The sequence below is a fragment of the Mustela lutreola genome, chromosome 1, assembly GCF_030435805.1.
Source record: "Mustela lutreola isolate mMusLut2 chromosome 1, mMusLut2.pri, whole genome shotgun sequence".
Lineage (NCBI taxonomy): Eukaryota > Metazoa > Chordata > Mammalia > Carnivora > Mustelidae > Mustela > Mustela lutreola.
In genome coordinates, this window is record NC_081290.1 from 116,143,624 (window position 1) to 116,287,802 (window position 144,179).

A 144,179-nucleotide genomic window follows, 5' to 3' on the forward strand; every position below is an offset into this window, starting at 1 on the left:
GTCCTGGGCAATACACATCCAGATTTATAACTCTAGATGACCTGTCTCCTATTTTAGCTTTAGACATGAATTGCTTTTTGCCTTTAGATTCTTATGTATGCTAATACTTTATGTACCTCAAACTAAATATACCAAAATGATTTTTAATCATAGCCTCTCAAATATATTCCAGTGTTTTATCCATCTCAGGACAAAGTTGACCCACTTATTAAATACAGAAACCGTGACACTATTAAACTTTTTTCTCCATAATCCAAAACCATATGTTTTTTATAGTATTTCCACAATATTCCCATCATTTTTTCCTTTCTATTTCCTTTTTCTATATCATTTCTCAAGATACTTTCATTCATCTCTGACTTGTCAGTGGCTTCCACTGGTCTCTTTTCCTTCAAAACAATATTTTGCATTAGTACAGGATTGTTTTGCCCAAATACAGATCTCATCATATTAATCATGCTCAACCACCATTAATTACAAAAGGAAGTTTGTTTGTTTTTTTAAGCTTACCATGTAAGACACTTCAGATTCTGACACCAATCTGTGTTATCAACTTGATCCAGACCACATTCTTCTTGGCACATGTGCACTCTACAACTTTCAGTAGTTGATTCATTCTTACTTAAATGCTATGCACTCCCAAGATGTAGAAGACTTTATTTGAACAAGTCCATCTTCCTAAAATGCCATTTCTCTATGCATGTGTCAACATTCTACCCATTCTATGAAGATGAGCTCACAGAATACTACTACTCCTTTTAAGTTTAATCCATGTATTTCTTCTGCTATGTTCTTAGTATATTTAATTCTGTTTATATACATTACCTCTTTCAAAAAGATTAGGGCTGGGGCTAACTAGTCTCAGTGCTGGCCTAATGATTTTGTGTCAAGGGCTGGTTTTCCTACATTGGAAAGAAAATAGGATGTCTCCTATGCAAGAGAGTATATAATCAATCTCAAGAGAAGGGAAATCAGTATCAAAGTCCATAGACTGAGGCTACATATATCAAACAAGAAAGCACTAGGGTAAAGGGTTAGAATTATATTAAGAGTTAGAGCTATTTTGCAATGAAAATAATTTATATATTCATTCTCTCAAGAAATTCTTCATGCTTCTTGATCAGCAGGATAAGACCTCTGGAAACCCCGCGACTGTTTCTATGTGATGGGAACAGAGGTCTGTCTTATCTTTGAAAGGAAGAAAACATTACCATACATTTTATTTAAGACCCTGCCTTACCTTTTGTTTTTTTCGTACCTTCTAGTTAGTGATAGAACTCAAGTGGGATACTTATTTCCTGTGATTTGATCACTTTTGCTAATTGTTGTAGAAAACTACCTGTTTCTTCTTGGGATCTGTTCATTCACAGGTTCTAAGAGCAGCTCTACAGGATTCCTTTCTCTTGTTTTCTCTTGATATTTTTGATAACAAGGCAAAACCACTTGGCTATTACCAGAAAATTACCACCAGTTAACATCAAAATATCAGATTCTTACTGAAAACTGGGAAGAAAAATCTTCAAGAACTTGACAAGTGTTCATTAAATGCTTGGGGTTATCTATAACATCTGGTAACGGTATCCCATTTAAGCATTGTATTCCTATCCTTTGGAACTAAGTGAATCTGTTTTCTTTTTTTTTCTGGAGAACTGAAATTTCCTCATTTATTTTAGTACGTATGATTAATTTAAAACATTTCTAACCCCAAAATAATAACTGAAAATACTCCTCCAAAAAAATGTTATAACCACTGCCATTAGCAATGTTACAAAATAAATATCTCAAAAATACTAAAAATTTGTAAATTGATGTCTTTCAGTGAGTGGAAACATCTGACTATTTAAGAGTCATCTGACCTTGAGTGAAATGCAAGTTAATATATTACCAATTGGATGACAGGGAAAATTATATAACTTTCAATATATTTAATACTATCTGCCACTAATACACATATCCTGTATCCTCTCAGAAATATTCAAAGATAAAATGATGTAAAGCTATTGCTATATTTTCTTTTATTCAATATGGTCACTGACTTTAAATAGATGACTTTTGTCATTCTAACCTGAGGAACATTTCACATTTAAAACTGACCTGGAGCAGTATTTTCCAACTGATATTTTACAGTTGTCAGAACTTTATAAAATAGTTATGCACAGTTGTCATAGATAAAAGGGCAATGAAAAAAGTACTAATTAAGATACCAGAGATTAAAGAAAAGAAAAAAAAAGAACTTGAGTGGATATTATGCTAGAAGACCTGCTCTGGAATAAGCACTAAAGTAGTCCTTCATAATGAAATGACTAGATACTAAACAGTAACTTGAATTAACATAAAGAAATAAAAAGAACCAATAAAGATAACTACATAGATAAAGGCAAAATGTAGTGTTTTTTTTTTTGTTTTGAATCTTTTCTTTTCACATTAAAATATACTTGCAAATAAACAATTATTATAAAGCCACATTGATAGATTATAATATATAAAGATGTAATCTATATGACAATAGAGTACTCATGATGGATGAGATAAAGATCTTTTGAAACAAAGGTCTCTATACTATTGAAATTAAGTTGGTATTAATGAACAAGATAATTTTAAGTGAAGGCATTAATTATAATCACTAGGACAACCACTAAGAATATATAAAAAATATATTGTAAAATAAACAAGGAAAATAAAATTGCACACTAGAAAATATCACAAGCCAGTATATATAACAAAAATAAAAACTCCTAAAATATATAGAAAAACATAATAAAATGTAAATATCAATTCTACCTTATCATTAAATACATTAAATATAAACTGGCTGATTATGAGAAATACTATGAACAATTATATGACAAAATGTGTCTGGTATTTTTGCCTAAGAGCCTTTGTCACAAGCATTTTTGCCATATAACTAATTGGTTGTAAGGCAATTTTGCCATAAAAGATAAAAAAATAACGGGTTGACAATTTGGTTTGATAGTTTGGATTTCATTTCTATTTGATGCAGTACTCTCATTATTATATACATCTTATCCTCATACATATGCACCCTATATATGTACCCTATACAGTGATGCATAGTTGTTGTTGTTGCTATTGTTTTCAGTGATGCATAGTTTTGAACCCATCTTTCCCACAGAACTTTGGAACATTTATCAACAGATATATGACAATATGGCAAGAACAAAAAACATTGTAGAAGGCTTTCACAACACAATACAAAGCCCAGTTACAAATATGCATCCAAGCCTTTGAAAACTGACACCTCTCTTAATGAAGGAAAAACTTTTAGCAGAAAAAGAAAAAACACAATGCCAAATGAGACAACAAATCAAAATTTTTTAAGTATAACATGAATGAAAGACATTGAAGACAAGTTCTTAGGTATAATTCACAAAATAAAATCAGTTATTTGCACAGTATTGCCATGAATCAATGCTATATTTTATTAATCACATTTCAGTTGTATTATGTCTTTTTTTTTTTTTTTTTTAAATAAACATATATTTTTATCCCCAGGTCTGTGAATCACCAGGTGAATGTTCCTCTTTTACCTTTTGTGATTTTTATCTTTATGGCAAAATTGCCTTATGACCAATTAGTTATGCAGTGAAAAATGTGGTGAAAATGCTTACATCAAATCTATCTAGAACCTCTCTAGAGAACAGTATGGAGGTTCCTCAAAATTTAAAAATAGTACTAACCTATGACCCAGCAATTGCCCTATTAGGTGTTTACCGAAAGGATACAAAAATGCTGATTTGAAGGGACACATGCACCCCAATGTTTACAGAAGCACTACCAAGAATAGCCAAATTACGGAAAGAGCCCAAATGTCTATCAATTGATGAATGGATAAAGAATATATGGTATATATCTATTTCTATATATATAGACAATTATATATTATTATATATTATATATTGTATTATATACATTATATATGATATATTATATATTATATATGATGGACTATTATATATAATATATTATTTATAAAATTTATTATATTTATTATAAAATTTATTATATATAAATATAAATAATATATTATACATTATATGTATTGTGTTATTGTATTTTATTATTATATATTATATATATGATTATATATATGATCGGTTATTATTTGGCCATCAAAAAGAATGAAATCTTGCCTTTTGCAACAATGTAGGTGGAACTAGAGTATATTATGCTAAGCAAAGTAAGTCAGTCAGAGAAAGACAAATACAATATGACTTCACTCATATGTGGAATTTTTTAAATAATTTTTTAAAAAAATTTAAATTAGCCAATATATAGTACATCATTAGTTTTTGGTGAAGTGTTCAATGATTTATTAGTGGAATTTAAGAAAAAAAAAGATGAATATAAGGGAAGGGAAGGAAAAATTAAATAAGATAAAAACTGAGAAGGAGCCAAACCATAAGAGACTCTTAACTATGAGAACAAAGTGATAATTGCTGGAGGGGAGATGTGTAGGGGGATGGCCTAAATAGGTATGGGTGATAGGCATTAAAGAAGATACTTGTTGGGATGAGCACTGAGTGTTACATATAAGTGATGAATCACTAAATTTTACTCTTAAAACCAATACAGTATTGTTTATACCATATATATGGTTTATATATATATATATATATGTGGTGTGTATGTGTGTGTGTGTGGTTTTCTTGGTAAATTTAATGATGTATTCTATGAATATAAATCTTCCACAAATTCATCCATAAAAGAATAGAGGATTTAATATTTCTGCAATGATGATATAAGGCCAATATTATACCAAAACAAGACAAGAAAACTACAGCCCAATAGCCTTTATGAAACCAGGTACAGAAATGCATTAAAGTGATAACAAATCAAAATCCATCAACATGTAAAAACATTTATGCATCATAACCAAGTGTTATTTACTCTGCAATGCAAAAGTGCTCTGACACATAAAATTCTATTAATGTAATATACCACATTAATAGACTAAAGGAAAGAAATCCACATTATCATCTCAATAGATCCAGTAAATTGATAAATTTCAATACCTCTTCATAATAGAAGTACTCAAGGTAGTAAGAACAGAAAGGAACTCCCTCAATTTCCATAAAAAGGGCAACTATGAAAAACCCACAGGTAAATAAAATGCATAAAGGTGAAAGACTGAATGTTTCCATCTAAGATCAGGAAGGAAACAAGGATATTTGCTCTTTCTACTTCCATTCAACACTGTACTGGCATTTCTAATAGGGAAATTGTCGAGAAAAATATATCCAAATTGTAGAGGAAAAAGTAAAACTATCTTTAAATATGAATGACATAAATTATATAAAATCCATAGGAATTCACTGAACTACTAAACAAGCAAACAAATTGAGATATGTTGCAGGATTCAAGAGCAATATACAAAGTAAATTGTGTTTCTGTACACTAGCAACAATGTAAAAATAAAGTTAAGAAGACAATTGATCTACAGATTTAATATAATCTCTATAAATATTAAGGTTCCTTTTTGTTTACAGAAATTGACCAGTTGATATTAAAAATGCCTTTGAAAGACAAGTCTAAGAAATGCCAAAATAACCTTGAAAGAGTAAAAAATGGGGAGTGACCACCAAGAGGATTAGAAATGGGTATTAGTAATATTCTGACTTTACATGATGAAGGATGCTCAATGGATTTTACTCAAAACCATTAAATTGTATATTTTAAAAAAGCAAAGTTTATTTTATGTGAATTAGATTTCAATAAAAGATTTAAAAGATGTTATGAAAAAGGAAAACTGATTCTATTTTATTTCCATTAAAAACAAGTAAGTATAATAATCATTTACTTTTTTTATTTAAAAATAAAATAATTGGAAGGCTTAGGAAAAACATCAATAATAAAAATAAATGAAAATCAGATGGTCATGGCAATAATTTATCTATTTAGATCACTACTGTGATTGCCTCACTCTTTGTCAGCATGATAATCTTGACTATTAAACACTTTAAGAATGTATTCTTATTTAGTCATGTTTTTTTCTTCATATACATAGGTAATGGCCCATTGGTTATAATGATTACAAGAGGTGATAGGACACTTTAAGAAACATTGATTTTTAAATAAAATCTGTGATGAAAATAAATGATCGGGCTTTGCAATTTTTCCTTAGAGATGATTTCAATGAAGAGAATAAGATAAAATTACTGTTCAGTATTATTTAATAAAGCCATCTGGAGTTAAGTGACAGTATAATGAAACATCTATAAAATTGTTTGTATACAAATGCTTATTTTGTTATGAATCAAATGACTGCATTACAATTAAGACACACTCAAAGAATATTAGTGGGTAACATAAGACTGTTCTTGTCTGGAATAAGAACTATAGCTCTTAATATGCTTTTTTTTGGTTATTTTAGGAAATTTGAGATTTTGGGGGGAAAGAGTCAATAGGTAAAAAGAGATGAGTAGAAAATCAATTAATAACTGGTGTTTCCATATTTTAAAGCATAGTTAATGAAGATTTAGTTAGATACAATTTTCCTAACTCTAAAAAGTATAGCCCTTTTTCTCTAAAAATAAATTATGCATTATCCTAGACTCATTGTTTAATAGTAATCTTCCCTACAAAGTGGCGTCTGCCATACTTTAATACTAGAACATGGGTAAAGTCTGTGACATGCAGCCTTTCAGCTAGCTGTAATCCTGTGCATTTATAACCCCAAACATCAGTGATTTAAATTAATTTAGTTCAATAAGTATATAAAAAGGACCTTTATATGCAGAGTGGACAGTAATGTAAGAATTGTCTGAAATAAATCCAACATACTCTTTCAATTTAATGGTACATCTCATTAAACTCTCATTATATCCTGTTACTGACAAGAATTCAGGAAACTTTTGAAAATCATCAATATAATCATATATTTAGTTGTAAGGTACTACAGAAAAACTAATGAAGAGATTTTCCTTCTAAAAATCTTTAATGTGACTGTTGAGTCATTTGGATGACAGTCTTTCTCAAGTTCTAGTCTAAGTTTTATATTTCCCAAAAGTTCTTTTCACATATTTTAAGGTATATAGTCCTTAATTATATCTTAAAAGAAAACATAACAAAATAAAATGATGTGCATATTTCTAAAAATATATTCTATTATTTTAATCTACTTTTGACAATAATGTTTGTCTTTTAAACAGGGCACATTATAGGCTCCTGTTGCAGTATCTATTGTTCTTCATTTTTAATCTTATAAATATTGAATGTAATACTCTTCCTAAAATGATTTTTCTAATCCTTTTCCTGTATGTTTTTATTATGTTAATCCTGATGAAACCTCCAAAGTAACTCCTAAGGGCATTTTTTATTGTCACAATTCATTGAAACATGAAAGAGCTTATACAGCATTCACTGCATTCTGTCATTTCAGCCATTTCAAAATACATTTAGGTAATGCTAGATTTAAGATTAAATATCAAGAATAATATCCATTTTCTTTTCTACTATTTGCCTAAATTAAGTCTAACCAATTACTGTGTAGTCATTTCAAAGGCTAGGCTAAATATCTCTTTAGTCATGGAAAAAATATCACTAAGATTTTGTCAAGTCCAAACTTTCTCCTAATTGCAGACTTAAAATTTATCTCAGAAACAACATCACTTAATTTTACTTCTGTCAAAGTCTAGATCTTCACCAGGTATTTTTAAAATTAAAATAAAAAATTAAAACCCTCAGAGGCCACAACACTTGATGATGGATTTCATGTTTGTTCTGGGCACAAAATAATTCTTAGGGATACATTTTTTTTTTTTTTTTTTTTTTACTTTCACTTATTTATCTGACAAAGAGAAAATGAGAGAGAGAATGATCAGGGCAACTGGAAAGGGAGCAGCAGACTTCTTGCCAAGCATGGAGCCCTGTACAGGGCTTAATCCCAGGACCCTAAGATAGTGACCTAAGGTGAAAGCAGAGGCCTAATGAACCCCTATGCCTACGGGCAACCCCAGGTGCCCCTAGGGATACATTATTTTAAGTAAAGTTTTCATTATAGGTTTTCAGGGGGGTTGTTTGTTTCAGCATCTCTTATGGGCCATTTTTACCTGTATATTTTATGTAATTTTAGCCAGCACCTTAAATATTAGTCATATACTCTAATTTTCCATGTAATACTTATTCTAAAATGTTATTCATTAATTACTGCTACAACTTTAAAACAAATTCCTATGTAAAAAATTGTACTGTTTCACCTCATGTTTGTCTCATATCATCTACTATGGCTGCATACACAGGATGGATGGTGGTGGTAGGGACAACTCAATTAAGAGTAGGCTCTCTTAAACTCTCTAAGACCAATATCCTTGCTTAACTAACTGCTGTGTGGTTACTGAGTAAATTAACTTCTTTGGTTTTGATTTCATTATCACTAAAAGGAGGATATTAATGAGAGATATTCCTGAGGATTCTCATGAGATTAAATGAGTTAATAACTTGGCATATAGAAAATAATCAGTGTTTATTATTGTTGCTATTAATATTAGATGCTCAGAAAATATTTAATGTAATTTTACTAATTTTTTCAGTAGGATTATTACAAACCCCTCAAACCCAGTAATTCTACTTTGCTTTTAGAGTAGTCACTATTTTTTTTTAAAGATTCTATTTATTTGACAGACAGAGATCACAAGTAGGCAGAGACACAGGCAGAGAGAGGGGGGGGAAGCAGACTCCCCGCTGAGCAGAGAGCTGGATGTAGGACACAATTCCTGGACCCTGAGATCACGACCTGAGCTAAAGGCAGAGGCTTAACCCACTGAGCCACCCAGGTGCCCCAGTAGTCACTATTTTTAACAGCTTTATTGAGGTATAAATTAAAAGTCACAAAATTTACCCTTTGAAAGTGTGCAATTCAATTAGTTTAATAAATTAAGGTATTTTTACACCATCACAATGACTAGTTTTAGAATTTCCATCCCTCCAAAAAGTTCCCTTACACCTGTTTCCAGTCAACCTCCAGAACTACCCCTAATCCCGGGCAACAACTGATTTGCTTTCTGTCTTTAGAAATTTGTCTTTTAAGGACATTTTATATAATTACAGCTGTACAATAAATAGTCTTTTCTGTTTCCTCTCACTTAACATAAAATATTTGAGGTATATTGCTGTGGTACCATGTTTGTTCCTTTTTGTTATTAAATACTATTCCATTATATAGATACACCAGATTATATTTATCTATTCACCAATTAAATGACATGTGGATTGTTTGTTTTTTGCTATTATGATTAATGTTGCCATGTACATTGTGCATATAGTTTTTATTTCTATAGAATAGATTAATGGGAATGAAACTGATGAGATGTATAATAGGGTATATTTAACAGTTTTGACAACAGTTTTTTGACAGTTAAGAAACTGTCAAAATGCTTTTCAAAATGGTGGAACTATGCTACCTTTCCACCAACAATGTATTCCAGTTTATCTATATCCTCAGCAACACTTGACACTGTCTATTGTTTGATTACAATCTTTCCTTTGATAGTGCTTTGTGGTTTTAATTTGCACTTCCCTAATGACTAATGATGTTTAGCATCTTATATGTGTTCATTAGGCATCCATATATCTACTTCTGAGAAATGTTTATTTATTTGAGCTTTGTCCATCTGTAGCGATTATAAAGTTGCTTTTACAAATTGAATTAATCTATATATAACCTTTCTTGATCTAAGACTCAAATTATTCAAAGCAAACATTCTTATTGCTTTTTGTCATTAGTACATTCTAATGTTTTAATAAAATATTTTTTACTCTGAATATTTTGTATTCTAACCTCCTGAAAGTTTAGAAATTTCTGTTTTTAACCCTTATTAACTCAGCATAAGTCATTTCTCAAAAGATAAAAAAGAAACAAATATTGAGAGGTCAGTGAGTTACCATGCTTCAGAAACATTTAAAATATTTTCCTCATTAATACTTTTCATGTTATATTTTTTATAATGATTAATTTATTTTATTTCTAATATTTTCTCCAGTTTCCTATCAACAGATTATACAGCATTGAGAATATCCAAGTCTTATACAGACTTCTTGTGAACAATGGTTTCAAGGCAAAAGTTGTTTGGAATTCAATGACACACTGATTCAAAAATACTGCAGGTTATTCATGGATATCTAATTGAAAAATCCATACCATAATTATGGCTCATTATTATTTTAAAATCATGGTCAGCCATTTGTAATTCAAATATAAGTTAAGACCACATTTAGCCAATTCATTGACTTCTCAAATATTTATTTAACTATTATTACAAGTGAGGCACTACTTATAAACTTGATATTCACTGAAGAACAAGATCAGATAGTTTTCTATATTCATTTTACTATATTACACTGGCAGAGGCCAGCAAAACAAAGAGAAAAAGAAAAAAATGAAACAGAAAAATTATTTAACAATAATGAAATAGATTCACATTAGATTTATGAAGGAAATTTCTTCATAAACCTAGGGTCTCTTAACGAGCTATTAATAGTAGCTACTTCATAGGATTTTCATGAAATCAAGAGAGTTAAAAGAACTGGCTTGCAGAAAACACTCAATAAACATTATTACTATTAATGTTGATATTGATATTATTATCATTACATAACTAGAGAATGTTCGACTCAATGTAATTTTTTAAAATTTTATTAATCTATTTATTTGACAGAAAGAGAGAGAGTGAGCACATGAGCCAGGGGTAAGTGGCAGAGGAAGAGGGAAAAGGAGAAGCAGACTCTCAGCTGAGCAGGGAACTCCATAAATGGCTGGATTCCAGGACCCTAGGATCATGACCTGAACTGAAGGCAGACGCTTAGCCTACTGAGCCACCAGGTACCTGTAATTTATTATTTTTTTTAACTACATTTACTTTAATATGAAACAAGCATGCTCTATAGTAATTATTATAAAGACAAACAAAATTATTTTTTAAATAAAAGTCTTAATTCTCCCAGGAGAAATGAAGATGGCATAAAAAAGATCATAATAGAAAAATAAAAGTTAAGAAACATGGAAATAAATGTTGAAATGTCAATATTTGTATAAATAGAGCCTGGGGGAATTTTTTTTAAATAAATAAGCAAATGAGAAGAAAATGCAAGGAAAAATTGGTAGATATTTTTCCAAAAATTAGGAAGAAAGATTCAATTTTAGAAGCCAATAAAATATGAACAGGGGAGTTAAGGAGACACATACAAGCACACAATTGTAATATGCTATAATAGAAAATAAAAGGTCACTATAAAACCTCTTAGAAAGGAAGAGTAGATTACCTATAAGATAATGTTATAAATAGATAATGACATCTTTTAATATCAATACTGGCTGAGAGAAATAATAATGATATATTTCAAGTCTGAGAAAAGACATTTTAAACCTAGAATTTTACACCTAGAAAAACTGTCACTTATAAGATGAAGTTTAAAATAGAGATATACTGGAGCACCGGTTGAGTGTCTGACTCTTGGTTTTGGCTTGGGTCATGACCCTGGGGTCTTGAGATGTAGTCCCACATCTGGCTCTAGGCTTGGTATATACTCTGGGATTTTCTCTTGCTCTCCTTTTTGGCCTCCCATTCCTGCTCTTGCTCAAACAAATAAATCTTTAAAAAAGTAAATAAAAATAAAGATATATATGTATATTTATATTAATATATAATTGATTTAGTAAACATATTATCTAAAATAGAAACGATTTTAAAAATATAAAATTCTTGAAAAAATTGACACAAGAGCTGAAGCAGACATATGGGTACAAAAACAGAAAAAAGGGAAAGAAGAGTACCTAAAAATACAATTTTTATTTAAGGAAAGTTACATATACTAATAAGCATAAAAAATAAGATAAAAATAAATAACAGTTTTAATAGAAGTAATCTTAAAAACAACATAAATGGATTGAGCAATTCTGCAAGTTAGCTGAAGTAAGTGTGAAAACTCCAAAGGAAGACAAGAAATGAAAATAAATAGAAAATAAAATGGAAGAAAGAAATCTTAATTATCAGTGAGTCTAATAAATGTAGAGTTAACCCAAATATAATCAAAGATCCTCAAACAAAAAATAAGGACAAGCAAATGAATAAAAGAAAGTTAAGTCAGAAGGAGGCTAAAATCTAACAATAAAGAAATAAGACAATAAAATAAAATAAATCTAAGAAGTCATTTTTAATATCAAGCTTTGTGATTTAATATCAAATATATCAAATATCAAATAATATAAAAATTTGTCATTTAATGAAAAACAAAACAAGCAAAAAACTAACAAAGTGTCACAATATCACTTTACACATATGATATACTGGTTAAAAATAATATATGATATACTAGTTAAAAAATTATCAATATAGGGGCACCTGGGTGGCTCAGTGGGTTAAGGCCTCTGCCTTTGGCTCTGGTCATGATCCCAGGGTCCTGGGATCGAGCCCCACATCAGGCTCTGTACTTGGTGGGGAGCCTGCTTCCTCCTCTCTCTCTCTGCCTGCCCTCTCAGCCTACTTGTGATCTCTGTCTTTCAAATAAATAAAATCTTTGAAAAAGTTATCAACATAATATTTTCAGCATGATACATACCTGATAATAAAGATTCAGACTATATTCATATAAAAATAGCAACTACACTATGAAAAGTTTGAAAGCACTTAATGTATTCTTATCAGAAAGATATTTCAAGGAAAAAATATAAAGATACAGAAATGCAATGAAATTCACAATTATTCTATACTAATAAGTAATAATCATGAGTGTATTTAACGCATTACCAGGTATTGTATAAGTACTTATATAAATTCATTCATTTAACCCTCATTCCAAATAATGCAGTTTGTTTTAGTATTATCTAGATTTTTCATCTAGAAAAAAATAAAACTTTTCTCAAAAAGAATTGGTGAAACAGGATTTCAAAATCAGTTATTCTGAATTTTAGAGCCTATGCTATTAAACAGCACATTCTGTTGAACTTTAAATGCCCGAATCAAAGCAATAAACATTTTGCAGAACATATGAAACATTCACAACATTTGGCCATAGACAAGGCTAAAAATAAAGCAGTAATTTTAGAAGAATCATATCACTTACTATGGTCTTTGGCCCTAATGAAGGAATTGTCCACATCAAGAGAATAAGACAAGCCAGGGACTGGGAGAAAATATTTGCAAAAGACACATCTGAATGAACTATTATTCAGAATATACAAAAAAGTCTTTAAACTTAACAATAAGAAAATGAACAGCCCAATTAAAAAATGAGCAAAAGACTCAAACTGACATCTCACCAAAGAAGATATACAGATGGGTGACGGGCATTAAGAAGGGCATGTGATGTGCTTGCTTTGGCAGCACATATACTAAAAAAAAAAAAAAAAGAAGGGTATGTGATGTAGATGAGCACTGGGTGTTATACACAACTATGAATTATTGAACACTACATCTGGAACTAATGATGTACTATATGTTGGTTAATAGAATTTTAAAAAATAAACTATATATTATCTACACATAAAAAAGATATAAAGATGGCAAATAAGCATACAAAAATATGTTCAATATATGTTATTAGTGAAATGTTAGTTAAAATATAAGGCCACTATAAAGCTAGTAGAATGGTCAAAATTGGAAATGCTAACAGCACTAAATGCTGGCAAGGACGTGGAGCAACAGGAACTCCCATTCATTTCTGATGAGAACGGAAAGCTGTACAGCCACTTTGGAACAGATTTTGGAAGATTCTTACTTACATAGTACTACCATATGATCCAGCAAATACACCTCTTTATTTACACCAATGAATTGAAAACTAACATCCTCACAAAAACCTGCACATGGAGGTTTACTGAAGATGTATTCATAATTGCCAAAAGTCAAATGAAACCAAGATGTCTTTCAGCAGGGGAATTGATAGAATATGTTATATCCAGATGATGGAATATTATTCACCACTAAAAAGAAATGAACCATCAAGACATGAAAAGATATAGTGGAAACTTAAATGCATATTACTAAATGAAGTAGCAGATTTGAAATGGATACATACTTTATGACTCCAACTACGTAACACTTGGTAAAAGCAAAACTCTGGAGACAATAAAAGGTCAGTTGTTGCTATGGAAAAAGGAAGGAGGGAGGGAAGAATAGGCATAACTCAGTAAATTTTTAAGTCAGTGAAACTATTCTCTCTGTTACTAAAATGATGGATATATACATTTTCAAAGCTTATAAAATTTACACTAAGGGTAAGGCTTACTATAAACTATGGACTTGGGGTGATAATGACATTATCATTATAGGTTCACAGATTATAATAATGTACCATTCTAATATGAAATATTGATAATGGGGTAGCCTGAGTATGTATGTGGGAACAGGTGGTATATAGCAAGTCTCTGTACTTTCCTCTCAGTTTTCTGTGAACCAAAACTACTCTAAAAACGTTAATTAACTAAAAAAAAAATCCATATAGCTGGATCCTTAAAAAGTATATATAGTAAATATACAGTGATGAAAAGCAAACAACAGCAAAAAATTGTAATTTCAAAATTTGGGGAGGGGCACCTGGGTGACTCAATTGGTTAAGCATCCAACTCTTGATTTCAGCTCCAGTCATGATCTCAGGATCCTGAGAAAAAAGCCTTACATCTGTCTCCTCTCTCAGCACGGAATTTGCTTGTCCCTCTCCTAGGTTCCTCTCCCTGCTCTCTCTCTCTCTCCCTACCTCCCTCTCAAATAAATAAATAAAATCTTTTTAAAAATTGTGGATAAAAATATCTACTCCTTTGATGTAAATTTAGAGCATCATATAAACTAAATTAGATTGAAATAAATTAGAGTTTAAGCATTTCCATTGACCCAGCCATTGAAGTCATGATTTTAAGCCTTAAAGAAATTCCTGCACAGGTACTGAAAGGTACATAAAATAGAATGCTTTATCTTAGCATCATTTGCAGGAATAACAAAATGGAAGTAATCTAAGTTAGACAGAGGCATTATTAATGTAATAAATAAATTGGGGTAGATATGCATAATGGAATTCTAGGCAGTATTTAGAAGCATTGAATTAATATCCATAGATACATTAAATATAGGATTGAGTGAAAAAAGAAACTGAATTATAGCTCTACAAATCAAGCATACCTGATGCCATATTTTTAATTTGAAACACAGTCATTAAAGTGCATATATCACAGTCATTAGAAAAGTGCATAAAAGGTGAAGTATGGAGTAGGAAAAAATACTTAAGGAAAGGGTAGGTTATGAAGACAATGTGCCATAAACTGAGATATAGCATTAGATGGTCCCTCTATAACTGAGATGCCCACAAAAGAGAAATAAAAGCACCTGGGTAGCACATTTGGTTAATTGTCTGCCTTTGGCTCAGGTCATGATCATGGGGTCCTGGTATTGAGCCCCATGTTGGGATCCCTACACAGTGGGAAGTCTGTTTCTCTTGGTCACCCTGCCCCTCCCCCACACTGCTTGTGTGCTCTCTCTCTTGGTTTCTCTCTCAAATAAATAAAATCTTTAAAAAAGAGAAACAAACCTGGTGATTCACAGACCTGGGGATAAAAATATATGTATATAAAAAATATATGTTTATAAAAAATAAAAAAAAAAAAAAAAAAAAAGAGAAACAGAAAAATGACCATGAAATTAATTTACCTAAATAAATCCAATCAATTCATAATCTTTTAATCCATACAGAAAAATGAAGCATATAATTACAGTTATCAATTATCATTATACTTACATAAAATAAAGAAAGAGAAGTATAGAAAAACACATTTTCTCAAGGTCACCAAACCCGTAATAAAAGCATAAATAGAACAAAGTTTATGGGTAACTTCTAGAGTAATGTCCTATCACTTACATACCACTTTATCTCATTAGAGTAAATATAAGGGGGAAAATGTTAGGAAATGAAAGTGTAGTTATCCTGGAGCGATAATATACAGTGTAAATAATTCTCCCTTTTCTCTGTAGTGGCAAAAATCAATGAATTACTTTCTAGCTAAAGCAGCAAGGAGGAAGTGAAATATCTTTTTTTTTTTTTTTTTACTGATTTTCTTTAACTTTTATTTTAACTTTACCATGCAGTAGAAATGGATTTCTCATTTTGAGACCAACAAAGAATGTCATTTTGCTTTTCTCACTCTGACCTTGGGTCGATTTTCCATTTGCATATTCCATTTCAGCTGCTATATTTCTCAGTATCAAGGACTGTATGCAAGGCAGAGCTGTGCTTTTTAATGTATCATCTGTTCACAATTGTTTTGCATAATAGCTATATGTTGCTTGGAGATGCACAGTTAATAGCAGTAATCCATGCTATAAATTGTAATGCTGGATACTTAAATTACCTTGTTCACATATTGTTGGGCTGATTGTGGGGAAAAGGTACTTCTAGAGGTTAAAGGAAAATTCATATTTTTCCATAACCAGTACATTATCAAATATTAAATGTCAGTTCATTTAGTCTGACTGGTCCTTGTATTAAGAACTTTTTAAACATTGGTGTAAGACATGAAAAAGTACTCCACATCACTTGGCATCAGGTAAATACAAATCAAAACCACAATGAGATACCATCTCAGACTAGTCAGAATGGCTAAAATTAACAAGTCAGGAAATGACAGATGCTGGCGAGGAGGCAGAGAAAGGGTAAACCTCCTACACTGTTGGTGGGAATGCAAGCTAGTGCAGCCACTCTGGAAAACAGGATGAGGTTCCTCAGAAAGTTGAAAATAGAGCTACCCTATGACCCAGCAATTGCACTACTGGATATTTACCCTAAAAATACAAATGTAGTTATCTGAAGGGGCATGTGCACCCAAATATTTATAGCAGCAATGTCCACAGTAGCCAAAATATGGAAGGAAGCTAAATGTTCATCAACAGATGAATGGATAAAGAAGATGTAGTATATGTATACAATGGAATACTATGCAGCCATCAAAAGAAATGAAATCTTGTCTTTTGCAACAACATGGATGGAACTAGAGGGTATTGTGCTGAGTGAAATAAGTCAATCAGAGAAAGACAATTATCGTAGGATCTCTCTGATATGAGGAATTTGAGAGGCAATATGGGGGGCTTGGGGAGAAGGAAAAAATGAAATAAGATGGGATCGGGAAGGAGACAAACCATAAGAGATCTAAATCTCATTTAACAAACTGAGGGTTGCTGAGGGGAAGAGGGAGAGAGAGGGTGATTGGGTTATGGACATTGGGGAGGGTATGTGTATGGTGAGTGCTATGAAGTGTGTAAGCCTGATGATTCACAGACCTGTACCCCTGGAGCTAACAATACACTATATGTTAATAAAAATAAATAAATAAAGATTGGTGTAATAATGAATTATGTACCTTTTTTAACAAAGGAAAACTGAGGAAAATCCTATCCTCATTTCAATTTTAATGTACATATTCTTTATTTCTAGCTTTAAAATCAGTATCAATTACTGAACATGGAACTTCCCTTTAAAAGAAATAATTCATTACAGCCTTTCAAAACCTGTCTTTCAGCTATAGTTGGTTATTATTTCATCATCAGAAGAATCAAGTTTAGTTATTTCATATGAAGTGCTAAACATAATGGAAATGATCTATGTCTACAACACAGAAATTTTTACTTTATTAAACTTCAGTTTTCTATATTCAATTGTCATCAGACCTAGATATTTATTTCTCCTCTATATAAATAAATCTGGACACTATAAATAAATTTGGACACTTTAAGCTCTAACAGGATTTTTGAAATTCTAAAGCCAATGTTAGGAGTGCACAAAGGCTTACAATTGTTAGCACTTAGATTTAGCATCTTACTGATGTCTTGTTCTAAAAACGTTATTGTGTTTAATTCTTAAAAGCACTCTTTGTGGTAAATATTCTTACTTAAATCATAACTCAGGAGGAACTCAAAGAGGTTAAGCCCTCAAAGAGGTTAAGATATTTGACCAAGTACAAATAATAATTGAGAATATAGGATCTGAACTCAACAGTTTAACTTCAGAGTTTGTGTTTTTAGTTAGTATATTATGCTGTCACTAAGACCATCTGTGAAGAGATAAAGTTTTATTATAAGTATGGAAAGAAGAATACTAGTAAGGACAATAGGAATGGAAAGGGACACACCTAAATATTTGCAACTTGATATTCACCACCTTCATAGTCAAAAGTTAATACCTCAAGTTAACTTTTTTATCTAATTTAGTCTGAAATCTGTATTTGAATTGAATATATACTAAGAAATATTTATGTAAAATATAACCCCATTTTCATATGTTGGTTGTAAGGAGGTTTTTTACAAGGCCAACATACACAAGTAAATAGTGTATCAAGAAAAAAATTATTTCAAGGAAAAATTAATTAAACTATAATTTTAAGGTACAACATTAAAGAAAGCATACTGGATATTTTGGTAATAGAATATAACATTTTGTGCCATAAGGTTCTTGATGTACAAGATGTATTTGTTTAACTTTATGCATTCTAATCTGCCAAACTGTGATACAAGCACAATCAATCAACCCCTTGCCCTCAATGACCAAGCAGAACAGATCACAGAGTAATTCTATGTTCACTTTATTTCATTTTATGTCTCCCTGAATCCCACATCTGAACCATGAAGACAAAGTCTCAAGCAATTCATTCAGGGTTGTATTCAAAGGAAACAAAATTATCATCAGCTGCCAATTACATTAGAGTTTCTCAGGAACTCTGCTATTTTTTTATCTAATGGTGGAGATGAGAATCATTTGGGAATGACTCTCACATGACCTAAGTAGCACAAGGTACAACTTAACACACTGCTTTAAAAGAAAAGTTTATAGGGGCGCCTGGGTGGCTCAGTGGGTTAAGCCGCTGCCTTCGGCTCAGGTCATGATCTCAGGGCCTTGGGATCAAGTCCCGTATCGGGCTCTCTGCTCAGCAGGGAGCCTGCTTCTCTCTTTCTCTCTCTCTCTGCCTGCCTCTCCATCTGCTTGTGATATCTCTCGGTCAAATAAATTAATAAAATCTTTAAAAAAAATTAAAAAAAGAAAAAAAAGTTCATACAAATTTACTTAATTACTTTTAACTCTGCTAAGCTGTTCTAGGATTAAATTTTCACACTTTTATTCAAAACTTCATCATACATAGCCTTTAGTATTTTGAATTTTTACTAGTACTTATTGGAATGATATACGAAAAATGGTGAAATTACTTTAATTTATGGTAATTTTTATTTTTTTGCTACTTTGTAAAAAATAAAAAGAAGAGGAAATTAGAATAGACCAATGTTTGTAAACTTTGTATTTTACTTTAAAAAAATGTTTTGGGTTAAGGCCTCTGACTTCAGCTTAGGTCATGATCTCAGGGTCTTGGGATCAAGCCCCACATCGGGCTCTCTCCTCAGTGGGGAGCCTGCTTCCCCCTTTCTCTCTGCCTGCCTCTCTGCCTACTTGTGATCTCTCTATGGCAAATAAATAAATAAAATATTAAAAATATATATATATATATATATACATACAAAGATGTGTATGTGTATATATATATATTATTCATTTATTTGTTTTAGAGAGAGAGAGGGAGAGACCACAAGCAGGGACAGTGTCAGGCAGAGGGAGAAGCAGACTCCCTACTGAGCAAGGAGCCTGATTCGGGACTTGATCCCAGGACCTGGGATCATGATCTGAGCTGAAGTTTGATGCTTTACTACTCAGCCACCCAAGTGTCCCTGTATTTTACTTTTTAAAAAATATATCTTATTTGTTTATTTATTTGAGAGAGAATGAGAATGAGCTGGGGGTAGAGAGGGAGAGAGACAAGCAGACTCTGCACTGAGCATGGAGCCCAATGCAGGGCTTGATTCCATAACCCTGAGATCACAGCCTGAGCAGAAATCAAGAGTCAGTAGCTTAACCAACTGAGCCACCCAGGCAACCCTAAACTTTGTATTTTACTTTAGCATTTGAATTTCACTCACTGAATATAATCCTGACAGACAATATGTTTAGAGAGAAAATATTTCTAAGTATTTTTGCTCAGAACACCTAATAAGTTTGATAACTGAATAGTAACTAAATGGAAGATTCAACAATTTTTTTAATGGACTAGAAAAGACATATTGAGACAATTTTTTTTAGATATTTTACTGACTCATCATATTGTTTTATATATCCTAAAAAAGTTATAATATGACTGAATCTGTTACATTAACTAAGATACAACGGATTAGGTGGACTTTACAACCTTTACCAAAATAAATCTTTATCACTTACTTCATTGTGACAATAATCTCTACTACAACTTATAAAAACTAAAATGGAAGATTATAAAAGTCACTCACAAACTGCTAGTAAATGCAAATCCCTCTTATCTCCCTTAAGTTCTTATCTTTTTTAATGAATGAAATACTATATTTTTCATCTTCCTCTGACTTTCCTTACCTGGCCCCAGTTAGTCATCCTTGAAATTGTCCAAAAATAGCTCTTCTAACTATAATTCCTCTCATAGCACTGTCCATCTTTCTTTTTTTAACAGTTATCCATCAACCAAAGGATGAAGTACAACTCAGTAGTACTACAAATAAGATCTTTCATAATCCTACTCTTGTCACTCTATAGACATTTCCATTATATTATACTCATACTTCCATGAATATATCATATACTTGTTTCAAAATGTTACTGTGGTCCTGATAAAATGAGGTCAAAGCTCAAGAAAGGATAATAAAGGCATAGGACACAAAACAAGGTTATTAGAACCAGAAACATCAAAGAAGAAATATCTGGACAAAAACAGAGCTAATTCCTTAGAATAATAGTTCTCATCAGTTCCTACAATTAAGTATGTAAATGTATCAATAATATATAGAAAAAGGATATGGTTTGCACTTCACACCTGTGTTTGTTTTCTTTTTTAACTAATGATTTTCCTTTCCTCATTCTATACCAAGCTCATTCAAGTATTGTTACATGTAAATATCAGGCATTGGCAAACCATATCTGATTACTTTTCTAATCATAATCATAAAAATTTAAAATAGGCAAATCAGGTAAAAAGTCTTGTTTTCTTTATTGAGTAATTATTATATAGTAGGCAGCAACTATACATTCACTTAACTGCCCACATTTTACAGGAAATATGAGAAAACTAAAGCAAAATGAGTTAAATCAGTCAAAAATTCAAACTAGAACGTGGCATAGGCATTTGGATACCTGAGTACCTGAGCCTTAAACACTGAAAAAGAAAGACATCCATGTACAATGCTGCCTAGGAGTGTAGTATTAAGCCAGATGTTGTTCTTAAAGAAAGTTAAGAAGACATTTTTAAATGATGGCCTCTTCCTCTGAAAAGGATTCATTTGTGAAAAAATAAAAATCATGTCATTTGTTCTAATCTTTCTCCATAAAGATTAGATTGAGAGATGCTCTCTTAAAATTCAAAATGTTTAAGTCTGAAAAACATTGAGAAACTATTGATCATTGCTATGGAAAAAAATCAATCTTCATATTAGTTATGTGAAAGTTTAGTTTTGATAATTTAAGTGTGAAGATGTATTTCTTGATTTTTCATAAGCTATAAGTGATGTTCTACTGAATATTTATCCCATGAGACTGTGTGAATATTTCTAAGGGTTATATTTCTAGTTACTCTTTATAATCATAAATACTGGCAATTGCTAGTATTATATGCAAAATATAAGACAGAGAACATTTTAATTCTGGGCAAAAATTCCCAAATATCTAAATTAAAGATTTATGGAAACTTTAATTGCATGTTACATGATATGCATTAAAATCATATTCAAAATTAGTAACAAAAATTGTTGCAAATTGAAAAATATTGTTTTGCTATTTTGGGGAGTTGCTTACTGCTAATATTTCATCTTTACATGTGAAACACTGAAAAGAACTCCAGTGTAGAAGGATAGTAACAAAGAGATGCCTAGTGAGTTATCTTGCCTTGCTAACTTTCAACATTTCTGAAAATTACTTATTTAGCTCAATGTCTTTTAAAAAATATACAGATAATTGTGATATTGAGAAAAGAAATTAAAAATATAATTTCATGGGTGAGGAAGCAAATTCTGTGAATAAAATTGAATTATAAAATTTTAAGATATATCTACAGTCTCCTTATCAAGACGTTCCATCCTTCTTAGAACAGTTTCTTAGAGCTTGACTCAATTTGCTAACTTGAGGACCTTGATTTACAGATGATTAGAAATAATAACTAGGATTAGAGATGAGTCAGAAAAGAACATGCCAAAAATGGAAGTAACGCTAACAGACTAAATGCAAATTCAGAAAAACTACATAATCTTGCCATGATAATGATGTGCTCTCAATATGGTGATTCTTAACCACCAAAAAGGATGAAGTGATAAGTATCCTGTAATTATTGACTTTTAAATTGTAATTGGAAAATAGCTGTGATAATGTTGTAACAAGTGTTTCATTTAAAAGGATACTTGAAATTTATTTTTATAATAAACACATCCTGGCACTTGAACATTGAAGTTTTCAAGTACTTTGAAAGATAATTTACATTGCCACTAGCCATGCTTCAATTATATAAGTAAGTATTTATTTAATTTCATTTTTTCATTTCATTATCTTTACATTCTTTCCTAGGTGATAAAGTTGATCAATTACATTCTCTAAAGGTCATACAGGAAAGCAATATATTTGTCATAGAATATATGTCACTTGAGTGATATATAAATGTGGTTCTCTTTCAGTCTGAATAAAGTTACTCATATTAAGGCACATATCCATCAGATTTTCTGTGTTTGTGTTTATTTCTATAGGAAACTTACCTTGCTCTCAAATCTGTAGGCTTCTTATGGGCAATATTTATGAATATTTCACACTGCTCTCAGAGATTTTCTACCATTATGAGTTTGTTCCTCAAAAGTTTTCTAATATAACATGCAAAATAATGTCTATGCTATAAAAAATGAGAACTCATGTATCTAGCAATCACTCTTAAAATTGTTTTCTACACATTCAATTCTATCATACAAAACCACCTGTTCCCTGTACTTACCATGCATTTTTTCAAATCTATAAATTTCCTTCCTCTGGAATGATCCTATAAAATAATCCATCATAAAATGGCTGGGTTCACAGATCACTACCTCTCTGAAGATTGTCCTCTATATCCTCAATCAGAAAATTGTCCAAGAAAAGCCCAAGAGCCTATAGAAATTGCTCCTGAGCATCCTCATAGTGTAAATCAATAAACATCTTTAACAACATCTTTACTGGCTTAATAATGGGCTACTTCTTATATAGGGTTCTTTAGGACAGGACATGCCATCATCTTAAAGCATAGATCTACATGAAGCCAATAATTTACAGTAAAAATGCACCATTTTCTGACAGTTGGGCTTCTCTGAGGATATACTGCAGAGTATATAATGCAGAGATGCTCTTCAGACATCTGAGGTTGTCCTAGACAAGCCCTGGGAATCCTGAGGATTGCCAATTTACCTAGGGCTCCCAGAAAAATTAAACATTTTTTATTTGAAAATTTAGTTCTTCATAAGATTTCGTTTGAAGGAAGGATTAAGCAGCTAACAGTTTAAAAACCACTCATCCAAAAATATGGGTGGACTGGCTTTCTACAGAGCTTTACACAGATCAGAAGCAGCAGCAAATTTGAGATTATACTTCTAACTAATAACATTGTTGCCAGTAACATTGGATTTATGTCCCTATAGACAGTGGGATTGGTGTGATGTTGCCTCCACTACACTGTGACCAATCCTCAGCCTCTCTCACCCTAGAAAGCTCAGTGATTTGATCATTAGAAAACGAAGTAAAAATTGGTCCTTTCTTGATCCATGCAGGAATATACAAGATAAAGGGAATCTAAAGCAGTTCAATATTTTGAACTTTGTTTTCCTTTATATCACCTCAAATTAAGTTTTCAAGTAATGGAAGAATCTTTGGAAAGTTTTAAGAAAAATCCCTGTCAAAAATGGTTAAACAAAGAAAAAAGGACTTCAAATCGGCTCAAACCACATTTTAAGAAGAAACTCAGATAAACTATATAATATAAATTCAAAGTAGCTATTTAGCTAGTTCAGTTAGTCTGGAGAACAGATACCATTGACAGGCACTCCATCCCCAAGACCTCAGAAGTAGGCCATAACTCTGGCTGGGTCAGGTAGGCCTCAGGTGATGGTGTCCAGGGTGGGGACAGTGACGAAGGGCAATAATATGCTTAAAATCATGGCTCCACTGATATCTGGCTACATTCACGTAAGCCAATTATTTAACTTCTCTAAGCCACCATTTCCTCACTTGTAGAGTGGATATAATAGTTTTGCTTCACAAGGTTAATGGAAAAAACATTTTAATTAAATTAGTTAATGGATGCAACAGTATAAATGATAAACCATGTTACTGCTGTTGTTATCATAAATAAAGTTTTTTTTTAAAAGATTTTATTTATTTGACAGACAGAGATCACAAGTAGACAGAGAGGCAGGCAGAGAGAGAGGAGGAAGCAGGCTCCCTGCTGAGCAGAGAGCCCAATGTGGGGCTTGATCCCACGACCCAGGGATCATGACCTGAGCAGAAGGCAGAGGCTTTAACCTACTGAGCCACCCAAGCACCCCTCATAAATAAAGTTTTGATCAGGAACATCTTCCAAAAAGTCCTTTTGACGTTTTACTTGGTTGTGAAGGGGAAAGTGGAGACTGGGAGGACATTGGAGTCAAGATCTAACTGTTCCAGAGGCTATGTAAATACTGCACAAAGTAGTGAGGGACTAATGAGAGTGGGTGGCTCGAGAGAAGAAATATTATGAGAAACAGAAACAACTCTAAGTACTTTCCATATTATCCAGAATAAAATTGAAAACCTTTAAGAGTGCCTGCAAGGCTTGGAATGAGCTGCCTCTGCAACCATCTACTTCTTGGAGTTTACCATCCACCGCTCCATCCCTTCTACCAGTTCTGCTTTGGCCACTTAAATCTAGGCACAGTCCCTCATTCATTTTCTTTCAAAAGGATTTTCATGTTTCTGCCTCAGGATATTTGTACTTGCTGTTTCTTCTGCCATAAACGTCATTGCCCCATGTGTCCATACAGCTGGCTCAATTGCCTTTTCCAGGACTCTGTGTAAATGTTACCATATGAAATAAATCTTCCCTGATTACAAAAGAGCACCTTCTTCTACTTCATTTTCCTACTTTCATTTACATGTCAATTATTGGCTCAGGGAAAAAATCAAAGTATGCCCTTTTTCCATGTATATACCCTAAAATTTAGAAGTAATATGTAAGAAATAAGTTTCCATACAACTGGTAATGTGAAATATCAAATATAAAAAATTATAAAACATATTTTCCTCATATCAAAAAAGTTTTCAACATATACCATTATTATTTTAATAAAAATTTTTTAGATCAAATGGAAAATGCAATTTTTAATAATTGCAGTTAAGTGAACTGGGATATACACAAAGTGATCTAAAAAATGAGTTCATAAGTTGAAAAAAAAAAAACTTTTGAATTCTGTTTTGTCATAAATCCTATTTCCTTACCATATTGGGAATCTTCATTTCATTATTTTAAAAGTATGTGTTAATGTGTATTCTAAATAAAATCCTTATTAGTCATCATTTTTATATTTATATACAATGGTCCTCAATTTTTTTCCAAAATTATTTTTCATCATAGCAATTCTGATTTTTAACTTCATCATATTCATTAGAAGACAAAGATTCAGGCAAAATATGAAGAGTTGAAAATAATCAGATGTATTTAAGAGCCAAGTATTTCTATCTAAACTAGAGAGATGTGGGCACCTGGGTGGCTCAGTTGATTAGTGTCTACCTTCGGCTCAGGTCATGATCTCAGGGTCCTGAGAAGGAGTCATGCATCAGGCTTCCCTACTCTGCGGGGAGTCTTTTTCTCCCTCTCCCTCTGCCCCTCCTCTACTCATTTTTTCACTCCCAAATAAATAAATAAAATATTTAAAAAATATAAATTAACCAGAAAGATGTGCTTCTGTGTATTATTTTCTTCTATTTTTTTTTTAAGATTTTATTTATTTGACAGAGATCACAAGTAGGCAGAGAGGGGGTCGGGGGCAGGGCAGGGAAGCAGGCTCCCTGCTGAGCAGAGAACCCAATGTGGGGCTCTATCCCAGGACCCTGAGACCATGACCTGAGCTGAAGGCAGAGGCTTAACCCACTGAGCCACCCAGGTGTCCCACTGACTGTCCTCTTTAAGCATAGTATGTTACTAAGAAGAAATATTTGACAACATAGGCAGCTTGCAAACATTGGGTAATAACTTCATTTCTGTTTATAAGGCAAAATTGCCGTTGTTTATAGGGCAAGAATACAAGTGGTGGAGATAAATGCCAGAAGCATACTCAATCTTTGGCTCCCACTTCTTCTATTTCCTTTTTCATAACAGACCCATATTTTTGTCATAGTATAAAAACAATAAAGTCTATCTCTTATAATTCTATTATCTTCATGCCACAAAAGAATGGTGACATATAGTACCTGAATTTCAAACATTTATTCATAGCATAAATCTGTAACGATTCTGGAACAAGTATTTTCCCCAACATTTAAGAATCTTTTTGGAGGGGTGCCTGGGTGGCTCAGTGGGTTAAGCCGCTGCCTTCGGCTCAGGTCATGATCTCAGGGTCCTGGGATCGAGTCCCGCGTCGGGCTCTCTGCTCAGCAGGGAGCCTGCTTCCTTCTCTCTCTCTCTCTGCCTGCCTCTCAGTGTACTTGTAATTTCTCTCTGTCAAATAAATAAATAAAATCTTTAAAAAAAAAAAAGAGTCTTTTTGGAGCTTGCCAAATTCTCCCTTTGTCCTCTACCAGAGCTCTATAATAATGTATTTGTGAAAATGATATTTAAGAAATGACAGCAAGGTTGATAAATAGTACTGGGTTATTGTCATTTCTTATTCATTTTATCCTGTCCCATAAGAAAGAAATGTAAGGGAAATAGATTTTCATCCATGTATCAGGAAATGAACCTAAGTCTACACTGACTTTTAGCAAAGATATTAGATATAGGGATCTTGGATCATTTTGAGATGCCGAGCCTATGAGCAGAATTAAAAGTCAGAGGGTTGTAAGATTGATTTTGTACAATTATATCAGTAGGTCCTAAAATTATTGAAGAAGTCCAATTATATCCAAATGATAATGCTACTATTTTAATTCAAATAGCCAGGAGTAGGGGCACCTGGGTGGCTCTGTCAGTTAAGCATCTGCCTTCAGCTCAGGTCATGATTCCAGACTCCCAGAATAGAGCCTCGTGCTTCTCCCTCTCTCTCTGTCCCTCCCCCTGCTCACTCTTTCTCTCTCTCACTATCTCTCTTTTGGATAAATAAATAAAATCTTTAAAGAAAACAACAAATAGCCATAAGTATATATTTAGACTTGATTAAGTAAACCAGTGGTTCACAAAAGAGTTACCTAATCTTCTGTTAAAATATAAATAGCTGGACCCCACCTCCAGAATTTCTTCTGTTCTTCTAGGATGGGATCCAAATTTGCATTTCTAATAATTTTCTAGCAATCCTAATGCTTTTGTTTTGGGGACCACACATGGGAGATTCACTGAACTGAATCACTGACAGGTGAATCCATTGGAAGCTAAGAATTACTTGTTTTCAAATAAAAGACTCTATAAACATAAATTTTGTGTATTATAGGAAAATATTTAGTCAGATATTGTCTATAATTTTCAGCCAATGTTTACTTAAGACATGAAAATGTAAGAATAAGTATGAAATTTAAAATCTGTTATGTTGCTTTCATTCTTCAAATATTCCACAGAATTCAAGACTGATTCATTGACTCATTGATTTTGTTTAGGAAAGACATATTCACTGACCCTAAGTATTGCCAGACATTTTTCTATGCAGCAGTGACTGAGGCTGTAAATGAGCAATGACTGAGGCTGTAAATGAGCAATGATTTTAGCAAAGTTAATCAAGGAAGTTCTTCAAGGGGTTAACCTGGAATATGCAAAGAATTAAGTTATGAAAAGATCTAAGAATAGAGTGAGCAGCAGTTCAAGTTCTAAAGTGGGAACAAGTTTGACTAAGCTGAATACAGTTTCTCAGTTTGTCAAGAAGTGGTATATAAAGTGCTATTTGACTAAAGATTAAAACTGGACTAGAGGTTTCAAAGAAAAATAAATTAAGAGTAGCTAGGAGAATTTCTGAATTTACTGGTGTAAACATTTTCACAGACTAGGAAGACTAAGACTGAACAGTAATCAAACACGTATGCTGAAGTTAAAATCATAAGCACTGTGGTGAAGATTCCCAGGAGAGCAACTAAATTAGCTGCTTAGGCAGGACTGTTTGGAGCTCACATTATGATGCCAAACAATCCAGAAAGTCGAAGTCGGTCTATTCACTTATAACTGGGGACATTTTTCTTTTTCTGGAAATGGAACCTAGAATGAATTTTATATATATATATATATATATATATATATATATATATATATATATATATATATAAAATTATATATATATGTATATATATATATAATATATGCTCTCCATGAAATTCTCATTGTTAAAGCATATGAGAAGCTGAATTTTGGAATAAATTACAGTTGACAAAAATGATATCTAAGTAAATGATATCTAAGTAAAATTTTAAAAATAACATTTCAATCTAACAACTTTAAAGAATCCTAACAAATCCAGGCAAAGCCACAAGAGAGAACTTATCTTTCTATTTCTAATAAGGAGAGAGTTTGAGGGTCTCTCCACTTTACTTCAAGACAAGACACTGCTGGATATGTTAATGTCGAGTTTTTATTCTTTTGGCTGGTTTTTCCTTGCTTCTGTAAAAATCATCTGCACACTCTGCCAGTATGTTCCTTTTTATCAAATGGGGTATCACCCAATTTACTATGCTGCAGATTTACATTTGCTAAGATAGTGACACTTCCCTTAGGACTCTACCTGTGTCTATCACGATATACTTTGAGGAATCCTCAAATTCTTTAGCTTCTCCTATATTTAGGTTTTGGAATGTGGTTGCTTACAGAAACAGCTAAACTTATACATTTTTGTTTTACCTTTAGAATGTCACTTACATTTCTTTGGGGAAATAGCTTACAATCTCTAGGTTATGGGTAGAATTATGTCCCCCAAATTTCATGTTGCATTTTAATTTGGTCACCTCTTAAAGGCCCTATCTCCAATACTGTCACATTTTGAGATTTGGGGGTGACTAAGTTAAAATGAAATTATTAGGGTGGACTCTAGTCAAATCTGGCTAGTGTCCTTATTAGAAGAGGAAATTTTAACACAAAAAATGATACCAGGGATATGTACACCAAAAAGAAAGTCCATGTGAGTACACAGAGAAAGGATGGCAATCTACAAGCCAGGTAGAGTGGCTTTGAAAGAAACTGAACTTGCTTAACCTTAATCTTGGATGTCTAACCTCCAGAACTGTAGGAAAACAAATTTTTATTGTAAGCCAACCATTCTGTGGCATTTTGTTATGGCAACCCTAGCAAACTAAAGTACCTCGTGATTTCTGATTATGAAAGCATTCAAATACTACATGTCACAATGGTTGGTATTATAATAGGAACATTACATTAGATAAGGGAGTGGAGAAGAGATGCTTCAGTGGAGAAGAGGCAAGGAGGGGAGAGGAGGGAAAACCAACAAAATGATTTCCTTTTTATAGTAAAACAAATTAAATGAGATATGATGACAGTCTCTCTCTCTCTCTTTTTCTCTGTCACACACACACGCACATGCACACACACACCCTAAAAGTGTCACCTAACGCAAATGTACTCCCAGTAGAATAAATGATCTATGGATTGAGTGCCTGCTTCTTAGTTCAATGATTGAAAAGACACTTGTAACATATTGATACTTTCCTTGGAAGTAAGAAGTATCAGATTCTATAATTCAGTATTAGGAATGGAATTTTAAAACAGTGATAATCTAGAGTGCAGTTTCCAACATGTCAAAAACATCCCCTGAATTTATGTGATATTTAAAAAGATAAAGAAATATGACTGTATTCTGCCATTCATTAATCCCTTGGAATTAATGGCAGTGGTTTTGTGAGGTGCTATAACATAAACATAAACATGAAACATTCTGCCACAGTACATAGAACAGAAGAAAGACAAAAACAAAAAATGGTGTCAATCTCAATGACATTGAGGTTTGTTATAATGGAGAAAGTAGCATTAGAAATCACTCAATGAAATATTTTTATTTTGCTGATGTAACTATTAACATTTAACAATATATCCTTACATTGCAGAATTGTTTTCAATTTCTTTTAATTTTTGTGCATGATAATAATTTGTCCCTCTAATAACTCGTGAAACTTTCTACTTGTGATTGTGTTACTATATTAAAATTACCTGAATTTTCTTAATCATCAAAAAAGGAGTCACAAACATGTATTTCCAAAGTGTGTGTCGGCTAATACCAATAAAACAGAAAAAAAAATAGATTATGTATTTTATAAAGAATAAGTGAAAACCCCACAAAACTAAATATATAGGATTTAGTTATGTCTTTTCATATTTTTCCTAATTTATTACTTAAAAACAATTTCTAGAATTTGACTTAAAAAGATATCTTTTGGTATAGGGAAGTATAGAACTATAAGCATGTCATAAATATAGTGAAGTCAAACATATGTCTTCAAAAATTACCCAAAGGTTTATCATTTCAAACTTAGATTAAAACAACAGCAACAACAACAACTACTACAGCACCTATACTTTCTTGCATATATCATATCACATACATAATTCATTGTTTCTGTTATCTGTTTTTTACATTATTATAATAGAGCTAGAATTTAAGACCTTTGCATATGAATCCAAAGAATTTTTTTAGAGTTTCTTTCAACTCTTTTAGTGACTGATCTTTACTGAGATTGTCCAAATTATTCAACTTTGTTCTTTTATAAAAGTAATTGTCTATTGCCAGCATTACCTTACACCAGACAAGATAAAGACATAAAAAAACAAACAAAGGACAGGCCAATATCTCTAATGAACACAGATGCAAAATGCTCAACAAAATACTAGCAGGCCAAGTTCAACAACACATTTAAAAAAATCATCCACAGTTTCAAACTGAGGGTTGCTGGGGGGAGGGAGGTTGGGAGAAGGGGGTGGGATTATGGACATTGGGGAGGGTATGTGCTTTGGTGAGTGCTGTGAAGTGTGTAAACCTGGTGATTCACAGACCTGTACCCCTGGGGATAAAAATATATGTTTATAAAAAATAAAAAATTAAAAAAAAAAAAACAGAAAAAAAAAAAAAAGAAACACAAGTTAGACTGCTTTAGGAAGGGCAGGGATAATGCATGTGATTTTTTTTTTTTAATCAGCAATAAAATCGGATTATTTTTCATCCTAAAAAAAAAAAAAAAAAATCATCCACAACAATCAAATGGAATTTATTCTTGTGTCGTAAAGATAGCTCAGTATTCAAAATTCAATTAATGTGATACATCACATCAATTAGAGAAAGGATATGAATCATATGATCATTTCAATAGACACAGGAAAAGCATTTGACATCATTCATTTATGATAAAAACCCTCTAATAAAGTAGACTTAGAAGGAACACAAAAGTCATCTATGAAAAATCCACAGCTAATATCATCCTTAATGACAGCTTCCCCTATGGTAAGGAAAAAGATAAGGATGTCCACTCTCCCCACTTTCATGCAACATAGTACTGGAAGTTCTAGCCACAGCAATCAGACATCCAAATCAGTACGAAGATGTAGCTCACTATTTGCAGATGACATGGTACTATATATAGAAAACCAGAAAGATGCCACAAAAGAACTGCTAGAACTGATAAATGAACTCACTAAAGTCTCAGGATACAAAATCAACATACAGATATCAGTTGTGTTTCTATACACCAATAATAAAGCAGCAGAAAGAGAAACTAAGAAAATAATCCCATTTACAATTATGCCAAAAATAATAAAATACCTAGACATAAACCTAACCAAAGTGAGGGAACTATACTCTGAAAACTATAAAACACTGATGAACAAAACTGAAAGATTACATAAGAAATGAAAAGATATTCCATGCTTATGGTTTGGAAGAACAAATATTGTTAATAGAATACTACCCAAAGCAATCTATACAATGAAAGCAATTCCTCACAAAATTCCAACAGCTTTTTTCATAGAACTAGAACAAATAATCCTAAAATTTGTAGGGAAACACGAAGACCCCCAAATAGTCAAAGCAACCTTGAAAAACAAAAATAAAGCTGGAGGCATCACAATTTTAGACTTCAAGTAATATTACAAAATTGTAGTATTCAAAACAGTATGGTAATTGCACAAAAACAGACTCATAGAACAATGGAACAGAATAGAAAACCAAGAAATAAATCCACAATTATTCAGTTAATCTTCAACAAAGTAAGAAAGAATATCCAATAGAAAAATACAATTTCTTCAACAAATGGTATTGGGAAAACTAGACAGCTAGATGCAAAAGACTGAAACTGGGGGCGCCTGGGTGGCTCAGTGGATTAAAGCCTCTGCCTTCAGCTCAGGTCATGATCCCAGGGTCCTGGGATCAAGCCCCACATTGGGCTCTCTGCTAAGCGGGGAGCCTGCTTCCCCCCCTCTCTCTGCTTGCCTTTCTGCTTACTTGTGATCTCTGTCAAATAAATAAATAGAAATCTTAAAAAAAAAAAGGCTGAAATTTTTTCACTTCCTTAAAACATACACAAAAATAAATTAAAAGTTGGTTGAAGAGCTAAATGTGAAGCCTGGAACCATTAAAATCCTATAAGAGAGCACACATAGTAATTTCTCTGAAATCAGCCATAGAAACTTTTTTCTAGATAGGTCCCGTGAGGTAAGGGAAACAAAAGTAAAAACAAAACTTTTGGGACATCATCAAATTAAAAAGCTTTGCACAGTAAAGAAAAAAATAAAAATAAAAATAAAAAGGCAACATATGGAATAGAAGACAGTATTTGTAAGTGATATATCTGATAAAGGGTTAGTATCCAAAATATATAAAGAACTTATAAAACTAAACACCCAAAAAACAAATCATCTGATCAAAAAAATGGGCAGAAGATATGAACAGGCATTTCTCTAAAGAAAACATCCAGGTAGCCAAAAAACACATGATAAGACACGCATCATCACTTAACATCAGGGAAAGGCAAATGAAAACTACAATGAGATATCATGTCACACCTGTCAGAATGGCTAAAATCAACATGAGTAACAGTAGGTGTTGGCAAGGATGTGGAGAAAAAGGAACTCTCATGCACCATTGGCGGTAATGAAAACTGTGCAAACTGGTGAAGCCACTGTGGGAAAACAGTACGGAGGTTCCTCTAAAAGTTAAAATGGCACTACCCTATGATGCAGCAACTCCATTATTGGGCATTTACCCAAGAATACAAAACACTAATTTAAAGGGATACATGCACTCCAATGTCTATAGCAGCATTATTGATAATAGCCAAATTATGGAAAGCACCCAAGTTTCCATCAACAGATGAATGGATAAAGAATATGTGTATATATACACACCCTACATCTTCTTTATATGTGTATTTATACTATGGAATATTATGTAGCCTTAAACAATGAAATCTTGTCATTTGTAATGATATGGATGCAGCTACACAGCATAATGCTATGCAAGATTTAAGTCAGTGAGAGAAAGACAAATCCCATATGATTTGACTCATATATGGAATTTAAGAAACAAAACAAATGAGCAAAGAGGAGGAAAAAAGAGAGAGGCAAACCAAGAAGCAAATTCTTAATTAAAAAACAAGCTGATGGTGACCAGAGGAGAGGTGGGTGGGGGGATGAGTGAAATGGGATGAGAATAGATGATGAGGATAAAGGAGTACACTTCTTATCTCATGATGAGCACAGGTGATTTATGGAATTATTGGATCACTATATCCTATACCTGAAACTAATATAATATGAAACAGATAGGGAGGCAAACTATAAGAGACTTTTAACTATAGGAAACAAATGGAGGTTTGCTGGGCAGGAGGTCAGAGGTAGGATGGAGTAATGGGGTGATGGGCATTAAGGGGGACATGTGACATAATGAGCACTGGGCATTAAACACAACGGATGAATCACTAAATTCTACCCCTGAAGTTAATAATACAGTATATGTTAATTGAATTGAATTTAAATAAAACACTTAAAAAATAATATACAGAGTGTATGGGCTGCTCAGTCAGTTAAGTGTCTGCCTTCAGCTCAGGTTCTGATGCCAGGGTCCTGGGATGGAGACCCACATCGGGCTCCCTGCTCAATGGATAGCCTGCTTCTCCCTCTTCCTCTGCTGCTCCTGCTTGTACTTGCTTTCTCTCCATTAACTGAGTAAATAAAATCTTAAAAAAAAAAAACCTAATATAATACTGTATGTTAACTGGAATTAAAATAAAAATTTAAATTAAAAAAAAATGGTCTATTTATACTTTGAAAATAATTTAATATAATGTCTAATTAAGTGGCATTAATTTAATTAATTAATTTTTCTTTATCAAATACAATTGGATTACTTATATATTTAGGATTAATAAAAACTAACTTCTTTCCCTAATCTTGAGATAATCGACATATAATATATAAATTTGAGTGCACTTGTTGATTTGATACATTTATATATTGCAAAATGATTACCACCACAGCATTAGCTAACATCTCCATTATGGCACATAATTATCATTGCTTTTTTGTAGCATTTAAGATTTAAGATCATTTAAGATCTACTACCTAACAGCTTTCAAGTGTATAATATAGTATCATTAACCGTAATCATTAACTGTAATGTAATTAAAATTAGATCCTCATAATTTATTCATCTTACAACTGAAAATCTATACTCTTTGACTAACAACTTCCCATTTCTTTCACACCCTGTGCCTTGGTAACCACTATCCTAGTGTTTGGTTTTGAGTTTGGCAGTTTTTTTTTTTTTTTTTTTAAGCTTTATTTATTTATTTATTTGAGAGAGTGGGCAGAGGAAGTAGGAGAGAATTTCAATCAGACTCCCTGCCAAGAGCAGAGTCTGACACAGGGCTCAATCTCACAATCCATGAGATCATGATCTGAGCCAAAACCAAGAGCCAGTCAGTCCCTCAACTGATTGAACCACCTAGGCACCCTTGAATTTGGCTTTTTTAGATTCCACATATAGATAATATTATCCAGTATTTGTCTACTCTCTGAGTTATTTCACTTAGCATAATGCCTTTATGCCTTTATGCCTTCAAGGTCCATCCATGCTGTCACACGGCTGGATCTCCTTCCTTCTTATATTTGATTGATATTCCACTTTCCATATATGCCACATCTTCCTTATCCATTCATCTGTTGACAGACATGCAGATTGTTTCCATATTTTGGCTATTGTGAATTATGCTCCAAAGAATATAAGAGTACAGACATCTCTTTAAGATTCTGATTTCTTTCTTTGCATATATACCCAAAAGGAAATTGCTGGATTATATGGTGGCTCTATCTTTTAATTTTTAAAGCAATTCCATACTTTTTTCTATAGTTGCTCCATCAATTTATATTTCTACAACAGTACACAAGAGTTTCCTTTTCTGCACATACTTGTCAACACTTATTATCTCTTGTCTTTATTACAATAACCATTCTAACAGGAGTGAGGTGATAGCTATGGTTTTAGCATTTTCTTAATGATTAGTGATGTTGAGCACTTTTTTGGGGCCATTTGTATGTCTTCTTTGGAAAAATATCTATTCAGTTCCTCTGCCAATTTTTTAACTGGGTTATTTGGGGATTTTTTGCAACTGATTTGTGTGAATTCTTTATATATTTTGGATATCAACCCCTTATCAGATATATGACTTGCAAATATTTTTTCCCACTCTGTAATTTGCCTTTTCATTTTGTTGATGATTCCCTTTGCAGTGCTCCCTTTGCTGTGTAGAAGCTGTTTAGTTCAATGTAGTCCCACTGTTTATTTTTGCTTTAAGTGTCAAATAAAAAGAATTGCAAAGACTGATGTCAAGGAGCAAAACTGATTTTTGACATACAAATGATTTCACTGGCAGAAACAGTGGAATTACCCAACAGCTAAATAGAGTTGAATAGCTCTGCGTTTACAATCTGCAAGGATAATCTGTCAGTATATTTTACTTTATATAAGAAATTAGAATTGGTTATTTGAACAAGTTGGTTAAATGGAAACTGAATAAAGTATTAGTTCTAGAAGAAACTTGAGTTATGTCAAGTTTTGTGAAACAGTTTTTGGAAAGCATTTCTAGATTCCTTTTCATGATCATATTTACAAACCATTAAATATTATCTGGGTGTTTCCCACCTAATTAATTAAAAATTATTTTCTAATGATCAAAAAACTGGAATGTCATTATAATTTTTCACCCATCTGAACTATTTTTTTCAATTTGTAAGAAGGATATGAACACATTAATCTTCTAGCATAATAATATCTATATATATATTATCAACCTGAAAAATGGACACATAAATACTATCTAAGTCACTATTGACTTGGGGTAAGTGCTTTTATTAATGACTATAATTAAGGATTGATAACATGATAACATGAAAATTTTATCATTCTGTCTTTGTATATAATCAGCTATCTCAGGATGAAGATATGGAATAAAACTAGGTAAACTAGATAATAGATCCTTACTATTCATAGACCTTATTTATTTATTTTTTCTATTCATAGACTTTATACTGAGTCTCATGCTAATACCAAAAATAATAGCCATGATTTTCTGAGTTCTGGCTATGTGCCAAGCATTGGGCTAGGCTCTTCAAATACTTTTATTTTAACTTTACAATGACCTTAAGAGGTATGTATCATGATCTTTATTTTATAAATATGGAAACCTAAAATTAAAAGTTCAAATGAACTGTCCAAGATCAAAGAGCTACTAATTTGTAGGATGGGGATTTTAATCTAGCTCAGTTTGACTCCCCAAAACTCTGTTGTTTTCACTTTAACCTGTTCCTTCTAAAACAACAGCATGACTAAAACATCCTAGCGCAACTAAGAGCAAACTTAAAATTTCCAGCTAATGAGACCAGCACTTGGTTTCTGCTCTTCTGTGATTTCTACTGAAGAGGACTTAAAGAAGAATACTGTATGAGAATATAGTGTTGACTGTGCAAGGTGCTAAGCTTTATAAGAAGTTTAAAACACCAGATTTTTTTTTCTCTTTGTATGCCCTACTCAGAAGCTTCCATAATAAAATTACTTTCCTAAAGCATATGGCCTTTTTATCTTTTACACTAGTTAAAAATGTTTATGATGAAGTCTAACTTTACTCACATTCCATATGTTTGCTCATCTCAAGGAGAAGCTCTACAGATTTTGTCTGAAGCAAAGAATTATGTTTCCCCTAATACCATATAATATAGGCATTGGCAGAATATGGGATTATAAAATATGAAACAGAGGAATTTGGAGTTGATAGTAAGCATAACTTAACTGGGGATAGCAAAGATCACTGAAGGAAAAGATCATTGAAGGAAATAAAATTTCAGAAAAGACATTCATCAGTCATTTACCCATTACCTATTTTATCTATAGCTCTATTTAACTATTAGTTGGTATAGATTGTTTTGATTATGGATAAAGAGGACAGAATAGTTTCCGAGGAAAATAACGTACAGGTAAAGACCCATCTATGATTTTTTTCAGTTTCCTCCTCTAGTTAAGGTACATGATGTGGGTATGACCTGCCTCTATGATACTGCTAAGGAAACAAGTGTTCAATAAAATCTCTTAATTTTATCAGCTAGACCCATCTCTAGGTTATGCAAGTGACTTGAAAAAGCTACAGCAGGGACAGTCAGATAGATTGTGCCCATGAGAGTGTCTTGGTACTGGTAACAAACATAATGATACCAAGATGTCAGTAGTCATGATAACAAAGATCTTCATTCAAACACAAAATATGTCATTTTTTTAATTATGAAAAACCATTTTTAATTAAAATACTATAGATTGGATTATATTATTGGAAGTTTCACTTGCCAAAAAAGGCTTGTATCCTTCTATTCAGCCCAAAAAAACACAAAAATCAGGGGGTTACTACTGATGGATCTGGGTAGAAAAATCTTTACACAAAGAGCACCACAGGCTCAAGTGAGAACATTTAGATTCTTGAGTTCCCTTTGTTCATGTTATATCAATCCCAGCCAAGACTTTTTAGTGACAGTTATAATTATTTTACAACTGCCTTGGAAGCTTGTCATATTGCAGCACTTACAGAGATGTTATCATAATAGCCTGTCTCAAGAAAGCTTCAGCGAAGCTTTAAAATTAAAGCTCACCAGTTGGCAAAGTCACAAATTGATAAAGTACAAGTGAATTGGAAATTCACCAGGTAAACAAAAGCTCCAATTCATTTAAAAAACAATGAAAATAGGTCACTGATTTCATATGTGCCAATCACAACAGAATTCTAAAATAAATCCAAGTAACTTCTTACTAAGGACTTAAATAAAATCTTTAAATAATTTTGAGGCAACATGACAAAAATACATAGTTGTGCCAGACACACACAAACAAATGATAATATGAATATGCACACAGTCTTCTTAATGCCTTCAAAAGCCTCCCAAATCAGCTGAAAGGGAAAAGAATCTCACCATCAAGTACTGCCAGATCTAGTGAGAGAATTGTTTACTGTATGCTGCAAAACAAGCAGACCGTGGCCCAGGGGAGCGAGTCATCATAGCTCTTTAAACAGCCTATCTATATTACTTCATGACAACTATGAGCCCAGCACCTCCAGATCTGTGTGATGTGGCTGGGTCACCGTGAATCTGCATGATCTCATCTCCTAGGTTTAGGTCTGACTGTTTCTGCTGGCCAGGCACAGAGTTTTGCAACTTATTTGGGTACATGATACTGGTGGTAATGATGTCAGGTAAGTTTTTCCACAATGTAGGCATTTCTCCTAATGGCGTTATGATCTTCCAAATTCAGTGATGAGGCTACAGAGTTTCCTTGTGATGCTTTGCATCTTACATTTATCGCTAATATCTTATCGACTCATCACGTTGCCGTGTGATTTTAGGATGGTGTACTGAGCAGTGTTTCCAATTTATGGTAGGAGAATAAGAGTTTTGCCTTTCTTCATTTGAAAAGTTTTGGCCCAATTAGCAGCATGATTTGGATCTTAAGCAAATAATGTTGAACTGAACAAACTAGCAAAATAGTATTTTTACCCATGGCACTGGAGAAGTCATTTAAGCAATATTTATAAAAGTAGATTATTTGTATCCACAGATTGAACAGTTGCACTTTCAGCCTGAAAGTCTATGAGTTAATTTATAATTTTTCTGAAACTCAAATTTGAATCATATACATTAAAATGTGCAAGAGTGAGTTTCTTAGCTCACGAATAAGCAAAACAAATATTCATCTCTCAGTATTACTTATTCTTTATCTATGTATACATATTTTTATAGGGGTAGGGAAAATCACATGTTCCAATTTGAAAATGGAAATTCATAGAGGTCCTATGAACATCTCTTGCAAGAATCAAAGATCTACTGACAGATGGCAAATATCAAGAACCCACAGCAAATATATTTTAATAATCATTCTCTCTTCTGGGATTATATTCAACCTAAGCTTCTTTCTTACACAGCCCTTCTGGTAACCATTACCAATCTGTCAGAACAGGCATGAGAAATAAGAATCTATTTGCTATCCCTTGTATACTATATATAAAGAGGCACTGGCAAGGTCTCCTTTATTTTGATATTTCTCTTTCCATTTTAGTCCTTTGCAATCTAATGTTATTAATAAAATGAAAAACGTTAATTGCATTAGAAGAGAGATGGAATATTTAGAAAAAGGAGCAACAGAATTATTCCCAACTGTAAATGATTTAATACCTTCAATATTTACAACTGCCTTGGAAGCTTATCAGCCTTTAAAGCCATCTTAAAAACCTTTAATGTGAAAAAAGGTGCTGAATGGCTATAATCTACACAATACCTTATGGACATAAGTATCCATTATTTCACTTCAAATTTAACATTCAATTTAACACATTCTTATTTCCTAAACTTCTTCCAGAATTGCACACTCACAAAAGGACCTGGCAGTCACTATTGACTCTCTTACAAAGCATACAAAATTAACTGTAGTACCCTTTTTAATGTGATTTGTGGAGTTTTATATTTGATATCATAGATTTAATGTAGGTTGGTTATGGTTAAATTTAATCTATTTAAGTGAAATCATAGTGATTTAAGTATTTATACACAGAGTGTGTTGGGTATTTGATTTAGGTCAACTTAGGGAAGTTCCCTTGGCCTTCACCTACAGTGCCATGGGTCTTCTTGACTTTAACTTTTAAGCTTCAACTTTTGAGTTGATGTAAAAAACAAGAAAAAAAAAAAAAACCCTGCCAATTTCAAGAAAAGAAATAGAATGCACACATACCCATTTACAATTAAGTCTCTAAAAGATGACTTAAGCTAAACCAGAAGTCTTTCTTAAAGAAAAATACTATGTGTAGTCTATTTTTCTGAGTCATAACATTTTTTAAAGGATTTTATTTATTTGACAGGCAGAGATCACAAATAGGCAGAGAGGCAGGCAGAAAGAGAGAAGGAGAAGCAGGCTCCCTGCTGAGCAGAGAGCCCAATATGGGGCTCGATCACCAGGACCCTGAGATCATGACCTGAGCTGAAGGCAAAGGCTTTAAACCACTGAGCCACCCAGGCACCCCCTGAGTCATAACGTTTTCAAGGCCATTCTCTATTGAAGAGATTTTTTAAAGTACTTCTTATCATTATTTTATTTTATAGAGAGCCAGTTGGATTTCTCAGTTGAAATGTCAAATTTATAATTAGGATTCTTATGATACAAAGTTTATCTTGCCTAAAGACATAAGTACCTTTTCAAAGATTTGAAATCTGTAATACACCAATTAGATAAACCTCCACTGAATGTTCCATGTATAAATTAATTTTATACAAATTTTTCCTTTTGATGTTCTAATAAAATAATAAAGTATTTTGAACAGTGAACTTTCAGATTTGTAAGGCAAAATTTATGAGATTGTATAATTTATTTAGATAAAAGATTGAATTTTGCCTGATTCCCTTTAATATAAAGGGAAATATTTATTATAGTATTATAATCATTATCACTAAAACAAGAATCACTTATTTACATTTTAAGATATGATCCTTCAATACAACTTTTTTATGCGTTGTTTCTAAAACTTTTTTGTATCTCTGAAGTAAAATGATTTTTCCCTTTTGAGTTATAGAATTAAGTCCATCATTTAAAATAATGAGTTTTAGTAATTTTTAAAGTTAGCTCTAGTGATTAACATTAACTCTAAGCAGAAATTTTAAATGTCATGAGACTATATCTATACAACAAAAATTAAAAAGAAATCATCCTTATTTCTTCAATTAGTAATAAAATTTACTAATGTGATTGTTTCCTTTTCATCAAATAAGCTACTCCTATGGTCATAACCATTGTTTTACTATCTTCATATTTTCCTTTGTTTTATAAATATGTTTGGCAAAAATAAAAATGTAAAGTTTCAGAAAATGATTTCAATATTTCATATACACAGAATATAATGACTTGTGTTTCAATAAAATGCTATGAATAAAAAGGGATTTAAATTAATAAAGAAGAAACTGGGTCAGTTAAAATAATTCTCTTTCAATTACAGGGTTAAGAAATCTCATTTATTCAGGATTTTTATTACTTTAGAATTCATGACAATTAGGGCAATGACTAGATTGAAGTTGAAGTTATATTATCTTTGAAGGAAAATTTCACTCTTTAACACAGTCAACTTTCCCCTATATCTTTTTTTTTTTTTAACTTCTAACTTTCTACTGGCCTCCTGCTCCCCAAAGAGTACCCGGCTTCTGCTCCCTCAAAGCCTCAAAACTTGTATTATTGGTCTTAGACATTTTATCTACCACAGTTCTGCAGATGGTGGTCTTTTGGATGGTTTGAGTGCAGTTTCATTTGTCCAGCATGTTACCCAGATTGAAGTCCTCTCTGTTTACCAGCAGGCAGTGGTAGGTGGTGATCTCAGCCTCCAGCTTGACCCTAATATTCATCAGGGCCTCCTATCCCTGGGATTAGTACTGCCCTTCTGTGCAAATCTGGGACAGCTCCAACTCCAGGTGCATCAGGATCTCCTTGAGCTACTCCATTTGCAAAGCATAGCAGGACTCCACCTCCCTCAGGTTGTTCTCCAAGCTAGCATTTAGATTTCTCATCAAGTCCTGGTGGGTCTCCAAGGACTGGGACATACATTTCCACTCCCTGAGCATCATTTCAGCTGCTCCTATTTCAGTGTCCTACATAGGGACCACTGTGGTATTCTCCTCATTCTTTTGAGATCAGTACTTGTCCAGCTCTCTGGATTCTCCCAAGCCAGGTCTGCCTGTCTGCCATGTTCTTTCTGAGATACTAATATTTGGGGCATCCAACTCCATAGTCAACCAGAGCTGACCATCTGTTTTTAAAGACCTTTAATTTCTCCTTATGGTTCTTTATGAAAAACAGCTCTTCCTTGAAACTTTCAATCTCCATGTCCAGCTGTAGTCAAGTGACCATTGGTGTCATCAACAACTTTTTGAAGTCCATGGATGTCACTCTTCACAGACTGGTGCATGACCAGCTCTGTCTTACATTTGACTCTGAAGTCATCAGCAGGAAGAAGGGCAATCTGCAGAATTATGTAGGCATTGTCCACAGAATTTGTAAAGATCTGAGTCCTCAACCCCTTGATAGTCTTGAAGTAATGTCCTCAGTCCCTCACTTGGGTTCGTTTCTTACCTAGGTATTCCCAGATTTTGATCTGCAGTCTCTGGTTATCAGCCTTCCAGCTCCTCACCTTCTCTATATATATGATGGCAGACAGTTATTTAGTTCTTACACAGTCCCCTTCTCACCTGGATGCACCCTATGCCCACCAGGCCCCTTATCATCCCCATGGACATGAACCAAGACTTCCAGCTGGCCTAAAGCTGGTGGAAAAAGACACCAAGATCTATAAGCCCTTCTCCAAGTATCTGCACAGATTCTGGGCATGCTGCTGAGAAGCTGGACCCAGTATCTGGGTAACTGCATGGAGCTTGGGGACTGAAGGTGAAGTGAGTGGTGAAGTTCATACTGTTCCATGAAGAAGAGAAGATGCCAGAATTCAGGTTTGGGACACCTCTCCTATATATTTTTATCCCTTGTTATGAGTATGCTTTTGTTTTAGTAAGCATCAGTAGAAACTGAAATTATAATTTGTGATTAAACAAACTACATGGATGATGAAAGGCTTTTAATTTGTCCATTATTAATGCATTCTCACACTTAACTGCTTCTCCTTTGGTTTGCCCCATTGACTATGGTCCTCAGGAGGAAAGAAAGGGATAGACTATTACTATTTGTGAGAGATCAGCTACATGTATACTCAGGATCTGTTCTTAATCATTTATTTAATCATTCTTTCATGTTCAATGAAAAGAGCTATTCTTGGGGCGCCTGAGTAGCTCAGTAGGTTAAGCCTCTGCTTTCGGCTCGGGTCATGATCCCAGGGTCCTGGGATCGAGCCCCACATGGGGCTCTCTGCTCAGCAGGGAGCCTGTTTCCCTTCCTTTCTCTCTCTGCCTGCCTCTTTGCCTACTTGTGATCTCTGTCTGTCAAGTGAATGAATGAAATCTTTTTTTTTTTTTAAGATTTTATTTATTTATTTGACAGAGAGAGATCACAAGTATGCAGAGAGGCAGGCATAGAGAGGAGAAAGCAGGCTCCCCGCTGAGCAGAGAGCCCGATGCGGGACTCGATCCCAGGACCCTGAGATCATGACCTGAGCTGAAGGCAGCAAGGCAGCGGCTTAACCCACTGAGCCACCCAGGCACCCCAAATGAATGAAATCTTAAAAAAAAAAAAAAAAAAAAAAAAAAAAAAGCTATTATTTTTGAAAGAAACTGTGCTAGGCTTAAAGGGGCCCAATAAACAAGGTAAAATCTTTGTTGTGTCTTTGTTTTCTCATCTGTAAAACTGGATTCAAGTGGTAGTCATCTCCTTGGGTTGTAGTAATTAATAATTCTAAGTAACATGTTGAATAATTTTATCACATGGAAAGTGCTCAATAATATTAGCTTATTCACATTATTCTCATCATAGGCTGTGAAGAAAATATTTTAATATTCCTGCAGTGTGCTGACTCTCTATACATTGTGTTGAACTTTGAGGTTCTGGGCTATGAGCAACACCTGGGAAATCAATTTACAATGTATAAATAGTGAGGGAACTCAAGAGATATTTACATAACTTAGGAAGTATGTGCTTACATTACAAGAGACTGAGACTCAGGATCTTAGAGACATCTCTAGGTCATGTTAGCTGGAGATGATGAGGTTTGCTTGCCTACTGAAGAGATTTATATTTATATTTATATTTATATTTCAAAAGGTTGGAGAACCCATTACCCTTTTCTTCCTATCTGGAAGGAACAGAAGTTTTTCTTTCTTCCCTCATTTTTTTGATATGTACAGAAGGTAGCTTTCCTATAGTATAGAGGCATCTAAAATCCATTTTCTTTCAACCCCTCACCTGTCATGGACTGTGAAGTCACTCTCATGGAGATTTTACTGGTTGTCTTTCATTGTGTGCTACAGGAATAAACATCAGAGTGAAGGGTCACAACAACAGCTACTAATGACTGGTATGTTTCTAATCCAGAACATCATAGGTGCACATTCAGGATAAAATTAGTAACATCGATTATTCCAAACCAAAAACCATCATTATCATTATCATCATGTCAGAGACTAGCTACAGTCTGGCTGCTAGATATGCAAAAATTGGTATCTTTTCTTCTTGGGCTTTGTTGCGTATCAGTACAGTCAGATAACTAAGATATGGCCAACAGAATGCGGGCAGAAGTAAATGCCACTTCTAGGCCCATAAAACCTACTCTGAAATTCCCTGCATAGTTTCCCTTCTTTCATCTGCTGGATGGAAACAGAAAATCCAGAGAGATAGTCAAATCTTAGATGTTAATCATGCCATTAGATGGAAAGAGCCTGGATTCAGCAAAACTATGTAAAGGAGCCTTCCACTAAACCTACCCTACCAATTGTCATTATTCTTAGATACATGTGAAATAAATCACTTCGTTGTGAGAAGCCTCTAAGATCTGCATATGGAATGGAGGATGTTATAGATTTCAGCCTGTGTTAATAGAGAAATTGAGTCTTATTAATTATTTTAAAAGATTCATAGCTGTAGGTGTGTGGGGCGGGGGAAGGACCAGTGGAGCTCTTTGTACCCTTTCCTTTCCAAAGGAATCCAGATAATTAGCTATGACTCTAGACCAAGAGCAAAGGATAGACAAAAAGTAAAAGTTTCTGTAGATAATGTGTGAAGAGAGAGAAGGAGATAGGAAGAGAGGAAGAAAATTGTGCAGTTCACAAAATTCAATTGTGCACTATCACTCCTAGCTCCTGTCTTTCTTGTCTCCTACGTGACTGTTCACTGTAATCTTTAAATTTTCCAATCTTTTTTTTTTTTTTAGTGTTCAATCCAATTAAATAGTAGTTCAAAACCAATGCTGAATTTTTCAGACTATTGAATTTTCCAGTTCACTTTTCTTCAAGAGAGAGATAAGAGGGCAGTGATAAAGTGTACTTTATGAATCAGGCACTTGATATGTGTGGTTATCTTATTTCATCCTCACAACAATACTTTAAGGTAAATATGTTCTAAAAGCATCAATTTTCTATCATTTTTTATAATGAAGATACTATTTAAAACCCTAAAAGGGCAAGAAAATGAAACTGTTGTCCATTGTTAAAATGACAAAATAATCTGAGAAAGAAATACCTCATTTTCTCATGAAATTATCAATTCCTCCCATGAGTTAGAGATCCAGGAAGATACAGGCTTAGGGGCAGGGAAAGAGTTAAATACCATCTAACAGACAAAATACATATAAATAGTAAGATCCTTGACTTCATAAGTGAAGTGTATATTCAATCTAAGAATAAGATGGTCTACTTCTTAAATATTCTGACTTCTCCTTTAAACTCACAATGTTCATATTTTATTTCTTTAGACTAATTTAAAATAACAATAGAATGTATTATGTATATGTGTGTGCATATGTATATATACACATATATATTCTCTCATTTTCAAATCTAAAAGAGAGACTTATTGATTATGTTCTCCCTATAGAAGGTGCTGACCATGTGTTCTACTGCTTAGTCAAATGTTCCTGAGATATGGTTTTGTATCCCTTGATGCTTACCCCATCCCTTGAGATTATGCAAGAAGGGCTACACATCTTCCCTTTAAATGCTCTGCATGCCACTGACTGGGACGAGTCGCCTTGTCATTTCTGTCCTTCTGGTCAATAGCAATGTTAAAGTAACAGCAATGTGATGAACTCTATTAGCAGCATAAGATGATTATCATGTTTCAGTGTAAAATAACCAGTAAGCAAGTAAACAACAGAATGGTAAAAACTGGAATAACTGCAACAACAACAGCAACAAGTTAAGAATATTAACGTTAGAGGCAAAGGCAGGACTTGAATATGACGTTAAGGCCATAGATATTTGAACAAGATTGACCCTCTAGTATGCAGATATTAGAAACTGCACACAGTTTGGTGAGTGCTGTGAAGTGTGTAAACCTGGTGATTCACAGACCTGTACCCCTGGGGATAAAAATATATGTTTATAAAAAGTAAAAAATTATTAAAAAAAAAAAAGAAATTGCACACAGGTCTTAAAGACAAGAGTCATCTTTAAGGTAGTAGAAAGAAGAGAGTATTCTCCCAATAATTTTTTATTTTAGATTGTTTCTGGGAATCAGCAACCAAGCAACTATGTTACCACAATCCCTAAATAGTCATTCATCAGCCCATTGACCCCCTTCACACAACACTCACCATCTATATAACTAAATAATAATCATAACCTCAACTCTAACAGTTGGTTCTCCCCAATGATTTTCTTTCACTGAAGTTTTCTATTAGAATAATAATAATAATGCTTGTATATGACTAGGACTTTGTAAGTAAATTGACATGTCTTATTTGTTTTCATTTTTCAATTAATAAAATCTATTAAAAAAATTGTATTTTTTGTCCCACAAGGTGCTCTTGGCAAAAAATATGTTTTATTATTCAATTTTTTTTTATTCAACAAGTATTTATAACTTAATAAGATTAACTGAAGTTAGGGAGAAAGTGTACCTTATATCAAGAATGCCACTGTTACTTCATAAAGATTCTCAAGTAAACTACATATTTAGTTGAAAATGTATGGTAAAAAATTATCAAATATTACTTTAAAATTGACATATTATTTAAAAATCTCAAATCAAACAATTAATATTTTAAAGTAAATGTTTCCTGGGCTGAAAAAAAAAGAAAAGAAAAACAGAATTTGAAGATATTCTTGAACTGGGATAATAAAGTAGAAATTGTACAATGATATATATTTTCAGCCAAAATAAACTACAGAACTGATTAAGTATATTTGTAGTATTTATTCATGTGATTTACTTACAATAGACTAAAGAAATAATAGGAATACTTAGGTGTTTCAGGATAGAGACGGAATCCATACTATTAGTCTTTGGGAAGATGTAGCTTTGGGAAAGTTAAAAATTGCGTGAAAGTCCTCAACAGAAAAGAGAGACAAACCAAGAAATGGGCTCTTAACTATAGAGAACAAATGACAGTTATCCGAGGGAAGATTGGTGTGGGTATGCATGAAATAAGTGATGGGGATTAAAGAATACACCCATCATGATGAGCATTGAGTGATGTATAGAATTGTTGAATCACTATATTGTATCCCTGAACTAACATAACACTGTATGTTAACTACACTGGAATTAAAATTAAAAAAAAAAAATTAAATTGAATGAAAGCTTTAAAACACATGGATTATGTATGTGCTCCTTTCAGTGCTATGAGTGGAATAGGTATACAACAAATATTTCTTGAATTAAATATTTAAATGACTCATCTCTATTTTATTTTTTGTACAGGGATTATAATATAGATTTATGACAAGAAAGAATGACTTGGACCAACAAAACATTAAATTAACAAAATGACATTTTCACAAAGAAAGGTTAGTAGTAATGGAAATTTTTTTTTTATTTATTCATATAGGCAAATGAGATAACATTTAATGGGCACACTAGAAGTGTTTGTATTAGTATTTGAGTGAATATGATTCCTGACCAAATTAAATATTCCCAAAGCAACATTGGGAAATAATATTAGAGCTCTAATTTATAAATTAGAAAGTATTGCTGAATGGTGACTTGTACCTAGTATCTTGTAATCATTAGACTTGGAATAAATAAAATATGGAAATACTGCATGAAGTCATAAAATATGCTTTTTAAGATTCAGTTCTCAGAATAATAACTTCAAAACCTGGAAAAATCTTCAAAAACAAAGAGGACAAAATTATGAATATTGCTTTCAAGCTGAATAATAAAGAGTTTTTTAAAAAATGCATAACAAGCTTGCATGCAAATACATTAAAATATCCAGTTGGCAAGATCATCCTAACCATTTTCCTTTGAAATTTTCCTTCTTTCTTCTACCCGCCTGTGTTTTTATCTCTTCCTCTACATTCACCAATTTAACCATGAATTAGACTCTCATTATCTTAGGTCAGAATAAAAGACTCAATGAACTGCCCTTTACTGTTCAATCTTAATGTAGTTTGCAGATCAAATTTTCCATCTTGGTTTTAAAGGATCTCAATAATGTGACCCACTTCTATTCTTATGTCCTTCCATTCCAATTTTTACACATACATGCATTTTTGCCTTGATCAAATTCATATTTCACATCCTACTATACAGTCCAATCCAATTTGCTTCAAATATTTCCTCTGCAATTTATATTCCAGAAGTAAAATGGAATTCGAAGCTGCAAGGAAAAGCCACAACCTGGCCTTCAGTCTGGCTGGAAATAAAGTAAGTCATCCCAGCACAATAAGTACTAAGGGAATAAAAATGGATACTGTTCAGTTGTAGGAAGTCAGATCCCATAGTAGGTGACACATGAACTTTCTCTGACTTCTACTCATGGTGTTATTTTCAATTAAGATGTTTTCCCACATTCCTTCCACTAATTTTTATTGTGCTCAAATTTTTCTTGTGTGATCTAAATATTTTAGCTGTTTTTTTTTTAATATGAAGTACACAATCTAGCACTTATATTTTACATTTAAAAAGAAAATAGTTGGGGAAAATAGCAATCTTTGGCAAATATTCTCCTTAAAGTTAAGACTTAAACAGATAAAGATAAGTCCAATTGAAACTGTCCCTGAAAGCAAACAGGATGGTCGGTAATTCAAAATTCAAATGCTGAAAGGAGAGGGCATTTTCTGTGTTTATCCTGGCTTAGATTTCATCAGTTTCCAGAGAGTAGACTGAAAGGAACACAACATACAACAGCTCGGATTAATGTTGATAGTTGAACATACATAAATATGTTTAGATGAACTCTTTAATAAACTACACGGTCTTCATTTCACAGAGCTAATATAATCACTCACAATAAGTACCCTTTATTTAAAAAATAAATTAAAGGAGCTACTTCTGACTTTGAGATAGGCTGAAAGTGACCCCAACAATACCCATGTCCTAATCCCTGGAACCTGTGAGTGTTCACTTTTTTAGCAAAAGAGACTCTAAAGATGTTAAATTGAGGATTTTAGGATGATCCTGGATTATCTGGTTGGGTCCTAAAAGTAATTAAGTGTGTTATAAGAGGGAGTCAGAGGAAAACTTGGCTACAAAAACAGAAAACAATGTGACTACTGAAGCAAGATGAGATTTTGCTGGTTCTAAAGATGAAAGAAAGGCCCACTAGCCAAGAACTACAAGGCATACTGTTCCAGAAGCTGACAAAACAAAAGAAGAGGTTGTCTCCTTAGAGCCTTGGAGAGAGCACGGCCTGCCAACACCTTGATTTTGGCCCAATGTAACTAATTTTGGACTCCTCACCTTTAGAACTGTAAAAGAATAAATGTCTGTTTTATTAAGCCACCACATTTATAGTAGTTTGTTAAAACTGCAATAGGAAATTACTGCAAACACTATTAAAAATAGTTTATTATTCATAAACATTGAAGTTCTGGAGACTATATATTTGTTAGATTAAAAAATATTAAAGGAGAACATTGTTTTCATATTTCTTCCTCTTTACATTTGTAAGAAACTGTAAATATACCTAGTTATAATCCCAGACACAAAGTAGGTATTCATTAATTGTTAGATTTTTTCCTTCAAATCATCCATTGTATATCCAGGAGTTATTAGCTTCATAAATTACCTACCATAAAACTAAAATATAAGGTATAGTGATAAAGCTACATATACTTTCTTCCATATGATTTCTTTCATTTTTTTCCAACCCTTGTAAAGACTCATCTCACAATGCTGGAAAGCAGTATAGATTCAGCCAAGATATATATCACCTGCCAGACATGCTTGGGTTCTTTGAAAGATAGTACTGAGCAGCTAGGTAAAGGTGAAGTAGTAGATGTAATTCGTCTAAAATAGATGGAAAACTTCACACACATCATTGAATTTGTACACTCCAAATCCTTAGGTTTTAAAGTCAGTAAGCCTGGCAAGGGAAAGGTAACAAGACATTTAAATAGATGTAAATTTTTCTTTAGAAGAAAAGATATGCTCTGGAAAAAATAAACACTTGTAACAGAAAAATAAATAGGAGCCTCTCAACATCATAAGAAGTAGTCTTGAGCGATTTTCTGTAGCCTGACATAGAAATGACACAGAGGAAAGCAGAATTCAAGTTAAAACTGAGCAAAAGAAATCACCTATAAATGAACATGATCATTTTCTCAAGTAGATGGTGTTATCAGGTTGATAAGGGACTTGTTTCTGGCTCTACTAGTTTACAGACAGTATTTTACCAGCAAATGGCATAAAACACCAAATGCAAGGAATACTTATTGTTTAAATTTGCAGAATTGCCATGAAATGTTATCAAGCACAATTCTAAATGTCCAAATGACCGTGTAGAAATAATAATCCATATTGGGCTCAAATCCCTTACCCTTAAATTTTCTTCAGTTGCTTCAATTGTGAATTATTAAACTCAGTAATGAAATGAAGTAACTTTATATATGAGAGAGTATTCCAAAGGTTGTTCAAATTCAAAGTGTAAAGGATATCTGATACATAAAGAAGGCTGGAGGATTTTCTGAACAATAACATCCTTGCTACATTCAGCAACAGTGATCAGCAAGAGGTTAGTGATCTTATTTTCCATAACCAAGGACAAAGTAAGGAAGAGCCTTCATTTGCAAGAAAATGAGTTAGAAAGGTAAAAAAAAAAAAAAAAAAAAAAAAAAAAAAAAAAAACCACCTTAGTAGGTATGTTCTTCAGCTTGAACTGCAAGCAAAGAGCTCAACAATGCTGCTCAAGAAGAAAGTGAGGTCTCCAGTCTTTATGAGCTTTCGAGGTCAAACACTGAACCTGCTGTGACTAAAAATGAAGGAGTTTATGTAGTTGTTTTAAGAAGTTTGAATTTTATTTTCTAGGTTTAGCTTTTTTAATACCTCAGCACATTTTGGAAGACAGTGTGCGATTATGTATCTTTTTTTGTTATCATTTGGTTCATATCATTTCTGGAAATATTTTCAAAGGAGAAACCAAGATATATATTTAGATATGCTTGACATAGTGCTTTGCTTGTGCACTGCTATACAATTTTGTTTCTTAGTATTTCTGGTACTGTACAGGTAATGTGTAGTGTGCCCAATACAAATCAGTCTTATTAAGACAAATTTACATACAAGGAAGGAAATGGCTGCCTGTCTTTGCCTTTGCCTCTTGTAGTCATGTGGAGTTCCGGCTGTTCAGGAAACCTTGTAAAACACCCTCACAAAAGGTCACGATTAAACTTATTTTAGAGGCTGGATGTTATGGAATCCATGGCAAGGTGAGAACACATGCACTATCTGAAGGCATTCAAATTAAACTTAAATTGTACTACCAAAAGTGAGGACATATATGTGTCAGTTTGTCCTCTGTCTATGGATCACCATTTGGGGACTCTCACCATAGAAGTTACTTTCCAGGATTTGTTGAGAACATCTATGAGATCTAGATACTAATCACGTATATGTCATAGTGTATAGAGAATGTTCTGATGCAAATTCTTATTAACGTGGTCATTACAAAGTCTTAAGAAATTCAAAATAAATAAAAAAAAAAAGTCTTAAGAAATTCAACTAAGAAATTGCTATTGCTCCAGTCCAGACTGCACTCCTGTCTCTTTTGGACTACATTGGGCCACCCCACTCAAGTTCATCAGAAATGCCTATTTGTTATTAATATTAATACTTACTGATACTTAGTACTATTTTGCACTTCATGTAAAGTCCTTTGTAGTGAAATTTTATCTTCGAGTTCTATAATCCTTTCTTCTGTGGTGCTTAATTTACTATTAAGTCTATCCAGTGTATTTTTCATCTCTAAAAGTTCAAAATGGGTCTATTTTATATGTTTCATATTTCTAAGCATACTGATATTTTCCTTCTACCTTCTTGATTACTTGGTGAATATAATGGCTCTTTTAATGTTCCTTTCTACTATTCCATTATTTGTCTCATTTCTGGATATGTTTATATTGATTGACTATTCTCCTTCTTACATATGGGTCCTAGTTTCCTGTTTCCTTCTCTGCCTGGCAATTTTTTACTGAAATGTGAAGTGTCAGATTTTTTTAAGGGATAAATCCTTTAAATACTTTGAACTTTATTGAGGTTTGCAATTAAGTTACTTGGAAATAATGTGACAATCCTTTTGATTTGCTTTTAAATTTGTTAGCCAGGACCCTACCAGCCTTTAATCTAGGTCTGACTTAACTCTCCTACATAGGCCATATCAGAGTGCTGCCTGTTACCCCAGGCATAAGAAGCTGGCTTTGGGAAATGTATTCACAGCCCTGTTGTGTGAGCTCTGATAATCATTCCTCCTATTCCTTTCCCTCATTTTGAGTAGTTTCCTCATAGCAATGCTCTGTTTAATAATGGGCTGAAGACTGGAAGGGAAACTTCTCTAGACTGCTGAGCCCTCTCCTACAGTTCTCACCTCTCAAGTGTGATGCCTTCTCAACCCCAGGCACTGTAGCCTCCCCAGATTTTCAATCTCCTTAATTCAGGACCCCCACTGAGCTCCGTTTGGGTTCCTTCTCTCTGCACTTTAGCCTGAAACTGCAGACAGAAAGCTGGGGTAATTGTAAGGCCCCCCTCAGTTATTCCTCCTCAGAGACCACTATGCTGTATAGCTTGTTGCCTAATGCTTGAAAGCTACTGTTTTACATATTTTATCCAAAATTTTAGTTGGTTAAGGTAACAATAAATTTGATCCCTTTTATTCCATCACGACAGATAAACAGAAGTCTTTCCTGAGATTATGTCAACAGATGCTTTATTATCATCATCACCATCATCATCATCATCATTATTTTGCCATGAATGAGTGATGCTTCAATTCTATGTTTTTCAACAAAGCTTTCTGAGAAATCCATGTTCTTCTATGAATCAGGAGAAAATAAAAGGCTTCTTTGGTAGGGGTAGTTTCTCTCAAGTAGGACTGGAAAGTAAGATAATTCTCCCCTTGGACAGTATTGTGACCCATCCTGTATAACAATATTAAACATCCCCCAGCCATTGAGATGCTATGTTTTACCATAAGACTTTCCCTTTATAGTAAGTACACAGATCCAAAACAGTTACATGGAAACTAAATAAATCATATCCTCAGATTAAAATTTGGATATTCAGTGCAAAAATAAAATAAAAATAGTTATCCCATGTTAACCCATGTTTTCTAAATGTAGCCCTGCATTGTTAGGACTCTATTACAACTCTTTGAAATCCTAAGAAGATCTAAGAACATTAGCTATGTTTTGTTTTTTTTTTTTTTTCAGTTTAACAATGACATATTCTCTTTCCAAAAAAGTAGCCTAATCTTTGCAATAGTTCATAAAGTACCAACCATGTTAAAATACTATTTGCATTTCAGTTTCAAATATGCTTACAAATAGATAAATATTTAATTTTCATTTTATTGGTGATAGAGAAAGATAATCGCTAAAAGAGTGACACACTTTAGATTAAATGCCTGATTATGCCTAAGCACTTGGATTCATCTGGATTTCATATTTGAAATTCTGAATTTCAAAATTAGGTGTCAGTCTGGGATTCTAAATTGCTACTACTTTTGCCATTTTTCCTAAATATAAACTTCATCATTGATTAACACTCATTAGTGGACCAATGCCTTGAAAAATATTACTGTGCTGCTTCAGAGGCAGAGAGGAGGGATTGACTCATTCTATGCTGAAGTCAGCTGCACAGGAGGGTAACATTTAAAACATAAAGATACTGAACATGTAGATTCAATAATAGAACATGTAGAAACATATAATGTACTTCAGCCTTGGAATTAGTAAGACCCTGAAACAGAATCCGTGATGAGTGTATTACCCTATCTCTCAACATCAGGAATAAGGTTTATAAATTAAAGATTGCTGTCTTTTCAAGGGTTTTGTATTTTTTCTTATTTTCTTGGAACACCTTATACCCAGATATCTACATGGCCCACTCCCTCCTATCCTACAAGTCTCTACATATATGTCACATTATTAATGAGGCCTTTCCTAATATAAAATAATAGACCATCTCTATTCCACTCATTCATCAATATCCTATTTCCCTTATGCTCTTCTATATTTTCATAGTTCTCATTACTGTCTGCAGTTATATATTTTCAGTTTTAATTTCTTTGTTGTCTGCCTTTCCTCACTGGAATGCAAGTTTCATAAGGCCAGTAACTTCATCTACTTTTTCCAACTACTGTAATCTCAGTTTCTTGGCACATACTAGATACATATAAACACTTGTTTAATGAACGAATGCACGAATGAATGAATAAAGCACTAAATACTGTTCCTGGTACATAATAAATGTTCATTTAAGTTACTGATGACTTTTTATCATGATCATCATCATCATTATAAATTTATTATTACTCTAAAATTCTTCCAAGCTCCTCAATTGTCTGCATGAGCATATATGAAAATCACATAAAAACAGGGAAAAGTATTTTGACACTCAAAATAAGGAACTCTAAGATCACAAACTGAGTAAGTTAGAGTTAATTTAGAAAAACACCTATAGGTAAAATACATCATCCCAAACATAAGATTTGTTGTTCTTGATAAATAAATTTTAAGCTATTATTTTTTAAATACCAGTTAATTTGATGGTTTGTTGAGCTCAACAAAGTGATATTTTATTTAATGAAATTCCCTAGAGTTATAGAGTCAAACTTGATATATTTAGAAATAAAAAGTCTAGAGAGAGTATAATATTTGAAAATCATAAAAGGCATAAAAACTGCTCCTAATAGTAAAAATAAAATTATAGCATTAATAAGAAACAATATATTAATTTGGACCAAAAGGTGGAAAATACTACAATTTCAATTTGTGCTTTTATCTTCATGTAAATAATTGACTTATAAAGTAGCATCTTGTCTCTATAAGTTTGCTACATTATGTTAGTCATCTCTTACACAAAAAGTAATTTAATAAATTCATGTGTACATATAAAATAAAGCATAAAATATAATAACTAGAAACTTAACTTTTTATAGAGCTATCTTTATTAGGTAATAGAAATAAAAATATAGGTATACACATTTAAACAAATAAGCATAATTCATTATGATGTTAAAATCTTGACAAAGATTTTACTGTAATAGATGTTTTACTGCAATTTCTAGACTTAAAATTTTATGAATCAGTACAATTTTAATTAAAAAGACAAAATTTAAGGGGCGCCTGGGTGGCTCAGGGGGTTAAAGCCTCTGACTTTGGCTCCGGTCATGGTCTCAGGGTCCTGGGATCAAGTCCTGCATCGGGCTCTCTGCTCAGCAAGGAGCCTGCTTCCCCTCTCTCTGCCTGCCTTTCTGCCTACTTGTGATCTCTGTTTGTCAAATAAATAAAATCTTTAAAAAAAAAAAAAAAAAGACAAAATTTAATAAAAAGCAATATTGTCAATTTCTCTTCTAACATCATCACTGTATAAAGTAAATGGTATGCTAACATCAATAATATTAGGAAACCATAATCTTTAAGTAAATTATTTTACCCTTTAATAGATTGAGCTTCATAAGAAACTTGCTTCTTTGTGTTTATTTTTCAATAAAGTTAAACTGCAGTATAGACCTACACATTTTTGTTTTCCACCACATTGCAGTAACAGAAATACTACAGGGTTAGGGAAGAGGAAGTGATTTACTGTGCTGGGAGCAGCTTCACAAGAGGGAGACATCTGAACCACCAATCAAGATAAAGAATAGAGGAGAAATAGCAGGTTTGGGGTAAGATAATAAGCAACAGAGCCAATGTTATGAAGGATGGCAGGGCAAGGAGCAAAAGAAAGGAGCACTCGTCACTGACAGAAGGAAAGTGGAGTTAGTCATGAAGAGTAAAAGCAGAAAACACTATGTTCTATAGATGATATGAAGCAAACAACCTCTGGCACTGCAATATTATATGTAGCCTGTAAAATTATTGGACTTCTTACCACTCTATAATTCTCTGTTTGTAACCTCAGGAGATCTTCCTAGCAGGTTTAATATAACTGAATTCAAGAAAAAGAAGGGTAGATAGAGATGAGAAAGCCCCTGACACCACATATCAAACATTAGCCAAAAGCACATGTCCCATGCTAAAGACACACCAACCAGTTCAGTCCAGCCCTCCTTGACTTGAGGGGAAGGAGCCATTTATTCCATGTAACAGGCCATCTCCATGCACAGTTTTAATTGAATTGAATCAAGAAATAAGTGAAGCTGAATTCAAGAAGAAATTCTATATATTTCCTGAAGTATTTCAGAATAAATACCTGCTTCAGCTGTATTAACTTCAAATTTTAAATAACCCTAAATATTTAATAACAAAAAATATTTTATTTAACTATAGGCCATAAATTTAAAATTATGTTGTCAAATACTTTTTAAAATACAGGAAATATTTAGGGGTACCTGGGTGGCTCAGTGGGTTAAAGCCTCTGCCTTTGCCTCCGTCATGATCTCAGGGTTCTGGGATCAAGACCCGCATTGGGCTCTCTGCTCAGGGGGAGCCTGCTTCCTCTTCTCTCTCTCTCTGTTTCTACCTGCCTCTCTGCCTACTTGTGATCTCTGTCTGTCAAATACATATCAAATACATACAAATACAAAATCTTTTAAAAAATGCAGTAAATATTTAAAATATAATATCAAGTGGTAAGGGTACAGTACTCCTTAATGAATTATATATTCATATTATACATTATATATGTTTACTGTTACACATGAGAACATACAAATACACATAAACTGCCCAAAGAATTGTAAGGAAAATGCCAGAATCTATTATTAGATGCTATGTATTACTGGCTGGGGCTATAAGTTCTTAAAAATGTCTTTTTAAAACTTGTGTTTTCTAAGGTTTCTATAACAAAAAAACATAACATTTATAATATGAAAATAATATAGTATTTATAAAACACATTCTTCAATTTATAAATCTTCTTAGCTATAAATGGATAATTCTCACTACCTAGAAAACTTGATAGTTTAAAAGGTCTACAGATGAACTTCTGCTTAATTAAAATCAATATGTCTTCAGCAGTGGTCTTGCTTGGTTACTGTCTAACCGGACTTGTCTCCTGAAGTCTTATCCTTATCAAGTGATAAAACAAATCTGAGGAAAAACAAGTCATTAAATAATCCTTCCACTTAAAGACAAAAACAAAGAAATAGCCAAGGAAAGCAGACCTTTGTACTCAAATCACTAAGATTAAAACAATACAAAAGCAACGCAAAAGAGTAACAAGGTCAAATGAACTATTTATACTTACTAAAACTGTACATTAATTATGCATTTAATTTCTTCCTGTGTATGATATATATTCTGCCCACTTCAAAAAGAATAATAATAGTAATTTCTTTTTTATAATTATTGGTATTAAGAATCAGTTCTATTCTAATTTTTTACTGGAATGTAGGATGGCAGATGCAGAAGTTATATATATATATATGTAGGATAAACAAAAATCCCAGTATTTTTGAAGAGTTATGCAATTAGATACAGTGAAGTATAATTTTTACATCACTATGCTTTATTTTTCTCCAGCTTAGGCTAATTTTCTGTTGACAGAAGGTATCTTTGCAAATTTTAGGGTAATAAGTGCTCAATGAGAGGTAGATCAAAAGATGATACAAATAGATGAAAATAGATGACTTAGGAAATGAGAGAGAGAAAATTAGTATACCAATATTTGACCTTCACATTTTCATAAAATTCAAAATGTATCATATCTAGCTTCAATATTTCTCTATTCTTCCTGGCTCCCATAGCAATCCAGTCTGTTTATTGAGAAAATGCCTTTTCAACTGGATGAGAGAGAAAAGGAAAGGGATGACCACACCTGGGGGAAAAAAGGAATTGCTATACTCATCATGTCGGACAATAATCTCACTCTCTTTTTTTCTCCCAGAAAAAAAAAAGCTGTTGCAAAATACAAATGAAAACTCAAAGCAATAGTGTTACATAATAAAATTATAAACAATAGGTAAAAGTTCTTAAAAACTCTTTTTAAAAAATCTTGAAAGGTGGGGCATTGCACAGTAAAAAGCAGAAATTATTTAGTGGAATTTTTTGTGTTGAAAAAGACAGGAGATTGTTTTCTCCTATGAGTGACTTTGGGGGCAGAAAAGCCCTCTAAAATATGAAACATATCAGGCAAAATATTTTTAAAGAACTTAAACTGATTTTCATGGCATAAAGTGTAACAAATTTTTAACTTCTCTTTGCTCTTAACAGACCCTTTTTCCTATAATACTTTGGAACACAACACTATTAAAGTGAAATAAAGCCTTTGCCTCTGTGTAAAGAAGGCTGTGGATTTTTAGTTACTAGCATCACAATCAGATTAATTGATAACTGCTGGTGATGAGAATAAGCAAGGGCAAAATATTTTAAACAATATTTCTCCATCATTTGACATTTTACTCCTAGTGGTCCATTAGCTTAAAACAAACAAACAACAACATAACAACAAAATCAAAAACAAAAACAAAAGAGAATCAGCACTTAAAAGATTGGTGCTCAGTTTTCTCATAAATGTTGTATCACATTGCTTTATGGCTACTTATCATTAGATTTTATATATTCTAGGACACTTTTGTATAAAATATACCATTCTAGGTTCATACTGGAGAGTCTGTTCTATTGAAAAATTAAATAATTTAGCTTATGCTACTTGTTTTAGGTGGCTACCAAGCTTTACACATTGCTGTCTATTCAGATGTTCTTCAGTTTTCATTTTTAACTCTAGTAACAGAACAGATGCCACTCGAAGACTGAGGGAAATATTTAACTGTAAGTGATCACACTCCATCAATAAAGCTAACCTTTCCATAATGTGCCTGCCTGTTAAGTGTATACATTAATTACCAAAAAAAGTAATGAAATATGGAATAATGGAAAATATATCATATGCAATTCTCATGTTTTGTTTTCTTTCCTCTGAAACCCAATCCAAAGCCAGGGCACATAATTTCAGTAAGGAGGTCTCCGTATCACTGAGGCTATTCTTATGTTTATTATTAAAAACTAGGGAGAATTTCTGCCCATACATTTTTGGATATCTGGAGAAACATATTTTGAATTGTTAAATGTCTATATAATGGGATAGTTATCTAATCAAGTATGACTAAAAACTCTATAAATTTTTTATTAGAATTTTAATCTACTCCCATTCCGTAGGTTGCCTCTTTGTTTTTTTGACTGTTTCCTTTGCTGTGAAGAAGCTTTTGATTTTGATGAAGTCCCAAAAGTTTATTTTCGCTTTTGTTTCCTTTGCCTTTGGAGACATATCTTGAAAGAAGTTGCTGTAGCTGATATCAAAGAGATTACTGCCTATGTTCTCCTCTAGGATTCTGATGGATTCCTGTCTCATGTTGAGGTCTCTTATCCATTTTGAGTTTATCTTTGTGTACAGTGTAAGAAAATGGTCGAGTTTCATTCTTCTACATATAGCTGTCCAGTTTTCCCAGCACCATTTATTGAAGAGACTGTCTTTTTCCCACTGTATATTTTTTCCTGTTTTGTCGAAGATTAATTGACCATAGAGTTGAGGGTCCATATCTGGGCTCTCTACTCTGTTCCACTGGTCTATGTGTCTGTTTTTATGCCAGTACTATGCTGTCTTGGTGACCACAGCTTTGTAATAAAGCTTGAAATCAGGTAACGTGATGCCCCCAGTTTTATTTTTGTTTTTCAACATTTCCTTAGCGATTCGGGGTGTCTTCTGATTCCATACAAATTTCTGGATTATTTGCTTCAGCTCTTTGAAGAATACTGGTGGAATTTTGATCGGAATGGCATTAAAAGTATAGATTGCTCTAGGCAGTATAGACATTTTAACGGAAACAACAGTGTTGGAGGGGATGTGGAGAAAGGGGAACCCTCTTCCACTGTTGGTGGGAATGCAGGTTGGTGAAGCCTCTTTGGAGAACAGTGTGGAGATTCCTCAAGAAATTAAAAATAGAACTTCCCTATGACCCTGCAATTGCACTCCTGGGTATTTACCCCAAAGATACAGATGTAGTGAAAAGAAGGGCCATCTGTATCCCAATGTTTATAGCAGCAATGGCCACGGTCACCAAACTATGGAAAGAACCAAGATGCCCTTCAACAGACGAACGGATAAGAAAAATGTGGTCCATATACACTATGGAGTATTATGCCTCCATCAGAAAGGATGAATACCCAACTTTTGTAGCAACATGGACGGGACTGGAAGAGATTATGCTGAGTGAAATAAGTTAAGCAGAGAGAGTCAATTATCATATGGTTTCACTTATTTGTGGAGCATAACAAATAGCATGGAGGACATTGGGAGTTAGAGAGGAGAAGGGAGTTGGGGGAAATTGGAAGGGGAGGTGAATCATGAGAGACTATGGACTCTGAAAAACAATCTAGGGGTTTGAAGTGGCGGGTGGGTGGGAGGTTGGGGTACCAGGTGGTGGGTACTATAGAGGGCATGGATTGCACAGAGCACTGGGTGTGGTGAAAAAATAATGAATACTGTTATGCTGAAAATAAATAAAGTTAATTTTTTAAAAAAATACAGATTCAAAAAGATCAAAAAAAAGAATTTTAATCTAAAAGGAATTATCTACTTCTACGCTTTTTAAATTTTTTGATTACTGATATTAATTATTTTAATCATTAACTTTGAAATTGTGATATTATAGAAGTAGAGGTGTTTTAACATAATTAAGTAGCTAAAAATTATAGGATAACTCTCTCGATATTTTTTAAATTATATTTGTTTTATGACATCATTTCTTATGTATAGTATTTATTTTTATATGCTTTCAATCCATACCATTTAAATCCCTTCATGGCCACATAAACTATATTCAGAACGGACATCTTCCTCCCAGGGTGAGGTGCAATTAATCCCTACTCAATGATCCATTATTCTGTTATCTTTAGAAATTAACCAAGAATACAAGTTTTATTATTAAACCTGTTAATACAATGGGACATTTATTCCTTATTTCTTCAAAGCAAAGGTGAGAATAGTAAGCACAGCCTCTTTAGTTTCTTTAGATCCTAATACACACTATAAGAATGAATAAACATAATATCCAGGGCTTTGATAATACCTGTGTAGCCAACCTGATTCAGCAAGCAAAGATGATAAACCCCAGGAGGATTTCATTCACATTCCATGTGCAAATGCTAGGAAGCTTGTATGGAAAAGGGTCTTACTAGCCCTCAGCAGGAAGTTGCCAGGCACCAGATGTTTTCCGTCTGGATTGATTATAGTGGTTTTTTGAAATTTTCATGTACACATTTTTGGAATTTCTTTTCTGGATGTTAAAACACTGCACTTTTCCTAGTTGTCCTGCTCTTTTTCAGACTAGGCTCTCTGTAGCTTTGACTTTTTTCCCAATTTGGGTTCACCTGTGGCCACCTGCCTGGCTACTGCCCCAGCTGGCCTCCATTCATGTTTTAACTATTGGAAGATACCTGGCATAGCAGAAATAACCCTAAGCAGGATGCCCAAATAGTATTACAGTCTTCTTTGTCACTAATAGTTTTATCTTAAATATATAATTTAACATTTTTAAAGTACAATTTTTTTTTAATTTACCATTCTAAAGACTTGTTAACAGTAACATCTCTGTATTTGGTAAACTTTTACAGCTGCCTCAATACCATTTTTATTTATATGTCTTAAAGCAGCAGACCCTCAAAATATTCCAATTTTAAGTCATTAACTTTCCCATACTTTCTACTACATCCTTTCTATTACCTCCAAAATAATTAACTCCCATAGAGGCTAAACGTGATAAGAAAAGATTTCTGGAGAAAATGGAACTTGACTTTCGTCTTTAAGATATTCTTATTCCTTCCTTCATATGTTCTTAAACAAAATATGTAAATGATAGTACATTTATTGAAATCTTGCTATATGCATGCACTGCTTTAAGTGTTTACATACATAGTCTCAATTAATTTAAGTCCTACTAAATGAGAATGATGTTTTGAGAAAATGAAATAAACCCAGTGTACCAGGAACACAGGAAATGCAAAGGAGGACGGCATGAAATAAGACCAGTGAGCTAATTTTGGGTTTGCAACATGCTGGGTCTTTTATGTAACATGGAAAATTTTCATCGTTAGGGAACGGGAAGCCTTACTATCAAAATTATTCTACCTTCAGTGATGAAAGCTGAGTAGAAGGACCAAGACTGATTGTGAAGAGACCAGAAAAAAGAGTATTGCTCAAATACATTTAGTCCATGGAACTTTCTCCTACAACTCAGGTATAATTTTCATTTACTTTTTAAAGTTGTATTTCAGTTATAGTAACATGAGCATGGGTTTGTTGTTGCTGTTGTTTTTACAATGTAGTATTTTGAGTCAAATTAAAGTAAGATAAAATCAAATTATAAACTGGAGTTGAAACTATGAACTCCAACTGAAAGTTGGGTCTGATTACATGAATAATTAGTTGAGACATCTCAAGTTAAATTTAAATAGTGTGAACATTTTTCTTCTTACATTTAACTAAAATTATTAGCATAAATATTTCTTGATTGTTCATCACAAGTTTTTAAAAATCTACAGAATGCCTATATAAATACATACATTTGAATACTATTAATGCATTAAGAAGCAACAGATAGTACTTAAATCTTCCCCAGCAATCTTCTAAGTCATAAAAGATGAAAAATAAAAGAAGTAATTGACTTTTGAGAATTTAAAGAAAGTTTAACTGTGGATTTCCTAAATGTTTAAGATACTTTGTCATGTAACTGCAATAACATGAGGAATGTGACATGAGTGCTGTCACACTAAAAACAAATTGCTTAGCTTCTACCACCAAATACCAGATATTGTTCTTGGGTAGGCAAGCAGGTAAAATCACTAATCATCATGAAACAGAGACAAAAAAATTCATTGTCACATTAGGAAGAAACTGTTTTGCCCTAAATATATCTCAAGCTAAAAATATAAAGTACATAAATTCACATAGAGATACCTGATGGCATCATGGTTGGATTATGACTCCCATCAGGACTCTGAGCCTTGGAGAATTTTGAAGTGGCTCTTGAACTAAGAGGACCGGTTCTAAAGCCTTTTATCATTTATATCACAGAAAAGTGCTGTGAAAAATTCAGATTCAGTCAATACACAAAGTTTCCATTAAATCCTATACAATAACTGCTATTGAGAACTCTTATTTAAGACATGAGTAAAATGGATAAAAGTAGAGTTAAACTGGCAGAATGTGCTTGCCTCATCTCTTGAACACAGCCAGATAAATATCAAGTCATTCTGAACACCCAGAAAATCGATCTGAGGATGGAGAACAAACTGTGCAACTAGAAGGAGAAAAGAGGCCACATTGTGGAAAGTAGGAGTGCGGAAATGTGATTTGGAGGAGTAAAGAATTATCAGTGATGAAGAGGGAAGGGACCCATGATCAAGGAGAGAAGAAAAATAGAAAGGGGGGGAGAGAGAAAGAGAGGGAGAACAGCACATTGACCATCACACAAGAAAAAATACTTCTCCAAAACGATTAAAGGTAAGCAGAGAGAGGTTGATTATCATGAGGTTTTAGAAGTAGTGGAGCACAATGTGTCTGGGCCATGGAGGGGTGGAGCTTGGGGGTGTACAGGTACTCCAGTAGAGAAGGAGGGCAGAGCCTGAAAGAGGACAACATAGTCAGAGGATCCCCTGGATCACATTGAGAGAGATAGTGCCCCTTCTTAGAGTGCATTTGGGAGAGGCGGCAATGTCTCTCCAGGGACTAAAGAGCCAGCACATGCCATTGAGCTGCCCCATTCATTAGCATCAAGCAGAGACACCTGCTGAGGACACCCGGATACTAGCCTTTAGATGTACTTTACCATAAACTCTAAAGTAGGGCAAGTGTGCCCCGAGAGTCAGAGCCAGCTGTAGGGCCCTCCCTCAGAAGACCAGCATGAACCCCTCACATGAACCAAGTGTACTGACCATGGTGTGCTGCCAAGCTTCAGCTCTAGGGGAAACGGATCCAGCCTCTTTTAACAGACCAAAACATATTCAGTTAAAACTCACTACACATTGGACAAGGTCCAAACACTCCTCACTGCAGACAAGCAAGAACCTACAGAGGACTGACTTGAGGGAAAGAGTAGCCAAAACACAATAGCAAAGTGCACACAATATACCAGTAACACTTTCTGAAGCATTAGGCCCTGTAAAGTATATGGATTTTTCTTAATATATCTTTTACTCTCAAAGGCAGAAAATATAACAGTTTTATTAAAACACAAAACATAGAAACCTGGAAAAATGGTGAGACAGAGGAATTCATCCCAAAAGAAAGAATAAGAAAAGGTCACAGCCAGGGATCCAGTCAAAACAGATATAACTAATATGCCTGAATCAGAATTTTTTAATTTTATCTGTACTTTTCCAAAAGATTTATTTATTTATTTTGAGAGAGAGAGAGCAAGGAGAGGGGCAGAAGGAGAGAGAGAGTCCCAAGCAGACTCCACACTGAGCAGGGAGCCCAATGCAGGTCTCAGTCCCAGTGCTGAGATCATGACCTGAGCTGAAAGCAAGAGTTGGCCACCTAAACATCTGAGCCACCCAGGTGCCTGTTCTTGAATTAGAATAAAAACAAACAAAAAAGAAAGAAACCATAAGGATACTAGTTGGTCTTGAGAAAGGCATAGAAGACAACCAGGAAGTCCCTTACTGCAGAGATAAAAGACCTAAAAACCAGTCAGGCCAAAATAAAAAAAAAGTCTATACTTAGATGCAGAACGGACTAGACGTAATGACCACAAGGATAGAAGGAGCAGAGGGATGAATGCATGATATAGAAGATAAAATTATGGAAACTAATAAAGCTGAAAGAAGAGGGAAAATAATACTGGATCAAAAACGTAGACTTAGGGAACTCTGTGACCCCATAATCTGTAATTACATCTGTATCATAGGAAAGGATGTAGAAGGAAAAAATGTCAGAAGGTAAATTAGAAAAGTTGTAGCTGAAAACTTTCCTAAATTGGGGAAAGAAATAGACATCCAAATCCAGGAGGCACACAGAACTCCCATCAAAGTCAACAAAAGCAGGCTAACACCAAGACATATGATAGTAAGATTTGCAAAATACAGAAATAAGGAAAGAATCCTGAAAGCAGCAAGGAAAAAGAAATCCCTAACTGACCAGAGAACACAAATGAGGTTCACAACAGATCTTTCCACAGAAACATAGCAGGCCAGAAGAGAGTGGCAGGATATAATCAATGTACTGAATGGTTTAAAAAAAAAAAAAAATGCAGCCAAGAATACTCTATCCAGCAAGGCTGACATTCAGACTAGAAGGAGACATAAAGAGTTTCCCAGAAAAACAAAAAATAAAGGAGTTTGTGACTACTAAACCAGCCTTACAAAAAATAATAAAGGGAACTCCTTGAGTGAGAGAGAAATAACAAAAAGCAACAAAGACAAGAAAGGAACAGAGAAAATCTCCACAACACCAAATTAATGAGTAATACAATGGCACTAAATTCATATCTGTCAATAATAACTCTGAATGTAAATGGACTAAACACTCTAATCAAAAGACATAGGGTATAAGAATGGATTAAACAAACAAAAAAAAAAAAACAAGAAAAAAAAAAAAAAAAGAAAAACAAGACCCATCTGTATGCTGTCTGCCAAAAACTTATTTTAGACCTAAAGGCACCTGCAGATTGAAAGGGAAGGTGTAAAAAACCATTTACCATGCTAACAGACATCAAAGGAAAGCTAGAATAGCATACTTGTATCAGACAAACTAGATTTTAAAGCAAAGACTATATAAAGAGATAGAAAGGTCACTATATCATAATAAAGGAGCCTATCCAGCAAAACTAAACAGTTGTAAGTATTTATGCCCCCAACATGGGAGCACCCAAATATATAAATCAATTAATAACAAACATAAAGAAATTCAATGATAACAACACAATAATGTAGGGGAATTGAACACCCTACTTATAGCAATGGACAGATTCAGCTAAGCAGAAAATCAACAAGGAAGCAATGGCTTTGAATGACACACTGGTCCAGATGGACTTTACAGATGTATTCAGAACATTTCATCCTGAAGCAGAATAAACATTATTCTCAAGTGCCCATGGAACATTCTCCAGAATAACTCACATATTGGGTCATAAAGCAGGCCTCAACAAGTACAAAAAGAATGAGATCATGTCCAGCATATTTTCACACCACAATGCTATGAAACTTAAAGTTAGCCACAAGAAAAGATCTGGGAAGACCTCAAATACATGGAGATTTAAAAAAAAAAAAAATCCTACCATGAGAGACTGTGGACTCTGAGAAACAAACTGAGGGTTTTGGGGAGGAGGGGGAGCAGGTGGTTGGGTGAGCCTAGTGGTTGGTATTAAGGAGGGCACGTATTGCATGGAGCACTGAGTGTGGTCCATAAACAATGAATCTTGGGACACTGAAAAAATAAAGTTTAAGAAAAATATCCTACCAAACAATGGAAGGGTTAACCAGTAAATTAAAGAAGAAATAAAATAATACATGGAAGCAAATGAAAATAAAAACACAGCAGTCCAAACCTTTGGAGTGCGGCAAAAGCAATCATAACAGGGAAGTATATAACAATATAGGCCTACCTCAAGAGGCAGAAAAGTCTCAAACACACAAACTTACACCTAAAGGAACTAAAAAAGGAGGATAAAATAAAGTCTAAAGCCAGCAGAAGGGAAATGAAAAAGATTAGACAAGAAATAAATGACATAGAAAAAACAAACAAACAAAACAGTAAAACAGACCAATGAAACTAGGAGGTGGTTTTTTGAAAAAATTAATAAAATTGATAGACCTCTAGCTGGACTTGTCAAAAAAAAAGGAAAAAGGAACCAAATAATTAAAATCATGAATGAAAGAGGAGAGACCAATACCAATAGTACAGAAACACAAATTATGTAAGAAAATATAAGGAAAAAATATATGCCAACAAATTGGGCAATCTGGAAGAAATGGATAAATTCCTAGAAGCATATAAACTACCAAAACGGGAAGAGGAAGAAATAGAAAATTTAAACAGATCCAAAACCAGCAAAGAAACTGAATCTGTAATCAAAATTTGCCCAATGAAAGCCCAGAACCAGATGGCTTCCAAGGGGAACTCAACCAAACATTAAATGAAGAGTTAACAACTACTTTCTCAAACTGTCCTTAAAAAATAGAAATAGAAATGGAAGGAAAACTCAAACTCACTCTACAAGGCTGGCATTACCTTGATTCTAAAACCAAAGATGCCATTTAAAAGGGGGATCATAGGAGTTCTTGGGTGGTTCAGTCAGTTAAGTGTTGGACCTTGATTTTGGCTTATGTCATGATCTTGGGGTCATGAGGTTAAGCCCCATATCAGCTTCTGCACTCAGCGTGGAGTCAGCTTGTTGCTCTCCTTATGTTCCTCCCCCATTCATGCTCTCTCACTCTCTCTCTCTCTGTTTCACTTTCTCAAATAAATAAATAAATAAAAATATTTAAGATAAAAATAGGAGAATTTTAAGCCAATATCCTTGATGAACATTGATGCGAAAATTCTCAATAAGATAACAGCAAATTGAATCCAACAGTATATTAACAGAATTATTTACCATAATCAAGTGGCATTTATTCCTGAACTACAAGATGGTTCAATATTTTCAAATCAATCAATGTAATACAACAAATTAAAAAAAAAAAAAGAAAGGATAAGAACCATATGATTCTCTCAATAGATGCATATAAATGATTTGATAAAATACAGCCTTCATTCTTGACAAGACCCTCAACCAAGGAGGGATAGAGGAAATATACTTCAACATCATGAAGGCCATATACAAAGACCCACTGTTAATATCACCATCAATGGGAAAAATTTAAAGTTTTACGGGGTCGTCAGGAACAAGACAGGGATGTCCACTCTCATCATTGTTATTTAACATAGTATTTGAAGTCCTAGCTTTGGATATCAGACAACAAAAATGGGGGGAAAAAAAGCATGCAAATTGCCAAGGAATAAGTCAAACTTTCACTAATTGCAGGTGACATAATACTCTATGTAGAAAGCCCAAAAGATTACACCAGAAAATTGCTAGAACTGACAAATTCAGCTAAGTTGCAGAATACAAAATCAATGTACAGAAATCTGTGGTATTTCTATACAACAAAAATGCAGCAGAAAGAAAAATCAAGGAATCAATCCCATTACAACTGTACCAAAAGCAATAAGATATCTGGGAATAAACCTAACCAAAGAAGTAAAGGATCTGTACTCTGAAAACTACAGAACACTTATGAAGGAAACTGAAGAGTACACAAAGAAATGGAAAACTTTCCATGCTTATGAATTAGAAGAACATTGTTAAAATGTTTATACTACCCAAAGCAATCTATGCACACATTAATGCATTCCCTACCAAACACCAATAGCATTTTTCACATTGCTAGAACAAAAAATCCTAAAATTTGTATGTAAATACAAAAGACCATGAAAACACAAAGCAATCCTGAAAAAGAAAAACAAAGCTGGTGGCATCATGATTCAAGCTATATCACAAAGCTGTAGTGATCAAGACAGTAAGTACCAGTATAAAAGCAGACACGTTGATTAATGAAACAGAACACAAACCCAGAAATGGTTACAAACCAAACTTTATGGTCAACTAATCTTTGACAAAGCAATACAGAATATCTGATGGAAAAAAGACTGTCTCTTCAACAAATGGTGGTGGGAAAACTGGACAGCAACATGCAAAAGAATGAAACTGGACCATTTTCTTATACCATACATAAAAATAAACTCAAAATGGATGTGAGACAAGACTCCATCAAAATCCTACAGGAGAGCACAGGCAGAAACTTCTTTGATCTCAAAGGTAGCAATTTCTTACTAAACACATCTTTGTAGGCAAGAGAAACAAAAGTAAAATGAACAATTGGACCTTATCAAGATAAAAAGCTTTGGCACAGCAAATGAAACATTCAACAAAACTAAAAGGCAACCTACAGAATGGGAGAAGATATTTGTAAATGACATATTGGATAAAATGTTAGTATTCAAAATTTTGACAGAATTTGTCAAACTCAACACCCAAAAGATTAAAAAAAAAAATCCAGTTAAGAAATGGCAGATGACATAAATAGGCATTTACCCAAAGAAGATAACCAGATGGCTAATAGACACATGAAAAGATGCCCATCACTCATCATCAGGAAAATGCAAATCAAAACTACAATGGGATACCACATCACCCCTGTCAGAATGGCTAAAATTAATAACTTTGGAAATAACTGATGTTGATGAGGATGCAGAGAAAGGGGGATCTCTCTTACTGTTAGTAGGAATGCATACTGATACAGTGACTCTGAAAAATACTATGAAAGTTCCTCTAAAAGTAAAAATAGAAGGACACCTGGGTGGCTCAGTCAGTTAAGTGGCTGCCTTTGGCTCATGTTATGATCCCAGGGTCCTGAGATTGAGTCCCATATTGGGGTCCTTTTGCTTAGTAGGGAACCTGCTGATCCCTCTGCCTGATGCCCCCCCTGCTTGGCTCTCTCTCTTAAATAAATAAATAAAACCATAAATAAATAAAATCATAAATAAATAAATAAAATAAATAAGTAAGTTAAAAATAGAACTACCCTATGATCCAACAATTGCACTACTAGGTATTTACCCAAAGGATACAAAAATACTGATTCGATTGGGGCATATGCACCCTGATGTCTAAGTAGCAGTATTAGCAGTAGCCAAATTATGGAAAGAGCCCAAATATCCATGGACTGTTGAATCGATAAGGAAGAGGTGGTACACACGCACACACACACACACACACACACACACACACACAGGACTATTACTCATCCAAAAAGAGAATGAAATCCTGCCATTTGTAATGACATGGATGGAGCTAGTGTATTATGCTAAGTGAAATAAGTCTGTCAAAGAAAGAGAAGTACTATATGATTTCACTCATATGTGGAATTTAGGAAACAAAACTGATGAACATGGGGAAGGGGAAAAAAGACAAGGAGAAAAGCCATATAAGACTTTTAACTATAGAGACTGAACTGGTGGTTCCTAGAGGGGAGGTGGATGGGGGATGGACTAATTGGGTGAGTTTTAAGAAGGGCACTCTCTGTGATGAGCACTGGGTATTATATATAAATGAAGAATCACTAAATTTTGTAACTGAAACCAGTATTACATTAAATGTTAACTAACTAGAATTTAAATAAAAACTTAAAAAAACTAGAAAAGAAAAAAATACCATGAATAAAATGGATAAAACAGAAACCTGCCATCAATATCTATGCCATTTGTGTGAAGTTATGAATCTTCTTTTTCATGATTTATTCAACAATAAAAAACAAACTTAAACTTTCTCCCCCTTAAAAAGATATTTGAGAGTGGGACAAGATGGCAGGGAAGTAGAAGGGGGCACCAAGGAAGAAATAACACATATTCTCCTGAAGCTGTTTCAAAAAATTGAAGCAGAAGGAAAAGTTCCAAACTCATTTTATGAAGGCAGCATTACCCTGATCCCCAAGCCAGGCAAAGACCCCACCAAAAAGGAGAATTTCAGACCAATATCACTGATGAATATGGATGCTAAGATTCTCAACAAGATCCTAGCAAATAGAATCCAACAGTACATTAAAAAGATTAGTCACCATGACCAGGTGGGATTCATCCCTGGGTTGCAAGGATGGTTCAACATTCGCAAATCAATCAATGTGATACAACAAATCAATAAGAGAAGAGAGAAGAACCACATGGCCCTCTCAATTGATGCAGGAAAAGCATTTGACAAGATGATACAGGATCCATTCCCGATTAAAACGCTTCAAAGTATAGGGATAGAGGGAACATTCCTCAACTTCATAAAATCTATCTATGAAAAACCCACAGCAAATATCATCCTCAATAGGAAAAAGCTCAGAGCTTTCCCTTTGAGATCAGGAACACGACAAGGATGCCCACTCTCACCACTCTTGTTCAACATAGTATTAGAAGTCCTAGCAACAGCAATCAGACAACAAAGAGAAATAAAGGGTATCCAAATTGGCAATGTAGAAGTCAAACTCTCTCTCTTCGCAGATGACATGATACTTTATATGGAAAACCCAAAAGACTCCACCCCCAAACTACTAGAACTTATACAGCAATTCAGTAATATGGCAGGATACAAAGTCAATGTACAGAAATCAGTTACTTTCTTATACACTAACAATGAAAACACAGAAAGGGAAATTAGAGAATCGATTCCATTTACTATAGCACCAAGAACCATAAGATACCTGGGAATAAATCTAACCAAAGAGGTAAAGAATCTGTAGTCAAGGAACTACAGAACACTCATGAAAGAAATTGAAGAAGACACAAAAAGATGGAAGACCATTCCATGCTCTTGGATCGGAAGAATAAACATTGTTAAAATGTCTATACTGCTTAGAGCAATCTTTACTTTTAATGCCATTCCGATCAAAATTCCACTGGTACTCTTCAAAGAGCTGGAGCAAATAATCCTAAAATTTGTATGGAATCAGAAGAGACCCTGAATTGCTAAGGAAATGTTGAAAAAGAAAAACAAAACTGGCGGCATCACGTTACCTGATTTCAAGTTTTACTACAAAGCTGTCATCACCACGACAGCATGGTACTGGCATAAAAACAAACACATAGATCAGGGGAACAGAGAGCCCAGATATGGACCCTCAACTCTATGGTCAAATAATCTTTGATGAAGCAGGAAAAAAAATCCAGTGGAAATAAGACAGTCTCTTTAATAAATGGTGCTGGGAAAATAGGACAGCTATATGTAGAAGAATAAAACTCGACCATTCTCTTACACCATACACAAAGATAAACTCGAAATGTATAAAAGACCTCAATGTGAGACAGGAATCCATCAGAATCATAGAGGAGAATGTAGGCAGTAACCTCTTTGATATCAGCCACAGAAACTTCTTTTAAGATATGTCTCCAAAAGCAAAGGAAACAAAAGCACATATGAACTTTTGGGACTTCATCAAGATCAAAAGCTTCTGTACAGCAAAGGAAACAGTCAACAAAACAAAGAGGTAACTCACAGAATGGGAGAAAATATTTGCAAATGACAGTACAGACAAAAGGCTGATATCCAGGATCTATAAAGAACTTCTCAAACTCAACACACACAGAACAGATAACCATGTCAAAAAAATGGGCAGAAGACATGAACAGACACTTCTCCAATGAAGACATACAAATGGCTATCAGACACATGACAAAATGTTCATCATCACTAGCCATCAGGGAGATTCAAATTAAAACTACATTGAGATACCACCTTACACCAGTTAAAAGGGCCAAAATTAACAAGACAGTAAACAACACATGTTGGAGAGGATGTGGAGAAAGGGGAACCCTCTTAGACTGTTGGTGGGAATGCAAGTTGGTGCAGCCACTTTGGAGTACAGTGTGGAGATTCCTTAAGAAATTAAAAATAGAGCTTTCCTATGACCCTGCAATTGCACTATTGGGTATTTACCCCAAAGATAGAGATGTGGTGAAAAGAAGGGCCATCTGTATCCCAAAGTTCATAGCAGCAATGGCCACAGTCACCAAACTGTGGAAAGAACCAAGATGCACTTCAACAGACAAATGGATAAGGAAGATGTTGTCCATATATACTATGGAGAATTATGCCTCCATCAGAAAGGATGAAATCCCAACTTTTGTATCATCATGGACAGGACTGGAAGAGATTATGACTCAAGCAGAGAGAGTCAATTATCATATGGTTTCACTTATTTGTGGAGCATAAGAAATAACATGGCAGATATGGGGAGATGGAGAGGAGAAGGGAGTTGAGAGAAATTAGAGGGGGGATGAACTATGAGAGATTGTGGACTCTGAAAAACAATCTGAGAGTTTTGAAGGGGTGGGGGGTGGGAGGTTGGTGGAGCCTTGTGGTGGGTATTACGGAGGCCACATATTGCATGGAGCACTGGGTATGGTGTACAAACAATGAATTCTATTATACTGAAAAGAAATTAAATTTTAAAAAAAGATTTGATTGATAAGCTCAGGTCCCTTTTAAGGGTAAGTCAGGTATCATTTATCCTGGTTTTTTACCTCTATTGCTTTAGTTATGCTATAGCTACTCTAATTGCTATCTGTTTCCTAAAAATCATCAAGTAATTTTATGGTTTCTCTGTACTTTTGAGTATATTGTTCTTTTAGCCCTAGATCCTTCCACTGATTTTCTGCCTATTGGAATGCTGTGAAATTTTTCAGTATCTTGATCAGAAACCTAACCTATTCCATGATATCTTCCTCAACATGCTTTACCAGAATTAAGTATTCTTGTCTCAGTTTCTCCTACTCCCCCACAAAAAAAAAAAAATTTAAACAACAACAACAAAAAAACCTGTAGTTGTTCAAACACGCCATTACTGCTCTTTGCTTACTTTTTTCTATGACTTTTGGTCCTCCTAAATATTTTATGCAACTGGAGAACCACATTTAAAGATTTTGTATTCAGTTAATAGCACTTCTTCCAGAAATCATCCTCTGACCAGACAAGGTCAATAACTTCTTTCTCAACAAACCTCAATGCTTTGTTCCTATTTGGGTTACTGCTCAGAAAACATTGTTTTACTTGTCTACACATTTGTATCTCCAGGTGGACATAGAGTTTTCAGTGTTAGGTACTGTGATGAACACTCATTAATATTCAATAAACAGATGTTTAAGTGGCTATAATTTCCTAGGCTCTGAGCTAGACTCTGGGGATAAAGTGGCAAACAAAACAGATATACATTCGACATCTCGTGAAGCTTAAAAGAGGCATGGTAGAAAAGATATTTTAACCAAATATTCATTCTTATAATTAGGAAAATTATGATAATTGGTAATTAATATAATTATACTTAATAAAGTAGTAAATAACAATGTGGCTTATACATTTATCATATCACTATTTTACACAGCCTAGTGTTTCTTAGTTTGCACACTGATTACCTTTTCCTAAAAAATGTGGGCAGGGATTAATTATAGTGGTAATAGTGAGTAGCATAGTATCCTGTAAAAAGTAGAGTCCTAATTCATTTTTTTTTAATTTTTATACACTTGGGATGGGATAAGCCTTTCCAAAATGAAGAGTTAATAAAAGGAAATATAAATTCTATAATATAAAAATAAAAATAAGACCATAATCAACACTTTTAAAACTAGAGAATAACCATATATTACAAAAAAAAGAGCTAAAGTCCCTAATATGTAAATTTTCTACAATAAAAAACAAAATACCAAAACCCAGCAAAAAATAAGGATGGTTCACAAAAAAGGAAAGTATAAATTGCTTTTAAGATTATAAAATGAGGGGCGCCTGGGTGGCTCAGTGGATTAAGCCGCTGCCTTCGGCTCAGGTCATGATCTCAGTCCTGGGATCCAGCCCTGCATCGGGCTCTTTGCTCAGCAGGGAGTCTGCTTCTCTCTCTGCCTCTCTGCCTACTTGTAATCTCTCTGTGTCAAATAAATAAATAAAATCTTTTAAAAAAATGATTATGAAATGAGCTCAACTTTACTTATTACTAGGGAAGTGCAGATAAATCTACACAGTGATAACTTTTTCACTTAGAGTATAAAATTTTTTTAATATTATTTATTTATTTACCTGACAGAGAAAGAGATAACAAGTAGGAAGAGAGGCAGGCAGAGAGAGAGGGGGAAGCAGGCTCCCCACTGGGCAGAGAACCTGATGCAGGCAGGCTTAATCCCAGGACCCTGAGGTCATGACCTGAGCTGAAAGCAGAGGCTTTAACCACTGAGCCACCCAGGTGCCCCTAAAAATCCAAAAGTTTGATGACATACTCTGTTGATGAGAATATGGGAAGTAGGCACACACATTGTTAGTAGAGAGTAAATTGTTACAAACCTTATAGAGGAAGATTTGCCTGTGTCAATTAAATGTAAAATCTACATATCTTCCCAAACTTCAGAACTATGAGAAATAAATATGTTATTAAATAACCATGAAGTCTACGACATTTTGTTATAGCAACCTGAATGGACTAAGGCAGGTGGGGATACCAATTTTAAGGTATTTAATTTTCCAATAGCAAGACATCCATATTAGCCACATTATAAGTACTCACATTTGTTTACTAGTCCACTGCATTTTTGTAATTATAGAAAAAGATGTTATCCATAAAGACTCACAAATGAATTTAGACCACTGTGTTTTACTCTATTTCACTATAGAAATGGAAAATGTATAAAATTATACTCTACGTTTTCAAATTCCAATACCAAACACAAAGCAGTATTGTTTCTGAAAAGCCATAAAGAAAGAATTTTATAAGTGGATGGATATGCAATTTTATGTTGCTCTAAAATGCTATGACCAAGACTTCCCCGTGGAAATCTACTTTATTAGACTTCCTTTACAGCAGAATAAACAAAATCTTATCAGGTGTCAAATATCACCAAATCCAATTTCGTTAGAAAATAATGAAACAGAGAAATTCAAGTTGAATTGAAAATGAGTGTAGAACCAGCCTCCAACCCTTCCAAGATGTGAATCACCTGCAGGGCAGCTGGGATATTAAGGTAATTAGGAGCTCAGTGAAAATGATACCCATGAATAAGCATGGTATTTATATTTAAACACAAATACATCTAATCAAGCAGATCAAAAACACACTAGCAAAACCATTTAAATCTCACCAGGTCATCTAAAATTCCATGGCAGTTATTTAAATTAAGTTCTCCTAGTCATAGCTATGGTAAATAGTCATTTGTAATTGGGACAACGATAAGATTTACAGTAAATAATCATGTAATTTTTGCAAGTTTAATAGTTAACTTTTATAGAGTATTCACTAGCTAATTAATCCTCACAAAAATTTTGTAAAGTAGGTTATTTCCATCCCCATTTTACAGACTTAAAACGTGATATTCCAAAACTTGTGACTACTCAGTGTGATATACCAAAACAGAAGTCAGAGTCTGCCCCTCTGCCTGCAAAGTCTGCATTTTTTTTCTACTATTCTGTGCTGCCTCCATTCTATAGCCAGAGCTAATCTTCTAAAATTAGGTTAAAACTTATTTAGTATAATGGGATAGTACTACAGATAAGAAAATTGAGTCTGAAAATGTCTGAGGAACTAATTCAAAATCATACAGATTTGCCCTTCATGGGAGAGAATCTCAATCAGATTAGGATTTATACTTTCAATTTTAAAAAGTAAGAATGTTCGAATGTATGCTTTAAAAAAACATGTATTACATGACATTATATACTAGAAGAATCATATATTGAGAAAAGTATCTAATACTTTTCAGAACACAATAACAGGATGGGTCATAGAAAAATAATATTCACATTTTACTTAGAGCAATAATTGCTTTCCCTCTGAAAAGTACTATTTTAAAATGTGAATTTATTAAATAATGTGTTGTTGTTGTTGTTGTCATTTGGAAATTCACAGAAATGCAATTTTAAACTTCCATCTTTCTTATATGTTTACTATTTGGATGAAGATGGTTAGTACAGTGTAAGAGTCTGGACACTGGAACTAGTAACTACAGTTCTGATACTATTAACCATTATTATATGATATTATTTAACTATTCTCTGCCTCTGTCCGATGCCCATAAAATGGTGATTACGAAGTATTTGCTCATAGGGTTGCAATGAGGTTTAAATAATTTACGTAAAATTCACCTATAAAAGTACCTGGTTCGTATTTGGTATTCAATAAATGTGAAATCTTTAGTACCTAGCACATAATAAGCATTCTATTAGTTTTCAAAGGTATACTTAAAAATCTATTTTACATTTCAAATTTTCTTTAGAAGACTACACAATATCCAAAGTAATCAAACACAGAAAATTAGTAAATATTTGGGATTCAGTTAGAAACACTTTTTTTAAATTTTTTATTTATTTTTTATTTATTTTTAAAAAATTTTTTTATGGCATCACTAGGTTGTTTTTAATATACCACAAATGAATTCCATAATCACACATATGTATTGAAAAGATAATTACCAAGTCATTTTACCTCAAATATGATTTTTAAATTTAGAATTATAGAAAATGCTAGATTTTCTCTGTCCCATTTGCTTTGAAAGTTTAAAATACAAGGACTGAATAATCTCTAAAAATACATTTTTAAATGACCCAAACGTTATAGAAATTGATAATTCTGACTATTCCATTATGATGGTTTGCTTCATGAGAATTACTAAATAGGCTAAAATGATAATTAATATGTAGTCATTGCTTTTGCATTTTGGTAAATAATATGGAGAAAATATTACCAAGCTTATATGGTCATAAAAAGTAACTGATGTAGTCTCTTTTAATTAATTTTTAACTACTTTGTATATTTTGTTTAGGATAGTTCTTACCTCACAGAAAGGGTGTGATATCTGTTAAAATAACTATTATTACAGTTATCACTAGTTGATGATATGGCCAATCTTTTTTTTTTAATTTAATTTTTTTATTTTTTATAAACATATATTTTTATCCCCAGGGGTACAGGTCTGTGAATCACCGGGTTTACACACTTCACAGCACTCACCAAAGCACATACCCTACCCAATGTCCATAATCCCACCCTCTTCTCCCAAAACCCCTCCCCTCAGCAACTCTCAGTTTGTTTTGTGAGATTAAGAGTCACTTATGGTTTGTCTCCCTCCCAATCCCATCTTGTTTCATTTATTCTTCTCCTACCCACTTAAGCCCCCATGTTGCATCACCACTTCCTCATATCAGGGAGATCAGATGATAGTTGTCTTTCTCTGCTGTTTATAGCAGCAATGTCCACAATAGCCAAACTATGGAAAGAACCTAAATGTCCATCAACAGATGAATGGATCAAGAAGACGTGGTATATATACACAATGGAATACTATGCAGCCATCAAAAGAAATGAAATCTTGCCATTTGCAACAACATGAATGGAAATAGAGCGTATCATGCTTAGTGAAATAAGTCAAGCTGTTAGAAACACTTTTTAAGAATTACATATATTTTAGGGAGGGCAGAGTCAAGATGGTGGAGAAGTAGCAGGCTGAGACTACTTCAGCTAGCCGGAGATCAGCTAGATAGCTTATCTAAAGATTGCAGATACCTAAAAATCCATCGGCAGATCGAAGAGAAGAAGAACAGCAATACTGGAAACAGAAAAACAACCACTTTCTGAAAGGTAGGACCGGTGGAGAAGTGAATCCAAAGCCACGGGAAGATAGACCCCGGGGGGAGGGGCTGGCTCCCGGCAAGCGGCGGAGCAATGGGGCGCACAAAATCAGGACTTTTAAAAGTCTGTTCCGCTGAGGGACATCGCTCCAGAGGCTAAACCGGGGCGAAGCCCACACGGGGTCAGCATGGCCTCAGGTCCCGCAGGGTCACAGAAGGATCGGGGGTGTCTGAGTGTTGCAGAGCTTGTGGGTATTGGAATGGGAAAGCTGGCCACAGAGACAGAGCCGACAGTAAGCTCGCAGCTCGGTGTTACCTTGAACCGGTCGCAGGCTCGGTGAGCTCGGAGCGCAGCTGGAGGTCAGGCAGACGGGAGTAACTGGGCGCTGTTCTCTGAGGGCGCACTGAGGAGTGGGGCCCTGGGCTCTCGGCTCCTCCGGGCCGGAGACCAGGAGGCCGCCATTTGTATTCCCATCCTCCGGAACTCTACGGAAAGTACTCAGGGAACAAAACTCCTGAAAGCAAACCCGAGCGGATTACATACCCCGGTTCCTGTTAAGGGCGGTGCAATTCCGCCTGGGGCAAGGACACTTGAGAATCACTACAACAGGCCCCTCCCCCAGAAGATCAACAAGAAATCCAGCCAGGACCAAGTTCACCTACCAAGGAGTGCGGTTTCAATACCAAGGAGAGAAGCAGAATTCCAGAGGAGGAGAAAGCAAAGCACGGAACTCATGGCTTTTTCCCTGTGATTTTTTTTTTTTTAGTCTTGCAGTTAATTTGATTTTTTTCTTTTTCATTTTTTGTTTTTTGTGTTTTTTCCTCGCCTTCTGGTAAATTTTTTTTTTAACTTTTACCTTTTTCTTTTTTAACGTTTTTTAACTAGTTTATCCAATATATATATTTTTTCTTTTTTATATTTTCTTATTTGTTTTCTTTTTTTAAATTACTTTCTTTTCTTTTTTTTTCTTTTTTCTTTTTTTTTTTCTTTCTTCCTTTTTGAACCTCTTTTTATCCCCTTTCTACCCCCTCACGATTTGGGATCTTTTCTAATTTGGTTAAAGCACATTTTCCTGGGGTTGTTGCCACCCTTTTAGTATTTTACTTGCTCCTTCATATACTCTTATCTGGGCAAAATGACAAGATGGAAAAATTCAACACAAAAAAAAGAACAAGAGGCAATTCCGAAGGCTAGGGACCTAATCAATACAGACATTGGTAATATGTCAGATCTAGAGTTCAGAATGACAATTCTCAAGGTTCTACCCGGGCTCAAAAAAGGCATGGAAGATATTAGAGAAACCCTCTCGAGAGATATAAAAGCCCTTTCTGGAGAAATAAAAGAACTAAAATCTAACCAAGTTGAAATCAAAAAAGGTATTAATGAGGTGCAATCAAAAATGGAGGCTCTCACTGCTAGGATAAATGAGGCAGAAGAAAGAATTAGTGATATAGAAGACCAAATGACAGAGAATAAAGAAGCTGAGCAAAAGAGGGACAAACAGCTATTGGACCATGAGGGGAGAATTCGAGAGATAAGTGACACCATAAGAAGAAACAACATTAGAATAATTGGGATTCCAGAAGAAGAAGAAAGACAGAGGGGAGCAGAAGGTATACTAGAGAGAATTATTGGAGAGAATTTACCCAATATGGCAAAGGGAACGAGCATCAAAATTCAGGAGGTTCAGAGAGTGCCCCTCAAAATCAATAAGAATAGGCCCACACCATTTCACCTAATAGTAAAATTTAAAAGTCTCAGTGACAAAGAGAAAATCCTGAAAGCAGCCCGGGAAAAGAATTCTGTAACATACAATGGTAAAAATATTAGATTGGCAGCTGACTTATCCACAGAGACCTGGAAGGCCAGAAAGAGCTGGCATGATATTTTCAGAGCACTAAATGAGAAAAACATGCAGCCAAGAATACTATATCCAGCTAGGCTATCATTGAAAATAGAAGGAGAGATTAAAAGCTTCCAGGACAAACAAAAACTGAAAGAATTTACAAACACCAAGCCAGCTCTACAGGAAATATTGAAAGGGGTCCTCTAAGCAAAGAGAGAGCCTACAAGTGGTAGATCAGAAAGGAACAGAGACCATACACAGTAACAGCCACCTTACAGGCAATACAATGGCACTAAATTCATATCTCTCAATAGTTACCCTGAATGTTAATGGGCTAAATGCCCCTGTCAAAAGACACAGGGTATCAGAATGGATAAAAAAACAAAACCCATCTATATGTTGACTCCAAGAAACTCATTTTAAGCCCAAAGACACCTCCAGATTTAAAGTGAGGGGGTGGAAAAGAATTTACCATGCTAATGGACATCAGAAGAAAGCAGGAGTGGCAATCCTTATATCAGATCAATTAGATTTTAAGCCAAAGACTATAATAAGAGATGAGGAAGGACACTATATCATACTCAAAGGGTCTGTCCAACAAGAAGATTTAACAATTTTAAATATCTATGCCCCCAACGTGGGAGTGGCCAACTATATAAACCAATTAATAACAAAATCAAAGAAACACATCAACAATAATACAATAATAATAGGGGACTTTAACACGCCCCTCACTGAAATGGACAGATCATCCAAGCAAAAGATCAGCAAGGAAATAAAGGCCTTAAATGACACACTGGACCAGATGGACATCACAGATATATTCAGAACATTTCATCCCAAAGCAACAGAATTCACATTCTTCTTTAGTGCACATGGAACATTCTCCAGAATAGATCACATCCTCGGTCCTAAATCAGGACTCACCCGGTATCAAAAGATTGGGATCATTCCCTGCATATTTTCAGACCACAGTGCTCTTAAGCTAGAACTCAACCACAAAAGGAAGTTTGAAAAGAACCCAAATACATGGAGACTAAACAGCATCCTTCTAAAGAATGAATGGGTCAACCGGGCAATTAAAGAAGAATTGAAAAAAATCATGGAAACCAATGATAATGAAAATACAACGGTTCAAAATCTGTGGGACACAACAAAGGCAGTCCTGAGAGGAAAATATATAGCGGTACAAGCCTTTCTCAAGAAACAAGAAAGGTCTTAGGTACACAACCTAACCCTACACCTAAGGGAGCTGGAGAAAGAACAAGAAAGAAACCCTAAGCCCAGCCGGAGAAGAGAAATCATAAAGATCAGAGCAGAAATCAATGAAATAGAAACCAAAAAAACAATAGAACAAATCAACGAAACTAGGAGCTGGTTCTTTGAAAGAATTAATAAAATTGATAAACCCCTGGCCCAACTTATCAAAAAGAAAAGAGAAGACCCAAATAAATAAAATCATGAATGAAAGAGGAGAGATCACAACTAACACCAAAGAAATACAAACTATTATAAGAACATACTATGAGCAACTCTACGCCAATAAATTTGATAATCTGGAAGAAATGGATGCATTCCTAGAAACATATAAACTACCACAACTGAACCAGGAAGAAATAGAAAGCCTGAACAGACCCATAACCAGTAAGGAGATTGAAACAGTCATTAAAAATCTCCAAACAAACAAAAGCCCAGGGCCAGACGACTTCCGGGGGAATTCTACCAAACATTTAAAGAAGAACTAATTCCTATTCTCCTGAAACTGTTCCAAAAAATAGAAATTGAAGGAAAACTTCCAAACTCATTTTATGAGGCCAGCATCACCTTGATCCCAAAACCAGACAAGGATCCCATCAAAAAAAGAGAGCTATAGACCGATATCCTTGATGAACACAGATGCGAAAATACTCAACAAAATACTAGCCAATAGGATTCAACAGTACAACAAAAGGATTATTCACCACGACCAAGTGGGATTTATTCCAGGGCTGCAAGGTTGGTTCAACATCCGCAAATCAGTCAATGTGATACAACACATCAATAAAAGAAAGAACAAGAACCATATGATACTCTCAATAGATGCGGAAAAAGCATTTGACAAAGTACATCATCCCTTCCTGATCAAAACTCTTCAAAGTGTAGGGATAAAGGGCACATACCTCAATATCATCAAAGCCACCTGTGAAAAACCCACCGCAAATATCATTCCGCTAAGGTCAGGAACACGGCAGGGATGTCCATTATCACCATTGCTATTCAACATAGTACTAGAGGTCCTAGCCTCAGCAATCAGACAACTAAAGGAAATTAAAGGCATCCAAATCATCAAAGAAGAAGTCAAACTATCACTCTTTGCAGATGATATGATACTATATGTGGAAAACCCAAAAGACTCCACTCCAAAACTGCTAGAACTTATACAGGAATTCAGTAAAGTGTCAGGATATAAAATCAATGCACAGAAATCAGTTGCATTTCTCTACACCAACAGCAAGACAGAAGAAAGAGAAATTAAGGAGTCCATCCCATTTACAATTGCACCCAAAAACCATAAGATACCTAGGAATAAACCTAACCAAAGAGGCACAGAATCTATACTCAGAAAACTATAAAGTACTCATGAAAGAAATTGAGGAAGACACAAAGAAATGGAAAAATGTTCCATGCTCCTGGATTGGAAGAATAAATATTGTGAAAATGTCTATGCTACCTAAAGCAATCTACACATTTAATGCAATTCCTGTCAAAGTACCATCCATCTTTTTCAAAGAAATGGAACAAATAATTCTAAAATTTATATGGAACCAGAAAAGACCTCGAATAGCCAAAGGGATATTGAAAAAGAAAGCCAACGTTGGTGGCATCACAATTCCGGACTTCAAGCTCTATTACAAAGCTGTCATCATCAAGACAGCATGGTACTGGCACAAAAACAGACACATAGATCAATGGAACAGAATAGAGAGCCCAGAAATAGACCCTCAACTCTATGGTCAACTAATCTTCGACAGAGCAGGAAAGAATGTCCAATGGAAGACAGCCTCTTCAATAAATGGTGCTGGGAAAATTGGACAGCCACATGCAGAAAAATGAAATTGGACCATTTCCTTACACCACAGACGAAAATAGACTCAAAATGGATGAAGGACCTCAATGTGCAAAAGGAATCCATCAAAATCCTTGAGGAGAACACAGGCAGCAACCTCTTCGACCTCAGCCGCAGCAACATCTTCCTAGGAACAACGCCAAAGGCAAGGGAAGCAAGGGAAAAAATGAACTATTGGGATTTCATCAAGATCAAAAGCTTTTGCACAGCAAAGGAAACAGTTAACAAAATCAAAAGACAACTGACAGAATGGGAGAAGATATTTGCAAACAACATATCAGATAAAGGACTAGTGTCCAGAATCTATAAAGAACTTAGCAAACTCAACACCCAAAGAACAAATAATCCAATCAAGAAATGGGCAGAGGTCATGAACAGACATTTCTGCAAAGAAGACATCCAGATGGCCAACAGACACATGAAAAAGTGCTCCATATCACTCGGCATCAGGGAAATACAAATCAAAACCACAATGAGATATCACCTCACACCAGTCAGAATGGCTAAAATCAACAAGTCAGGAAATGACAGATGCTGGCGAGGATGCGGAGAAAGGGGAACCCTCCTACACTGTTGGTGGGAATGCAAGCTGGTGCAGCCACTCTGGAAAACAGCATGGAGGTTCCTCAAAATGTTGAAAATAGAACTGCCCTATGACCCAGCAATTGCACTGTTGGGTATTTACCCTAAAGATGCAAACGTAGTGATCCAAAGGGGCACATGCACCTGAATGTTTATAGCAGCAATGTCCACAATAGCCAAACTATGGAAAGAACCTAGATGTCCATCAACAGATGAATGGATCAAGAAGATGTGGTATATATACACAATGGAATACTATGCAGCCATCCAAAGAAATGAAATCTTGCCATTTGCGACAACATGGATGGAACTAGAGGGTATCATGCTTAGCGAAATAAGTCAATTGGAGAAAGACAACTATCATATGATCTCCCTGATATGAGGAAGTGGTGATGCAACATGGGGGCTTAAGTGGGTAGGAGAAAAATCAATGAAACAAGATGGGATTGGGAGGGAGACAAACCATAAGTGACTCTTAATCTCACAAAACAAACTGAGGGTTGCTGGGGGGAGGGGGTTTGGGAGAAGGAGGTGGGATTATGGACATTGGGTAGGGTATGTGCTTTGGTGAGTGCTGTGAAATGTGTAAACCTGGTGATTCACAGACCTGTACCCCTGGGGATAAAAATATATGTTTATAAAAAATAAAAAATTTAAAAAAATGAATTACATATATTTTATATTTTAGGTTTCAAATTACAGTTAGCATTAAATAGTATAGACTGTAATTTTTAAAAATTGTTTTGAATATTTCTGTGTAAAACTTTGTTGTAAAGTTTCTTGACCTTTCATGACTCAATATACCTCTTATCTTGACTTTAATAAAAATTTTAGCTTAGGATAAAAGCTGGATTGGTCCATTTTTGTTACAAGTGACCATTTGGTCCTAAAGAAGATAATTCCTCAATTACTGTTAATACATTACTTTGTTACTTCCACAGCCTAAATTAAAATACACATTACATAATAACTACAATGATTTGACAGTAAATGTAATTCCCAGGCAATTTATGAGAACATATAATTACTACATGTTTGGGAGTCAAGATTTTTTCATGTACTAGATAGGATGGTTTGATCAAACTAAAAACAAAACCTTCCTAACACAAACTTCAAAAAGTATTTCCTTCAATTACTTTAAAAGATGAAAATTCTTAAAATTCTATTATGTCTAAAGTTTAACAATAATTATGAAGCAAAATAAGTTCCACCAAACATGAAAACTGTCTTTTTTCTAAGACAAGAGATTTGAAATGCACACAGTATTTTCTAGTGTTTATAACTTAAGATATATTCATAAGTAATAACATCTTGTTTATAATCTATAAATTGGTTATATATACTTCATTTGTGCATAGAATGTTTTTATGTAAATAAGCCTATTTTAAATCATACTGGTCTTTTCAAGTAAAATTAATTTGACCAGAAGTCATTTAACTAATATGAATAATAGTAAAAGCTGATGCTGATAAATAAGAACTATGATATGAAAACTCAATCACATATCATAAAAATCACTCTCAAAAATGATTTATCAGTTCCTGCAGTAAATTTATTTTATTTTTATATGAAATATTTTCTCTCTCTACATAATCAAACAAATTTAGGGATAGTTATTAATCACTTTCATTATGTAAGAGATTTTATTTACTTCTGTGGAAATAAGGCATATTTTACTCTTAATGAATTTGGGTTTTGTATCAGCCCCTCAAAAATAAAACATCATTATAAAAGAAACCTGCCGTTCTCAAGACTCACTATGTGCCAAACACTGCTCCAAGTACATTAGATATCAAAAATCATGCAATATAATAATCCTATGAGAGAGAAATGACTATTATGCAACAAATGAGAACATTGATGCAAAAGTGCTTAAATAACTTCCCAAGTACAAATAGTTAGAAATGTTGATAAACATGAAATTGTAGAGTGGTTGTAAAACAGTGAGGAGGGTGTGGATATATTTTGTGGGATATAACAAAATTGATCCACAGAGATAAGATATCTGTTGACCTAGATATTGAATTAGGATGGGAGGGGTAAACTGTGGGAGGACATTCCAGAAACTAACCCAGTTTCTGCTTAGCCCTCAAGCCTTTTTCTAAGATCTTCTCAGTTCATGAAGCCCTCTGAGGGTGTTCTAGTCCCCCTTTGAACAGCTTCTGTTCTCATTTATTTATTCTTTGAACAAACATTTACTGAGTACCTAAGATAGGGAATTTAAAGATGACAAACAGTCCTCATTCTTGAAGAGTATTTAGTATAGTTTGCATCAGAATATTCAGCACTTATTAGAATAATATCATGTACCCTTTACCATTATTTTCTTACCAAGCTTCCTGCATTTAGAGCTACACTACAGGCTTTCTGGAGACCATACCACATCAACTCCCCTATATGGGCTTTCTCTGCCTGCTCACTCCTCTAACATGAACCCTGCTGAAAATAGGCACTCAGTGAACACTGCTTGGTTGATTTGGATATATTTTCTTTTGTTTTCTTAGACCATCTTTTGAAACAGATGGCAAGGAATTTTTTGTAGGCTAGAACTTATATTTTTAAAATGTTGGTAAGACATGGAGGCTTAAGTGGGTAGAAGAATAAATGAAACAAGATGGGATTGGGAGGGAGACAAACCATAAGTGACTCTTAATCTCACAAAACAAACTGAGGGTTGCCGGGGGGAGGGGGTTGGGGAGAAGGGGGTGGGATTATGGACATTGGGGAGGGTATGTGATTTGGTGAGTGCTGTGAAGTGTGTAAACCTGGTGATTCACAGACCTGGGGATAAAAATATATGTATATAAAAAAATATATGTTTATAAAATGTTGGTAAGATAAGTAAATAGGGAGAAACTACTCAGAAGAAATTACAAGTAACTGCTTTGAATTCTAGAAGCTGTCAGCATTATTTGTGGCATTGTCTATAACATGAGTGCCTTGGCTTCATAAGCTATATGTTAGGAATAGGCTTCAAGGCTAATCTTCAGAGAAGAAGAAATATTATAGGTAACTTTACCTATTTTTGCTAAATGAACCAATCTCTGATTATAAGGTTCCTAATGATGCCTATACTCTTTCTCTATCATTAATCAGACCTACTTTGGTATATTTTTAGGAAAATCAATAAGATGCTTTGGTATGATTTTTTTCAGTAGAATTAAAAAGAGCAGATTTATTATTATTCCATTTAAAATGATAGTTTTCTAGTATAAAAATATAAAGTAGAATGTTATCTTCATTTTCAGTGAATTTTTAGTAGCTACAACCATAAATACATCTTTATTTATTTGAAAATCTTGTATCTTAACAAGTTGACATTGATACCACTTCCAAAAATCTGCAGTCTTTCCAACTGCCTCTTAGGCCTATGTAAATTATTTACTCACTGCTAACACAAGCTGCTCTACTGTCACACCCCTTGAACTAGACCTGCTGCCCTAAGAAGGTTATATATGTTTTGATTTTATATGCTTAGCTTCTTTTGGATGGTTTACTAGATGTTCTGAAGTTAAAGTAAAGGATTCTTCTCCCTTAATGCATCTTTTGTACCTACGAAGTAAAGGCCAAAATCTGTTTCAAAACACTGGAAGTTTTGGTTTTTCTTTTTAAGCATTTACTAATTATTTAATTACAAATATTAAAAGAAAAAGAATCCACAGACCTGTACCCCTGGATCTAATAATACATTATATGTTCATAAAAAATTATTTTAAAAAAAAGAATCAATCAATGGGTGTTTCATAATCACCACTATCCTCCTAAAGCTATGTTTACAAATCCATGTGTGAAGCAAAATATATGTGTACAAAATTATTATTCAACAGTATGTGACAGTATGATTAAATAAAACTTACAATTATGCAGCAAAGCAACACAAAATAGAATAGCTGTGTGATATACATCATTAGAGAAGTCAGAGGGAAAAAATGATCAGTTCAGGGTAGAAAACACAAAGACTGCTAGAGTTAAGAAGGAAAAATATGGACATATGAAGGGAAAAAAATGTCCAATGTAAAGGCAAAGATAGGAGCAAAAATATTCAAACATATAAGCATTAATCACCATCTTAATTTTCTATTGCTGCTATTACAGATTACCTCACACTTAGTTTAAAACAATACAAATTTATTATTTCACAATTCTGAATGGCAGCAATGACAAGGAATGTACCTCTATGTAATAATGGCCATATATGACAAGCCCACACCTAACATCACATTCAAATGTGAAAATCTGAAATCTTTTCCTCTAAGATCACGAAAGACAAAGATCCCCACCCTCCTTATTTTCATTCAACACAGTATAGGGAGTTTTTGCCAGGCAAGAAAAAGAAATGAGCCATCTACAATGGAAAGGAAGAAGTAAAACTGTCACTATTTGCAAATAACATAATTTTATACACAGAAAACCTTAAAGATTCTACCCCATAAAACTGTTAGAATAAATAAATTCAATGAAGTGGCAGGGTACAAAATCAATGTACAAAAGTCAGTTGTATATCTATGCATTAACAACAAACTATCAGAAAGAGAAATTAAGAAAATTCCATTTACAATCACATCAAAAATGAAAAAATTCCCTAGGGATAAAAAGGTGGAAGACCTATACACTGAAAACTGTAAGTTATTCATGAAAGACACTGAAGAAGACACAGAAATAAAAGATATTTCAAGCTCATGGATCAGAAGAATGTTGTTAAAATGTTTACACTACCTAAAGCATATACAGATTCAATGTAATCTCTATCAAAGGTGCAATGACATTATTTTCACTTAAATAGAACAAACAATCCTAAAACACACACACACACACACACACACACACACAAATATTCAGGCATAAAAAAGTAATAAAATCTTACCATGTGTGACAAATAAAAACTCGCAGGAATTATGCTAAATGAAGTAAGCCAGAGAAAGACAAATACTGTGTGATTTTGCTCATTTGTAGAATCTTAAAAATAAAACAAAGAAAACAAAACTGACATCATAGATATAGGGAACAAAATGATGATTGCTACTGGGGAAGGTGGTTGGACAGTACATGAAACAGGTGAAAGGGATCCAGAAGTATAAACTTCCAGTTATGACCTAAATAAGTCATGGCAATATAATGCACAGCATGGCAACTATTATGAATAATACAGATCATAAAAATTTTTTAAAAGCTCAAGATAGGTATATTTAGAAGGTGGTATCAGATTCCTGAAGGATTTCAAAGTCCAGAAAGTGGAAGTTAGGTATATTAAATTACATAGAATAAAGGGGCTCCACTGCAGGTTCTTCAAAAAAAAAGTAATTTCTTTTTTAAAAAAATTAATTTATTTATTTGTTTGTTTATTTTTTTAATATTTTATTTATTTATTTGACAGAGAGAGATCACAAGTTGGCAGAGAGGCAGGCAGAGAGAGAGGAAGGGAAGCAGGCCCCCTGCTGAGCAGAGAGCCTGATGCCGGACTCAATCCCAGGACCCTGAGATCATGACCTGAACTGAAGGCAGCAGCTTAACCCACTGAGCCACCCAGGCACCCTTATTTATTTATTTGACAGATAGAGATCACAAGTAGGCAGAGAGGGAGAGGCAGGCAGAGAGAGAGAAGGTGGGGCGAGGGGGAAGCAGGCACCCTGCTGAGCAGAGAGTCTGATGCGGGACTCCATCCCAGGACCCTGAGATCATGACCTGAGCCAAAGGCAGAGAGCTAACCCACTGAGTCAGCCAGGTGCCCTGAAAGTAATTTCTTATTAAAAATTTCTAGATGTGCAAATGAATTAAGAAAGGATCCAACCCAGGACACCTGGGTGGCCCAGTCAATGAGCATCTGACTCTTGGTTTCAATTCAGGTAGTGATCTTGGGTCATGGGATTAGGCCTGCAGATGGGGCTAAAGTTTCTCTCTCCCTCTCTCTCTGCCCCCTGCACACTCTTGCTCTCTCTCTTCAGTCAATTAATCTTTAAAAAAAAGAAAGAAAAAGAAAACCTCCAACCCAGGCACATCAACTGGATTTATAACTAATTGGTGAAAGAGCTAGGGCTAAACACATCCACACTTCTCTTCTCTATATGCAGCTACTATTCTTGCACAACAAAATATGATGAAAAGTATATTTTAGGAAATTTCAAAGAACCCAGAAAGGAAATGATTGGTGAGATAATTTCAAGAACCTTTAGTACAGCAAAATCACAGAATTATGTAAAATTATAAAACTCAAAAAATCTTCAAACTGGCAGTGGATAATTAACTCTGCATAACTATAATCATTTCAGTTTAGGATCAACAGACTTAAAGCATGCCAATTAAAGACTTAGAAAGTTGCATTAAAATAGATCAGAACATTTAATAAATTGATATTTTAATGACCACAGGTTATGGGAAGAAACAAGATAAATTATATGAAGGCAACTATAAAACTCTACATTCCTGCTGCCTTTGTTCCCTCTCATTCTTTTCTTTATTTCATCTGCCACAAGAAAATATTTATTATCAGAAATTATTTATTATTATAGTTATTGTAATTGGTATGGGTGGGTACTTGCTATCTGAGAAATGTCTTTTGCCGAATAGGTTCTTCATCTTGCAAAAGACTCAAGTAACCAAAATTTAAAAGCACAATGCCCAGTATATTTTTCATAAAGTTCATTCAAGTGTTTTGAGACAGGGAACATAAAAATGGCCTTTAAAAAATTTTTATGATAGATCAAACAATGATGTGAGTAAATTTCATTCTCTATTCCGTTGTTAAATCATATTGCTCTTCAAGTTATTACATGCATGATAAAAATAGTAGAGAGTATTTAATGTTTTAAATGGGGGCAACTTTTAGGTTGAAAATAAAAAGTGAAACTGAAATTATTATCCAGTAGGAATAACAGTAAGATTTCTTACAAAGCATTTGACTAGGTAACTTTTTGGAAATAGGAGATGCTGATTCAAGTTAAAAAATATACATACACAAAAAGGAGAACAAATATAAATGTGAGATATTTACTATATTTTCTGCTCTCCCCTGTTATATTAATCTAGTAATTCTGCTAGGGGTAAGAAAATTTTTCAAAGGAAAGGAATTTACTGTTAATGTGCTCATCATTTTTCAGGTATCTAGAGAAAATACAATAAAAAGAGTTTCAGTTATATTTATATGAGTATTAAGAAAAATAAATTACTAAATCCTTTACTTTGGGAGTAATATTCATTGATCACAATACACTTCAGGTTGTCATAAAATTTTAAAGGCATAAACAGTATTACATGGAAAGAGTAAAATGCTGTAATTGTAACTGGAATAAAGGTTTTAAAATGACTTTTAAAAGTCTTGTTAAATAGAACATATGGAGATGTGAAGAGAATTTTATTAGCTTAAAAAAATTGGAAAACTATAGAAACATCTCAATCTGGAAAAAGAAAATAAAACTAGGTCTCATTGGAAATGTCAGTGTAAATTAAATCTCATTAATGACCTACAATGAATGGAGGCAAATAGAACAGCAAAAATTATGTAAATCAAGGTTAAAAGGTAGTAAGACGAATACGCTGGACAACATGAGGGCATGTTAAATGGTAATTAAAACCATTCAAATAAATGTCTGCATCAAAGATGAGCCATTTAATTGTTCCTAATGAAAAGTTCATTAGGATGACTGTTTAATTTTTATTGAGCCTGGAAAAAAGGTTTACTGTTATAGATGATTTTCTATTTTGGTCTTATCCAATGCATTTGAGTGTATTTATATGAATCCAAAGAAAGTCCAAGTGAAGAGCATTTGTTTAGGTTTCAGGTGACTGCTTTGTTGAAATGGAGTATGATACACATGGATGGAAATTGTTCTCCTCACAGTAAATATGATGCTAGGAAAAAGCACGGAATATCTGAACTGTGAACATCCAGCTCTGATCTGAGGGCACCCTTTACCACTACTTTTGCAGATGAAATACAGAAGACTATGCTTCTGTGCTGGGAAAGCTAGAAGTACTGGATCAACAGCTCTCCCTCAAACAGCAGTTGACCAGTAAGAAATGAGGAGTTAGTGAATATATTCCCCAGTTCTCTAGCCCTTGAGATGGGATAACTCTGAAGCTTGCTCTATATACTACTCCCAAACTTCTTCAGTGGGACTGAACTCCAAACACCTACAGTTCTAAGTGGCTACGGACTCACTCTACAACTTTCTTTCCTTACGCTTTCATTTCCACACCTAGTCCTGACATTTCCCAAGATTATCTCCCAGATAAACTATTTGAAGTTGAATCTATTTCAGGGTTAGCTTCTGAGGGAACACAAACCAGAAAATGTAGTTTCTTCATGTGAAAACTGGAGATGATAATATCAGTCTCAAGAAGGTATTGTGAGACCTGTTGGAATGGCTAAAATTAACAATAAAGGAAACAAAACAACAGGTGTTGGTGAGGATGCAGAGAAAGGGAACACTTTAAAACTGTTGGTGGGAATACAAACTGATGCAGCCACAATGGAAATCAGTATAGAGGATCCTCAAAAAATTATAAATAGTACTACCATATAACCCAGCAACTGCTAGACACTTACCCAAATGACACACAAATACTGATTCTAAGGGGCACTAGGACTCTGAAGTTTGTAATAGTGTTATCAACAATAGCCAAATTAGGAGAGAGTTGATGGTGACTGAAGAATGGGTAAAGAAGATGTGGTATATACATACAATGGACTATTACTCAGCCTTCAGAAATAATGAAATCTTGCCATGTGCAATGATGTGAAGGAGCTAGAGTGCATTATGGTAAGTGAAATAAGTCAGTAAGAAAAAGAAAAATACCATATTATTTCACTCAAGTGTGGAACTTAAGAAAGAAACCATATGAACATAGGTAAAAGGGAAAAAAAGAGAGAGTAAAATTAACTATAAGAGACCCTTAAGGACAGAGAACAAACTGTGGGTAGAGGATGGGCCAGATGGGTGATGGGCATTAAAGAGGGCACTTGTGTTGAGCACTGGATGTTATATGTAAGTGATGAATCATTAAGTTCTACTCCTGAGATTGATATTACACTACATGCTAACTAACTACAATTTAAATAAATATTTTGGGGGGAAAAAGTACTGTGAGCATTAAATTAGATAATTAAAAAGACCTACTGCATAGAACTTAGTAAGGAGCTAACTTGTTCCTTCCTTAATCTTAGATGAGCTACTTCCAAGTAATAATTATTGAATGGCTAAATTAGATTGTGTTCGGGTAAAGTTATCCCCACATGCAGAAACTTCCTATAGCAACAGACAAGGGGATTCAGTCCGGATTTTGCAAAAGTAGTAAACAATACAAAATAAAAACGTGTGCTAACACTCTTTGAAACAAACAAACAAACAAAAAAGACATTGATTCTATTGAAAGTGTTAAGGTTCCAGTGTCTTGAGAGAATTTTAAAAAGTGAAACTACATGAATATATTTCTAACATCATGCATGAACCATTCAGTAGTACTTATTTTATTATCTATGTCTTTTTAATAAACTGTGAGTCTCCACACTGTTTTCCAAAGTGGCTGTCCCAACTTGCATTCTCACCAACACTCTAAGAGGTTCCCCTTTCTCCACATCTTCTCCAACACATGTTGTTTACTGTCTTGTTAATTTTGGCCATTCTAACTGGTATAAGGTGGTATCTCAATGTGGTTTTGATTTGAATCCCCCTGATGGCTAGTGATGATGAACATTTTTCATGTGTTTGATAGACATTTGTATGTCTTCATTGGAGAAGTGTCTGTTCATGTCTTCTGCCCTTTTTTTAACATGGTTATCTGTTCTATGTGTGTTGAGTTTGAGAAGTTCTTTATAGATCCTGGATATCAGCCTTTTGTCTGTACTGTCATTTGTGAATATCCTCTTCCATTCTGTGGGTTGCCTCTTTGTTTTGTTGACTGTTTCTTTTGCTGTGCAGAAGCTTTTGATCTTGATGAAGTCCCCCAAATTGTGTGGATCTTCCTTAAGAAATTAAAAGTAGAGCTTCCCTATGACCCTGCAATTGCACTACTGGGTATTTACCCCAGAGATACAGATGTAGTGAAAAGAATGGCCATCTGTATCCCAAAGTTCATAGCAGCAATGGCCACAGTCACCAAACTGTGGAAAGAACCAAGATGCCCTTCAACAGACAAATGGATAAGGAAGATGTGGTCCATATACACTATGGAGTATTATGCATCCATCAGAAAGGATGAATACCCAACTTTTGTATCAACATGGACGGGACTGGAAGAGATTATGCTGAGTGAAATAAGTCAAGCAGAGAGAGTCAAGTATCATATGGTTTCATTTATTTGTGGAGCATAACAAAGAACATGGAGGACATAGGGAGATGGAAAGGAGAAGGGAGTTGGGGGAAATTGGAGGGGGAGACAAACCTGAGAGACTATGGACTCTGAAAAACAATCTGAGGGTTTTGAAGAGGCGGGGGGTTGGAGGTTGGGTGAACGTGGTGGTGGGTATTATGGAGGGCACATATTGCATGGAGCACTGGGTGTGGTCCATAAACAATGAATTCTGGCACACTGAAAAGAAATTTGAAAAATGAAAAATTATTTAAAAAATAAAAAATAAACTGTGAGTCTTTCAGGAATAGGACTTTTTAAACATTTTTATTTAAATTCAATTAATTAACATATATTATTGGTTTCAGAGGTACAAATCTGTGATTTATCAGTCTAATATAATACCCAGTGCTCATTACATCATGTGCCCTTCTTAAAATCCATCACCCAGTTGCCCCATCCCTCCACCACCCTCCTTTCCACCAACCCTCAGTTTCTTTCCTATGATTAAGAGTCTCTTATGGTTTGTGTCTCTCTCTGGTTTCACCTTATTTTATTTTTATCTCTCTTCACCTATGGTGTTCTGTTTTGTGTCTTAAATTCCACATATAAGTGAGATCATATGATAATTAACTTTCTCTGATTAACTTATTTCACTTAGCATAATACCCTCTAGTTCCAGTCATATCATTAAAAATGGCAAGACTTTTTTCTTTTTCTTTCTTTTTATGGCTGTATAATAAGGAATAGGACATTTTTATTCTTTTTTTTTTTAATCTGGAACATCAAAAGCTACACATTTGATGAAAACTGAATGGGCTGTTAGGTGGATGGAAGTACATTCTTGGAAATCCTTAAATATTTACACTTATTTTAAGAAGGGGAGAGATGCTGTCAAAGATGAATCTAAAATACTTGACATAATATACTTTCTCATTAAGTTTATATGGAATCTGTTGAAAATAGAGCACATTTTTTCTCATAGACTTTGACATATGTTTGTTGGGAGGTACAAATGGCCTCCCTCATACTAGTATCTCTTTATTCTTTATGATGAAAAGAATAGGAATTCAATTTCTTATTAAAGAAAATAAATTTTCCAGACTGGATAGCCAACTATTTAAAGGTATAAAGAGGAGTGGTTTGGGTTCCTATTCACAGGAACCAAAGATATTGAGGTTTTGGACTTCGTACCTCACATGACCATTTTATTAGAATTGTCTATTCATTCTGATCAGAGTAGACAGCTAATCTTTTGTTGTCCACCTCTCTGTGTGCATGTGACAATATGAGATACAAAGTGGCAGTGAGTCCTTGAACTCTTAGGGACTTATTTGTCAAGAGTGCTTTTCAATTCTGGATACAACATACTTATAAACACATGCCACTCTCCACAGACTGCATGTTAACAAGACAAGGTTTTATATGCCAATTACATTTGTATGTAACCTGTTTCTGAAGTGTTGCTTTCATGTCTTAATTTTCCAAACCCTTGGGAGCTTTAATGATTTGGATACCGAGTTATTTAAAGCAATTTGTATACATATTTTATTCCTTCTGGTTATTTATTTTTCTTGTTGTCGCTTAGAAAAGGCCAAGCATGAAATTGGAGCTGCAAAGCAAGAACAAATTTATTGATATGAAACTGCTCTGAAAACTCAATAGTTGTGCAGCAAAGCAAGAAGGGTAAAGGGGCTGAATAATTCATTGAACCTTTAAGCATCAATAAATAACACTTACAGTGAGAAATGTCTGCTTTGCAACATTAGGTATGAAATGTGAGCGTAAAATAAAAGACATCTTTGAAGAGTCATATTGTGAGAATATTTGAATAAACAAAGGTTGTTTTTCATTAATAATTCTGTGGATAACAGCACCATGAATAAAAAAATTTCAGGATTGGGAAATTCATGTTATTCTGTGTAATGTCTCAGATTTTATCCACATAGGTCAAATGAGTTAATATTTGGAAAACAATCTAATACAAGCAGAATATGTTATTTATACAGAATGGCACACCTTGATGTAGACATTATCATTGTAACTATAGATTTGGAGTCATTTCCTTACATTCCAGGAAAAAAATTATAAATAGATTGTAATATGTACTTAAAATCATGCAAATGTCATATCCTTACATAATATACTATAGCTACTACCACTATTATTGCCAACTATATTATTACTAGAGTACATTTGTGGATTTGTTTACTGACAGAAATATCAGTCCCAATGGTGATGAATAAACATTCAGCAACTTTAAAAAAGCAGACAAAATACTGACACAATTTTCAAAATAGCTCTCAATAAAAATAACAAACTGCATGTAAAGAAACAAATTAAGGGATAAATTAACCAGAATATGAGAAAACAATATGGCTTAGTGCAGCAGTGTAAGCTCATGAGTCAGATGACTCAGCTACCGTACTTACTAAATTTCTTAATTTGTATTAGTTACTAAACATCTCTGATTTGGAGATTTTTACTTTTATCTATGCTAGTAAGTCCCCCTATATCCCATAGATTTGTTGTGTAGCTAAGAATATAATTCATTTATCTTAGAACACACATATGTAATTTAGACTATTAAACTTTATTAGACATTCAATAAATATTAGTTATTTTATCTTATTGTTATTAGCAGTAAAAATTTTAATGCCTTTGACAATTATATAGAAACAAGGAAATCACTTTTTATATGGATAGGCATGTGTATTAAATGAGACAAGAAACAAAGAAAAGCCAGAAGTCTTAGGATTTTAATAATCACTCTCCAAATATTTTTTCTCTCCTTCCTTTCCCCCTTTCCTTTGTTTATCTTAATATAAAACAATCAGTTGTAATTATGACTTTAAGTAGCTATAAATAGTTTCTGACTTTTGAAGGGGTTTTATCCATAACTGTATCCAAATGAATGATCTGATATTTTTAGTGGCATGAACAATCTATATCACTTAGTTGTGTACCACTTCTTCTTTTTTTATATATGCAGCAAAAAAAAGCCAAATGATCAATTTAGGTAGATGGAAAAATATAGCCCTTGACTTATTTGGAAATTAAGTACTATATAATTGAATTTTGGAATAGATTCAAAATAGGCATTTCACAAGCAGCTGATATTTTATTTTTCTAGATATTTGAGTATGCTATATAGATGATGATTCCCAAAACTCTATTCGGCATATGACTTGTAGTTACAGTTTCAGAATGGAAACAAAGATATTGTGAGGTTCCGAGACCAACACGACTATAAATACTTTAGCTACTATTAATGAGTATGATTGTATTTGTTTCTATTTGAAATGAAATATAAATGAATGGTTTGCTATTTTAAAGACAATTACTCACTCAAAAATGATGTGGCCTAGATGATAAATTGATAACACACAGATATATTAATTAGTCTACAGGACATAGCAAAGAAGGACCGATGAGAAAGCAATGCAAAGAACAATTAAATTGCATAAAAGTCTACTATGTAATTTCTATTTTAGTTTTTAAAAGATACTAATGCAAAGAAATATGAATCTTTGAATCTGAACTCTTCTAAACTCTACTTAACTTCAGTACTTAATGCTACTTACTTTTAAAGATAGGGATATAAAAATTAGTGAAATCAATAAAATGGTTTATGGGATGGGAAGAAAAGCTTTAAGGAAATAGCTGAATGATTAATTTGTTTAGTCTGAGAAAGAGAAGAGGGTAAGTAGCCTTAATATGTCAGAAATTCAGCTTTTAGAAAAATGAAGCAGCAGGGGGCCTGGGTGACTCAATCAGTTAAGCATCTGCATTTGGCTCAGGTCATGAAATCAGGGTGCTGGGATAGGGTCCCATCTAAGGCTCCCTGCTCAGTAGGGTGTCTCTGTTTCTCCTTCTACCCCTCATTCCCTGCTTGTACTCTCTCATTCTCCCTCTCTGTAATAATTAAAATCTTGACAAAAATAATAAAAACAAAAGGGTAGGGGCACCTGGATGGCTCAGTGAGTTAAAGCCTCTGCCTTCAGCTCAGGTCATGATCCTGGGATGCTGGGATGGAGCCCCACATAAGGCTCTCTGCTCAGCAGGGAACCTGCTCCCTCCCCCTCTCTCTCTGCCTGCCTCTCTGCCTACTTGAGATCTCTGTCAAATAAATAAATAAATAAATGTTTTTTTTTTTTTTAAGGGTAAAGCAAATAGCATAGGCAATAAGTGATAGCAGTTGCATATTTGAATTCTAGAGAAACAGAAGTTGTAGTCCTACCATGATGTAAGAAAAAAAAAAAAAAGGCAGAGGTTTAAATCACTGTCTTGCTCAAGTCAGGAAACCAAATAATATTAATGAGACTCAGACCAGGGAATTGTTTATTTCAGATCTACATAAAATGAGTTTGGAAGTTTTCCTTCCATTTCTATTTTTTGGAACAGTTTCAGGAGAATAGGAATTAGTTCTTCTTTAAATGTTTGGTAGAATTCCCCCGGAAGTCGTCTGGCCCTGGGCTTTTGTTTGTTTGGAGATTTTTAATGACTGTTTCAATCTCCTTACTGGTTATGGGTCTGTTCAGGCTTTCTATTTCTTCCTGGTTCAGTTGTGGTAGTTTATATGTTTCTAGGAATGCATCCATTTCTTCCAGATTGTCAAATTTATTGCCGTAGAGTTGCTCATAGTATGTTCTTATAATAGTTTGTATTTCTTTGGTGTTAGTTGTGATCTCTCCTCTTTCATTCATGATTTTATTTATTTGGGTCCTTTCTCTTTTCTTTTTGATAAGACGGGCCAGGGGTTTATCAATTTTATTAATTCTTTCAAAGAACCAGCTCCTAGTTTCCTTGATTTGTTCTATTGTTTTTTGGTTTCTATTTCATTGATTTCTGCTCTGATCTTTATGATTTCTCTTCTCCTGCTGGGCTTAGGGTTTCTTTCTTGTTCTTTCTCCAGCTCCTTTAGGTGTAGGGTTAGGTTGTGTACCTGAGACCTTTCTTGTTTCTTGAGAAAGGCCTGTACCTCTATATATTTTCCTCTCAGGACTGCCTTTGTTGTGTCCCACAGATTTTGAACCGTTGTATTTTCATCATTATTTGTTTCCATGATTTTTTTCAATTCTTCTTTAATTTCCCGGTTGAGCCATTCATTCTTTAGAATGTTTAGTCTCCATGTATTTGGGTTCTTTCCAAACTTCCTTTTGTGGTTGAGTTCTAGCTTTAGAGCATTGTGGTCTGAAAATATGCAGGGAATGATCCCAATCTTTTGATACCGGTTGAGTCCTGATTTAGGACCGAGGATATGATCTATTCTGGAGAATGTTCCATGTGCACTAGAGAAGAATGTGTATTCTGTTGCTTTGGGATGAAATATTCTGAATATATCTGTGATGTCCATCTGTTCCAAAAAATAGAAATGGAAGGAAAACTTCCAAACTCATTTTATGAGGCCAGCATCACCTTGATCCCAAAACCAGACAAGGATCCCACCAAAAAAGAGAGCTATAGACCGATATCCTTGATGAACACAGATGCAAAAATACTCAACAAAATACTAGCCAATAGGATTCAACAGTACATTAAAAAGATTATTCACCACGACCAAGTGGGATTTATTCCAGGGCTACAAGGTTGGTTCAACATCCGCAAATCAGTCAATGTGATACAACACATCAATAAAAGAAAGAACAAGAACCATATGATACTCTCAATAGATGCTGAAAAAGCATTTGACAAAGTACAGCATCCCTTCCTGATCAAAACTCTTCAAAGTGTAGGGATAGAGGGCACATACCTGAATATCATCAAAGCCATCTATGAAAAAACCACCGCAAATATCATTCTCAATGGAGAAAAACTGAAAGCTTCTCCGCTAAGGTCAGGAACACGGCAGGGATGTCCATTATCACCACTGCTATTCAACATAGTACTAGAGGTCCTAGCCTCAGCAATCAGACAACAAAAGGAAATTAAAGGCATCCAAATCGGCAAAGAAGAAGTCAAATTATCACTCTTCGCAGATGATATGATACTATATGTGGAAAACCCAAAAGACTCCACTCCAAAACTGCAGATCTACATAAATTCTACCCATTTACTTTACAAAATGGGAAAGTATTGAAAATACGCTTAAAACAGAAAAAATAGGAGTTAAGAGGAAGAGAGAAGAAAATTAAGAAGAAATGGTGAGTTGCTGAAAAATCCTGATTATTATTTCAGTGTGAGTATATATTTACCTTACATGTGACAGATTTGGACTGCCAGGCAATTGGGTGGTATTAGCACATGTCTATATTTGCACCTTCCTAAGACCTCACTAAAATGTTAAGAGAAACAAAAATAAGCCTATAAAAGAAAACAGAATTGGAGGAAAAGCACAACAAATAAGATATCATAGTACATTTAACATAGTAGTGGATGTCTTGGCTTCAGCAATCAGACAAAAAAAGAAATAAAACACATCCATATCACCAAGGAAGAAGTCAAACTTTCACTATTTGCAGACAACATGATACTCATGTGGAAAACCTGAAAGACTCTACCAAAAAACTGCTAGAACTAATACATGAATTCAGCAAAGTTACAGGATATAAAATCAATGTACAGAAAAATCTGTGACAATTCTATACACAAATAATGTAGCAGCAGAAAGAGAAATCAGGGAATTGATCCATTTATAATTGCATGAAAAATCATACCCAGGAATAAACCTAACCAAAGAGGCAAAAGATCTGTATTCTGAAAACTATAGAACACTGATGAAAGAAATTGAAGAGGGCACAAAAAAATGGAAAAACATTCCATGCTGATGGATTAGGAGAGAAAGCATTGTTAAAATACCTGTATTTCCAAGAGCAATTTACATATTTAATACAATATCTATCCAAAATACCACAAGCACTTTTTACAGAACAAACAATCCTAAAATTTGTATGGAACCACAAAAGACCCCCAAGTAGCCAAAGTAATGTTGAAAAAGAAAAGCAAAGCTGAAGGCATCACAGTTCTGGACTTCAAGCTATATTACAAAGCTGTAGTAATCAAGACAGTAGGTACTGGCATAAAAACAGACACATAGATCAGTGGAAGAGAACAGGAAACCCAGAAATGGACCCTCAACTAACATTTGACAAAGCAGGAAAGAATACCAAATAGAAAAAAAAGACAGTCTCTTCAACAAATGGTTTGGGGAAAACTGGAAAGCAACATGCAGAAGAATGAAACTGGACCACTTTCTTACACCACATACACAAAAATTCAAAATGGATGAAAGACCTAACTGTGAGACAGGAATCTTTCAAAACCCCAAAGTAGAACACTGGCAGCAACTTCTTTGACTTTGGCCACAGCAACAGCTTACTAGACATAGCTGCAGAGGCAAGGGAAACAGAAGCAAAATGAACTATTGGGAACTCATCAAGATAAAAAGCTTCCACACAGCAAATGAAACAATCAACAAAACTAAAAGGCAACCTACAGAATAGAAGAAGATATTTGCTAATGACATATCGGATAAAAGGTTAGTATCCAAAATCTATAAAATATTTATCAAATTCAACACCCAAAAAACAAATAATGCAGTTAAGAATTGGACAGAAGACATAAATAGACATTTTTTTTTCCAAAGAAGACATCCAGATGGCTAATAGACACAGGAAATGATGCTCAACATCGTTTAGGGAAATACAAATACAATACAATCTTTACTAGGGAAATACAAATCAAAAGGGCAATGAGATACCACCTCACATCTGTCAGAATGGCTAAAATTAACATCACAGGAAACAAGAGATGGTACACTGTTGGTGGGAATCCAAACTGGTGTAGTCACTCTGGAAAACAGTATGGGGGTTCTTCAAAAAGGTAAAGGTAGAACTACCCAAAGACCCAGCAATTACATTACTATGTATTTATGCAAAAGGATACAAAAATACAGATCCAAAGGGGTATGTGCACCCCAACATTTATAGCAGCATTATCAACAATAGCCAAATTATGGAAAGAGCCCAAGTGTTTATCAACTGATGAACAGATAAAGAAGTGGTATATATATATATATATATATATATATATATATATATATATATATATATATAGTGATATTACTTAGCCATCAAAAAGGATGAAATCTTGCCACTTGCAATGATGTGGATAGAACTAAGATGTATTATGCTAAGCAAAATAAGTTAGTCAGAGAAAGACAAATACCATATGATTTCACTTATATTTGGAGTTTAGGAAACAGAATGAGTGAATAGGTAATAAGGGGTAAAAAAGAGGACGGGGGGAGGCAAACCATAAGAGATTATTTTCTTTTTTAAAAGATTTTATTTATTTATTTGACAGAGAGAGATCACAAATAGGCAGAGAGACAGGCAGAGAGAGAAGGAAGCAGGCTCCCTGTGGAGCAGAGAGCCCAACATGGGGCTTGATCCTAGGACCCTGGGATTATGACCTGACCCAAAGGCAGAGGCTTAAACCACTGAGCCACCCACGTGCTCCCAAGAGATTCTTTGTGATAGAGAACAAGCTGAGGTAGGTGAGTAGGGGATGGGTTAAAGGGGTTATGGGTATTAAGGATGGTACTTGTTAGGATGAGCACTGGGTATTGTATGTAAGTGAAGAATCACTAACTCTTCTCCTAAAACCAATACTATATTATATATTAATTAAACAAAATTTAAATAAAAAATCAGAAGAAAAAAGAAAACAAAAAGGATTAAAATTAGAATAAAAACTTGGATTTGAAAGCTGATAAACAAGTGTTAACTGAGCAGATCAGATAAAATCAAAATCTGAACTTTGGAGGCAAAAAGCTAATAAAAAAGAAGCAACTTGATTAAGTGTCTGACTCTTGATTTTGATTGTCTCTCAAATAAATAAATAAGATCTTTAAAAAAAAGGACAAATTACATTAGTATTAGATAAAATGTTGGGAGTATTAGCAAATACTAAGAGAAATCATGAGATATGAAAAAAAGAAACACCTAATATTAAGAAGGGGGCATAGAGGTACATGGGAAAGGACTAGCCATAGACCCTGAACAAAAAACGATGAAGCATTTCAGAAAAAATGGGAAAGAGGGCACATGGATGGCTCAGTTAACCACTGAGTTGAAATGCTTAGTGGTTAGAGAACCAAGTACCTCTGGGTACAGGCAGAAAACTGGGCTTAAAATTGATCTTTTTTACAGGCATAACTCATAATTATGAATTTCTTAAAATTTCCTTTCACTTCTTATAAATGTTTTTTCTCATACTAGGGTAATTTGGCACATGAAGCAAAGAAAACTATCTCTACTTTTATCTAGAGTTGCATACTTACCTCTAAACTACAGAACTAGTATTTTAGCTTATACATATTTGGCAGTCTTTAAAAGTAAATTAGTTATTGGGTTATGCATAATCACTCACTCTGTGAGTTGATATGTCCCTCCTTTAAGGATTCTTTCCCATATTTTTTAAGATCGTATTTATTTATTTATTTATTTGAGAGAGAGAGAGTGAGAGAGAGAAAGACCACAAGATGGGGGAGGGTCAGAGGGAGAAGCAGAGTTCTCACGAGCAGGGAGCTTCACGAAGGACTCGATCCTGAGACTCCAGGATCATGACCTTAGCCTAAGGCAGTTGTTTAACCAACTGAGTACTCAGGTGCCCTCTTTCCCATTTTTTTTTAAATGCTTCATCATGTTTTTGTTTAGGGTCCATGTCTATTCCTTTCCCATGTACCTCTATGCCCACTTCTTAAAATTAGGTTTTCATTTTTTCATACTTCATGACTACTCTTAGTATTTGCTAATACTTCCAGCATTTTATCTAATTCTAACGTAATTTATACTTTTTTTTTATCTTATTTATTTATTTGGGAGAAAAAGAGCGCCAAAAATCAAGAGTTGGTCATTTAACTGACTAAGCTACCCAGACGCCCCTTGCAATTTATACTTCTATATCAGCATCTTGAATTCAGTTTTCTCTTAGGCTCTGGACTAGTGTTTCTCAAAGAGAAATTATTCTGATCATCTGTGAGCTAAGAAACTTGTGTCAAAATGTAAATAAACTGATACAAAGCTCTGATCATAGGTCAGATAAGGTTTTTTGATTTGTTTTGTTTTTGGTAGTAAAAGTTACTCAATGAAGGATGCAGTCTGCTCATTTGCTGTCTAGTACAAATCTCCTTCTTTGGGGGAGTAGAACTCTGGGCAGCACTGCATTAGTACCATGTAACTGTCTACTAAATATCTCTAAATAGTTGTCCACAGTTGCCTCCAATTCACTTTTTAAAAGGTAATAATAAATAAAAGAATCCCTTTCGTTCCACGTTCTCTTTTTAATGGATAGCAACATTTCAATAATGATGTTATCTTGTACCTTAATGAATTAATTGTCTGGTGAATGGTAATAACGATAAACCCAAAACCTTAGTGGTAGGGTGTCTTCCTCTTTCCATATCACTATGTCCTCTCCCTTACTTTTATCTTACGTATTTGATTTTTAATTATCTCTTACATAAATCACCATGACCATTATCCTTGAATACTTTTCCTATCTTTTTTTTTTTAAGATTTTATTTATTTATTTGACAGAGAGAAATCACAAGTAGACAGAGAGGCAGGCACAGAGAGAGAGAGAGGGAAGCAGGCTCCCCACTGAGCAGAGAGCCCAATGTGGGACTCAATCCCAGGACCCTGAGATCATGACCTGAGCCGAAGGTAGCGGCTTAACCCACTGAGCCACCCAGGCGCCCTACTTTTCCTATCTTTAAACTATTTTAGTATATGTGCTGCCAAAGCAAGCACAACCTTAAACTATTTTAAATGTAATATTTAAATTACATAAAGTTTAAGCAACTTAACACCTATCATAAAAACTCCTAAAATTGCCTTTTTCATCTGGTTTCCTTCCTTTCCAGTTCTTCTCCCTCTATATAACAGAGTTATCTTTCTAAACTGCAAATATTATGTTACTTAATTGCTATAAGCATGGCTCGCAAATACTTAATAATAATGAAAACAAAAGGCATAACAGTAAAACTACTAAGCTTATATTGAGTGCTTACCATGGGTTCACATGTAAGCATTTATAGACATACTTTAACCCTCAAAATGATCCATATACTCATAATTTTATAGATGAAAAAACTGAATCTAAAATGTTAAAATAAATTACACAACATTACATAGGTAGCAAGTGAAAAACTAACACAGGCAGTCCAAGTCTGGAACTTTTAGCACATAGAATGAATTTTTGTTTCTCTTCAGAAGATACAAGACACTTAATTTCCTAGACCCTATCTGCAGGCTCATTCTTCTCACTTATATCTCCTTCCCAAACACTATGCCCTAGCCACACCAAACTACTGAACTCATGTGCACTACATCATGTCACTCTATTGTTCCACATCATCCTATTTGCTTTTACTTTGTCACTATCACTCTCCTTTATACCTGGAAAATTTCTAATTATTTATTAAAAGTCAGCTCAGATTTTCTTCTTCAATGAAGTCTTCCATCCAATGTCCAGGGCAAGTTTAACTCTCTCAGTCAAATAACATTTTCCCAGCACCTAGGAATTCAATAATTAAACCAGGGGTGGTACCTGTCTTCAAGTAACTTACAGTTTGGCAGTAAATAGTAATAGGTATATATGTAATCTAAGGCTACTGTGTACTAGATTATCATGAAAAGTAGAGAAGCTATGAAAACAGAGAGAATGGGTGGGTTTCCCAGACAGAGGGCATAATGAGACTGTCTCAGAGAGACTGGCATCTAAGTGAGGCGTAACATAAGTGGAAAAAAATAAAAAGAGATGAAATGGTCCAGGATAAAGGATCTTAGAGGCATATCCATTTTCGTATGTATTCCAACTATTTATGTAAGTTATCCTTATACATAATCATTTGTTTATATGCATCTCCCACCCATACCTACCTCCCCCCAAAATAAGCTTATTAAGATCATATTCTCTCTTCTTTCATCATATAAGTGGCTTAGAATTGATACACCATAGCACAAAGTCTAGATTTGTTAAATGTAGAAATAGTTAAATAGGGACCTAACAACAAATCACAGATGATGGAATGTAGAGAGGAGGGCAATTTCAAGAAATATTTAGCAATTTGAAATGATAGAGCTGGTAGAGATATTTTAACAGAGCATGAGCAAGACAGAGGCAACATCCAAGGATGCTTCTCTCTAGCTTGGTTCCTGGCAAGGAAGAAATGCAATTATTGAGGGGAAGCATATTTAGGGTTTAGAGTGTGAGGTGTCTATGAGGTTTTCAGATTCCATTCATGAATGTCAGTGTTCTTTTAGAGTTCCACATGTGTTTGGAAAGGACTGCTATCTTATCAGGCTTTAACTTGTTTCCATAGCCACACACCTGCCACAGCTCTTGATTCATAAGTGACTTAAAAAGTATTTGATTGATAAACTCATAAATCTAATGGCTAGATGTTAAAGGAAACCCTTTAATATTTTTTACGTTCTCTGAAACATTTAGAAAACCCTATTTTCTCAAATAAAATATCAGGAGCAATAAATGATAGTTTAAAATTTTTATGTGACTTTGGGTTTTCAAGGCATATTACATTTGGTTGGGAAAGTTAATTTATAACAACACAATACAACTATCTGAAATATTACTGCTTAGAGATGAATGGTACATTGTTAAGCCAAACGCTTTCCTAATCTGACCCACTCACTGAGATTGCAGGTACATGCTAGTACAAATTGCCAAAAAGACAGAGTTCAACTAAATACAAATTTGCATTTAAAACATTATCACAGCAGATCACATAAATATATAAAATCTTACCAAGTCTCAGAGTCTAAAGCTTAACATCTCAGACATTACTATCACCAAGATAATTTCAGAATTTAACCAATGGGTAAAATCATTTATTATCTTTTGCCTGAGCATTATTTTCTTCATTTCATACATATATTTAAGAACCACATTTGTAGGGATGTCTGGGTGGTTCAGTCAGTTAGTTATCTGCCTTTGGCTCGGATTGTGATCCTTGGGTCCTGGGATCAAGTCCTGCATCAGGCTCCCTGCTAAGCAAGGAGTCTGCTTTTCCCTCACCCTCTGCCCCTGCCCCCACCCTGCTCATGCTTGCTGTCACTAACTTTCTCTCAAATAAACAAATAAAACTTAAAAAAAAAAAAGTATAATACAAAGTAGGCCACCAGAACAATGTTTTACACTTTTTTATACTGGTTCTGGGAAATGCTTGGTAAATGACCAACACAGTTAGAAGCTCAAACTGAGAGTCCTTGAAAGCAAGGGGTCTTTTTGAAATTTTGCTGATGAGACAAGTGCACAAAGACAACCAGGCTGAATAACTTGACCAAAATGCATGGTGCATATAATTTTAAACATTTCCTTTTAGGAGAAATACTGACTTAATCACAGATCAAAAATATCAAGGAAGACATTTCACACCAGCACTTATTCCTTTATAACCCATATTTTCAATAGCTCTATTGAATTTAAAAATATTGTGTTTTCCTCCTAATAGATACAACATGCTTAATTTACCACAGCAGATGTTAAGAAAATATTGGTCACTTGTACGAGTTTAATCTGAAAGAGAAAAAGCAGTGGGAAAGGTATTTCTCATTTTTTTATATTGTAGGTTTAAGGTAACATAGCAGTAAATCTCGATGTTTTTTAGTTGATGTGTGAGAAATCACTGAATACTTCAGCGACTCTTTACACTTCATTAATTTTAGTTGGTGTTTCTTATTTTGCTTTTTTGTCATACAAAAAAATTAAAACAAATATTCAATCTTATTGAATTTGCAAATTTCCTTGAAATAAAACAAAATATAATTTTCTTTAAATGTGATCTAACTAAGGCTTCTAATGTTCGATACTATGAAGTACCAACCACTCTACTACCAACTACCCCCAGTTCCAAAATGAGCTTTAGACATTCAATATTTAGCTGCTGTAGTAATTTACAGCTAAATACCTAGAATTTGGGCTCAATAGAAAAATACAGAGCTAAGTGAAGTCTTTCTAAAAAAATTACCAAGGTAATTTATTTAACTTTAACAACTATTTGAAATAGGTTATTGTTATTAGCTATACTTAGGCATTTCATCTAATGATGGTATTGAGATACTTAAAAATAATTACTTTTCAATACATTCTGGCCTCCTTTACTTAACCGACAGAATTTATAATACTTAATTTACTAAACATTCAGTGTCAATGCTTTGTCTTTTTCATCTGAAGACTCTTATAAGGCTCACCTCTCAAAATCTAACTATGATATCAAATATTCCTGAATTACTGGAAACAACTAGAACAGATGGTTTCCAAAATTAGGATCACCTTTTTCTGAGGGACTGTACAAACTTAGAATGGAGGTGCCCTTTTTCTGACATCATTACCATGAAGTATCAATTACTACACGTATTCCAGATCGAAAGAAAGCCATTCAGTTTGCCTTCAAAATCTTTCAGATCCAAGCACCTTGCAAGTGTCTTGAAAGAAAAAAGCAAAGAAAAACAAAAAACAAAAAAACAATGACATGCAATGTCAACTTTCTACCCAGTCTGCAAACCTTCATTTAGTTGACTCTCTCAGCACCAGCTGTAACCCAATTAAATTCAGCACTGCACAGGTGTTCGCAGGAATGACTAACACAAAAGCATACTTCCCTTTAGGGCTCTTAAAAAATTAGAGTTCTTTAATTTCCATAAACCTTCAAAACCAAAACTAAACAATAAAATATTGGGGGGAAAAAAGAAATTAGATACAGCAGGGGGAAAACACAATCAGCATGAGCTGTAACCCAATTAAACTGAATAGCACTCAGGTGTTTGCAAGAGCACACTCACTTAAAATTTTACCAACACAAATCAACTTTCTCTAAAATTTCTTAAATTTGACAGTGAATATCCATTTGTTTTAAGGTTAGTCTGAGACGAAAGCTTTCTGAATCAGGATCCTTGGAAGTGAATTTCATTGTAAAATATGTAACATTAAAATTGTAAACATTATAATGTAAAATTGTAAACATTAACATTGTAAAATATGTAACATTTAGATAATAATATTATCTAAATATTCCATCATAGGCACTTAGCATTTAAAGATACCTGTTTTAGTTCAAGAAGTATGCACTACAGGTTTTAATTTTTACATTCTTTAAATTTCAAGCATCACATAGAAAACCCATTTCTTACTTATGAAAAGAATCCACTAATTTGAGGTATCTTCCCTAAATTTGACTAATTTAAAACTCAAGACTTAAGATGTTAGAAAGACATAGTCAAATAAGTTCCTATCATGTGCCATTTAATATATATTTAGAGTAGCAACAATATCAATACCCAGACACAAAAGTTAATTTCTTTTAATGCAGAAATATAAGGCAATCAGCCCTATCCACGATTCACATTTGCTGGGAAGAAATAATTTTATCCTCATTTTAATATAAACTTGTAAGCTATTTACTCTATTGGTTTGCAAATGTGATCTCAAATTAGTAGCATAGAAATATCTTTGTTGCTTTAAATGAACCCTCCAGGTGATTCTGATGCCCTCTTAAATTTGAGAATCACTGGTCTATTCTGTTTCTGTCTCTCAATATACCACAAAAATGTGGCAAACTCCCATTCATACCATGGTGACCTACAGAATAAATCAGAACATATCAGCTTATTACCATTTTCCAACCCCAGTACAAATGACTAAATATAAACACATCACTTCAAAATTTCCAGATTTTTTTAAAAGTTTCATTTATTTTAGTGAGAGCAAGAGAGTACCTGAGTGCATGGAGGGGTGGGTAGGATGGGTGGAGGAAAAGGGAGAGAATCCTCAAGCAGACTCCCCGCTGAGCACCGAGCCTGCCCTGGGAATCCATCCCAGGTCCCTGAGTTTGTGACCTGAGCCAAAACCAAGAGCCAAAAGCTCAACTAGCTAAGCCACCCAAGCCACCCCTAAATTTCCAGATTTTTAACTATAAGCAAAAGCCATGTTTGTTTTATATATATTAGTAATTATATAATATAAATTAGTAGGTGAGCTAATATGACTCTAAGTGAAAATCTCAGAGGCATTTATGCAACTATTATCCAAAAATGTCACTGTTTCACATAGATATATGAATTATTTATATTATTCTCAAAAGTTTCATCCTGAACTGGATTGTACAATTGATAGAAATCTTCATGAAATTAATATATGATTTAATGTAATTCGAATTTACTCCTCTTATCCAAGTTCATGTAGAAAAGAAATAAATATCACAAAGAAATAAAAACAATCTGTAGAGTATGCATGTGTTTCATGTTGCTAATTAGTTTGGGTACTTTAGCCTGCTATCTCATATTACTAATTTTTAAACCAATCATCCTTATTAATATCTATAAATTCTTACATAACTTTTGGATTCTTCTATAAAGCTTTACCATAATTAGTAAAGAAATGATTTTGTGGTGGTATACTATAGCTGTTGGTACTGAAATAACAAACATACATTTTTGAGACTAAGTAAGGAACCAAGAGTGAGCAAAAGATTATCAAAAGACCTAAACAGAATTATACACAGTAGAAAAATACACATGAATAAAGGAAAAATTAAATCTTTTTCAGAAAGCCAATTATATCCATTTATAAATTCATTTCATTCATACATAAGACAAATATATAGAGTTTCTTCCACATGCTGTTTTGTCAAATAATACAAGAAATCTAGGTAGAAAATATATCAACAAAAATCTAAGCTCTCATTAATTTCAAAATGCTACATGAACATATTTAAAATAATTTTTATTTATAATATAACATAGGCAAGGAGTATGAAATTAAATAAGTATCACTCCTATCATCTAGCAGAATGTGGTTAATGATATATATCTTTAGAAAATTAGGAAATTTTCAGAATTTTTTTATGATAAACTGGTAAGTGTGTTTTTATATCCAGGAAAACTTACTTATTCTAGAAATCATTCCTGAAAACAAGTTAAACAGCAATAATTATTCCTTCCTTACTGATCACTATTTTTTTTTCCCTAAGATTTTATTTATTTGAGAGACAGAGAGAGCAAGAAAGAGAGAATATGAGCGGGCTGAAGGGGGTTGCAGAAGAAGAGGGAGAAGCAGACTTTCTGGCTCTGCTCAATCATGGGACTCCAGGATCATGACCTGAGCTGAAGTAAGACTCTTAACTGACTGAGCCACCCAGGCGCCCCTATTCTTTCTTTTTTTATATCACTTTTGTCTTTGCAGCTTTCTATAATAATTTTTCTCTTCCTAGAAAGTGCAAATAATCCATCAAAATATAAATGATTAAAATTTTAAGAAACTACTCAACTTTTATAGATTAATCTTATGCTGGCAACATAAAATCACTAATAAATTTTCATTAGATGATAATATGGAAGGTGTAGGTGTATTTTATATATAAATATATATATATATATACACACACACACACTTTATATTGATAAAAATCATTTCGAGTAGAAATCATAAACTTAATTTATACTTTACTTTCCATTTTTTTTTTTTTTGACAGACAAAGATCACAAGTAGGCAGAGAAGTAGGCAGAGAGAGAGGAGGAAGCAGGCTCCCCGCTGAGCAGAAAGCCCGATGTGGGGCTTGATCCCAGGACCATGGGATCATGACTTGAGCCGAAAGCAGAGGCTTTAACCCACTGAGCCACCCAGACACCCCTACTTCCCAAATTTTTACTTAGTAAGATAATCTTATCTTTATTTGTTTAAAATGAAATTACTGTTTATCTTTCATGTTTAATGGGAATATATATATTGCCTAAATAATTAACTCAGTAATATAATTTTAACTTAATATTGATATTATCAAAAATGAACATGCTGATGTATTTTTCAATGGTATGAAAATGTATTACTTTATAAATTACTTTCTTGTCTTTTTTTTCTCAGTATATTGTCAGGGACACATAATATGTATAAACTTATTAATATGCTTCTATATCAATATATTAAATACGTTAATATTAATATATTGATATGCTAATATTAGTAAGTTAACCTCTAAGGCATGTTACTTATCCCAAATATTAATATTTCTATGAATATAAATACTTAAATTTTAAAAAACAATAAAACCTTAAAATGTTAAGAAAGGAGAGCATTAGCTGTGATTATTTGAGGAATAAGATTATGCAAGGAATAATTTTTAAATACAGCATCACTAAAAATTCTTCACAACCTCTCTTTCAGTTTGATGGTACAGAGAAAGGGTTAAAAAGAGATCACAGATTTTCCTGTGTTCATTCTGATGTCTACAACTCCATGTTAAGATGAGTTTGTATATTATGCATTAAAAAAAAAGTAAAACAATGATACTTGATTCAAAATACCTTCTAAGAATCAGGATGATCAAGTAGGGAAGAACCTACAGGAGATGAAGAAGGTTCAGAAAATAGTCATAAGATCCAAGTGTACCACATGAGAACACAAGAATTATATTTTAAAAATATATACAGCAACATGGGGGCTTAAGTGGGTAGAAGAAGAATCAATGAAACAAGATGGAATTGGGAGGGAGACAAACCATAAGTGACTCTTAATCTCACAAAACAAACTGAGGGTTGCTGGGGAGGGGGGGGGGTTGGGAGAAGGGGGTGGGATTATGGACATTGGGGAGGGTATGTGCTTTGGTGAGTGCTGTGAAGTGTGTAAACCTGGTGATTCACAGACCTGTACCCCTGGGGATAAAAATATATGTTTATAAAAAATAAAAAATTAAAAAAAAAAGTGGGGAAAAAAGATATAAACAGCAGGTGAAATGTGTAAGCCTGATGATTCACAGACCCATACCCCTGGGGCAAATAATACATTATATGTTAATAAAAAGTAAAAACATAAACAGCAGGAGATAATTAAATATGGGCTTCATCACTACATCTCTTGTAACTAGGAGAAAACTGTGTCTACTAATTAGATACCTTTTAAAAAGTAAAGTTAATGCAAATATAAGAAATTATTTTACATTGTGGATATTTTTTTATGAGTTTGATAAACGTTTGTTATTTTAAAACCTTTTTTCCTCTTTTCTAGATCAAAAGACCTAAGTTCCTGATTGATTAATTGCCAAAGATTTAAGGGCATACAAGAATTTATGTAATACCTATTTAAAAATAAGTGCACAGCTTTAAAATAACACCTTAAAACTTATGTCATCTCTTCCTAATGGATATAGATGTTGTGCTGCATGTTCTAACTCATAATGGTAATGTTTTTGTTCCTAACATCTTATGCAGTACAACTAAAATTAAAAGAAGGATAGATCATACAAACTCCAGTGTGCATATTGGTAATGTTTGCCATTGCTTGAAAGAACTCTAGTGTAACTCTCATTTAATCATGTTTTTATTTCAATGAACATCAGATCACTGTTGCGTATGTGTTTGGTAAAGTGAGTTCTAAATATATAGATTCAGTCATCATCATTATGAGATGAAAATTTTTAGTAATGTGTTCAAAGAGCTTTTTTGAGAGCACAGAAATTTATGGAGGGACTATTACATTGTTTCAACACAATATGCATACATACTTGCAAAGTGGTTCTTGCATTATTTATGGAGGCATTTTGTTTGCACATACCACATTTATTCACTTTTAAAGTTGTGGGTATAGGCAAACAAACACACAGATGAGGATTTTCTTAAGAGACAATTTCCTAAGAGCCACTTCTTTTCAGGCATTAGGAAGAGGCATCTTTTCTTTAAAAATTGTACACATTGAAACAATCTATTCACCAAAGCCATTTTGGACAGATAAAATGTATCCATTTTATCACTTACTTGAATACAATATATTATTAATTAGGAATTTAATAACCTATGTAAACAAATCACTAAGAAATGCCTACCATTTGATTTCTGTTTAGAGAATGATATTCAATAACCTTTCCTTTGTAATTTAGCATATATATCTACCATCCAATCTATATTTATTGAACACTGCTATATCATAAGCTCTGATTCTAGTCCATTGATGAGCAAAGCTTCAAATATATTTACTTCACTCAATTTTTGAGTGTTTGGAGAAGTACAGTGAAAGGGGAATTATAAAAAATATAATTGTGCCATGTAAGTACAAGAAACACATAGGGATAGGAAGTGAAATGGTCACTAAGAACAAATACAATGAAATAAATGTAGAGGGTTAAAAACTAGGTGGAGAAGGGAGATGACTGCAGGTATAACAGTGTTTGTTAAAATTTTACTGCTAATAACAAGAAAATAAAATAAGTTATTGAATACCTAATAAAGTTTAATAATCTCAACCCCTCTGCTTCTCCTCACTGCCAGCAATCTCTCTCCCACTCTCTCAAAAAAATAAAAATAAAATCTTTAAAAATTTTAGTAAAATTTGCTGTAGGGTAAGACCTATGGTCTCCTTAAATTTGGTTTGACATTTCAGAATTCTATGATAAGGTAGCTACCTAAGGTAGTGAGATATTATGTTATTTCCTCAAATGTTTAGATATCTTACAGACATATCTCTACATACTTTTATAATATAAACTAGAGACTTCATCAAAAGCTCTCAAGTCTTTAAGTGGCATTATATTAAATGTCAGTTATGATGTGTCATTTTATATATGTGAGGATTCAAAAATGGTTAGAATGAATGATTACTACCATTATTTGAAATTTATATAATAATTATGAATTAAATAAGTTTTAAAATTTATCAAATACAAACCACTGGGCTTCTAGTTCATAAGTGAAAGTCAATTTGGCCTGTTAAAGTCTAAAAACCTAGAGAATTGGAAAGCAAGAATACTGAGATTATTTGACTTAAATAAAGTTTTCTTCCAAATCTTCATTTATTCATGTAGTTTCCCTTCATAAAGTTAATAAAGAACATCAAATAAAATATTTTATATTATTGAGTAATTAATTTTTTGTTTTTGTTCTTGTGCTTTGACATCATGAAGATATGGCTGCAGGTAATTAGATGGTCTACTTGTAAAATAATCTAAAAACATTCGTATTGGGTTTTTAAATCCATAGCAGAGCAGGGCAGAATGTTCGTAACTGTTATACCCATCACTGAATCTCAGTCACAGAAAGATAACCTTTTGTTTTTAAGAGTACTCTTTTGCAATTTTGTACTTTGTTGATGCTTTTATATAATTGAATGAGATATAAGCTGTCAAAAAAGCATCATCTTGGGGCATGAGTGGCTCAGTTGGTTAAGCATCCACCTTCGGCTTCTGTCGTGACCCTAGGGTCCTGGGATTGAGCCCCGTGCCAGGCTCCCTGTTCAGTGGGAAGCCTGCTTCTCCCCCCCTCCCACTGTTCTTCCCTGTTTGCATCCCATCTCCCACTGTCTCTCTCTCTCTCTGTCAGATAAATAAATAAAATATTAAAAAAATATATTTTATTATATACAACATTCACCTCCATCTAAAAGTCAAAAGTATATAGAAAAGTATATTCAGAGATGTATCCTCCCCTCCCTCTTCCTCCTACTCCATATTCTATCCACTTGTTCTGGCTTTCTCAGATGAGCAAATATATATATATATATTTTAACCTTCCTTTTAATTTTTTTAGATTTAGAAGTTAATATATATTCTCTCTTACACTTTTTTAATTGGTTTCTTAACATTATCTCTTGGAAAAATTACTCCATATCAATTCAAAGATACCTTTCTCATTCTTTTTTATAGATGCATGAAGCTTCACTGCATCTATTTACCATAGTTTTATTCAACTAATGTACATTTGGATATCTTAGTAATTTCCCCTATTTTACAACTACAAATAATGTTTCAATGAATAATGTTATCTGTATGTATTTTTTCTACTGGGCATGTATCTTCTGGATAAATTTCTAAACTGGGATTGCTGGGTGAAAGAGAACTGTCCATGTAGTTTTCTTAGTGATGGCCAAATTCTCTCCCACAGGTTTTAATTTTTTCCATTCCCATCTACAGTGAATGAAAATACCTGCCTCTCCACAATTTTACCAAAAGAGTACATTTTTAAATTTATAAAAGTTTGATATCAGGGGTATCTATCTCAGTGAATGAAAAGTTCTACTTTTCATTTCTCTCATTATGACCAATATTGAATCTCATCCTATATTTAAAAGCATTTTGAAATCAGTTTTGGTGTATATCTTTTGTAAATATTTTCTCCCAATTTTTTTTTTATTTTGACTTTATTTAGAGTATATATTTTCATACAAAATATTTTATTTCTATCTGGTGAAACGTAGCCATCTTTCATTTTAGAGCATCTAAATATTTATGTCAACATAGAAAGCATTTCCTTACTCCCAGGTTATATTGGAATATACCCTTGTTTTCTTTTAGAACTTATAGTTTCATTGTTTACATTTAGTTCTCTCATCCATGTTGAGTTCGCCTGCTCATACTATGAGGAATGTACCTAATTTTATCTTACTCCAAATGATATCTTATCTTAACAACATGTATTCAATTTTTCTATTATTTCAAATAATTTCAGAAATGCATTTGAGAAATATGACTTGACATTCTATTGTATTTTACTCTCCTGTAATAAATGGAAATAATCATTTATTAATATGTCTCTTTAAAGATTCTGACTGTCTTTTCAATCACTTTAACAGTTTCCTAAAGTGTAAGGTTTATATGCAATACATTTCCACTAACCATGGCTTCACTCAACCAAACTATAAATATTTTATAGACCTCAGTTTTATGTTTTCTATCCTCTAGTAAAGATCCAATTTAATATCATTTATTTACAGTGACTCAATGGGATCCTCTCCCATAAAAGAAGACTAAATTAACCAGCAGTATTTAGGACAAACATTCCTTATGTAACAGTTGGAAACCTGAACAACAACAACAAAAACTTACTTTAGTGATGGCAACTAAAACAGAAATAGATTCCCCACTGTGAGCTAAAACTGGTTCTCTAACAAGAACTGCATGTTTCCTCACCCACCCTCCATAATCTTCCTACAGCAGTCTTTGGATTTGAAAATTGACTTTAATACTGAGATCCATTAGAGACATTTTTATTCTTTGTGATTTATAAAAGTGAAAATCATTCCATCTTCGTACCTAATAGTTGTCCTTCAAGATGGCAACAAGTTTCTATACAGTAGAAAAAAAAAATTCAGACTATACTCCTTTATCTTTCCTTTATGTATTTAATCTTGTCTCCCATCTTCAAATAGAAACATATAAAGTATAACGGGGATTAGCATCCTTTTTTTCTGTACAGAACAGGATCGTAAATATTTTAGGCTTGCAAGCCATATGGTCTTTGTCATAATCCCTCTACTCTGCCATGGTTGCACAAAAGTGGCTATAATTTGTCCTGAAGAATAAGATTAAACTATTTGTCCTAAACTCTTTTCAAGTTTTACTATTATTTACAGCATCGACTAGGTTCAATGAAATTTAATTTATTGAAATAGAATCATAAATTCAAAAAATATGCTCCCAACTTGAGGTTTTTAAAAGGAGTACTGTCTGGTGTGTATAAAAATCTCATGTTTGGTATTGCATCCTTTTAATTTACTGGATTTAACCTTCAGGTCTCCCTGGGAAAAGAGAGGGAAGGGAAGGAAGGGAAGGGAAGGGAAAAGGGGAAGTGAGGAGAGGAGAAGAGAGGAGAGGAAAGAAAAACAGAGGGAAAAAAAAGACCACCTTGAATCAGATAACATTAAAAAAAAATGGTTAGAGAAGCTTGAATTAACTAGGGGGACACCTCAGATTAAAAACGTGTTTAAAAACTAAATATACCATGACCTTCTAACTGGCATTTGCACTCATATACAACAAATGAATATTCTATATTGTTTTCAAGTGAACTAAATGTTTGCACACCAGGAGGTAGTTTATAATATTTTCTTCCCTATTTGCCACAAAAAAAAAAAACCACCAATTTTTTTTCCATTATGAATTTATATAAAGTTCCAAACATCAAAAAATAAAAGTCATAAAGTACAGGTACAAAAGGTTTTATCATCCGCCTGTGGGCCCGCAAGGCAAACTGATACTTTCACCAGTTCTCTTTCCTAAGCTTTGAGTAATTATTTTTATTTTACCTAAGGAACTAAATCCAGACATAGGCTACTTCATTTATATGCTAGAACTCCATGAAATGAAGAGTTTCTGGAACAGATTCAGCATTCCATGACTTCATATTGACAAACTATCTTACTGCTGTACCTCAGTCATGATTACAGTGGTTTGTCTCATTCAGAGTGTATGGGTTCAAATTTAGATATTATTATTTATGAGAATCCATTACTCTCCATTCAGAGGACTTAAAAAATTACCTCCTTTATCTTTTTTCATTATGTTTACTGGACCTATTGTAAGATGCTAATTAAGTGAATTTAAACATAGTTTTTTAATATAGTTAGCCATAATAGAGATAATCTTTGTAAGTTTTTGTGTGACCACTTGCTTCTCTTTATACCAGAGGCATCTATTTTGAGAATTAAAATATTAACAAATTAAAAGCAAAAAAAAATTTTTTTACAGATTTATTAATTTATTTGAGGAGAGAAAGAGCATGCATGTGAGTGAGTAGAGGGGCAAAAAGAGAGAATCTTCAAGCAGACTCCTCTTGAACAAGGAGCCTGAGGCAAGGGTTGATCATGACCCATGAGATCATGACCTGAGCTGTAACTAAGAGTCAGATGCCCAACCAACTGAGACACCCAGACTCCCTTAGCAAGTTTGTTTTTTAAAGAACAATGGAATAGAGAAAAAGGAAAGGACATATGGTATCAGAAGAAAAACAATATATTTGCAGTGCATGATTAGAAAAAGTAAAAGGAGTTAAATCAAAATGTACCTGGATCTTGGAACTTTATTTCTGCCTATAATGAAAGGTTATATGATATGAGTAATTGGAAGAGACAGCCAAATTGGGATGTTATTGTATACACTATGTATTTTAGAAGATTAGAAAAATAAACCTCTATTACATAGTGGGTAAAAAGTTTTAAGGTACTTTCAGGTAAAAGAGGTTTCGTCTTTAAACTACAGAATTTGTGTAATCTCAAATTGCAAGTGTGTTTTGATTTATGAGAGTATAAATTACTTGGAACTAGAGATTGTCCAGAATGAAAATTATTAACTCTGTTACATTAAGTATAGGAAATTATACATTTGGGCTTTGGTATAATTTAGCTTTGATTCCTGTATTTCTCATTACATTTTCTGGTCTGCTTTAGAACATGAATCAAGTAAAACTTGTTTCATTTCATGTTAATTACTTGAATGTTGGCAACCTGTGTATTATACATATATCAAATGTTATTTAATAAAATGTTAAATAACTTAAAAATACTGTTTTTCTTGACATTTTTATAAGTGAAGACAATGTGGAGAGAACTAACTTGGATAGCTAACATTTGTATCCCAAATTAATTAGCCCCTTTAACATTTATAGAGCATATATCCTTTGTGATTATAGAATTTAAATATCTACTATCAATTTTAAGAAGCCATAATAGTTATACTCTATTTTGAAGTAATTGTTCAATAATCCAAAATTCAAAAACTACTGATTAATTGAGACAATATGAGGTACTTTTGACCTGGATAATTTCTAGTTGAAAGGGTTTGTCTAATTGATGACAAGTCTTCTATCTATTCATTAAACATTCACTAACAAATTACTTTGTGAAAGATACAGAGGAAAAGGAAATTGAAATAACTTAAAGGAACTCAAATCCTGGAATTACTATTCAAGAGAAAATGATAACAAATAAAAAAGGAATTGCTCAAAAATTCCTATACATTGCAAAAATGTGGAATTACATTATTCAGTTTTGCTGCAGTAACAAATAATCCCACAATCACAGTGGCTTACAATACCAAATATTTCCTTCATATTTCATGTCTGCTGAGTCTCTGATCTACATATTGTCCTATTATGTTGTCTAGGCTGAAGGAGGAGGGGGTATGCCATTTTCATGGAAGAAGGACAGAAGAACTGATAGAAACTAGCTCTCCCCATTAGCCCTTCTCTTGAGATGTGACATTAAATCATACCCATGTCTATTCCATTGGCCAAAACTAGTTACAGCACCTAAGCCAAAATCAACAGGGCAGGGATAAAAATTCTGCCTATAGTTCACACAGAAAGTCCCATGATAATGATAGGGGAATTGGAACCTTTTTATTAGAGAGAGGATTACTATGACCAATAAGGCAATCTGTCATGAAAGGATTCTGTTTTTCCACCATGGTGCAACTTAGGAGGCACCTCCTCACCAAGAGCACCTCTTCGTGCTTCTTTTTATTTCTAGAATTTGTTCATTTCCTTATTTATATTAAATGACAAGCTGACTGGACACCCAGCTAAGTAAACTCTTTAGTTCTGAAAAAATAGGGATGAATTTTACACTTTCTATAGGAAAACATTTTGTGAACTCTATAGTCATTTTGTTTCTTTTCCCTCACCAGTATAAGGCTGATTGAAATAAGTGAAATCACTACTAAATGAAAATATCTTAATTACAATGCTTGATTAGTGAAAGTATATGATAGCAGTGAAGACTGGAGACAATAGGGATGGGAAGAATAAAGTTGAATAGGGAAGAATTAAATTCTTCCCCCAAAATGAAGCATGATGGAGGTTTGATCATATAACACATAACTAGTGCATTTAAAAAAGAGAAACAACTAAAATGTATGCTTTCATGCAGAAAAAAAAAATGTGTAAATCTGCCAAGAATTCAGAAGCAATATTAAACTGGTAGAGGCAAACAGGAAAGAAAAAATACACTACACATTTAACAAGTCTGTTGTTTTGAACATTATGGTCTTCCTGCTGTTATATTTGCTAAAGGGCATAGAACTATTATTAAGTAGAAGACAAAAATCACAGTGCAGACTAAATGGAGCATATTACTGTGAGTAAATATTTGAGAACACTGAATTTAATATTAGCTTCTATTGAACAAGAGCAAACTTCAATGTCAGTTATGGATCTGACCACATGCTTGTCATAAGAGTTCTAGTTACCTCATCCGACACCCTAGGGAGAAAATAGAAGGGACTGGCAACAATGAGACAAAGTTGTTTCATTCAAGCTAAGAAATTATTTCCTTAAAATTCACCCACCCATAGAAAAGTACTATTATTATTTTTAACAAATATCCGCACAAGAAAATTTTATATACTGCATTTATTCTCATATATTTTATATAATAACAGATGCTAAGAATAAATGCCATCCAAACTAGGTAAAAATGGAAGACTTTTTGCTACTCAAGACATTTCCTGAAATCATGCTAGACTTGCTAGGTCTTGCTTTAGATTGTCTGCCACACGGAGCTCTTTATAAAATATTTGCAACAACCTAAGGGCCAATTCCAGGTGATGCCCCACAAGATAATAGTAATAGATTGTGAGCATGTAATTCACAGATATCCAATACATAGGAAGCCAGTAACTAAAAGACGACAGCCAGGTAATACTGAGAGAGTAAGTCATTGTTAGTGGAAGATAAAGATGAAAATCCATGATATAGTAATATGTGACAGTGGCCAAGATGTTCCCTGTATAAGAAAGTTATAAAGGAGAAGAAATTTTGGCTATGCAAAAAAGCCTACTGGTAAAGAGAGAAGACAGCAAACATGAAAAGAAAAGCAGATTTCAGAAAAAGGAACAAAGAAAGATTGAGAGAAAACAATCTCAAGAATTGCTTAGGTTCAAGTTCTATTGCCAGAGCACGTGTATCTTCCAAAAAACAAAGAAACAAACACTTCCTTTTATCAGGAACTTCCATGAATATAATCCTTATAATTAAAGACTCCAAATAATATATATGACCTATATTTTTTACTTTTGTCCCTAAAGTATGACTACTGCAAATCAACTTATTAAGTTAAAGAATGATTTTCAGTTACAAAATAAATGCAAAAGCAAATAAAATACAGAAATTGTAAATGGTAAACATAGTGTTTACTGTGGTATTAATCATGAATGCTAAAATTATATTTTAACAGTGTGAGATAAATCAAATGGAGAACTTAATAATAAGCAAATGTCATTAAGAACCATTTAGGGGCACCTGGTCAGCTCAGTTATTTAAGCATTTCACTCTTAATTTCAGCTCAGGTCATGATCTCAGGGTGGTGAAAACAAGCTTCCCCTCACTCTCAACATCAGGCTCCAAACTGGATAGAGCCTGCTTAAGATTCTCTCTGTCCCTCCCCTTTTACCCCTCCCCCTACACTCTCTTAAAAAAAAAAAAAAAAAGAATATTAATTCCCTACAATGGTTACATTCTGAGATTTATGGAGCATCCCAATCATCAGAAAGTGTCCCTATGCAAACTGACTGACATATAGTAGGCACTCTGTGAGATATTATTGGGTAAATTAATTAAGAATAGATTGTTCAAATAAATATTTTTTACACTAACATTTATGATTATTACATTTTCAATTTGTTTAATAAGTGCATGCTTATGAATTCAGTCTAATCCTTTTGAACCAAACCAAAACCACACTGATTATCTCAGTGTGTCAAAGCATTCTCTAAAAGAATTTTTATGTTAATTAAAAAAAAACACCTACTGTGTATAGTAGGCTATGAAAGATACAGGATTTGATGTATTGTTAAAAACAATACTTCAGGGCGCCTGGGTGGCTCAGTGGGTTAAGCCGCTGCCTTCGGCTCAGGTCATGATCTCAGGGTCCTGGGATGGAGTCCCGCATCGGGCTCTCTGCTCAGCAGGGAGCCTGCTTCCCTCTCTCTCTCTCAATCTGCCTGCCTCTCTGCCTACTTGTGATCTCTCTCTGTCAAATAAATAAATAAAATCTTAAAAAAAAAAAAAACAATACTTCATATTTGCATTTTACATGGGAAATCAAAAATACAAAACCCAGTTCATGATACATTTGCTGGAAAGTGCATGCTGTTAAATTACTGATAATGAATAAAGTTAGTTTTTAAAGACTTATTTTAGAGAGAGAGAGAACAGAGAGAAGGAGAAAGGAGACAAGCAGACTCCCTGCTGAGTGGAAGCCTGATTGGGGGGTGGGGAGGAGCTCGATCTCATCTGAGATCAAGACCTTAGCCAAAATCAAGAGTCAGAGGCCTAATGGACTGAGCCACCCAGGCACTCAAAGAATAAATAAAATTATTGCAATAAGCCAACAATGTCAAAAACCAGAACTTAACTATTCAATATCTAATCTGATAGCCAGCCAAGTACTTACCCAGCCCTCCCTTGTCATTAGCAACTCAACAAAAATTTATTGAGCACTCGTGATGAGTTCTTCACTGTATTAGTGAAAAGTAAGCAAAATATAATCCTTTCTCCCTTAAAATTTACCTACTAGTCTGCTGAGTCAGAAAAGGAATGTTTGTATGTATATATGGATAAATGGGTGGATGCAGGCATGTGTGCATAGGTACATGTATTGCTTACTTCAGGTTGGCCAATTTATAGCTCCTTCAGTGCCCCAATACATACATATATGGACAAACACTGAAAGCCTCTCTCAAAGAACTAAAATGCATTATATTCATATGTACAATATGCCCAATGGGTATTTTCTACTGTTGATCTCCCATATTAAGGATACCGTGTTAACTTTATAATAGCTGGAAGATTATTTTTGTGAGAATGGGAGTTATACTACTAATAGTTTTCCCTGTATCTTTATAAAATCTTGTTAAGGTGAACATCGAGGAAAAATTGAGAGTTAATGCTGATAGTTGTTGTATTCACAACTTTATGACAAATATTTTCAAAATTTTGGGGAAATAAAATGAACAATAGCAAATAATTATTTCACAAAGAACAAGTAACCATAGAGAATGACCTAAATTATGGATCTTCTGTACTTAAAGAAGAAAGACCTAATAAAATATTTGAAGAGGTTAACTCACAACTGTGTTAAAAATCTTTTTAGACTAAATATGAGAATTAGCTCTTCATATAACATCATATGGTTAGGATCATGTTCAATGGGATTTTTAATACACTTTTCTTTTTGGATAGCCAATAGCATTCATTAGGGGGAGTTGCAATAGACTGCCAATCTCAGAAACACTCCCTCTCCAATAAATTAAATAATAGCTAAGTATTGGGGAAAATCCATCTAGTTACTAAAGTGTGATGTCATTAAATAATATTATGCCAATATTTTACTTAAGGTATTAAACCTTAAAACTGAGTGCATTATTTCCAATGAAAAAGTTTTATAAATTTAATTTAAAATATCCATAGAAGAATTTGTGTATCTCAAACAAAAATGAAGCTAACTTTGAATTCCGAACTGAGGAAAATCTGTTACTAAACTATGTTATTTAAAACAAGGTTGGAGCAAGGCACCTGGGTGTCTCAGTCAGCTGGTCGTATGCCTTCAGCTCAGGTCATGATCCCAGGGTCCTGGGATCGATCCCCATATCAGGTTCCCTGCTCAGCAGGAACCTGCTTCTCCCTCTCTTCCCTGCTCATGCTCTCTCTCACTATCTTTGTCTCTCTCTCTCAAATAAATAAATACAATCTAAAACAAGGCTGGGGCACCCAACTGGCTCAGTCAGTAGAATATGCAACTCTTGACCTTGGGATAGAAAGTTCAAGCCTCATGTTGGGGATTGAGCTTACTTAAAAAAATAAAATTAAAGCTTTAAAACAAGGTCAAAACACAAACCAAATTATAATTTTCTAAAGACTTAATAGCTGTTTTCCAATTGACTATAGTAAAGAATTCTGCACAAAGATTATTCAGTTCTTACTATAATATATACCTTCTGAAAAGGTCATGTGTATTCTGGAATCTATGGAGTTAAGTTCAAAATATGTCAGTACTTTACCAAAATGTGCTGAGACATCAAGGAGACTCTAAGATATGATCAATGTAATAGATTAAGACCTAAATCAATGAACTCTAGTAAGAATTTCATTTATGACATCCTTGTCTGCATCTGAAGTTAGATGGTCCCAAACTAAAAAGTCAGTTGTTCCTAAATTAAAGAAGGGGAAAAGAAAAACAAAAAGATAGTTTCTGACCTGAAAAAGAAGTAGTCCTGCCATTTAAACTGAAGATAGCAATAAGATTTTGATTAAAAAAAAAGTGCTTATATCTAAATTAATCCACATAATGGATTCATTGACTCCTTTAATGAAGGAAAATGATGTAAATACATCTTGAGGGTTCTCTTCCAAAAGCTAACTCTAAATGTGAATATTTTATTGAGCTCTGAGTAACTGTCAGATACTGCTATGTATTATATTTATAAAGCTTTCCTTAATTAGAAATGGAAGGGAAAGCGGAGAACTTAGAGGACACTAACAGCAGCCTTCTTCCCATTTTGATTCATTCCTTGACAAGTCAGTTTAGTTACTGAATCAGCTGTTTTATCAGATTTTTTTCCTTAGTTATTTTCGGCAACTTCATATTTTATGTCTTCTCTTCCTCATATTTTGTGTCATTCTCTTACCTGTATATATTCTGTGCTTCAGTCAGGCTAGATTACTTCTATCCCTAATTCAAGTTCACAAAATTTTATTGCAAGGAAGTCACTCCGATACATGTAAACCATAGGTCATGTCTTCAAGAATTTTATAGACTTCTAACTCAAAAGCAATTAAGCTAGAAATATGTTTTGGGGTATAAAAGAGAGTATTTTATCTACCCTGACTTCTTGAAGAAAATGATCCCAGGACGCAAATTGGTTGGGAATATAGAAGAGTATCTTGTGAATGATGAGAGAGCCTATCAGGCATATGACAGTTTCAGAGCTGAAGGCAGCAATCCAGGATTGAGAAACCCAGCTTGGATTTTTTTTTTTTTCCTCTTAATGATAAGTATAATAGTCCCTTTCAGAAGTTCACACTGTAGTCGAGTACATCACTGAATGCTGTTTAAGGTCTGAAATCTTCTTACCCCAGATATCCTCAATTTTTTTTTCAGACTTCTCCTCAGAGATGTCTTTCCTAACCAGCATTATAAAATAACAATCCCAAATCCTGACTATGCTTTATTTTCCTTTCTATAATTTTTCACCATTAGCTATAGTATATTCATTTAATTGTTCTCTGCATCATACAACGAGAATACAAGGTCTGTGAGAGCAGGAAATTTGTCTAGATAAGTAACTTGGCTTATATTTAAATGCTCAATAACTATTTTCTTATTTTTTTAAAGATTTTATTTATTTATTTGACAGAGAGAGAGATCACAAGTAGGCAGAAAGGCAGGCAGAGAGAGAGGGAAGCAGACTTCCTGCTGAGCAGAGAGCCTGATGGGGGTCTCAATCCCAGGACCTTGAGATCATGACCTGAGCTGAAGGCAGAGGCTTAATCCACTGAGTCCCCCAGGCGCCTCTGCTTGATAACTATTTTGTTAAAACGATGCCTGAACAAATGCTGGTCTTCACAGCAAAACCACTCCAGGCTCTTCAAACCCATGTTCCTAAACAACATTAACTAGACTCCCTTTACCTGCTAATATATTCTTCACTCTATATATCTTGCCTTTGTTTATAAATCCTCCACTCTCTTAAGTATCCATGAAAACACACTCCACTGTTACCACACCCTATTATTTTTAGTTGTCCAGGCTGAATGATTCTCTCCACAAAATCTCCTAGATCTTTCTTACTTTGATCCATTTCCATTGTCACTATGCTGCTGGAGGCTCTAACCGTCTCTCAGCAATAGCCCTTCTCTCTAAAAAATAATAATGATAATAATAATAATAATAATAATTTAACTAAATTAAGAAGTTTCTGCCAATGTTGCTTGTTCTTATCTCTCATGTCTCCCATCCATTTTTCTTTCTCTAGTATCTTCCTAGAGTAAAATTCATATCATGTCACCTTTTCTAATTATTTATGTTAGACCACAAAAAATACCAAAACTCCTTAAACTTTTGAGATTTAATGAATATCTCAATATACATTTTGGAAAAGTTAATAACAAGAAATATGTAAGTAATTTCCTCCTTAAGCTAATAAAATGTATACGTAAAATAGTAGTTTCCTGCCTAGTATCGGCTAGACTCTCAGTAAAGGCTACTTTTCTATTTCTCTGTAAGACTGGTGTCATCTTTCCGGATTTTGCTCTTTAAGTCTTGCTTAAATATCAACCAACTTGAGAAAATTAAAGCATCTCATTAACTCTAACATTAACTTTCCATCTTAAATGAATCCACATAATCACACTGTTGAAGTCTGTCTTTCTGGCATATTCAGAATTACCAGCTCCTATGTAACCTCCCCTATCCTATTAGAATTCTCAACTACAGGTAACAAAAAATCAACTTAACTTAGCTTTCAGCAGACAGGAATTTGTTGGCTTATATAAATGAAATGTCCATTGAACAAGAAAAGTCGGAACAGTATGTTAAATATTAATGTCCTCTCTCTCACTCACTCAGTATTCTCCTCTCCCCCTCTCTGCCTCTCTTCATCCAGACCAGTGTCACAATCCTTCTCCTAAATCAGTCACTACAGCTATCACCTTCTCCTTGGCTGAACCTGAGGTGCCTCTTCCTGGAGCCCAGGGGTAGAGTGAGACTCATCCCAAACAAATCACCTAGAATAAGTGAAGAAATTAGTCACTTGCCCGAAGAGTGTGGCTTGGTGGGTAAAAATTACAGATGACACTGCGTTTATTAAACCTGAATGACTGAGATACCCACTTTTTGTTCCCCCTTGAACGAGTATGGAACCCAATTTTATTTATTTTATTATTTTCTGATTGAAGGAGGGTCTCTAAATCAACTAGCACATAACACAGTGAATAGCATTTAAGAATTCTCTTAATGTGTATTGAGTTTTAAAAAAATTTCCATCATTTTTCATACTGTCTGAATGCACATTTACTCATTTGTTTCCAGAACAATCTGAAAGAAAAATGGCATTAGCATGCTTATTTTGCAGATACAGAGTACAGAAGTGTCTCCAAACATCAAATGCACGGCATATTCCATTCCAAAATGCAGAATTTCTAAGTACTCTTTCAATTTTAAAACTCAATCTCCACAATGCTAGTGCACAATTAACCATAATGTATGATACTTTCCCCTAAAATTAGCATTACAGATACAACTGAGTTTGAGTTCCCTCTCTGAAAATTTTTTGCTGATACTGTGACCATAAGTCAACTCTCTAACTTCAGTATCCTTATTTGTAAATGGGGATAATGTTGCAAATAGATCATGTAAATTCACACTTGGCACTGTTTCTAGCACAAAGATGGTATTCCTTCTCAAGTGTGTCTACCAGCACTAAAAATACCTCCACCATCACCACAATCCCTGCTAGTACTACTATGACTACTAATCTTGTTGCTGTATACAGCTGGACGTGGAATTATGCACCAATACTTAGCATCATGTCATTTCCTAAAGCAAAATCAAGATTATTTTGATTTTCATCATTTCACTATAGTAGAACAAGATTGCTCAACCATTTCTTAAGGGGTGACACTCTCCCCGACTAACCAAATTCTAAGTTCTGGGATCCTGACTGCTTTAGATTTTGTTGTCTATTATTAATCATGAGCAACGCTTTGCAAGTCACTGTGAATTTACCTTTAAAAAGAAAACAAACAACACCATTCTAAAACAATGCAATGCTCATGCAGTTTTAATAGGTAGCAGCCTTTGTCATCATACATGTATGTTTTTCCCATTAGATGTATTTCCCATACAATGCTGAGTTTGCCTTTGCATTTGTTTCTGCTACCCAGACCCTCACACTGGCTCCTTCTCTCCCTTCATTCTTATCTCTATGGAAGAATTTCATGACAATCCTATCTGATATAGCTTTCTCTGTCTTTCCATACAAACTAGCCTTTAAGATTATCTGACTGTAGTGAATAATCTTTTTAATGTACTGTTGAATCCTATTGGCTAGTATTTTGTTGAGTATTTTCGCATCTGTGTTCATCAAGGATATCGGTCTGTAGCTCTCTTTTTTGGTGGGATCCTTGTCTGGTTTTGGGATCAAGGTGATGCTGGCCTCATAAAATGAGTTTGGAAGTTTTCCTTCCATTTCTATTTTTTGGAACAGTTTCAGGAGAATAGGAATTAGTTCTTCTTTAAATGTTTGGTAGAATTCCCCCGGGAAGCCGTCTGGCCCTGGGCTTTTGTTTGTTTGGAGATTTTTAATGACTGTTTCAATCTCCTTACTGGTTATGGGTCTGTTCAGGCTTTCTATTTCTTCCTGGTTCAGTTGTGGTAGTTTATATGTTTCTAGGAATGCATCCATTTCTTCCAGATTGTCAAATTTATTGCCGTAGAGTTGCTCATAGTATGTTCTTATAATAGTTTGTATTTCTTTGGTGTTAGTTGTGATCTCTCCTCTTTCATTCATGATTTTATTTATTTGGGTCCTTTCTCTTTTCTTTTTGATAAGTCGGGCCAGGGGTTTATCAATTTTATTAATTCTTTCAAAGAACCAGCTCCTAGTTTCGCTGATTTGTTCTATTGTTTTTTTGGTTTCTATTTCATTGATTTCTGCTCTGATCTTTATGATTTCTCTTCTCCTGCTGGGCTTAGGGTTTCTTTCTTGTTCTTTCTCCAGCTCCTTTAGGTGTAGGGTTAGGTTGTGTACCTGAGACCTTTCTTGTTTCTTGAGAAAGGCTTGTACCGCTATATATTTTCCTCTCAGGACTGCCTTTGTTGTGTCCCACAGATTTTGAACCGTTGTATTTTCATTATCATTTGTTTCCATGATACTCTATGTGGAAAACCCAAAAGACTCCACTCCAAAACTGCTAGAACTTATACAGGAATTCAGTAAAGTGTCAGGATATAAAATCAATGCACAGAAATCAGTTGCATTTCTCTACACCAACAGCAAGACAGAAGAAAGAGATATTAAGGAGTCAATCCCATTTACAATTGCATCCAAAACCATAAGATACCTAGGAATAAGCCTAACCAAAGAGACACAGAATCTATACTCAGAAAACTATAAAGTACTCATGAAAGAAATTGAGGAAGACACAAAGAAATGGAAAAATGTTCCATGCTCCTGGATTGGAAGAATAAATATTGTGAAAATGTCTATGCTACCTAAAGCAATCTACACATTTAATGCAATTCCTATCAAAGTACCATCCATCTTTTTCAAAGAAATGGAACAAATAATGCTAAAATTTATATGGAACCAGAAAAGACCTCAAATAGCCAAAGGGATATTGAAAAAGAAAGCCAACGTTGGTGGCATCACAATTCCGGACTTCAAGCTCCATTACAAAGCTGTCATCATCAAGACAGCATGGTACTGGCACAAAAACAGACACATAGATCAATGGAACAGAATAGAGAGCCCAGAAATAGACCCTCAACTCTATGGTCAACTAATCTTCGACAAAGCAGGAAAGAATGTCCAATGGAAAAAAGACAGCCTTTTCAATAAATGGTGCTGGGAAAATTGGACAGCCACATGCAGAAAAATGAAATTGGACCATTTCCTTACACCACACACGAAAATAGACTCAAAATGGATGAAGGACCTCAATGTACGAAAGGAATCCATCAAAATCCTTGAGGAGAACACGGGCAGCAACCTCTTCGACCTCTGCCGCAGCAACATCTTCCTAGGAACAACGCAAAAGGCAAGGGAAGCAAGGGAAAAAATGAACTACTGGGATTTCATCAAGATCAAAAGCTTTTGCACAGCAAAGGAAACAGTTAACAAAATCAAAAGACAACTGACGGAATGGGAGAAGATATTTGCAAACGACATATCAGATAAAGGACTAGTGTCCAGAATCTCTAAAGAACTTAGCAAACTCAACACCCAAAGAACAAATAATCCAATCAAGAAATGGGCAGAGGACATGAACAGACATTTCTGCAAAGAAGACATCCAGATGGCCAACAGACACATGAAAAAGTGCTCCATATCACTCGGCATCAGGGAAATACAAATCAAAACCACAATGAGATATCACCTCACACCAGTCAGAATGGCTAAAATCAACAAGTCAGGAAATGACAGATGCTGGCGAGGATGCGGAGAAAGGGGAACCCTCCTACACTGTTGGTGGGAATGCAAGCTGGTGCAGCCACTCTGGAAAACAGCATGGAGGTTCCTCAAAATGTTGAAAATAGAACTTCCCTATGACCCAGCAATTGCACTATTGGGTATTTACCCTAAAGATACAAATGTCGTGATCCAAAGGGGCACATGCACCCGAATGTTTATAGCAGCAATGTCCACAATAGCCAAACTATGGAAAGAACCTAGATGTCCATCAACAGATGAATGGATCAAGAAGATGTGGTATATATACACAATGGAATACTATGCAGCCATCAAAAGAAATGAAATCTTGCCATTTGCAACAACATGGATGGAACTAGAGGGTATCATGCTTAGCGAAATAAGTCAATTGGAGAAAGACAACTATCATATGATCTCCCTGATATGAGGAAGTGGTGATGCAACATGGAGGCTTAAGTGGGTAGAAGAAGAATAAATGAAACAAGATGGGATTGGGAGGGAGACAAACCATAAGTGACTCTTAATCTCACAAAACAAACTGAGGGTTGCTGGGGGGAGGGGTTTTGGGAGAAGGGGGTGGGATTATGGACATTGGGGAGGGTATGTGATTTGGTGAGTGCTGTGAAGTGTGTAAACCTGGTGATTCACAGACCTGTACCCCTGGGGATAAAAATATAGGTTTATAAAAAATAAAAAATTAAAAAAAAAGATTATCTGACTGTATATTACTAATTATTTATAGTCTAGCCTCCCATCTTCCCACCCAATACCAGTTCCAAGAGTGCAGGGAAACCTTATGCTGTGTTCACTTCTGGATCTTCAGTTGCCAGAAGAGGACTAAGCATGTGGTAGGTTCTCAATAAATTTTGTTAGTTTAGGTGAATTGCCTCTCAAATAGTTAATCCCTTGTTCCACATTACATTTCGCACAATGAGACAATTATATGTGTTACTATTAATGTATAGCATCAGTTATTCAGTCTAAGAGACTAGTATTGACCATTGTATGTGGAATTGTATAACCATTGTATGATCATTACACTATATTTCTTTAGTAAAACAAAACTATCTGGGGCATCGGGGTAGCTCAGTTAAATGACTGACTCTTGATTTTGGCTTGATTCAACTCTTGATTTTAGGTCATGATGTCATCATCAAGAGATTGAGCCCTGCTTAGGCTCAGCACTGGGCATGGAGCCTGCTTAAGATTCTCTCTCCCTCTCCCTCCACCGCCTCTCCCCACCTGCCACTTGCACATGTGCATGTGTGCTCTCTCTTAATAAATAAATAAATAAATAAATAAATAAATAAATAAAAATAAAGTGAAACTTTCTAAACTCATGATAAAATGAGCAATGTTGTTTAAAATAATTGGTTTTTTTTTAAAGATTTTATTTATTTATTTGTCAGAGAGAGAGAGAGTGAAAGCGAGCACAGGCAGACAGAGTGGAAGGCAGAGGCAGAGGGAGAAGCAGGCTCCCTGCGGAGCAAGGAGCCCGATGTGGGACTCGATCCCAGGACGCTGGGATCATGACCTGAGCCGAAGGCAGCTGCTTAACCAACTGAGCCACCCAGGCGTCCCTAAAATAATTGGTTTTCTTAACCAGAAAATCAAAAGTATTCAGGTATATAAATCATTATGTAGTTCTTACATAAATCATTATATAGTCCTATCGTCTTAAGCCAATTTTATGTCATTGATACTTTAGTATTTCCCACTGAATTGAGACTAATCAGAACATAGTCATCATTTATTAGGGGTAATTAATAATTCCAGTACAATATATTGTAGAGCTCACCAAATTATTAACTTCACATTAGCAAACTCAAAGGAAGAGCAACTTGAAATACAAATGGAACAAATGGATATTTTTCTTATAAATTGAAACAATGGGAAAAATAACTCTCATTAATATAATATCATATGTTTAAATTAATGTAAAGCATAATTTGGAATAACTTTGTCCCTAATATTTTTCCTGTGAGGATTTGAAATTTTTAAAAATAAGACTATAACTAAGATGATCAACAGAGCAAAAATATCCCCATATTTCATTTTCTGAGGTGATTTAATAACATAATTTAATGTGAACATAACTCTTCTCATAATATATCATTCATTCACTTTCGAGGCAAATATTGTTTGTATGTCAGAATCTGTTTAATACCTCAACAAACCAATAATTAGCAGTCAAAAGAATTTTAAACAAAAACACTCTTTACTTATCTTAATATACAAAAGGTTACCAAGGAAAGGAACTCAAAGATTGAGGATCTTGTTAACCAAAACCCATTATGAAATTAATATTAATTAAAAATATAACAATGATATCTTATTTTTATCAATTATCATTATTATTATCATATAATATATGATGTCATATAATTATATATAATCACATATAATTTATATATAGTTATATATTATATAATATGTATAATATATAATAAAATTATACAATATATTATATGATATTAATTATATATAACATATAATAAAATTATATGTTATATATAATTATAATTTTATATACATATATAACTATATATACTTAATTATTTCTCACCGAACTGGAACTAATAAGAACATAGTCATCATTTATATTAGGGATAATTAATTCCAGTAAATATGTTGGAGTATGTGAATTAAATTCAGAATTGTTTATCACTTACCTATAGTGCTAAAATAGATTGGTCATGAGAACAACAAAATATTGTATAGACAGTATCAGGAAGGAAATAGTCCCTATCTTATGAATTCTCTGTCTTCAATTCAGCACAGGTAAGTAAACAACTACAGGACACTTCACCCCAGGTTCATCTAAAGCAATTTGTCCCATGACAAATTGCTTTAAATCTTAATTAAAACAGGTTGGAGTATAAATAAGTGCATGCATGCAAAATCCATATTAAAGTCAAAATCCCATGGCTTTGATCACTGTGGTATTTTTATTCTTTATAAATAATTATTTAATTTCACAAATACATCTTACATAAAGTTTATTTTGCTTCCCATATAAAACAATAACATCAGGTTTGAGGTTAAATTTTATTCTTATGTTCTCTACCAATGCAATGTTTTTTGATGTTGTTGAGATCAACTATTAAAACACTACTAACAAAGTAGACTATTGTGGAATAATACCATAAAATATTTTTTAAATGGTAATAATATGAATTCTTGAATTTACAAAGCAATTTATACTTCTATATTTATTAGTATTATTAATATTTTCAACTATCCTAAGTTGCAAAATGACTTTTATGTATTTGTCAATGTTTATACTATCCATATCCTATAGTGAAATTTTTAAACTGCAAAGTGCTCAAATTGAACAGTAAATGTGAAAATGAACAAATTAACTCTTTCTTCCACTGTAAGAAAAATATCCATAAATGCAATTTATAGGGCATTTTCCACTGGTAATAGTTGTTTCCTATTGCTATATATCAGTTAATAATCCTTTCCTGCTTGTGCCAGAAAAGGCATTAATGTAATACTAAAAAGAGTAACTCTGATATCTTAGGCTTCAAACAAATTTTAAAATTTGTAAAAATAACAATATTTACATGCTTTCATCTTTCAAGGTTATTATAACAACAAACTTTAGTGTGTAATTTGTATATTTAGTTTTCCATTATATTGGAAAAGTACCGGAACATTTCACAAAACTGCAAATGGGTAAATTCAGATCTAATTTATTTTGCAGTATATTTTATTATAGAAATGTACATCCCCCCACCCAAAATGCAAACCCATTTTTAATAATTAAATAATAGGATGTGAAACAAAAATAATACTGTAAATTTTTTTTTAAGATTTTATTTATTTATTTGCCAGAGAGAGAGAGAAAGAGAGCGAGCAAGCACAGGCAGGCAGAGTGGCAGCAGAGGCAGAGGGAGAAGCAGGCTCCCTGCCGAGCAAGGAGCCTGATGTGGGACTCGATCCCAGGACGCTGGGATCATGACCTGAGCTGAAGGCAGCCGCTTAACCGACTGAGCCACCCAGGCATCCCAATACTGTAAATTTTTATTTCAAAACTTTTACTCATGACTTTCCACTCAAGTACCCTGAAGGTTGCCATTCTCATCCTCAAGAGAAAAACTGAGCAAACTGTAAATCAACAAGTCTTCTTAAATACATCAGAGGGGCACCTGGGTGTCTCAGTGGGTTAAGCCTCTGCCTTTGGCTCAGGTCATGATCTCAGGTTCCTGAGACAGAGTTCAGCATTGGGCTCTCTGCTCAGCAGGGAGCCTACTTCCCTCTCTCTCTGCCTGCCTCTCCGCCTGCTTGTGATCTCTCTCTGTCAAATAAATAAATAAAGTATTTTTATAAATTAAATAAATACTTCAGAAAAGTGAGGTCACAAGACCATCACTGCCTCCAAGATTGGAGAGACAGACAGGTAGATGCTGTGATACATACAAAATGGTACAGCCACTTTGGAAGACAATTTGGTGTGTTTTTACAAATTACCATGTGATCCAAAGATAGCACTTACTAGTATTTACTCAAATAAGTTGAAAATTTATGCCCATACAAAAACCTGCACCCAGATGTTTATAGAAGTTTTATTCAAAATTGCCAAAACTTGGAATCAACCAAAATGTTCTTCAATAGGTGAATGATAAACCGTGATACTTCCGTACAATGGGATATTATTTCGTAATTAAAAAATGAGCTACGAAGTCCAGATATAACATGCAGAAATTTTAAACACATATTGCTAAATGAAAGAAACTAATCTGAAAAGGCTACATACAATATGATTCCAACTAGATGACATTGTGGAAAAGGCAAGCTTACGGAAACAGTGAAATCACTAGTTGTTTGGGGTTGTATCAGAGAGGACTGAACAGAAAAAGCAAGGGGATGTTGAGGGAAGTGAAACTATTATGTTGTAATGGTAGATATACTGTATTAGATGTTTGTCAAAATGCATGGAATGTACAATACTCACAGTAAACCAATCTAAAGTATGAGCTTTGATTAACAACAGTGTATTGATAATAGTTCATCAATTGTAACAAATGTACCACACTAATGCATGGTGTTAATAATGAAGGAAACTGGGGATATAGTAAGGAATATTTGGGAACTCTGTACTTTCCACTTCAATTTTTCTATACATCTAAATATGCTAAAAATATTCTATTAATTAGAAAATGAAAATCCAATTCATTATACTACTCTATCTTCACCAAGAATTACCCATTGAAAATAATTTTTATTTTAAGATAATCATATTGTCAATAAAGATTTTCAAAAATCTCAGGAAATAATAAGGAAATTAATAACTGTTAGGAACACAGTATTTAATATTTGAATAACTTAAGTTGATTTCTTTTCAAGCTTCAGAGAGTCTATGTTATTAATATCTTCTACTTAATTTCACACATACTTATTGCCCATAAACATTTAAGGAGTCTGTCTAATTATATGAGACCTCTTTCCATTGAATAATTATATCAAATATTTAATATTTTTATCTTTATAATTCATTTATTTTGAGCACACCAATTTCAACCCTCAATATTAATTTAATTTATAAACAAATATATCTTTTTCCTAGTGTTCCTGTGATCCCATTTCCTTTTAAACTAATTTTCTCTGGGTAGTAGTTATACTATCATTCAAGTAAATCTAAATCCCATTCGGTATCCCTTTTCCCCTCTTCTGTTTTTTTTTTGTTTGTTTGCTTGGTTGGTTGTTTTTACTCTTTCTTTCTGTCTTTCTTTCATGGGCTCTTAAATTTGTGATTAAAAAGCATAAAAAAAAATAATAAAATAAAAATATATAAAAAATTAAAAAAAAAAAAAAAAAAAAAAAAAGCAAGTTCTTTTTTAAAAAAGAATTGAAATTTTATAGGTGTATATTTCACTATTTTCCAGCAAATGTTTTTTATATTCAATCCCATTCAATTTCAGTATTCTACATCACTTATAAGCTATGTCCAATACCACACATAAGCTATTACTTTACTGTTGCTTTCTATTTACTCATCAGTAATTGAAAGAAATCATTATTATTATGCTGTGGAATAAAGACACTTATATGTCATAATTACTATGCTGATTATTCTATTAATATATGTCAGTTTCCCAGACTTAAATCTTTCATATATCCCCTTCAAATACCATATCATTGAATTACTATTATTTTTGCATTTCTTAAAATAAACTGAATTTTAACTTATATGTATTTGAAGAGGAAATCCCATTTCACTACCATGAATGCAAAACCAGAGGAGCTTCCGACATACAGAATATAATCATCACATAATACCATCATTAAAACAAAGCAGTATTATGAAATTTTAAATAGATACTATCATGTGGTAAATGTATTAATCTAGGACCTCCACTCTCTTTGTTAAAGTAGGAGATTAAAGGTATGAAGTTATTAAAGATGTATAATCTCCATACCAAGATTTTATCTGGAGAAAATTATACCTCAGAAGAAATGTTAGGTATTGTTAAAGGAAATTATAATCTCACTCCGTTAATATTTCTCAGGTCTGTTATCTGTGCTATAATCCAAATTAAGGATTCCACACTTGGGACATAATGGCATAGAGATTTGTGCAAGAGTGATTTCCTTTATCTCTCGAAAATGTGTTTCACAAAATGGTGAACCATTATCTAGTTGGTTTACTTTCACCCTTTTTGCTCAAAGGCTTTTTGTGACACAAAAATCACTTTTTATTAATTTTCCATACAAAGGGGAAAAATTTTAGCTAAAGCAGAAAGATCCATCAACTAGATAAAGTGGAATTATATTTCAATTAGTGAGAAGAGGTTTTTAAATCATAGAGTTAAATACAATATAAGTTGTGGGGTTGTTGGTTTGTTTTAATGCTTATTAAGCACATTTTGTGTTTCAAGAATTATTCCAGGTGCTAAAATGAAGGACAAGGAAATTTTTATAAGAAATTTGGCAGAAGAGAAAAAGCATTAATCTTCATTATTTGTGTTCCTTTTTGCTATCAATTAGGCAACATTTTACCATAGTAAAAAATATTTTAATATAGAACATATATTTAAAATGTATTATTTTACAGGATGTTAACTAATTCAAAAATCCTCACCATCTTTTCTTATCTTCCAAAGCACTAAGATGACATTTACTTCCTTACATTTGAAAGTATAATAATTTGTTACTTTGTTCAGATAATGAAGTACGGAATAAACCAAGATGTCTGAATGACAACATACATGTGCCTAAGGAAAAGCATGAATCACATAATTCTTACGCATGGAAGCCAAATAAAATGAATAAAAGAAAGATGCATTTATTAGTGGGGAAAGTGTCTAGGAAAAGTATATGTAACTATGCCTGGAAATAGGGTATTATCACCTACATGTAACTGATACATATTAGAAGAAAATATAAAATCAGTTTTAATAAGTTATATGTGCAGAGCTCTAACCTCAGTCAAGAATTTCTCACTAGGTAATGAGAATAATAGAACTGAATCACTAACATAAAATAAAAACTGAATAATCTGTTTTCTGATTCATTTTGTTTTTATGGAGACAAACTGGAAGTGATGTGTTATACACATGAGATGACATGAGAAACTTCAACATGTTTAATGTTGTGGTAAAAAATATACTTTAACCCTTATATTTTGGTGACTTTTCAAAGTATTCACACTTACACTTTGAATATAGCAATATATGTAATACATCTAGCTATAGATCAGGCTACCCAGGTTTAAATTCTATCTCTGCTACTCATTTAATGCTAGAACCTAGTTAACTCAGTAAGCCTTTTCAGGATTCACTTTCTTCATGTAAAAGTGAGTCTGATAATTTTAACTATCTTATAGTGTTACTGTAAATATTATAAGTGTTAATACATGTGAAATGCCTATGGTATTTCTTGACACAGAGTTTAATTATTTCTATTTCTATTTCTATTTCTCTTTTGTATCATTGTTTTTCTCTTACTGCAGAAAAAATAAACCATAAATATTAAAAACAAAAAATCTTGATATTTAATAGATTTTGTACAGTAAACATCTCAGAACAGTTGTGGCTTTGTATCCTAATTAAAATATTAGAATTGTATCTCCCCAATTTTAGGGCCTAAATTTATATTAGTTTCTTTCCTTCTACTAACAAGTTTATTTCTAAAATAATCCATTTTAAATCATAATATTTTCCTTATAAATGTCTATACTATCTAAAAATACTGTTTTCATATATTTTAATACATAACTATTTTTCACACAAAAGATAGTTACTTAGGGACTCAGAGTTTGGAACATCTGGGGGTAACATGGGTCAATACAGATTTAAAAGCAATCTTTAGATTCCATATCATAAATTTGAATTCTGACTCCAATGCTTATGTAACCTTAGGTGAGCTACACATTTGAAAACTTAGTTTCTGTAAAATAAGACACTGTTATATACTCTGCAAGCATATTGTGAACATCAAATAAGAAAGTACATAGCTCACTTAGGATGGTACACATTGGATTTCAGGAGTATAAGAAACACTGGATGTATTTATTAAAAAATAAAACAAAAGTGAATGTCTTAACAAATGGTAATTTTTATGATTTTTTTTCTCCAGAAATTCATCTAATATATCATCATATAAATTTACCTAGTGATTTTTTTTAAAGATTTTATTTACTTATTAGAGAGAGCGCACAAGCAGGGGGAGTGGCAGGCAGAGGGAGAAGAAGCAGACTCCTCACAGAGCAAGGGGAGTCTGATATGGGACTCAAACCCAGGACCTCGGGATCATGACCTGAGCCAAAGGCAGTTGCTTAACCAACTGAGTCACCCAGGCACACCTAATGATGTTTTTTAATCATCAGATTTAAAGTCTACTCACTTATTGAGTAAAACAAGTGATTGGATGGAAATGCAGATTTAAAACGTACTTTCTGGCGAGATTTAATCGTATTGATCCTTCTTATCCTATATCCTTTTCTACATTTCTATATGAGAGTGATCAGTCTAGAGTCACCAAAAATATTAAAAATAATTTTTAAAAACATAGAATGCCAAAATCCCAAGTAAAAAGCTTTATAATTTCTGAGTAACGATCATTTTATTCTAGACACACCCAAAATATTAAAGTGTACTTTCTATTTTATTTTATTTTATTTTATTTCTTTTCAGTGATCCAGAATTCATTGTTTATGTGAGCCTAGTGGTGGATATTAGGGAAGGCACATCAAGTGTACTTTCAATTGTATCCAGTTTTATCTATTAGAAAATATTAAAACTACTTCTAAAAAGAGTTGCAGTTAGATATATTCTGAAAGTAATAATCAGAACTTTTCAAAATCCATAGCTCTTTGTAGTTCCAAACATTGCTTTATCCAATCCATATTTCAGAAAAGAAGCACACACACACACACACACACACACACACACACACACTGAATTAATCAGTGCCTTTTTTTTTTCCATTGACAATGATGCCCTTTTGTAGCTTTCAATTTTAAAGAGAAAATTATGAAAATAAAAGCTCAAGTCACCCTAGAAAGAAATGATCTGAAAACAAAGCCAAAGGACTGGACCAAAATCATTTTAATAAATGTTGAGAATAAAATAGTAGAAGATAGCAGAATGAAATCATAGCCTAGCCCTCTGAGATCTGGGCTGCAAATTTACCATGCTACTCCACAAGTCATTTAATATTTTCATTAAAATGGAAAAACTTAACAGGAATTTCAATTATGTCCATTATGCCCAGGAGACCAACTTTTGAAACTAGGCCAACAGATCTTGACTAACTGATAAAAGCTAAATGGTTTTTTTTATATTAATTGTACATTATTAAAGCCAGACAGAAATACTTAAAAGAAATTTAAACTGATTGGGTTCTATTTCACTGAGTTCCCACAAGTTCATATTCTGGTACCCACCGTGAATTCATATAGAAATTCCTGTGTATGAAGCAAAAAAATAACATAGAACCAGAATCACAAGAAGTGCAGAATTACAACAAAAAAGATGCATACACTGCACACATATCATTAAATTAGGACACCAGGATAAGTTATGATTCTTTATAATAACTTATCAAAGTATGGTAGAGACAGTTTGTATAACTTGATGGTTTACCAAATTAATGCATTTTAAGATAATTTTTTTTCTTTCACATAAACATATAATTTCCTGAGACTAATAAGAGCTAAGTATTCAAAAAATTGAAAATTATCATGTCATCTGAGTGACAGTTTGACAACTTCTATGGCAATTTGGATGCCTTTTGCTTTTTTGTTGTCTGACTGCTGAGACTAGGACTTCTAGTACTATGTGTGAACAACTTGGCATCAGGCAAATACAAATTAAAACCACAGTGAGATACCACCTCACACTGGTCAGCATGCCTAAATTAACAACACAGGAAACAACAGGTGTCGGTGGGGATGTGGAGAAAGGGGAACACTCTTACACTGTTGGTGGGAATGCAAGCTGGTACAGCCCCTCTGGAAAAAGTATGGAGGTTCCTCCAAAAGGTAAAAATAGAACTACCCTATGACCCAGCAATTGCACTACTAAGTATGTACCCGAAGAACAAAAAATACTGGTTTGACAGGGCACATGCACTCCAATGTTTATAGCAGCAATGTCCACAACAGCCAAAATATGTAAAGAGTCCAGATATCCATCAACAGATGAATGGATAAAGAAGATGTGATATAAACAGATGATAGATATATAGACGTAGATATTGTGCATATATTATATAATGTAATAGTATTCAGCCATCAAAAAAGAATGAAATTTTGCCATATGCAACAAAAACAATAAAAACTTAGGCTAAGTGAAATAAGTCAGTCAAAAAAAGCAAATAACATATGATTTCACTCATATGTGGAACTTTAGAAACAAAACAAATGAACACAGGGGAAGGGAAGGAAAAATAAGATTAAAACAGAGAGGAAGACAAACCATAACCATAAAAGACTCTCAACTATAGGAAACAAACTGAGAGTTGCTGGGGGGAAGTGGGGAGGTAGGGTAACTGGGTGATGGGCATTGAGGAGGGCACTTGATGTAATGATCACTGGATGTTATATGCAACTGGTGAATCACTAAATTCTACCTCTGCAACTAATAATATAGTATATATTAATATAAAAAATAAAAATAAATAAAAATAAAAAATAAAAAATTGAAAATTATAATCCCCAAATTAATCCATATATGTTCTTTTTCCCCCAAAGATTTTATCTATTTATCTATATGTTTTTCTTTTTCTTCCCCCAAAGCTTTTACCTATTTATCTGACAGACAGACAGGCAGCAAGAGAGGGAATAACAAGCAGAGGGAGTGAGGGAGGGAGAAGCAGGCTTCCTGCTGAGCAGGGATCCCAATGCAGGACTCGATCCCAGGACCCTGGGATCATGACCCGAGTTGAAGACAGATGCTTAATGGCTGAACCACCTAGGTATCCCTCCACATATGTTATTCTTTTTTTTATAAGATTTTATTTATTTATTTGACAGAGAGAGACATATTAACGGAGAGAACATAAGCAGGGGACGTGGGAGAGGGCGAAGCAGGCTTCCCACCAAGCAGAGAGCCCGACGAGGGGCTTGATCCCAGGATCCTGGGATCATGACCAAGCCCAAGGCAGATGCTTAATGAATGAGCCACCCAGGTGCCCCCATATACATTATTCTTTTTTTAAAGATTTTATTTATTTATTTGACAGTCAGAGATCACAAGTAGTCAGAGAGGCAGGGAGAGAGAGAGGAGGAAGCAGGCTCTCCACTGAGCAGAGAGCCCAATGCAGGACTCGATCCCAGGACCCTGGGACCATGACCTGAGCCGAAGGCAGAGGCTTAACCCACTGAGCCACCCAGGCACCCCCATATATGTTATTCTTTAAGGCAAGAGCAGATAACTACTGTTTTTCTCAACCTGCATCTAATTATCTTTCATGAAACCTATCCCAGTTTCCCTCTGAAGGAAAACATTCTTCCTCTCACTTAATTCAACATAATTTGTAGAATTCACTTATACTTATTTCAGGACTACCATTTTGTTAACCACCAGGATTGGTTCATTGGTGTATATTTACCCTATTGGAACCAAAACTATACCATGAAACTTCTGCTGTAGATTCTGGGAAAGAAGAAAAGTAGTAGCTACCTTTGGACTGAAATCTGAAGGATGTGGCTGTTTCAACTATTGCTGCCATGTTGTTACCATGCAAAGCCAGAGACTCGAGTCTAACACGGCAAAAAGCAGAGCTAGGGCATTAAGAGATGCCAAAAATTGAAAGCTCTGTTTATTTCTAAATCCAGCTGCCCAAAGTCAGTCTTACTCCCAACATTCAATCTGATTAAGCAACTAGGAATGGGCTTTGTTTCAGTTACCAAAAAAATGTGATTCAAAAACAAAAATTCATAAATGATCAAAAATAAAAAGGATCTATATAGGAGTAATTTAAATTAATTCATGTATTTCTTAATTTAGTGTTTATTACATATCCATTAGCTGTCTGGCAATGCAAG

General features: G+C 33.8%; 1 pseudogene; it reads right to left on the bottom strand.

Moving 5' to 3' along the window:
- Positions 1–41,881: 41,881 nt before the first annotated feature.
- Positions 41,882–45,163, bottom strand: LOC131824516 (keratin, type I cytoskeletal 18-like; annotated as a pseudogene).
- Positions 45,164–144,179: the final 99,016 nt, after the last annotated feature.